Source organism: Phodopus roborovskii, unplaced genomic scaffold (genome assembly GCF_943737965.1).
Source record: "Phodopus roborovskii unplaced genomic scaffold, PHOROB, whole genome shotgun sequence".
NCBI classification, from domain to species: Eukaryota; Metazoa; Chordata; class Mammalia; order Rodentia; family Cricetidae; genus Phodopus; species Phodopus roborovskii.
In genome coordinates this window covers 12,615,862-12,756,726 of record NW_026126480.1, presented here as the reverse complement: position 1 = coordinate 12,756,726, position 140,865 = coordinate 12,615,862, and the positions used below count along the sequence as shown (strand labels likewise).

At 50.7% G+C, this 140,865-nt stretch overlaps 3 protein-coding genes across 10 annotated transcripts; all 3 read left to right on the top strand.

The window, feature by feature from the left end:
• The first annotated feature begins 21,797 nt into the window (after positions 1 to 21,797).
• On the top strand, positions 21,798 to 45,805 carry P2ry6 (pyrimidinergic receptor P2Y6). Of its 2 annotated transcripts, none has more exons than XM_051192371.1 (3): positions 21,798 to 21,873; positions 43,562 to 43,749; positions 44,223 to 45,805. In XM_051192371.1, the coding sequence occupies exon 3, from the start codon at positions 44,257 to 44,259 to the stop codon at positions 45,241 to 45,243; it is 987 nt and encodes a 328-aa protein (XP_051048328.1). In that variant the 5' UTR covers positions 21,798 to 21,873; positions 43,562 to 43,749; positions 44,223 to 44,256; the 3' UTR covers positions 45,244 to 45,805. The 2 variants fall into 2 exon arrangements, with proteins under 2 accessions (XP_051048328.1, XP_051048329.1); XM_051192372.1 differs by having other exon boundaries at positions 21,799 to 21,860.
• A 5,297-nt stretch (positions 45,806 to 51,102) lies between these two features.
• Positions 51,103 to 108,690, top strand: Arhgef17 (Rho guanine nucleotide exchange factor 17). 3 transcript variants are annotated; one of them, XM_051192370.1, is made up of 21 exons: positions 51,106 to 54,485; positions 88,414 to 88,491; positions 93,600 to 93,782; positions 95,798 to 95,914; positions 96,110 to 96,202; positions 96,391 to 96,567; positions 96,879 to 96,929; positions 97,163 to 97,272; positions 97,377 to 97,462; positions 99,507 to 99,625; positions 99,889 to 100,102; positions 100,398 to 100,471; positions 101,127 to 101,323; positions 101,469 to 101,770; positions 102,166 to 102,415; positions 102,650 to 102,736; positions 103,094 to 103,161; positions 103,558 to 103,706; positions 104,469 to 104,643; positions 104,728 to 104,997; positions 107,219 to 108,690. In XM_051192370.1, the coding sequence occupies exons 1-21, from the start codon at positions 51,303 to 51,305 to the stop codon at positions 107,413 to 107,415; spliced, it is 6,180 nt and encodes a 2,059-aa protein (XP_051048327.1). In that variant the 5' UTR covers positions 51,106 to 51,302; the 3' UTR covers positions 107,416 to 108,690. The 3 variants fall into 3 exon arrangements, 2 of the variants coding, with proteins under 2 accessions (XP_051048327.1, XP_051048326.1); XM_051192369.1 differs by having other exon boundaries at positions 97,350 to 97,462; XR_007835013.1 differs by lacking the exons at positions 104,728 to 104,997; positions 107,219 to 108,690 and adding an exon at positions 104,180 to 104,353 and having other exon boundaries at positions 51,103 to 54,485; positions 97,350 to 97,462; positions 104,469 to 104,617.
• An 8,295-nt stretch (positions 108,691 to 116,985) lies between these two features.
• Relt (RELT TNF receptor) lies at positions 116,986 to 134,253 on the top strand. 5 transcript variants are annotated; one of them, XM_051192365.1, is made up of 11 exons: positions 116,986 to 117,084; positions 127,137 to 127,206; positions 128,502 to 128,576; positions 128,699 to 128,865; positions 129,017 to 129,096; positions 129,883 to 130,140; positions 131,545 to 131,625; positions 131,869 to 131,950; positions 132,093 to 132,350; positions 132,776 to 132,974; positions 133,132 to 134,253. In XM_051192365.1, the coding sequence occupies exons 2-11, from the start codon at positions 127,141 to 127,143 to the stop codon at positions 133,177 to 133,179; spliced, it is 1,314 nt and encodes a 437-aa protein (XP_051048322.1). In that variant the 5' UTR covers positions 116,986 to 117,084; positions 127,137 to 127,140; the 3' UTR covers positions 133,180 to 134,253. The 5 variants fall into 5 exon arrangements, with proteins under 5 accessions (XP_051048322.1, XP_051048325.1, XP_051048320.1 ...); XM_051192368.1 differs by lacking the exon at positions 116,986 to 117,084 and adding an exon at positions 117,295 to 117,368; XM_051192363.1 differs by lacking the exon at positions 116,986 to 117,084 and adding an exon at positions 118,234 to 118,306.
• Positions 134,254 to 140,865: the final 6,612 nt, after the last annotated feature.

Here is a 140,865-nt window from a genome sequence, read left to right as displayed (position 1 = left end):
TGGGCTTGAGCCCCCCTCTTACATCTGTGTCATTTCTTTGCATCAGTGACATTTAGGTACCTCAACAATCACATCTCCATTTCCCCATCATACAAAAAAAAAATCAAAACTGTACTCACTTCAGAGTTCCCTTCTGTCATCTGCCTCCTCCTGCTCAAAGTTTCCAGAGAGGAGTGCCTGGCTTAAAGGTGGCACACAACCATCTGTGGATTGAATGAATGAATGAATGAATGCACAGTTGGCAATGAGGAATGAGTGAGGTGCATTATATACATTGGTTATTTTTCTGTTGTGACAAAATGCCTTTCAAAGGCAATTCAAGAGGAAAGGATGCACTTTGGTTCACAGTTGGGGACAGACATGGTGGCAGAAGCATGAAGCAGCTGCTCACACCTTGCCTGCCAAGAGAGGAGCGCTGGCAACTCAGCTCCCTCCCTCCTTTTCATGCAGTTTGAGATCCCAGCTCATGAGACAGTGCCAACCACCTTCAGGACGGATCTTCCTCCTCGGTTACTCCTCTCTGGAGAGGCCCTTAAAGACAAGTCCAGAGGTCAGTCAGTTTGACAGGACCAACCATTGCACAGGGTGACTCCTACAGGTGCTCTTCATACACGAATTCCCTCTTTACAAAGTAAAAGTAAACACAACCCGGCTGGGTAGTACACACCTACCGTCACAGCTCTGGGGAGATGAAGGCAGGAAGGTTCAAGGTCAACCGTAGCTGGGTGTGAGGACAGCCTGAGCTAAATGGAGCCTGTCTAAAAGAGAAAAGAAAGGGAAGGGAGGAAGGAGAAAGGAAGGGGGGCCAGTAAGATGGGTCAGTGGGTAAAGGCACTTGTTGTGAGCATCACAACAGCCGAGTTAGATCCCCACTCCCAAGTGGTAGAAAAACACTGACTACCAAAAACATGCTCTCCAGAGCCCTTGGAACCCTGCCCACTATTGGGAGTTCTTTCTCGCTTTTTTCTTAGCAAATCTATGCTCCCTCTGCTAAAAATAATAACAGTCACAACAGCAGCAGCAACAATAACACATAGTGGCAACTGTAAGCCCTGCACTCAGAAGGCAGAGACAGAGTCCTGTGAGTTTGAGCCCAGCCTGATTTACACAGCAAGTTTCAGGTCAGCCAAGGCTGCACAGAGAGACCTACCTATGCAGCAGGTGCTTTCAAAATGCTTGGAAATAAATCACTAGTGGGTAAAAATGTCATAGATGCTGCCTCTGCCTCTAAAGAGCCAGGGAGTGATAATAATATTAAAATATTATAATATTAAAATATAAATATGGTGTGTTACAAGGGACAATTCCTGTGGAGGACTGGAAGCACAGTGGTTATGATGTTGCAGCTTTCTTTCCTTTTCAGACAAGGTCTCATATATCCCAGGCTGACCTCAAACTTGCCTTGTAGCCAAGGATAGCATTATTATTCCAATCCTCCAGGCTGTACCTCCCAGTACTGGGATTATGAGCCTGTGCCACCCATGTCTAGATTTATGCAGAGCAGGGAGTTGCTGGACAAGCATTCAACCAACTGGGTCACATCCTCCTCCCAAAATGTTTGTTTGTTTGTTTGTTTGAGATGGGGTCTCGTGTGGCCCTGACTGGCTTTCCTATAACTGTGTAGCTAAGGATGATTCTCTTACTCCTTTCCCACCGCTCCCCCCACCTCCGGAGCAGAGATTACAGACCTGCACCACTATATCCAGCGTGAAGCCAAGATCTTGATGAAGTCTAGTGAGCCACCTTACAACTTATAGTCAGGAAGAGATGGAGGAGGGGAAGATGGGACCCAGATGGTAAAGAGGCCTCCAGGTTTGACAGAAGCCTCGGCACAGTGAGGAGCAGGATGCTTGTCATTTCCACTCACAAACCAGTCCCAGGGCAGCTGGTAGTTGATTTGATCAATGGTTTTTCCCTCTTCCCCTGAATTCCCCTATGATGGCCTTTTAATTGGGTCCATTTGTCCCAAGACCATGGGCTGAGCTGAGCAGACGCCAGATTATTTGCCCGTTATTAAGTAGATTAGGAAATGATGGGCCTCCGTCTTGGCCAGAGCTATGAGAACAGCTGAGCAGTGTCCCTAGGGGCGCACGGCCTCTGCATTCAGCCCTGTGCCCTCCAGGCAGGGCACCTGCTTTCCCCATCAGCCCTGGCCTCCAGGGCCCTTCCCTCTACCCTGCCCTCTGTGCACGGGCTGCAGTTAACTGTTCAGTGTTCACAGTTTTATGATGTTGAAAGTACCGCTCCAGCAACATTTTATAGCATCTAATGACTACATTCTCTTTCTTGTAGAACTCTTTATTCTTCCTGGAGTTAATAATTTCCTAAGGTGATATAGTCTAAAGATGAAGAGAAGTATAACTAAATCATAAATAATACTTGCAGCTAGATGACTCAGTGGTCAAGTGTTCTTGCTGTGCAAGCCTAAAGACCTGAAGATCTGAGTTCGAATTGCCAGGATCCACGTAAAAAGCTAGGCATTGTCACATGCATCTGTAAACCCAGCCCCGTGGGAGGTGGAGACAAGAGGATCAGTCTGACTTGCTTGCTGCTAGACTAGTTCCAGACACAGTGAGAGACACAGTATGAAGGGAATAAGACCAAGTGATATGGGAAGAAAGTGATGGTCTCCTGTGGCCTCCTTAAGTACACAAAGCCTCAGACGGACAGGCACATGCACGTAAATGGAAATATTTTAATTCAGTGATAGACTGCTCACCTAGCAAGCACAAAGCTGTGGGTTCTGTGGGTTCTGTCTTCAGCTTTTCAGAGGGTGAGATCACTTTCACATAGCTAAAGACCTTCCCAGAGGGCGCTGGATCATTGTGATCTGGAGTTACAGGTGGCTGTGAACCACTAGACACTGGTTCTGGGAACCGAACTTGGGTCCTCTGCAAGACCAACAAGCATTCTCAACCACCAAGCCACCTCCCCAGCCACACTTCCAGCTTTTAAAATGTACAATTTGAGCTGTGCAGTGGTGGTGCATACTTTTAATCCCAAATGCTCCAACAACTGAGTGCTCTGTATCCCCAGACCCTTGGGGTTTTGTTTGTTTAATAAAGCAGAGTTTGGATTTCTTAAAAGATATTTAACACCAGGCAGTGATGGTGCATGCCTTTAGTCCCAGCACTCAGGAGGCAGAGGCAGGCATATCTCTATGAGTTCAAGGCCAGCCTGGTCTACAGAGTGAGTTCCAGGACAGCCAGGGCTGTTATACAGAGAAACCCTGTCTCAAAACAACAGTAACAATGTAAAAGTCATTTTAAAGAGGATCTTATCTATTGTTGGGGGAGGGTGTGTATAGCCATCAAAGGATAACTGTGAATGAAGTCAGTACTCTCCCACGACTTTACATGTGAGGACTCAGGTTTACCAGGTGTGCAGGACAAGCACCTTTACCCATTGAGCCATCCAGCCCTTTGCCAGGGCTGAGCATGGATTTAAGATGAGGGTTAAGAGAAAGATAAACTTTCAGGGAGAAAGTGAGTCATACCTGAGAGCATGGGTTTTTCCTCAGAAGGAGTCTGTATAGCCCAGACTAGACTGGAACTCACCATGTGCCCTGCCTGGCCACCTCAAACTCAAGGCAATCCTCCTGCTGTGGCCTCTTCAGAGCATATTTGGCCTTGCTTGGGGAAACACATCACCGGAGCCAGGCTTTGAGGGTTTAAAGCCTCACCGGACCTCCAGTTTGCTCTGCCTGTCCTCTGCAGTTGAGCGTGTGATAACTTGCTTCCTGCCCTTGCTGCCATGTCTGCTGTTTGCTGCCACATCTCCCTACCGGGACGGACGCTCATGGACGCTCATCCCTCTGGAGCTGGAAGCAAAAATAAACTCTTGACTCCATATATTGTCTGAGCCATGGTGTCTCATTACAGCAATAGGAAAGTAACTAATGTATCCAGACATTCAGCTGCAGAGGCCAGAGGATATTAGTGATCCCCAACTCCTGGTTCCCCGCCTCTACCTCCCAAGGGCTGGGCACATAGCTTAGTGGTTAAGAGCACTGACTGCTCTTCCAGAGGATCCAAGTTCCACTCCCGGTTTATAACTGTCTGTAATTCCAGTTTGTGGGGATTGAACACCCTCTTCAGGCTTCTGTGGGCACTGCACACAAGTAGTGCATAGACAAAACACGCATACACAAAAACTGAAAATAAATGTTAAAAAAGAAAAAAAAATGGATTATCACCATGTCTGTGAAGGGGTTTTGGGGATCTTTCTAGACACAGCCTTCCTTGTTTACAGTGTGATTTGTGTCCCTGGTTCCCTACTGGTAGAAAATTTAGGTTTACAACTTGCTGAAACAGAATTCTTAAAGATCCAAGGGATTTAAAATGTTAGCTTTTCTTCACTACGCACTTGAACTTTTATCAAATAAAAATATCCAGTTGAATCTTAGATATTCCACTCATTGTCCCATGCTAAGCCTCATTGTGAACCACTCTGGCTAAATTAGTTAGTTAGACAAAAGCCAATGAATCCCAAACTGCACCTAATTTACTAAGTAGCTGAGGTTGGCCTTGAACTCCTGATCCTCCTGCTTCCACTTCTCACATGCTGAGATTACACACCTCCACCACACCCAGCTTGGTCCCCGTGTTGGTTTTCTTTATGCCCTCACTGGCTCTCCAGTCCAGACCACCAGCAGTTTGGTCAGCAGATATCTACCGGCTGTCCCCTCCTTTCCCAGAGACTCTGCTTTCCTTTAATGTTGCCAGAGAATGTGATTACTGAAGAGACAGGGGCTCTGGTGGGCACAGGATGTGAGGGTCTCAAAGACCAGAGCCTTGGGGAAAAGCTGCCAGGGCAGGAATTCCTGGGTTACCGGTGGGTAAACTGACACTTGTGTGGGCTGCTAGAAGGCAGTGGACTACGAAGGGAGCAACTTCTAGGAGTGGTATCCCAGTAGGACAAAGGCTGACAACAGGGCAAATGGGAGCCACCTTGGGGCTCCTAGACCTTGAGAAGCGGGGTGGGGGTAGTGTGAACATGCCTGCTTTTGAAAGCACAGCGCCCCAAGGCTGGGAATGACAGGGCTAGGGAACAACTCTGGAGTTTCTGGAAATGCCAGACATAGCCTATCCAGCAGCACGTCTTGCTGGGTGCCTGCCAGCTGCTCTGGCCTGTCTCTCCAGGCTCTGAAGCAGAGGGCTGACTGGGGCTAGGAGGGGGAGGAAGTAAGTTCACTGCCAGACATAGTTTGAGGGAGGTTTACTGACCTCTCCTGGGGCCTCAGGGCTGGGCCTGGCTCCTGAGCCAGCTCCTGCAAAGATTCCCCCACCCCAACCCCGGGCCACTCACTAAACCGCAGTGACAGTGACCAACTCTCTTTCTCCTCTCAGTTTGCAGGCTGTACTCCTTCAGTCTCACTCAGGGCATCTCTTCTCCCGTCTTCAATTCACTTCTTCATTCCAAAGACAACAGAAGCCACCTCAACCAGCCTCAGGGACAGCACAGGTGACTTCCCAACCTGTCTCCAGCCACCTGACCCTTGAGTTGAGTGTTGGGATCAAATCTCTGAATTTCAAAATGACTCCCAGGAGGATTTGGAGACAGTGCATCAACCAGGCAAGAAAGGACTGGGCTGGGCATTGTAGCTCATGCTTTCATTACAGAACTTGAGAGGCAGTAGCAGGCAGATCTCTGTGACTTCAGCCCCCACCCACCTCTACTTAAATAGTTTCAGGTCTGTCAGCCAGGACCACACAGTGATACTCGTTTCAAAAAGGAGGAAGGAAGGAAAGGAGGGAGGGAAAAAGGAAGGGAGGAAATGAGGGAGGAGAGAGGGAATGAGGGAAGCAGGGAGGGAGGGGCTAAGGACAACAGGAGGGTGCTGGGAAGCAGTTGGGATCCTCCAGGTCCAGATTCATCTTCCACTTGGGCTCTTGCAGACTTTCTCAAGGGCCCACCTGGAGAGCCAGCAATCCCTTACCCTGAAGCAGCTGCTGTGGGGTTGGCTGCACCTGTCTACACTCACCCCCTACCCTCTGCTCCTCAACAGGAGGGGCCAGCTCAGCCTCTGCCAATGACTCTCCAGCTTTTGTAGCACACAGGCTCTAGGACTGATGCCAGCCAGCATTGGTAGACAGATATTTCAGCTTGCTTGCCCTTAGTGGAGGGTGAAGGGGCATATCAGAGACATATTCTGTGTCGCTCCCCACCCCAGGGACTCCCAACAACACTGATTCCCTGCAGGACTCAGTCACCACCCTGAGTCGGCTTCCTTCCTTCCCTTGGATCACCTCCCAAATAAACCACTGTACTTGAACCTCTGCCTCAGGGTTCCCAGAATTCATTATGGTCAACCTCACCCCAAGTCGGTTACTTGCTGTCCCCTCTCCAGAAACACATCCCCTGCCTCTGTCCAGAGAACCCTAGTCATTTTGAATACTCAGTTGAAGATACTCTTGAGCCCTGAACTCCTGTTCTTCCTGTCCTGAGTCTGGCCTGAGGCATCTCCTATGCCTCTGTGCATGTTCCTCTGTCCCAATACCCACCATGTCCTAGTCTAATCACCCTTGCATTAGGCAATGCTAGGCGTGAACGGCCATGAACTTTCCCCTTTGTCCACCCAGTGTTCTACACAGGCAGGGGCACATCACAGGCAGTATTGAATAAATGAATGATGACGACAGCTCCAAACCTCCAAAGAATCCTGTGTTTATTCCTTTGCTCAGACATCTACAGAGTACATGGCCAAATGTGGGGAGACTGGCTCATAAATCAGACACAGTGACTACCCAGAGGGAGGCAGCATTAGACCAGAGTGGTAGGGGCATGACAGAGGCCAACGATGGGGCATTTCAAAGCCTGAGGGAATCTTCCTGTGTCTGGGGTGTTGGAGGCCAGAGAGCACCTAATCATGAGGTGCTCCCTCATGCCAGCCCCATGCCTCCTCGTCATGGAGCTCCTACAGTTAGCCCCATCCCTTCTTTCCTTCAACAACATCTACCCTATTGGTCATGCCTAGTCATGCTTTCTATACAAGTATAATAAATATTAATTTGTATGGCTTGTGTTCATTTGTTTGTTGATGTACTTATCTTGAGACAAATGTTCAGTATGTAGTCCTGTCTGGCCTAGAACTCACTATATAGACCAGGCTGGCCTTGAACTCAGAGTGACCTACCTACCTCCCCTGAGATTAGGGGTCTGTGCCATCATGCCTGCCCTTACTTTGTATATTTTAAAACTTTATGTGCATATTATCATACTGTGGGTACTCTTCTCTCTATATGTGCATGTGCAATATGTATGTATGTATGTATATTGTTTTTTCAAGATAGAGTTTCTCTGTAGCTCCCAAGTGCTGGGATAAAAGGCATATGCCACCACCACCTGGCACATATGTATATTTTTTTATCACACTATGCTTGTGTGATTTTAACCTTTCTTATGTGTTGTTCTAGTTCATTCATTTTATCTATTATGTGTATTCCATCATTATGTGTATATAGTCACCCTTCAGTATTAAAATATAATCTATTCCTTCATTGTTTTATTGTATATTCATTATTTTTAATAAAATCATTTTTACAGTTATCTATTTATTTATTTATGGGAAGAGGGCATTCACATCACCACTCACATGTCAAGTCAGAGGACACTGTGAGACTGTGTTATCTTCTTGTATCATGTGGGTCTCTAGGATCAAACTCAGGTCATTAGGCAGTGATTACCTCCACCCCCTAAGCCATCTCTGAGGCTTAAAATGACCTAATTTGTTTCAATCTGCCAAAACTCTCAATTAATTTTTCCAAATATCATTACAACTCCTTAAATATATTAGTAATCATCATTTCTACATACTATAAAGTTACATGGTCCAAGGTGGTATCTGTTAGTTAAATGGGGCAGGCTCTTTCTCTGTGTCTGTCTCTGTTTGTCTGTCTCTCTCTGTCTCTCTATGTCTGTCTGTCTGTCTCTCTGTCTCTGTCTCTCTCTCTCGGCTTTGGAGATGAACCCAGGGCCTCCACACCTGCTCTATCACTGACATGCCAAGCCACAGCCTATTTAAATTCAAATATAAATTTTTGGCCTCCTGTGCTCAGAGGCTACACTGCACTTTGTCGTTACAGAAGACCAAGGCATCTCAACCGCTGATGATTCTGATGGGACACACAGGTTTCAGAGACAGGGAACTGGAGGTCCCTTTCCACTAGCCAGATCTTAAGAGTCAGAAATTGGGGGGGGGGAACAGGGACAATCAGGAGGAACACTGACACTGAACAGCACTGTCCGGTTCTGCTGCCCTGACAGTTGCCATCTTCAGTACCCCTTGCCACTATCCCCATCTTTAGTCTGAGGCTGAGTCACCACTGAGTGTCCCAGAACATGCCACACCACAGTCTCAAAGCTTCTGTTTCTTAGTCTGTGAAATGGATGTCTAACACTGAACTCCTGGGTGACCTGAGTACCAGGAAGCTGCTTTCAGTGCAGAACATGTCACAAACCCTCACTTGGGCTCTGGAATCAGAATACCTGGCTTCAAATCTTAGAGCTGCCACTGACAAGCCATGTGACATTGTAAGTCACTTCAGCTCTCTGTGTTGCAGCTTTTCCACTTTTAAAATCAGAGAGTTCTGAGATCCGGGTGGTGGTGGCGCATGCCTTTTATCCCAGCGCTTGGGAGGCAGAGGCAGGCGAATCTCTGTGCGTTCGAGGCCAGCCTGGTCTACAGAGCAAGTTCCAGGACAGCCAGGGTACACAGAGAAACCCTGTTTCAGAACAAAATGAAAAACTGCCACCAACAAAAAAACCTGTCCTAGGGCTGAGGACATAACTCTGGTGTACAGTGTTTGCCTAGGATACACAAAGTCCTGAGTTGGATCCCCAGCTCTGCATAAACCTGATGTGCGCTCTCGGGCTTGTAATCCCAGAACACAGGAAGCGAAGGCAAAAATCTGAAGTTCAAGGTCATACTTGGGTACACATCAAGTTCGAGGTCAGCCCGGGATTCATGAGAACCTCTCTCAAAATGCAGATAAATAAATAAAGAAACGATAAAATAAAAGCATAGGCCCTGGCACATAGTAGATAATTGTAAAATTATACTAAACCTTCTCCCTACCACTCCATCCTCATCATCCCAGAATTATAAAATTTAGAGTTGGGAAGTTGGAGAAATCACCATTTACTCTCTCTCTCTCTCTCTCTCTCTCTCTCTCTCTCTCTCTCTCACACACACACACACACACACACACACACACAGAGAGAGAGAGAGAGAGAGAGAGAGAGAGAGAGAGAGAGGCAGAGAGACAGAGACAGAAACAGAGAGAGAAGGGGAAGGGCGAGGGAGAGAGGAGACAGAGAGAAACTGCGGCTACCAAAGGTCTGGAGTAGCTAGAGAATCCAGAACTCAGTGTAGCGGCACCCTCTCAGTCTAGGAGCCCTGTCTGCAGCCCGCTGCTGCGCTGCTTGTTTAACAATCTATCACCGCCTCCTTGTCCCACCACAGCCCAGCCCTGTCCTGGCTGGGCGGGACTCCAACGCTGGGTGCCAAGGCCACCGGGCCATAGTTGCCTTCCCCGGTCGTCTTGCTCTGGCACCGCAGGGCTCCAGGGACTCTTGGGGCCAGAACTGCAGTACCACCCACTGCCCCTCATTCAGGCGGTGGTTCTCCTCCCAGAGCCATCAGTCCTGATTCAGAATCGCGGGTCGCGCGGGCTTGTGCTGCACAGCGCAGGTAAGCGTGCACTGGGGGCGGGGCTGGACATGGTGGTGGCGGTGGTGGTGGTGATGGTGGTGGAGACCAAAAAGGGACAGGAGCTAAGGGGTATGGGCACAGGGGGTGCAGGACAGGTCTGTGGGCTGTGCACTCGTGGTCCCCTCCCGGGGGAGGGGGAGTAGATGGACTATTCCTTGGGGGTGCCAGTGCAAACAGCACCTGAATACTGTGTACAGTTAGTGTGGTGTGGCCCGTGTGGTGGATGAATGATGGAGCCAGAGTGGTGTCCATGGATAGGAGTGACTTTGCCAGGGTGAAACATGGGTTCCACAGCACTGCTTTGCCTGGTGGGGTTGTGAGGTGTCTGCTTTGTTGGGTATAGGCGCCACTTCTGCCAGGTGCTGAGCGATCAGCAGTATCGCTGAAAGCCTCCCTCCCCTTCCTTCCCTCCTTCCCTCCTTCCCTTTCCTCTCTTTCCCTCCCCTTCCCCTTCCTCTCCCCAGACAGGGTCTGCTGTTGCCCAGACTAGCCTTGAACACCTGATGATCCTGCCTTCATCCACCTCCCAAAATACTAGAGCAATGGTTCTCAGCCTTCCTAATGCTGTGACCCTTTAATTCAGTTCCTCGTGTTATGGTGATCCTCCAACCTTAAAATTATTTTCGTTGCTACTTCATAACTGTAATTTTGCTGTTATGAATTGTAATATAAATATCTGTGCTTTTCATTGATCTTAGGAGACCTCTGTAAAAGGATGGTTTAACTCCAAAGGGGTCTCAACCCATGGCTTGAGAACCCTTGTGCTGGAATTACTGCCCTCCACCAGCTGAAACATTTTCAGAGATCGCAGATGATCCTCGCTTTTGTATGGGGGTAGAGTAGGAGGGTGGGAGGGTGGGAGAGTGCAAGCTCACCCTGGATATAGAGGAGTATCAGAAGTCAGGCACCATGATCGTCTGATTTCCTGCCACTTCCATATGCAAGAGAAACTTCTCTAAAACCTCACCCTTTAGCTCCAAAATTCTGTGGATTCCTCTCTAGAGTTTCTGCATTTGTTTTCATGTAAAAGCATCACCCTGACAAGGCTTCACTTAGGCTTGGCAGCATTTACCCAGTGATGGGGGTCCTCCAGCACCCTGCAGAGGACAGTCTCCCTGCCTCCCCCTGCCCAACTGACTCCACAGTGTGGGGCTTCCTAGGCAGGTACACGGTGTGTGCTATAGGAGGGTGTCTTGTTCACTTACAGTGCAAGGGGCAGAAGACCTGAATTTCTAGGGAGAATAAGGAAGGAGCATCCGTAGCAACCTGGGATGACAAGGAGGCCTGGCATCCCAGTGTGTTTCAGCCCCAGCTCTGGTTTTTTACCTACAAGACTTGAAGGAGATGGTGACACAGCTCAGTACCACAGTTCTTTTCTTTGTAAAATAGAAATATTAATAATATTTGCCCCATAGGGTTACTGTGAGGACTGACCAACTTCCTGGATATAAATAAAGTGTTTGCACAGTACCTGGCTCATTAAAACACTTAACAGCTGGTGTCAAAACTATGACAGTGATGGAGGTCCCCACATGAATGGGTCCCCAACACACTGCAGGAACTAACTCTCTTCTCACAGAGTCAATGGTTCTGAGAGAACAGGTTGAATCTCAGAGCTCTCCAATTTGGGCATCTGTGGAGTTATTCCTGTCCCCAAACTGTATCATCTCTGTTGCTTTCTCAGAGACTGCCTGTCTCCTGGCAAGTCACAGGCTAAGAGGGGAAGTTGTATGGCCCGGGACAGAGCGTGGGAGAGAGGCTTAAGGGAAATGAGGGCAGCCTAGGCCTTAGATGGGTGGGTCTCCATTCTGATAACCACTGTGAAGGACAGACAGATGGCCTGTGCCCTTAGGGTGTAAATTTGGGAACTATGAGGAGCAGAGGCTAGTGTTCCCCTGCCTAGAACAAGGAAAACTGAGATGAGAAGGATGTAGCTATTTGATCATCGATCCAAGGCAGTTCCTGGGAGTTGGGGAGGTTATGAGATCAGAGTTGTGCTACTGGCCCACATGGACCAGGAAACCCCTCAGGCTAGACTTTATTTCTGAGGCTAAAACATTTGTGTTGGCAGCATAAGAGCCCTTATTCTTACTGACTTCATAGAGCCAGTTTGGAGATGGTGTGCCCAGAGGCCTTGGAGGACAAGGGGACATAAAAGGCAGTGTTGGGAACTGTGGAAATATTTTGGGGGAGGGCATGTAAATATATCTCCTGTGTCAGGGTGCTGTAATGGGTCACTGGAAGACTCAGCCAGAAGCAGGACCAGCCATTGTCCTGTTGTCCACTGTCCCCAAGCAGGGATTACTTCTTTCCCAGAGGCCCCTTGTGCTATTCCACAGGGTCTGGAGGACAGAGCCCTGCTGAACAGGAGATGTGGCCCTCATCTGTGCTGAGTGCTCAATGAGGCCATTCTTTCTTCTCAGCTGTTACGAGGTGGGACCCCATGATGCTGGCTACTCTTCTGGCCTGTTCTTCTATAATCTGTGACTGTGGATGTACTTGCTCATGGTTCTAGTCTTAGTGCTATTTGGTACTTAGATCCATAAACCTATGGATTCCATCTCCCTGTATTTAAAAAAAGAAATTGGGAGCAGAAACTGGTAAAAGAAAATGGATGTATTAACAGTTTGGCCAAATCAGGACTGTTTTAGAATTTATAGAAAGCCAGGTGTGGCACATGCCTATAGTCTCAGCACTTGAGAGGCAGAGGCAGGAGGGTAACAGTGAGTTCAAGGCCAGCCTGTTCTACATATGGAGCTCCAAGATAGCCAGGACTACATAGAGAGACCCTGACTCAAAAATAAACAAACAAACAAAAAGTCACGAAACAAAGGTATGAACATGTAAATTTTTTAATTTTGGTTTTTTGAGACAGAGTTTCTCTATGTGTAACAGCTCTGGCTGTCCTGGAACTTATTCTGTAGACCAGGCTGGCCTTGAACTCAGACATCTGCCTATCTCTGCTTCCCCAGTGCTGGATTAAAGGCATCCACCATCACCACCTGAGCAAGACACATGTAAATTTCACTGTGAGACAGGTTAATGGCTCTTTCCCAGAGTCGCAGGTGGCCTGGCCTGAGGTTACCTCCCTTCTCCTTTGTACAGACTTTCATTCAAACCCAAAGAGAAAACAGAGTTTTCTTTTGTTTTTCGTGGGGTATGGAGGTTTGAGATGGGTTCTTGTGTAATTCAGGCTGACCTGGCACCTACTATATAAATAAAAAAAGATTTATTTATAGGAGAGGAGGGGGAACTGAGATTAGAACGTAAAAAATAAATTAATAAAAATGTAAAAAATGAAACTAAGGAACATTATAAAAAATTAAAGAAAAAAAGATTTATTATGTATACAGTGTTCTACCTACAAGTATGCCTGCAGGTCAGAAGAGGGCACCAGATTTCATTATGGATGGTTGTGAGCCACTATGTGGTTGCCAAGAATTGAACTCAGGACTCTCCAGCCCTAATTTATTTATTTTTATTTTATGTGCACTGGCATTTTGCCTGCCTGCATGTCTGTGTGAGGTGTCAGATTTTGGAGTTACAGACAGTTGTGTGCTACAATCAGTTTTCCCGCCAGCCTGGTCCCACTGCCGCATCAGCCCCAAATAACACACAGAGACGCTGTATTAGATATAAAACTGTTGGCCTGTTACTAGCGTTTCTTATTGGCTAGCTCTGTCTTAAATATTAACCCATTTATGTTAATCTGTTTCCATCTGGTCTTATCTTACTAGAGAAAGGGTCCAGACCTTCTTCTCTGAAGTCCCTACATCTTGACTCTCCTCTCCTACATCTTCCAGAATCCTCCTTGTCTCCTAGTTCCGCCTATCTTGCTTTCCTATTGGCCAACAGGACTTTATTCATTAACCAAAAAGAGAAACATATTTATAGAATGACATCTCCCATCAGTTGTGAGCTGCCACATGGGTGCTGGGAATTGAACCCTGGCCTCAAAATTAAAGAGATGCAGCTGTCTCTGCCTTTGTGCTGGGATTAAAGGAGTGTGACACCACTCCCAGCTAAGTATAAGTATCTGTTAGATTATTTCCTTCTCCGGGCCTGGCGGTGGTGGTGCGCACCTTTAATTCCAGCACTGAGGAGACAGAGGCTGATGGATTTCTGTGAGTTTGAGGCCAGCCTGGTCTACAAAGCTACACAGAGAAACCCTATCTGGTGGGGGGGAAGGAATATTTCCTCCTCCATCAGAGCTTCAGCATAATTACCCCAACAGTCTATGACTATACAAACATTGGCTACAGCCCAAAAGCCAAATTCCAACTTTCTATACTCTGATAGTAACATGCCCTGATTCCCACTCTAGTAGTGCTCCAGAATCCTGCACCCCCCAACCCCTCAATAAGACATTCAGAAGCCACCAGGAGGGGGGTGGTTCCACAGAAATATTGGAGCAGTCCAGGAAAGGTACTCTTCCTTCTAGCTAGACTGAATGAAGGATGGTCAAGTGGCCATGCTCCCAGGAATGATGACAGTGTGCCCACAGCCCCACCCACCCCCAACACACACACCAGACACAGAGGTAGTCAGTGGACATGGCTCTCAGGAGACTGGACTCAGTGGGGGAGGGGGATGATATCTGGGTGATGATCAAAAGGAAAAAGCTGTGGGGACACTGGGTAACTCTGAGGGCCATTGAGAGGGAGACAGTCGAAAATAAGGGATGCAGGAGAAGGAACCCCAAAGGCCAGCCTCTTCTCTGAGACATACCTGCACCCCCACCAGGCTTGGGTGACAAAGAAATCCCCGTGGTGCTGCAAGAGTGGGCATACGTGCTGGCTGGGCTTTAACTGTGTGGTTTTTATGGAGTCTGGCCCCCTCTCCTGGACTGAGTACTTGGCAAGCAGGACTAAAAACTGTCCATGAGCCTCTTTCCAAAAGTCTGTGTGTGGCAGAACACCACAGTGGAGGGCAGTCCTCAGACGCTAGCTGAAAATGGCTAATGAGTGAGTGAATGAGCCCCCAAGCACAGAGAACTTGATCTCAGAACTAAGACTAACAGCCTGAGACATGGCTTGCCCTCTGGAAGAACACAGGAACCACTTAGAGTTCAGGTGGGAGCTGGTGTCCCCCCTCTCTAACCCCCACACCAGTCCTGCCTGAAGCTTTGGACTGCAGGAAGGAGCTGTAGCTTCAGGGGTAGTCCAGACAGCAGCAGCCAGGGACACTCTAAAGATGGTAAATGAGTGGAGGGGTCCCTACCTGGAGTTATAAAAAAGTGCATGGGGGACCTTGGCGGACTTCATGGCGGGTGAGGGACAAACATGCCAGCAGACAGAGCTTAAGTGAGAAGATTTATTAGAAAGGGAGGGGGGAAGGAAAGAGAAAAGAGGTAAAGAGACACAGAGACAGAGGAAGAACAGAAAAGAAAAATGGGGCAGGAAAAGCCCTGTTTGCCCCTTCGGGGGTACAGAGGGAAAGAGCGGAACTGGGCAGGATGTTTCTTGTAAAGGGTCCTTTGCACCTGTGTGATGATTACATAGTGACGTAGCAGCCATGGAACCCTGAGTTGACCAGAGTACTGCCTGAGTGTATTCTGCAGGAGACAGGAGGCACGCCAGCATAATGCCTGAGTCCTTACACCTGGGAGGCAGGATAAGGGTGAGAGTGACCTAGGTCCAAGTAGTAAAAAGATAGATGTATGAGAAGGGCCGGCTCAAGCACCAGGCTGCCCACAGCTGGCTCCTCTGGTCTCTTCGGCAGGACGGAGCCTTCATCTCCCCTGCTTCCTCCCTTCCCCATCCAGTCATCAAGCTCTACTGATGTCTCTCCATCAGCTCTCCTGTCTCTACCCCAGCGCAGGAGCCCAGCTCTGGAACCCTCCCAGCCTCTTCCTGCCCTGAAGCCCTTTCTTCTCTGCCCCATCTGAGAAAGTGGGTTCTCCAGCATACTGCTCTCTCCATTCTTCACAGGGGTCTCTCTGCTCCTCACTGCTCTAGTGATCATGCCCAACCCAGTCACGGCAGGCAGTCACCATGGCGACCCTTCCCATTTAACATATGTGTCTTCCCATTGTGTCTGACACCCATTCTTCCCACTGTGCTCTGAGGCAAGACTGAAAGAATATCAAAAAGAAAAGGTAAAGTGGATACCTATTGGTGGGCCCTGCCAAGGTATGCCTCGAAGCAAACACGCCATGCCATGCACAACGGGGTTAGTGAAAGAGGTTTACTGCGGGAGGTAGAGAGTGAAAGGGCATGTCTCATGGGGACATGAGAGAGGCAGACAGGCAGACAGGCAGGAAAAAACAAGAGGAAGAAGAGGCAGGAGAAGAAGAGAGGCAAGAAGAGGCAAGAGAGCCAGCTGTGCCTGGAGGTCACCTTTAACAGGTGTACACGTCACATAGCTAATGGTGGAAAGGCACCCGGTGACAGGTGAGGATGTAACTTAACTGCTTTGGCAGCGGAAGTAGGCCGCTGCTGTGGTGGAAACGACAAAGACCGTCTCAGCTGCAGGGCCAGCTCAGGTCCCTCCTGTGCTATGTCAGAGACCCCACAGAACAAGGCCCTGTGGGCAAACAAACCCTTCTGTACACAGCACACCGCCCACACCCTTAATGAGCCTTCTCTGTGGAATCCTCAGTTGCCTCTGGCCATGGGCACACTCCCACTCCTCATGGCTAACTCTGACCTCACCAGAGGACTAGAAAGTAGGGACGTCAGAGAACGACAGAGAAGAGAACAGTTCTGAGCCAGTCCGCCGGCATCTTGGCCCTTGGACTCCATCTGGGGGCCCCCTGAAACACTCCTCCTTATACATTCTTTTTAAAATTTATTTTTATTTTACATGCATTGGTGTTTTGCCTACATGCATGTCTGTGTGAGGGTGTAAGATCTTGGAGTTATGGACAGTTGTGAGCTACCATGTGGGTGCTGAGAATTGAACCTGGGTTCTCTGGAAGAGCAGCCAGTGCTCTTAACCACTCAGCCATCTCTCCAGCCCCTCTTAAGCATTCTTTGGTTCTTCATTTAACTGCAATTAGATGTCATGTAGTGAGTGCTCCTCTTCTAAAGGCCCATCACCTTATCATCCCTGCCCCAGGGACCAGGCCTTCATGTGCAACCCCAGGGCCTCAGACAGAAAAGGGAAAGCCCTTCATTCTCATTGTCTACTCAACAGCCTTGTTCCTGCAAAGCTCCTGAGAGCTGGGGTCTTCAATCGATTGCCTGAGGCAAAGCTAAACAAAGTGCTCTGACCCTCATGGGGACACAGGCGTCCCTGTCACAGAACATAAAGACCTAGAGAGCTCAGCCGAGGACTCTCCCTTTACATTCTTAGAAGGTTCTTTGCCTCAAGGTAAAAAATCTTCCATCCCACTTCAGCAGCCCTTGTGCATGGAAGTTTCGCCAAACACACATCCCTGAAGGTATAACAATTGTGGGAGGGTCTGTACACATGACACACTAATGTTATGACCTTGTCCTTTTCCTTTCCCCTGTGATAGTCTCTTTGCCCCGTCTATCTATCTATCTATCTATCTATCTATCTATCTATCTATCTATCATCTATCTATCACCTCTCTTATCTATCATCTATCATTTTTCTATCATCTGTCTATCATCTTTCTCTATTATTTCTCTATCATCTATCATTTATCTATCCATCTATCATCTCTATTATTTATCATTTTTCTATCATTTATCACCTCTATAATCTATAATTTTCTACCATCTATCTATCTATCTCTATTTCTTGTAGCAGGAACTCACTAATGTTGAACTGATTGTGTTGCCCTCCCCATTGAGCGCAGGACTATTCCAATGATTGGCTCCACCCCCTCAAGCAAATATTTGTCTTCTTTTTATCTGGAAGGGGAAGCCATAAATCCTTTCTGTTTTTCTCTTTGACTTTGGCTTCTAGGATCTTAGCCTATGTCTCTGCGTCTGGTGGGATTATGTGATACACTTGGCTATTGTCTGAGCCAGCCAGTTCTTTCTGGACAGGAGTGGGGTAAATCTAAAGCAATCAATGAGTGAGTAACTCTTGTGAGAGAGTCCACTGGCTTCTTGGACTTTCTCCTTTCTCCTATTGTCTCTCCAGCTGCATGAGTCACGAGACACTACTCACATGGTGAGGACCCGAACCGGTTCAAAGCATTGTGTTCAACTCCTTGATCTGATACTATGAAGCTTTGAGAGTGTCAGGCAAATTGCTCAGAACAGTGGAGGACAACACTGCACCTTCTTTAGCTAGTATAAAAGGGCTAGTTGGGCCAGTCTCAACACTCAGAGCAAGCAGTTCCTGACCATCATAAGCATTGTCCTGAAGGGCCACTGCGGAGGTGCTGGCTCTGTCTGGAGTATTCTGTAGCTGGCTTCCTCTAATGTTGGAGATGCCTTCTAGTAAGTTGGGGCAGGGCTGCAGCTCTGACACTTCCAAGGATGCTCCAGTTCACATAGTTCACATTTTTAGCTGACTTAACGCTGAGGTGATTTGTGGCCAGGATTCTCCAGGAGATCCAGAAGGGAATGGAGAAGCCTGGACTGGCACCTGTGCCTTCATGCCCACCCTGAGTTCCCCAGAAGCTGGCTGGATTCTGAGCTGAGCTCTAGACAAGAACCATGGGTCTTTATCCCAGAACGGGCCTCTGTACCATCACATCCAACAAGAAAAGTCATCCAGAAGAGCCCACCAAGTTTAGAGGGCAGAAAAAAAACCTAAAACAAGTAGAGGGTGAGGCTTCTGGAGAGTGGGAGGCCTCCTCTGCCTGCGAAGGGCCCTGTACCCTCTAGAACTCTCACTGCCCCACATTCTGCCCTTTCAACTCCAAAATGCAGAGTGACTTTCCTGAGTTCTTAAACATTTCACTCAGTTTTACGCTCGTGTGTACACATAGGTCTGGGCCACAGTGCAGTTCCCTGTTAATCTCCTCCCACCCGAGGGGGTGGGCCTCTCTTGTTTCTACTGCTGCGCTGTGTTGTGTTGTGCTCCAGGCTTAGCTGTCCTGGCAAGTTTTCGAGTGATTCTCCTGTCATTGCCACCCATCTCACTGCAGCATCAGCATCACAAATGCATTCCACTTTATCTGGCTTTTTATGTGGATTCTGAACTCAGGCCAGGCTGTGCAGTAAGCGATTCTCCCTCTGAACATCTCCTCAGGTCTAGTACATTACTTTGCACCAGCAACTGAGTAGCTATGTCAAGAGCCACCTTCTGAGGGACATTTGCTTGTTTCTCTGTGTGGTCTGGCTAGGGCCTTTATGGGATGATCAGAGAGGGTAGGCCCACCATACCACTAAATGGCCTGTGTCTGTGTCCGTGAGGAAGCAAAGGTCTAGCAGCTCTGTGAGAACTCACATCCATTCCTTCCATCTTTTCCTGGTTCTGCAAGATCCTTGCATCATCTTGCTGAACTAAGCTTAAACCCTGCATGCGTTGGGCTGGACATTCATGCACGCGTACATGGGTGCACATGTATGCTGTAGACCTGTGGACTGAGTGTGATGGGCACACTTCAGTGGGGGTCACACCATGGGCACAGGCTCCCGACTCCTCAGCAGCGTGCCTGTACTTCCCTAAGATGGCCCACAGCAGTCCCCAGATCCTGGTGGGATGGGTTGGAGGAGGAACGATGTGGCTCAGCCAGCAGCATCCCACCTCCCCGAGTCTGAGTATATGGCCCAGCTTACTAGAGTTTGAAGTAGTACCAACATGCGGGGGGCGGGGGGTACATCTCCTACGGAGCGCCGCCAGCTCTCTCCTCTCCCATTGCAGATGGAGAACTGAAAACAGTGTTGTCCCTCTCACATCTTGAGGGCAGCGAGGAGCCACTGGACTGAGGTCTTAGAACCCAGGATATACAAGAGTCTGTGCCTGCCAGTGGCACCTTCTCAGTCCCTGCTCTGTGTGGGCAAGAAGAGCTCTCATTATTGCTACAGAGCACAGTTCTGGAAGAGGCAAATATACCCCAGGAAGGGCATGAGCTGGAGCCGGCAGGGTTCATCGGGGATGGTGCACCTGTGCGGTTCTTCTCCAGCCAGGGAAGGCTTGTGGAGGGCTACTGAAGGTCTCAGAACACTGGGGTTTTGACCCATCCAGGGCTGAGGTGGCAGAGCCTGCTTAATCCTCTAAGCCTTCCTCCTCCTCTTATGCAACTGCTTTTGTTCCTGGGAAAGTCCAGGAGCCTGTGGTGACTGCCACCTCACAAATCTCCCATGGCATCTGGGCTGCGCTGAGATTGTGGCAAGGACTGTGGGCCTGGGAAAATGCTGCTATGGACTGGGGACTCCGGGGTACCCCAGAGTGAGGTGTGTGGACAGACTGGCATAAGAGCAAACACTGAACGTGAATCCACATGCTGCCTGGCCCCGCACAGACCTGTGTACCCAGACTTCCTCCACGTGGGCTTTCGTGGCCCCTCCCACCTGGGAGCCTGGCCCTCACATACTTTGCCCCCTCCCTGACTCCCTTTCAGGAACTCTCCTTATCTTCTCTACACAGGGGCAGAGGGATCTTCCTGTCAGTGGCCTGCTGTTGTTTGGCGTGGTGGCACGTTTTTCTCTAAAGGCACACTTATTTCCCATCAAGAGAATGGGCATGCTCCAAGGGGGCCCACCCTGGGTCTCAGAATGTGAGCAGTGTGTAACACCATTTGTCTCTGTCATCTTAGTCTGCACACTGCCTTTTTTGGGTTTTTATTTTGTTTTGTTCTTGTTTTTACATCTTACAAATGGGAGAACTGTGATCCGGAGAGGGTGGACACTGGTTGAAGTCATACAGCAAACTAAAGCAGAGCTGACCTAAGGCATCCTATGCTTGGGCTATGGGGAAAGTACAGTCAGCCTCTGGGGCTTGGGGTAGGAAATGGGCTTGGTTTGGAGCCTGAGGCTGGGCAGGCTGCAGCCAGTCGTGTGGGGACTCTTCATCTTCCTCTGCCTGGAGTTACTTAAGCTCCCTCACAGGTCTCTGCTGTGAGGCTCCTCTTTTGTGTATGCATGCCAGGGAAGAGGACCAGCGGGGTGACAAGGACACCTCTGCCAAGGGGTGACCCAGACAAGGCCCAGCACCTCCTCTGCTGTATTAACCAAAGAATGTCTTCCTCTCCTGATCTGCAGAGGGCATCCCAGAGGGTAGCATGCATGGCAGTATCCTTTGATCCTATAGTGCAGGGCCTCCTTTAGGCTGGTGGGCTTCTCCAAAGACAGATAGGAGATGATACAGGGAAAGGGAGACCTAGGAAGTCCTGTTGTGCCCACCTGAGGGGTCCCCTGGCTCTTTGCCCCACACCTCTTAATGTTCCCCTAAAGCTCACACCTCAGGTTGGAGACCTTGCTTTGCCTTCCCCCTCATCTTGAAAGACACCAGAAGAGAGCAGGGCATGGTACTTGTAAACAAGAGGAGGAAAGGGAGAAGGAATATCCTACTGATAGGGAGGGTTGCCCAAGCCAGTAGAGGACCCAGACAGAGCTACCCATTGCCTTCTCCTGGTCCTGCCCAAGATCCAGTAAGGATTGAGGCTGGGGAGGAGACAAGCCACCCAGGTGTTGCCCTTCCTCCAAGCTACCCTCCCTCTGAGGATCCATCCTCAGTCCCTGGGGAATGGTGTCTGGACCTGCATTGTTGGAATCACAGACAATAGATTTGTTAATCTCAAAGTCTGGATCTCTCTTAATGGGCCTTCCAGGCATACTGAGAAACCAGGGCAATTGTTCCCTGTGGCAGTAATGAGCAGGAGCAAGGCTCTGCCTAAACTCAAGAGAGAAATTGATGTGTAGCTAGGAGCCTCCTTGTGCCCAGCCCAGGGCCTTGAGTGTTCCCCCTCCATCTTCTCAGCAACCATCGGGCCATACTGATAGTCCAGTGGTACCCATTGCTTGGGTGAGGATGAAGAGACTGGCGGGGGGTGGGGGTGGGGAGGGTGACTGGCTCCTGGCTCCTGGCTCCTGGCTGGGCAGTGGCCAAGTCAGCCTTGTGCCAGACACTTGAGCAAGATTTCCAAATTGAGTCCTGGTCCTGCCACTCAGAGCTTTGTGAGACAGTGTCACTTCCCCTCCTGGCAATACCAGTTTCCTCATCTGCCACCTCCCAGACTCCTGCACTCTGTGGCACAGGAACTGCCCAGTGGCAGGGGCTGCTCCAGAAGTCTGCCTTGCTCCAGCTCTCAGGGACAGCAGGAGGTTGCTGAGTCAGGGTGAGTTTCCCAGGTAAGGGTGCTACCCTCCTCAGGGGCTTGCCTCCCACCCTCCCCCTGTCCACCACAGCAGTCCTGGGCTGAGCAGGTGTGGGGGCCTCCTTCCTTCTTCATTTCCTCTACCTAGTTCTGCCCAGAACTAGGCTGCACACAGGACTGGAGTGGAAGAGATGAGGACATGGGGTCCTGGCTGTGCCTTGGGTGGGGCCGTGGATAATGAGACAGGATTTGGAGTTGTAGAGGTCTGAGTTTGAGTTCTGAATGTCACAAGACAATTCTGGGCCTGGACTTCTTACTCAGGGCAAGTTCTAACTGTGAGTTCTAGTAGCTGAATATTTAAAAACTATTCTGTGCTGGATGGTGTAGCATACACCTTTACTCCCAGCAGAGGCAGGCGAGCTCTGTGAGTTCAAGACCAGCCTTTTCTACATAGTGCATCTCTTGTGAGTTCCAGGCCAGTGAGACCCTATTTAAAAAAAAAAAAATCCAAACCAAAAACCTGTTCTTTGTCAAATGGTAGAGTACAGAGGGTCCCTGGGGAGGGGCTGGGTGGGGTTGCTAGAGCTCCTCAGATGCCTTGGCAGGAACAAGCAGGAAGGATGCCAAAATACAATGCAGCTGAAGTTGACTGCACTGGGAAAACTGATTCCCTGAGTCGAGGCATGACTTGCTAAGGGGAAGAGAAGCAGTGAATGGATGTGTCTGGGGAATGGGGCTAAACCTTTCTCGGCATTTCTGTTGACATTTGGCTCTGCTGATCCTGGTCCAGTGAAGGTAGACATGGAATTAATACAACACAGAGACTATTTCCATGCCTCAGCATCAAATGAGAGGAGAAATGAATGGGCCTCTGCCGGCTGTGAAGTGCTGTGCTTTCTTCTTTTTGAGCTAGTCTACCAAGTTTCCCAGGCTAGCTTTGAACCTCACTCAGCCTTCCCAGTGCTGGGAGTACAGGCATATAAAAGTCCTGTGCCTTCCAAGGTACATCTGCTTATGTGTGTAAGGTAAAGGTGTGAATGTGTAGCTTGTGAGCACGTGTGGAATGTGTGTGGCCCTACACACTCTGCAGGCCTGCCAGTGGGAGTTTCCCTATACTGCTGAGACTCAACTCCATTTGGCTGGGGATAAGGTGCAGAGTATAGCAAAGCATGCATGAAGCCCTGAGCTAGATCTTCAGCATTACATGACACCAGTGTGGTGGTGATCATCCATCATCCCACAGCTCAGGATATAGAAGCACAACAGCCAGACATTCAGTGTTATCCTCAGTTGGATAAGGAGTTCAGGCCAGCCTAGAGAAATGAGGACCTATGTAATTTCTTTTTGTTTTTGTTTTGGTATTTCCTTACCATTTATTAGCTTACTAGGAAGGGGGCAGGGGTCACAGACTAGAAACTAACACTATTGTCTCTAGCTTGTCCTCTTGCCTTATTCTGAGACTGCTCCTATGGACATCACCAGGAGCTCCCTTCAGGACTCCCTGAGGCTCTGAGTTGGCCAGGAGCCTTAATTGTCCCATTGAATCTTTGTGACATGCAATGTCTTCTGGAGGTGTTACCAGCATCTCAGTTTTCAGACAAGGAGATGGAGGGCTGTGAAGGAAAATGTCTACCTCAGGATTTGGGGAGTCCAGCCTGCTAGCAGCAATACTGGATTTCAACTCCTAACTCCGAAAGTTAGTTCTTTGTTGTTGCAGCCTGGCTAGTGTTGGCTGTTTGACTGAGTGAACAATGGAATGAAAGAGCAAATGACTCCTTTGACACAAAGCTGAAAGTGGGGACTGGGGAGATGGTTCATGGTTCAGTAGTTAAAAGCATTTGTCATGCAAGCGTGAGGATGGGAGTTCTGATCCCTAGAACCCATGTGAGCGTGAGCGAGGTAGAGCCCAGAAGGTTAAAGCAGGGACAAGCTGGCTGGCTAGAGTAGCTGTACTAACAAGGTCTGGGCTCAACTTAACCCATCTCAGTGAATAAGATGGAGAGCAATTGAGGAAGATTCCAGATGCCAAACCTCAGCTTCTGCACACTTGTGCAACACACACCCACGTATCCCCACACATGTGAACATGCATATACATACCTCATACACATATACACATGGTAAAATTAAAAAGTACCTTGTTAATTTACTGAGTACCCAAGAGATGGCAAGTGTCTGTCACGAAGTGCATGCAGCCAGGATGAACAGGAGCTTAGAGAAACTGAAGCATCCTTTCTGGCTTAGGCAGGATGGCCATGGGTACAAAGCCAACCTGGGCTCTATGGTGAGTTCATGACCAGCCTAGACTACAGAGTGAGTCCTTGTCTCAAAAAGAAAGCAAAAAAAAAATTACTTAGATGAATAAATTAATAAAACTGGGAATAGGGGCATACACCTGTAATCCCAGTCCTTGGGAGGTGGAGGCAGGAAGATCAGGAGTTCAAATCCGGCCCTATTTGCAGAGATCAAACCCATTTTAAACGAGATCTTGTTCATACCTAGGGCTCTGAGATGAGTTTTCTTGTGTCTCTGGAGGAGGGATGAGTTGGCAGAGCCTGTGATAGGCTCCCAATTGGGCAGAGGGTCTGGGGTCAGTCACAACTCTCATGGAGCTGAGTCTGGCTGCATGGCGGGCCCCCTCAGCCTCTCTGTCCCTGGGCCATTTCCCCATTTGTCTCTGAAGTAGGTTTCTATTTTAGTTTAGGTGGGTCTAGCAGCTCAGACTCCTATTCTTCTGTTCTGACTGTTGGGGTCTAGTTAGGGCTGGACCCTGGCCTGGGCATGTGGGCATGATGTGTTTACCTGTTCCTCCTGCTCAGTGATGGATCTGGTAATAGCTGTGAGGGAGGCAGGCCCTGTGCCAGGCACATGTTGGTCTGTGATATGGTCCAGATACATCTGTGACCTTTGTGCCCAGCCATGTGCTAGATACCAGAGTCTCAGGAACTAAGAGACCACTGTCACTTTAAGAACTCACAGGCTGTAGTGCAGACTGGTGGGATGGCTCAGTGGGTAAAGATACTTCCTGTACATCCTAACCTGAGTCCATGCCCTGGGACCCAGGAGGAGTGATGGCAGAAAGACAACCAACTCCTGAAACGGGTCTTCTGACTTCCACATACATGCTGTGGCAAGTGCATACACACATACATACACATACACACACGTGAACGCATGCACACACATAGATAATAAATAAATAGATGTAATTAACAACAACAACAAAGCCAGGCATTCCATGGCAGCAGTGGTTTCCATGGCCTGGGATGGGGTGGGACTTTTCTGTGACACTGAAAACGGCTCTTAGTCTAGATTGAGGGAAATGCTGTCTTTGTCATACCAGAGAAATAGGAGCAGCTGTTCCCATGAGTCCTGGGGTCCTGAGTGCCTTGTGCCTTCTAGCAGAGTGTGGCAGAGGTGTTGAGGGGCATTTGGGTCTTGGGAAAGAAGACAGACTTAGAAACAGCATCTGCCAGCTGTATGGTTCTCATACACAGTATTATACCCCTTAGAACTTTAATTTCTTCGTCTATAAAATGGGATCATAGAGCTTACCTGATCAGCTCCTAGGGCAGGTAAAATGAGAGACTATATATAGCATGACTTGCAAGTTCTCAGGAAAGGCATGCCAGAGGAGAATTTTCTCTGGGCAGAGATGAAAATTGAGGCATAACACAAGACTCATAAAATATCAAAACCTAAGGCTGGAGAGCCGCTGCTCTCACATAGGACCAGGGCCTGATTCTCAGCACTCACATGGTGGCTCACAGCCATTTGTGACTCCAGTTCTAGGATACTTGATACCACTTTTGACCTCTGAGAGCATCAGGCAGGGACATGGAACACATACATACATATAGGCAAAGTACTTGCACACAAGACAAAAATAAACAAAACTTTAGCATGTCAGAACCTATTCAACATTCGCAAATTCTTGACATGTAGACAGAGTCTCCCACTGACAGCCTAGTCTGGGTTCCAATCACATGACTGAAGTGAAAATGTCTCCACACCAGAGGGGAAGAGGACTCTTAGAGAAGCTAATTCCTCTTGTGAGATATTCCAATAGTAAAGCAGATAAAAATTATGCTAGAAACATGTCCCAGTCCATGCCTCCTAGGTAAACTGGAAATCTCCCCTCTGACTCCTAGGGGTCATGGTGAGATCCACTGAGGTCCCCACCCCAGCTTTACTATAGACCTATCTCAGTTAAAGCTGTAACTCATGGTTCATAAGCAGGGAAACAGGCCCTCGGTGTCAAACCTAGTCATAGAACTAGTAGAGGCAGAGGGAGGACTCAAACCCAGGACTCTCTTTCCAAGGAGTATTTGTTCCACAAAGAATGAGGGGCCTCAGAACAGAAATACACACAATAAAAATGGCAAAAGTATGGGCAACAGCAACAACAACAACACACACACACATACACACACACACACACACACACACACACACACACACACACAAAGCAATTAGGGAAACACGAGTGAAAACCAGAACACACCACTTCATACCCAATAGGGTGACTATGATTAAAAAGATAAATAATTTTAAATGTCAGCAAGGCTGGAAATGGAGTTCAGTTGGTAGGTACACTCCCAGCACACACGGAACCCGGGGTCCAAACCACAGTACACAATACAGGGCCTAATGGTACATGCCTGTAATCCCAGCAGTTGTGTGGTGGAAGAAGGGTTTCTAGATTGTCTTTAGCTACATAGTGAGTTCAAGGCCAGCCCAAGCTACACAAGACCATGTCTCACAAAGAAGCAACGATGTGGAATTAGAATTCTCATAAATTGGTAAGAACATAAAATTGCACAACTCTTAGGAATGCAATTAAACAGTTCCTCAAAAATTAAACCTAACATTATTCTATGAAACAGTAGTTCCACTCCTAGGTATATACCAAGAAAAGAGAAAGCACCACCACAAACTGGGCGTGGTGGCAACTCTCTGTACTACTGGCACTTGAGATGCTGAAACACAATGTCTGCCCCAAGCTCAAGGATGGTCTGAGATAACACTTGTGAGAGTCAGTCTCAAAACAAAATGAGGGGCTGGAGAGATGACTCACCAGTCAAGACTGCTTGCTGCTCTTGCAGAGAATGCAGGTTCAGGCACCCTCATCAGGCAGATCATAACTTGCCTGAAATCTTGCCTCCAAGGAATCCAATACTATCTTCTGTTTCCTCAGGCACCTGCATGCATGTGTGAAAACACACATGCACACATACAAACAAATGAATAAATAAACATATCTTTGCAACCCTTAGGCTAGAAAAATGGCTCAGGTTAAGATTACTGGTTGTTCAATTCCCAGCACCCACATGATGCCTAACAGCCATCTGTAACTCCAATTCTAGATTCCGGGATCTGGCTTCTGCATGAACTGTACACATACAAGTAGAATAGAGACATACACACAGGCAAAAACACTCAAACACATAAAATAATAAGATAAATTTTAAGCCAGCAGTGGTGGCACACACTTTTAATATCAACACTGAGGAGGCAGAGGCAGGAGGACCTCTGAGTTTAAGTATAGCCTGGCCTACAGAGTGAGTTCCAGGAAAGCCAGGGCTACTTGTCTCAAAAAAAAAAAACCTTTAAAATTTAGTTATTATTATCTATCATTATTATTTTTGAGACTGAGTTTCTCTGTATATCTCTGGCTGTCCTAGAGCTCTCTCTGTAGATCATGCTGGCCTCAAACTCAGAGATCCACATGTCTCTGCTTCCCCCATGCTCTAATTAAAGGTGTGCACCACCAAACCAAGCAATTTGTAAAACTTTTATTTATTTATTTATTTATTTATTGAAAGCAGGGTTTCTCTGTGTAACCACTCTGGCTGTCCTGGAACTCATTCTGCAGACCAGGCTGGCGTCAAACTACAGAGATCTGCCTACCTCTGCCTCCCAAGAATGGGGATTAAAGGTGTGTGTCACCACCACCCAGCTTTAATTTTTAACTCTTATACACAAATGTTCATAACAACATTATTCATAAATAGCTAAACATAAAAGTAACCCAAATGTCCACAAGTTTATAAATAAATAAAACAGCATCTCTGAATGATGGAATAATACTCAGCAATGAAATTGAAAGTCTGATGTACATTACTCCATGAATGAACTTTAAAGAGAGTGTGTTACATGAATAAGCTAGAGATCAAATAAGTGCACATATTATTTCAATGACATGAAATATCCAGAAACAATACATCCATAAACATAAAATGGAGCTTACTAGTTCAGAGGGTGGAGAGGGGGAATAAGCAACAGGGGGTAACTGCTAATGGACACAGGGTTTATTTTAGTGCAGTGGTTCTCAACCTCCTAATGCTGTGACCCTTTAATACACTTCCTCCTGTCATGATGGACCCCCCCAACCGTGAAATTGCTACTTCACAACTGTAATTTTGATACTGTTATGAATTGTAATGTAAATATCTGATATGCAGGGTATCTGATTTGGTCATGACCCACAGGTTGAAAAATCACTGTTTTAGGAGTATTCATCCATAGTCACTAGGTCCTGCTGCCTTAGGCCTGTCATCGGGCAGAGGACCGGGGCAGGAATGCAAGGTAGAGCAGAGAAAGGAGGAGAGGGGTTCCCAGTATTCCCTCCACAGGCACCCCCTCTCCCTGTGACTACTTTCTCTAACTGGACTACATCTCAGCAAGTTTTCACCACCTCCCACTAGTGTCATCAGCTAGGGACCAAACCCTCAAAATATGAACATTTAAGATCCAAACCATAACATGGCAGGCGCTGAGATTGGCCCTGACCATACAGGCAGGCAGAGAAGCATCATCACTGGGTTTCCTGGCAACTGACATGAAAAGGGAGAAGCAAGCTCCAAGAGGAGGACCACGATGGACCCTTAGAGAAACTAAGCTAACCCTCCAGGGGCATGAGTCCCAAAACTTGAGCTGGGTCATTACATTATAAAAACAAGTTTCCCCCACCCCCACCCCACCCCACCCCAAGGTTCTGATCCAAAAAGAATCAAGAACTGCGAGGGGCCTATATCTTAACACATGTGTAAGCCACTATGCTTCATGGACGCTGGCCAAAGACATAAAGCTCGTAGTTAAAGAACAAGAACTTGGCTCCCTACAGAACCAGGAATGCACAGAATAGCAGCCCTTGGACCAGCTCTCAAGCTGACACAGACCAAGGCAAAGACCTGTGCGTATGATGGGCTGGGGACAAGAAGGAACCTGGAGCTTAGGCATTGTATCATCTGTGATGGGCAGTCAACAGGCTTGAACTTTGTCTCAGAGGAAGACATCTTTCCTGTACCAGACAGTCAACAAACCTGATGCTATCATGATCTTCCAATGTTGCTTGCCCAAAGACAGCCTTCTCTGCTCATGAGCTCTGCCAAACCCTGTTGAACTAATGGAGGGCTGTCCCCAGAGCATGGATGTGCTGGTTGGAGCCAGCATCCTTCCCTCCCTTTGCCTGTTTTGTTGTGAATTTGTTTAAAGCCATACACAACAAATCATACATCACATTAGCTTTTTGTTTGTTTTGAGGCAGTGTAGGCTCAGCTAGCTTGATCAGGTTAGCCTTGACCTTGAACCTATGGTCATTCTCCAGTGTGCCTGGCTCTGAGAGATCACAGGCACAGAATACCACACCCAGTTTAACCACTTTTAATCTAAAACAGAAAATTAGATTGTATTATTTCATGTGTGTTTTGCTTGCACATATACATGTGCATCGCATGTGTGTCTGATATCAGAAGAGGGCATCAGATCCCCTGGAACTGGAATCATGTATGGTTGTGAACTACTGTGTGGGTGCTGAGAACTGAACCCAGGTCCTCAGGGTGGGCAGCCAGTGCTCTTACTGCTGAGCCTTCTCTGAAGCCCGTTTAGCCCTTCTTGAGAGCGTACAACTGTCACATTATTGGGCAGTGATTGCCATCCCCAGAACCTTATCAGCCCAACAGCATGCGAAGTCAAGACTCACCACAGGCCTGAGGACAGCATCAGCCACACAGTGAGACCTGGGTCTCAGGCACAAAATACTCCATATCCAGGAAGCCATGACTCCCCACTTGCCTCCAGTCCCCACACCACTATTCTGTCTCTGGATTTGTGGACTCTTAAGTCCTTCCTGTAAGTTTGAGTGTCCATTGTTTTACTTGGCACAATATGTTCAAGGTTCATCCATCACTGTCAGAACTCCCTGTATCTTTAAGGCTTTTGTTTAGATTCTAGAGGTGATGATCTGCTAAGCCTGAGGTGTGCATTTATTTATTTATTTTAAGAAACTTCCATACCGTTTTTTTTACAGCAGCCATGCCATTTAACATTTGTGCCAGTAGTGCAGAGAATCCGGATTTCTCCATCTCCTCACCAGCCCTTGATATTTTCTAGTTAGTGGTTTGGGCTTTTAAAAAATTATTATTTATCGTGTGTGTGTGTGTGTGTGTGTGTGTGTGCGCGCGCGCGCGCGAGCACGCGCACACACACACTGGTAGGTGGGAGTCAGTTCTCTCCTTCCACTGCTTTGAGGCAGTCTCTCATTTCCTCTGCTGCACTGCATAGAAAAGACCTTCCAGCCATTCTCCTGTCTCTGCTTCCTGTCTTATGAGGCTGGGGCCTCAGATGCATGCCACCACATCTGGCTTTTTTTTTTTTTTTTTTTTTTTTTTTTGAGACAGGGTTTCTCTGTGTGTGTAACTTTGGAACCTGTCCTGGAACTCATTCTGTAAACCAGGCTGGCCTCATACTCACAGAGATCTGTCTGCCTCTGCCTCCTGAGTGCTGGATTAAAGGCGGGCACCACCCCCCTGACCACATCTGGCTTTTTATTCGATGCATTCAAGAAACAAGCACTTTTACTCACTGAGCCATCTCCCTGGTGCCCATCCCCCCTTTAGTAATAGACATTGTACTGGGTATCTCTCGCTGTTATTTGAATTTCTGTGATGATTAGTGAGGTTGGGTATCCTTTCAGTACTTACTAGCCATTTGCATATCTTCTTTGGAGAAATGTCTATTCAAGTCATTGACTGAGTTTGGATTTTTGTTTTGCTTTGTTCGTGTGTGTGTGTGTGTGTGTGTGTGTGTGTGTGTGTGTGTGTTTAGTGTGTTTTTGTGTTTTGACACAGGTCTCTCCATGTAGCCCTGGCCAGCCTGGTACTCATTCTGCAAAACTAACTAGCCTTGAACTTTCATTAACTCCTAACCTGACAAGATTTTCAAATGCCATCTTTCATTTTATGGAGCTTTCTACTCTGATGATAATGTCTTTCTTCTGCATGAAGATTTTTAGTTTTGATGAAATCAAAGGAATCCATTTTAATTGTCATCGCTTGTACATTTGGTGTCAGAGTGGCGAGGGTTGGCTTACTTGCAAATATCCAATCCACTTAATTGCAAATGTATCCAATTTCTTTCTTGGGCTAGAAAAAGTTTGTCAGTTCACGTAAAAGAAGGTCTGGGTCTGCCACAGCTAGACCAAGCAGTCGCATCACACTCTCTTCTCCTATTCTTTCTCTTCCTTCCACTGGGCCTGCCACGTTCCCTTAAGTTCTTCCCAGAAGCACAAAGCTTTCACAGCCCTCACAGCTGTGTAGGGAAAAGAGAGAAAACTTTTCATGCTGGGAACATAAGAATCCCTGAGGCACAATCTAACTGGTTACCTCCAAAGCAATCACTGGTGAGTGGTTTGGATGGATGCTCTGATTGTTCAGCTCTGGGTCAGGTGGAATTAGATTACCACTGACTAGGAAGAGCCACTGGACAGCAGAAGGTACACAGGGCATCCCCGGTCTGTCAGGGAGCTCTGCTTCGGAGGATAGCCTTCTTGTTGGACTTCCCATGGATATAGGAAGATTCTTTCTAGTTGGTTCTGAAGAGTTCCTGGAGGAGGCAGCTCCTACAGACATCTGTAACTAATACAGGATGAGCTAAGGCTGCTTTCTTCAACATCTCAGATCCTTCTGAGCACAGCTGTGGTGGTGTAGCAACGTGGTATCGTGAGTTCATGGCCCGTAGCCATTCCTCTGTCTGTACTTCCTTGTGCTAACCTCTCTGGGTCTTATTTCCTCTGCTGAGGAGATAATAGCCAGTCCTATCTCACAGGGTCTTTTTTTTTTTTTTTTTTTTTTTTTTTTTAAGATTTATTTATTATGTATAGTGTTCTATCTACTTCTGTCCCTGCAGGCCAGAAGAGGGCAGCAGATGTCATTACAGATGATTGTGAGCCACCATGTGGTTACTGGGAATTGAACTCAGGAGAGTTAAGAGCAGTCAGTCTTAACCTCTGAGACATCTCTCCAGCCCCCTCACAGGGCCTTTTTGAGGCTCAAATGGGCACACAGAAGTTCCAATCTTTTGTCTCATGGTCACCACTAGTTCCTGCCTTTTCTACCTGTAGTTGCCAGGAGACTGGCATCTCTGCTCTGCTCACCACCTTCAAGGGCCTCACCGGCCTCTGCCCTCTCAGTTGACACTGCCCAAAAAGCATTTGGCCTCCAGATTCACTTGGCTGTTTCTTTGGTGAGGCTTCGCTGCCTACAGAATCCCTTCCTGCTTAAGTCTTCTGAAGGACTCAGATATTGATATCTGCTTAGAATTATGGAAAGTGTCCCTGTCCACACTGAGCTCCTGAGGGCAGATCCCGGTTGTCCTGTCAATGCATTTTCTGTCTGTGGGAGCCCGCCAGCTACCAATATGAGAAGAAAGCAGGCTAGCGGCAGAAACAGGGAACAAAGGAGAGCACAGCTGGTCCCAAGAACTGAGAGCAGATGGAGGCTGGGGAGGTTGCATATGTGCCTGCATGCAGGGTGGGTGGGTGCTGAGAAGAGAAGTCAGCAGGCCTGGGTTCTGTGGAACTTGATTTTGGGGAGCTGGAGAGGACAAGAAAGATGAGTGAGGATGTCAGGGTTTGGCTAAGCCAGGTCTGCTGATCATGGAGAGAGGATGAGCTGACAAATGACAACCCAGAGGACTAGCAGAGCTTGAAGGCTGCCGTGGAAAAGGGCCTCAATGCTACCAACAAGAAAAAGGCAACGAGAAGGTTCCAGTCTTTTAGCTACTTCTTGGTAGGATGGAAGGACTTTTTTTTAGTGGTGTCTCATGCAGCCCAGGCTGGCCTCAATCTCACTGTGTAGCTGAGGATAACACTGAACTCTGGATCTCCCTGGGTCTACCTCTTATAGGTTAGGATTGGAGATGTGTGCCACCATGAAGTTTATGCACTGCTGGGGATTGAACCCAGGGCTTTATGAATGCTAGACAAGTACTTTACCACCTGAGCGGATCCCAACCTAAATAGTAACCAACTTCCTCATGCCATTCCTTAGATTCTCTCTATCCCTTTCCCACCCTGCATAGAGTCCATGTCAAGCAACAACTATATACTCAGGGACTTGGTCCAGTTTATAGGCTCTAAGACCAGAGCACACGGCCCTACCCTGGAGGGCTGGGAGATGCAGAACCAGGACACCACATTGCTGAGTAGTGTTGATGAGATATCCCACTCCAACTGGCTCGGTGTGACCCTGAGCTCCACCACCTAAGACACCAGACCAGGTCCACAGCACTCTGGAACAGATGGTTCCTTCCTGTTTTGCCCTGTTTGGCCTGGCATTACAGAGATGCAGCCTATCATAGGAGGGAAGTGCCTCGTGGGAACCATGCCAGACGCCAGAGCCAGACATGGCCAGAGGCTGCTGCCATTTGAACTCCACCCTGACTTAGCTGCATGTCTTTAGAGTTCATGCGTCTGCTGCCCTGACACCACCCCAACAAGCAGATGCTTGTGCTGTTCCAGAACCAAATGTCCCTTCCCCTTGGACTCAGTTTCCTCTCCTCATAGGTGCGATGGGAACCTATGAATTCTAAGAGCAGCCCTCTGCTGTCATAGATGGATGACCTATAGGGGCCCGAAGGGGAACCACGTCCTGGAATCTTCCGGAGCCAGTACCTTGCTTTCCGAGGAGTAGGAAGCCAGACCAAAGCAGTGGGAGTGGGGATGGAACATGGAGGTGGGAAGGTACCCACAGGCTGACTGAGGACTCCTCCACAGGGTACCGCAGTCACTTAGTCCCTGATATCTGCTGCCTGCCTGCCTGCCTTCCTTCCTTCTCCCTCCCCTCCCTTCCTCCTTGCCTCCCCCCATCTCTCTTTTTCTGTGTAGCCTTGAAAGTCCTGGAACTCACTCTGCAGACCAGGCTGGCCTTAAACTCACAGAGATCTGCCTGCCTCTGCCTCCAGAGTGCTGGGATTAAAGGCCTGCGGCACCATGCCCAACCACTGTACCCAGCTGCCTCTTTCTAAAGTTCCCATTTCCCTCTATAAGGTCCAGCAGGGGCTAGGCCTTTTCCTGGAAGCAGCTTCCTCCCTGGCCCCTTGTCAGCTTGAAGCCACAGTTACCTGCAGCCTCTGAGCCCTCAACCCTCCAGACTTGTCTGCCAGGTCATTCTGGAGGTTTCTTTATGAGCTCTTCAGTCTCATCTCATCAACCTCATCTAAAGGACAGGGTGCCTGCTGTTGCTCCTTACTGTCACTATGCTTGGCCACAGGGGTGTGAGAAGAGGGTGCAGGCAGGAAGTGGAGGGATCTCCCACAAGCACGACCGTGAGGGAGGAAGAGGCACAGCTGGAGAGACTTGTGATGTCAATAGAGAACTTTTGCTGAGAGGGAAGTGCCTGCTGAGAGTGAGGGAAGGGAAGGCGGAGGCTTGGCCCTGCAGGACTGTGGGGGATGAGGAAGGAAAGGAGCAGATGGTTCATTAGGTGACAGGAAGTTGAAGTGCAGAAGTGAGAAAACAGATAAAGTAGGCTTAGAAGAGAGGAGAGTGAGCTCATGCTAGATCAAACAAAAGGTTGGTATGGGGAGACCAGAAGATAACAATGGGGCCTGAGTCCTCTGGCCATGCTTAGCAGGGTGTGAGGATAAACCTGATGGTGCCACACAGGTCCTGGGTCCTGGGGTGGGGTGCAGGTGGCATAGAGTGGCCAGGGTGTGACTGCACAGAGGCTGGATCGGAGCTCCCCACCCCTCCCACCCCAGTGAAAGTGCTGGTTATATAAAGTTAGAAGCTGGGAGCCCCTGGCAGAGCAGACAGAAGCCGGCTTGGGTACCTAAAAGAGATTCAGGTTAGAGGACAGGGCAGAGCAGAGGCACACAGTCAGCCTCTTCCCCATTTCAGCAGGGACTCTTCACATCCTGAACTGCTCATGAAGCCAGGCAGAAACAGCTCCCGGAGTAGCCTGTGCATACACTTGGTCTCTGCTGCTCCTGATCCCCCAAACCAAATGGCTTGCTGCACAAGTTCCCTGTGCAGCGCCCCAGCAGATCTCTGCTCCTAAGGCCAGTGTGCACTACTTGAGCCACTCCTGGGATTCAGTCCTCCCACAGACACTGCACATCTACTACATGCCAGGCACTGTCCCAGGACTGGGGACACAACAGAGGAAAGGTGGAAAACTGGTGATGGTTACATCCCAGTGGAGAAGGCAAATCAACAAATAAGCACAACAGTTGAAAGATGCTGAGTGCAGCCAAGCACAGCAATGTCCACCTGGAGTCCAAGCCCTTGAAAAGCAAAGGCAGGAGGATTACCATGAGTTCCAGGTCAGTTGTGTTTTTAAGGGCCTGCCTTAAAAGCACAAACAAAATGGGCCTGGTGTATAGCTCAGTCAGGAGAGCGCTGATCTAGTATGCACAGATCCCAGGGTTCGTCCCTCAGACTGCATGAGCCAGGTGTGGTGGCATGCACCTGGGAGGTGAAGGCAGGAGGATGAGAAGTTCGGGATTATCTGTAGCTGCATAGTGAGTCTGAGGTTAGCCTGGGCCATAAGAGTCCTTGTCTCAAAAAAAAAGAAGGAAAAGGAGAAGGAAAGAAGGAAGGGTGTGGGAGGAGCTTGCTGATGAGTGACTCAGCAGGTAACTGAGCTAGCCCCCAAACCTGACCTAAGGTCAACTCCTGGACCTGCATACCACAAGGAGGAAGAGAAGGAGAGAACCAAGTTGTTCTCTGATAGACAACACTTGCAACATGACTCTGTCTAGCCATGTGTGTGTACACATGCAAATAGCTATTAAAAAGTAAATGTAGTAAAGTACACATGTAAATAAGTAAATGTAGTAATAAAAAATATCTAAAGGTGCTGAGAAGAAATCCTACACATATGTAGGAAGTTGTGATTTTAGCTAGGGAGGCAGAAAAAGGAATCCCAGGGAGGGTGCTCTTTGAGTGACACTTGAAAGAGAGGTCTGGGTGCTTCATGCAAATCACACATGTCCATGGTGGGAGCCACCTGTCACCATCCAGCCTCTCCACTTCACACTGAGTCAGGAGTCACCCTCACTCACTTTGACATCCTCCTAATGTCCCTCCCAGGCCAACCTCAGACACCTACAAAAGCCCCTTCCACCTATACCGGTGGGGCCAGGCCCACGAGGTTCACAGCAGAGGCTGAGAGCTGTTTGATGGAAGGGAATGCCCTGGCCTCTCTGGTGCTGGGACTCCAAGTTACTGTCACATGGTGTGCCCAGGTTTCCCTGGATCTGGATGTGAGCTCAGGAATCCAATGGTGGGAATGAAGACCAGGTGATGAATAGTCTTGGTATGATCTTCCAAGGGTGTCTCAGATCCCAGCGGCAGGCTGCACTGGGATAGAACCAGTAACTTAGGAGCATATCTCAGGGCCTGGTGTGACCAAACCCATCTCCCAGTGAGCTTTCTCAATGTAGCCTATGGCAGCCTGGGAGAAGAGTAAGCTCCCTGTCCAGGGCAATACGCAAACTGGGGCAGACGAGCCACTGGAGAGGCTTCAGGGGTCTCCTTTTGAGGGAAAAGAGGGGCTCTTGTCAGATGATCTTAAGACCTGTCTGGCTCAGCAGGTCCAGAACCAAGAGTCTTGTTACTAACCTGGTTCTGGGGTCCCTCTGTCAAGAGGGACCAGGCCTCAGGAGATGCCAGGAATGTGAGAGCAGGACCTAAGGCAAGGGCTCTGCTTCTCATGAGAAGTGAAAGGTTCTCTGAGGCTTCCCTGTGGCCCAGCCTTACACATAGCCCTAACTGGGCACAAAGCCAGATACTCTGAGCCTCAGTGTCTTGTCTCTGAAATGAGCAATAAACAGTGTAGGTGAACAGGCTGGGGCCAGGGAATCAGGCAGGTTTAGAGGTACAATTCTGTGGCCATTCCCTAGCCCCGACAAATACGTCATCAGTCAAGATGGCTCAGTGGGTAAAGATGATTGCCACCAAGCAACCCGAGCTTAGTCTCTAGGCACCACATGGTGGAAGGAGGAAACTTGCTCCCGAAAGTTATTCTCTGACCTTCACATATATGCTGTGTTGCACTTGTCACACACAAACACACACACACACACACACATACACACACACACACACACACACACACCAAGCACCAAGGATAGAGCCCTGTGGCTTTGTCTTCATGGCCTCATGGACTGGATTCACTCATCTAACCTTTCCCAGGGTTTCCAGAGAACTGGAGACAAAAAAGCAAAGCAGATCTTGTCTCCAGTATTTCACAGAGTTGGAGGAGGGAGGGAGGGAGCCTGTCTGATCCAGACCCAAGGGCCCTGACTCTTAACCTCCATTGTTTTCATCTATTACTGGGAAGTGGTTATGAGGGGTCTATTGTGTGCACTGGCAAACTCGTAACCTCTTTGGCTTCAGGTTTCTGGTAGGGAAATGTCACCTCTCTTCCCAGCATAGACTATCACTACTCAGATCTGCATTCAGCTCCCAACTGGGCCACTGACTCAGTGTCACCTTGGACAAGTCACCACCTTGTCTAAGCCTACTCATCACTGTGACAAAACCTGAGAGACAAACATTTAAGGATTTCTTTTGGTTCATGATTTCAAGCTTGCCATCTCTTGGCCTCAGAGCAATGCAAAGAGTCACAGTGGAGGACAAGGCAGAACAAAGCCTCCTCCCTTGTGGAGGCCAGCAGGTTAAGAGGGGGATGGGAAGAGAGGGAGGAGAACAAGACATGTCCTTTAAAGTCTCACACCAAAACTTTTGAGCTTTGTAGGGAGACACCACATCCAAACAATAGCCACCTGACTACTTATCTGCAAAGTGGGACCAGTGCAGTCCATCCCATGTAAGATCCTGGTACCAGGGTCCTTAACCCAGTGCTGGCAGTGAGCATCAGGGAAGCCGGGGACTGGAGGATGTGAAGTGACTTCTCTAGGACACACAGCTAGTAGAGCCCTCACCAGGAGCTACTGGGATGACAGCAGTGGCCCTGAGAACCTCCCCGGCTGCCACTGTGCTCCACACACAGTCAGTCCCTCTGTCCCCACCTCCACCTGTCCTAGTTTCCCAGGCAGAGATGATAAGGTTCTGGCCCAAAACTGTGAGAGAGAAGGTGGAGGCCCCACTGCAGATCAGAACTATGGGCAAGATGGCAGTGTGTGTGTGTGTGTGTGTGTGTGTGTGTGTGTGTGTGTGTGTGAGAGAGAGAGAGAGAGAGAGAGAGAGAGAGAGAGAGAGATGGTGGTATATGCCTTTAATCCCAGCACGTGGGAAGCAGAGGCAGGCAAATCTCTGTGAGTTTGAGGCCAGCCTGGTACACAAAATGAATTCCGGGACAACCAGGGCTGTTACACAGAGAAAGCACACACACACACAGAGAGAGAGTTTTTAACTATATGTATGTGTGTGGAGAAGTGCGCGTGAGTGTGGGTGCCTGTGGAGGTCAGAGCAACTTTGGTCCTCTGCAAAAACAGTATAAGCTCTTAACCACTAAGCCATCTCTCCAGCCTTTTTCCCTTTTTCCTTTCCTCTCTCTCTCTCCCCCTCCCTCCCTTTTTTTTTTTTTTTTTTTTTTTTAGGTAAAAATCTCATGTATGCCAGGTTGGCTTTGAACACACATAGCTAAGGATGACTTTAAACTGTGGTTCTTACTTCCATCTCCCCATGCCTGGGTTATGCAGCACTGTGGGCTGCACCCAGGGTTTTGTGAACGTTAAGCAAGTACTCTACTAACAGCTACAGTCCCAGCTCTACTTTCTAATTTGCTATGTAGCCAAGGATGACCTTGAACTCCTAATTCCTGAGACTCTACCTCCCAAGTGTAAAGATTATAGGCCTGTACCACCAAGACCAAGCCTGGCTTTGGATGGTTGATTTCAAGGGACAGAAACCCCGGTCTAACGGACTGAGGCAAACAAGAATTCATCAGCATGTACCACTACAGTCCAGTGGGAAGCTAAAGCCTCAGGCAGACATAGCTGGATCCAGCAGTTCCATGGTATTCTCAGGGACAGGGTACTCCCTGTCCTTACTCTGCCACCCTTGGATTTTGACAGTCCCCTCCCACATAGTTGTGTCTCCAGGGCATAGGCCCATGCCTGGCACACAGTCCAGGCAGCTGTGGTAACTCCAGCCTCACTCTTCCCAGATTTGGAAGCCCAACAAAAAACCCTCTCCTTTGATCAAAACTCTAGTCTGGACTTCCAGGTGTCTGGTGGGAAGTCTCATCACCCCTGAGGTGGTCCTAGGGCCCGAGGGTCCCACTACTCTCACATGGGCAAATCACTATCCCACATCCTCTAGGCTCTGAAGTAAGGGCTCCTCCCGCCCCACCTGCATGGCTAGGCCAGAGCCCTCCATTCCATCACCACCTGAAGCCTGGTTCCTGGAGGATGCACAGTCAACCTCCTCGGGAGCAGCAGGCACTCACTGAGTACTGAGTAGCTGGGACCGTGGTGAAAGGAAGGGTTGGGAGAGCCTGGGGTCCAGGCACAGAGCAGGGTACTGCCCACACCTGCTCCAGGGCCAGCCTTTATTGGAAGTGCTGGATGGAGGCAGTGGTCCCAGAAGGGCAGCTGTGGAATTTCTACCTACTGGAAGCAAAGGAAGGGGCCCCAGTCCCAGCAATGCAGCTGCTTCTTCACACTCAGAATGGAGCTTTCAGTTCCTCTTGATCCCTGCTGAGCACAGGGGGAACGGGAAGTAAAAAGAGAAGAGAAAGCAGATCCCTGTCCTGCTGCAGCCTTGTGCTGGGTTTGTCAGCTGTAGTTTGGTGGGACCAGAGCTGTCCTAATGGGGATCTGTCCCTGCCCACTGTCCTGGCCTCAGGCTGGCTGGAGGGCTGAGTGGTGCCTGGGACGGAGGGCATAATGTCTCTGTAAGGAGGGGAACACAGCTACCCTGAGTTTCTCAGGCTCAGAGATGGTGGATAGCTGGCTCTAAGCCACACAGCAGGCTGCTGGTGGGTCTTAGCCTGACTCAGAAGGAAGCCTATTCTTGACCCCACCATCCTGTACCTTTGCTGCTAAATTCTCAGGGCTGGGGTACAGCAGGGGGGTTTCCCAGCTTGGTTTCCCAGCAGGCAGGCAGTCCAAGCCTGGAAGCCTCATCCTAGGTCCAGCAGGAACAGGGACCTACTGGTAGGTGGTGACTCAGGCTTCCAGCTCCTGCCTCTGGCCCATAGGCTTTCTCATCCCTCTAGACATGGGGGGGGGGGGCAGTCAAAGAGCATCCTGAGACCCCAGGCACATTGAAGCTAGCTGTTCTTCCTGGTGTCTACATTCAGTTGGTGCTGCTGCAGAAATGACCATGTAGTTGTGATCTGGACTAAGAAAAGGAAGCAAGTAGAGGTTGTCCCTCAGTGGAGTACAGATAGGTAGAGGATCCCTGGCATTGGGGTGATGGCCAGACACTCAAATGGCTGCTGTAAGCTATGTTGATAGGGTGATATTCAGACAGAGGTCTGGGCTTGTTGGGATGGATAAATGGGAGGAAATCTAAGGAGGGCCAGGGGAATGGAGCTAGGGACATGTCCCAGGCTTGCTCAGTGTCAGCCTGAAAGGAAGCCTCTGCAGCATGGGCACTAGCCTTGCCCTCATCAGCTGTCCACTAGCGCCATCTCATGGCTGCAGGCTCTCACTGCAGGGATGACTCAAGTCCCCTGGAGGAGCCACAACCTTGTAGAGGTGTGACCCAAGCCTTCCCCAGGGTCAGCACCCCATCTTCCCTTGGACCTTCAAAGTTTCCTCAACACTGACTGACCCTGGGTCACAGGAGACTGTCTTGGGAACATCACAAGGAGCTAGCTACTGGGAAGAAGGCCAGATCACCAAGCCTGCTTGGATCTCCTGGCACACACCCAAATAAACCCTAAGTTTGTACACAGCTGGCCAAGTGTTTACCTTAAGTTCAATCCTGATCCCACTTTGGTTCAAAGTTTCAGCTCTTTCTGGTTCCCCAGTCCTGTAAAGTGGGCTTGGGGTAAGCTAGTGCACGGATGGCCTCTATGTTCTAGAGTGACATCTACAAGTGACAGAGTTGGAAGAGTACTGCCTATGGTATCTCAACATGCGAGAGGCAACTGTGACATTCTAGCCAGCAGCTGAGAGGCAGATGGGAATGGGAGCTGAGCAGGAGATAAGCCCCGCCCCCCACTTACCAGCTTGGCATTCATTCCCTGCACTGCCCTACCCCCACACCTGCCTCAGTGGCTCCCCACCAAAGCCCATCTTCAAGTCACCCTCCCTGAGTGTCACCTCCTCCCTGAAGAACAGTGAGGAGCCACCTCCTGTCCTCTAGCTGTTCCAACAGCTCCAAAGCCTCATTTCTGTACCCATCACCACACCACACTCACTCACATGAACCTGGGTCTTTGAGTAGAAGTGATTGTGACGGCTAATAGGGGTATGTGTGGGGGGAAGATGATAGCATACAGTAGGTGCTTAATAAAGGCTTCTGGCAAAGAGGACATGTGGGAAGAAAAGAGTGAGAAGTAGCTGGGTAAGCAAGTACCTAAGTGGATTGCCATCTCAAGAGCAGGAATGTCAGTAGATGACATATGAAATGAATGGAGTTGGAGGATGGGTACAGGAGTTTTGGATTAGAGAACCGAATGGATTCCTGGTGACTCAGGTGTTAGGGAAAGACCAGGAACTGTGATAACCTATCTCAGCCCATTTAACAGATGAGAACACTGAGGGAGAGCTGGGTGGAAAGGCATCTGCTGGGTCTGAGGGCTGGGTCTGCTTATCCCCCATCTCTCTTTCTGTACCCTGTCTCCTCCTCCTTCTGTGACTGGAGACAGTTCTGGGAAGGATGCCTTTTGTTCAGCTCTGTTCCTCCAGGCTGTTTCCGCCAGGCTAAGGTGGGGGGGGGGTGGCAGGGAGGTGCCCCCCAAGGGCTATTTCAGTCAGAGCCAGCAGGGTCAGGAAGCAGAGGAAGCTGTCCAAAGTCACGTCGGAGATGCGACAGAGTGGCTGAGAACAGGAGCGTGGGCCGCACTGTGTCTAAGTGTCTTTTGCCCCAATATACTTGGTACCATCGACCTATGATGGTGAGTGTCTGTGTCTTGAGGAAACGGGCCAGTATGGGGTGGGGCGGGGTGGTGGGACCCCTTGGCAAGCTGGGTGGGTCTGTTCAGCTGGGGACTCAAAGGAGGGATGAGGTGTGGGCATGAGTTTGGGGGTACTTATTTCTGAGCTTGGGGGTGCTTAGGTTATGGCTAACAGAGGATAACTGGGAGCACATCTGTGAAAAAATCAGCAAAAATGGACAGGCCAGAGAGGATGCTAGGTCTCAGTTGCAGTGGCTGTGCAGTGTTGAAAACAGGGTGATGACTGAGGAAGAGTAGGAATGAGGGGACCTTCAGACAAAGCCAGAACGCCAGGAGATGAGCTTAGGTGTTTCCCTGAGAGCAGAGGATCTCTCAAAAGTTCCTACTAGAGGCGCAAAAGTGGAGTCCAGAAGGAAGCTGGGATTTGAGCTAGTGTAGGACTTAGGGCCCAAGAATAGATGACAGACATGATTGCCAACACCAGTTGCTGCTCACAGTTGGGATCCAGGAAGCCCCCCTCTAGTCACCTCCTGCAGGAGTGGGAACACTCAGCTCCCTTGGTCCTCAGAGACAGGGAGCAGAAGATGCCTGAGGTCTACTCAAAGGTCAAAGGTCCTTTGCTGGGGGGATAGCATCTTAGAAAGACCAGTTTCCCCACAGTGCCAGAGAAGCAAAGGCCACTACAGTTTCATCTATGCGTGGCCAAAGGCTTTCTCTGGGAGTGTGGTCAGAGAGTCACAGGCCTCCCTAACAAAGGACAGGGACACAGCCCCTTCTGCCCAAGCCTCCCACCCTGTCCCCACTTGGGGTGTCCTTCATCCCTGCTCTACTGATGAAAACTCTCCTCAGCCATCAGGACCATCACTCTCCAGGGAAGGCTTATTTATTTATTTAACATTCACATCTAGTTTCCATCTCTGCAAATGCTCAGCCATCTCGATTCCTGATTGATTTTCCCTTGAGAACTGGAGTTTCATTCTGGCCACTGGAAATCACCTCTGGCTTTCTGTTGTTGCTTATTTCTATACTTTTTTGTGTGTGTTGCCTGCTTGTATGTCTGTGTGAGGGTGTCAGATGCCCTGGAACTAGGGTCACAGACAGTTGCATGTGGGTGCTGGGAATTGAACTGGGATCCTCTAGGAGAGTAGTCAGTGCTCTCAACCACTGATCCATCTGCATGAATGCTTGTGCATGCTCATGTGTGCGCAGACACCAGAAGCATTGGATCCCTTGAAGCTGGAGTCACAGACCCTCCTGACTTGTGTACTAGAGCAGCAGCTGAATGACCAAATTGCTCTAGCCTCCTCCCACACCCCTCACCCACACAACCCCACCCCATCCCCTAAGGTTCACTGGAAGGAAGTTTCCTGGTTCCCCTGCGTCACCTCTCCTGTTCTACAGACAAGCTGTGACTGAAAGAACGATGGCTTTGGAAGGTGGAATTCAGGCTGAGGACGCTGGCATTCCCCTCAGTGAGCTCTCCGTGTGTGCAGTGTCCACAGGGGCAAACTAAGAGCCACAGTCCTGGTCCCAACCTACCTTGAAGACGTACTTCCTCATAAAAGGTCTCTCTCACCTGCATGAGACAGGTACAAAGCATTACCACAGCCCCCCTCCCCCAGGGAGCTCAGGAAAAGTCCTCCAATATTCTAACCTAATGACAACATTCCCTTCTTCCTCTGATAGGGTGAATGAGGAGGTAAACACCCCTCCCAATATCATGCTGGCAGCAAGCAACACAGCTGTGATTTGAACCCAAGCCCATTAACCCCCTCTCATAGAAGAGACAATTGACCAGAGTTGTGAGGGATGACTAGAAGTTCATTGGGGAAAGCTAATAGGAAAATAAATACTGGAGAAAGAAACTGACTGATTTTTCTCAAGCTTGAGCTTTATTGGAGTACACACTTCCATGATATGAGATCTGTGTGGATCTTTATGGGGTGATGAGCCTTAAGGGGCAACAAAGTTAAGGACTTATTTGTTCAGATAGTTCAAGGCATAGGGCCAACAAGGGTTGCCAGTGAGCAAATCACTGACAGGGTGTGTATTACTTCCCCAGTTTCTCCAAGCACAGGAAAAGCAGTTGGGCAATTATGGAGCAGGACAATGGCACCACCCAGGCACAAGGCTTGCCGCCCACCACATGCGTCTACCGTGAAGATTTCAAGCGACTGCTGCTAACCCCAGTATACTCAGTGGTACTGGTGGTCGGCCTGCCGCTGAACATTTGTGTCATCGCCCAGATCTGTGCATCTCGACGGACCCTGACCCGGTCAGCCGTGTACACCCTGAACCTGGCACTGGCAGACCTGCTGTATGCCTGCTCACTGCCCCTACTCATTTATAACTATGCCAGAGGGGACCACTGGCCCTTTGGAGACCTGGCCTGCCGCCTTGTACGCTTCCTCTTCTATGCCAATCTACATGGTAGCATCCTGTTCCTCACCTGCATTAGCTTCCAGCGCTACCTGGGTATCTGCCATCCTCTGGCACCCTGGCACAAGCGTGGGGGTCGCCGTGCTGCCTGGGTGGTTTGTGGAGCCGTGTGGCTGGCTGTGATAACTCAGTGTCTGCCCACAGCAGTTTTTGCTGCCACAGGCATCCAGCGCAACCGCACTGTCTGCTATGACCTGAGCCCACCCATTCTGTCTGCCCGCTATCTGCCCTACGGGATGGCTCTCACGGTCATTGGCTTCTTGCTACCCTTCACAGCCTTACTGGCCTGCTACTGTCGCATGGCCCGCCGCCTATGCCGCCAGGATGGCCCAGCAGGACCTGTGGCCCAAGAGCGGCGCAGCAAGGCGGCACGTATGGCCGTGGTGGTGGCAGCTGTCTTTGCCATCAGCTTCCTGCCTTTCCACATCACCAAGACAGCCTACTTAGCTGTGCGGTCCACACCCGGTGTCTCCTGCCCTGTACTGGAGACCTTCGCTGCTGCCTACAAAGGCACTCGGCCCTTTGCCAGTGTCAACAGTGTACTGGACCCCATCCTCTTTTACTTCACACAGCAGAAGTTCCGGCGGCAGCCCCATGAACTCCTGCAGAAGCTCACAGCCAAGTGGCAGAGGCAGAGAGTCTGAGGCCTCAGGGCAGACCCTGAGGTATTGGTAGCTGTGTATTTGCCATTGGGGCCATGGTGCCAGAAGCTTCCCCCACAACCCCAGACCATACAGAGAAGAAAAGCTTGGTTCAACAGGCCTGGGCCTGGGCCTGGCCCTCAAGAAGTTCTATCTATGCCAACCACAAAGCTAAGACACCTACGTTTCGGGACTGGTCGATTCATGCTTGTTATCCCAGAACTCAGGATGTTATGATAGGATTACAAGCTCCAGGCCAGCCTGGCCTGCATGGTGAAACCCTGTCTCAGACAATCCAGAGTTGGGGTTATAGCTCAGTAGCACATGCCTAGAGTGTGCTAGCCCTGGGTTCAATCCCTGTGAAATTCAACAAAGGTCTTCTCCCCCAACCTTTCTTGTTTACAACGTGGAGGGGAATGCTGGTGCAGGATCATGAACATGAAGCAAGGTCTTGCTCCCTGGGACCCACTTCTTACAAGGAGTAAGAAGCTGGGGGAAGCTCATGGTCCCATTCATTTGCTAAGACTTTTGCATAAGAGAGATAAATAAATGTGATTTTTGTGGGTTTTGTTGTTCTGTTTTTAGGTCATGCCCCTACCTCCAGGCAAAGTGAATCCTTTAGTCAGATTTCATCACCCCCTAGGTAAAGGCCAAGCAGTGATTTAATTGGGATATGGATCAAGATATAGGTTGGAACTTGAAGGGAATTAAGAACCTTAGGTTGGAAATACCCAAGAGGCATCTTCTTCCCCCCCCCCAACACACAGGGTTTCTCTGTGTAGTTTTGTGTAGACCAGGCTGGCCTCCTAGAAAGCATATTAAAGATGACAGATGGCCAGATGGCCTGGGAGGGTCAGCTCCAATGTGGCTTGTGGCTGAGGGTGAGAACAAATGTGTTATATAATAGAAAACCTAGGTTACCCAAACCCACGGCAGGGATAGCCTGGCTTTCACAGTGCCTTCTAATGTTGAATCCTTACACACTTCCATCACAAACACCTTGCCCATGAATTCTAAAGTTATATGAAACTTCATCAATACCTGAATATTCATTAAGATAATGGATCAATACACTAGAATCATGCATCTAGAATCAATTATACTACTTAAATCTTAGCAGTATAATATTAAGGAAGAAGTTTCTCCAAATTATCTGCAGGCAATGTCCTTTCTATGACATTATAAAGAACTAAAGCAGAGCCGGATGGCTCACAGCCTGTGGGAGGCCAGCTCAGGCTACATACATAGTTGAGGTGAGCATGAACTATGACACTTGGTTTCTTTGCCTTTCTCCCCAACAATTTTTAAAATTACATTTTATTTATTGTGTGTGTGGTGATCAGAAGACAACTTTCAGGAGTTGGTTCCTTTCTAATGCGTGGATTCCAGGGATCAAACTCAGGTCAGGCTTGGCAGCAAGTGCCTTTACCTGCTGACTTACACACTATTTAAAAAAACTAAAGAATTCCAGAAGTCTATTCGCATGAGGGACTGAGGCAGAAGGATTGAGATCAAGGCCTGACTAGATTACAGAATGAGCTTGGAGCCATCTTGAGTAACTTATGGGAACCCTTTCTCAAAAAAAAAAAAAAAAAAAAAAAAAAAAAAAAAAGAGAAGACATGTGCCAGGGATAAGGTTCTGTGGTATAGAACTTGTCTAGTATGTATGAGGTCCACAGTCCAATCCTAGCAAAAACATAGATACACTCTCTCTCTCACGCACACACACACAGACACACATACACACACAGAGAGAGAGAGAGAGAGAGAGAGAGAGAGAGAGAGAGAGAAAGGAAACTTAGAGGCATCCACGTGGGACATGATAGGGCACACCTTTAATCCCAGCACTTGGGAGGCACAGACAGGCAGATATCTGTGAGTATGAGGCCAGTCTGGTCTATATAGTAAATTCCAGGCCAGCCAGATCTACATAGTGAGAGCCTATTAAAACAAAAAAAAAAAAAAAAAAAAAAAAAAAAAAAGAGAACTGGAGAGACAGATTGGATCAATGGTTAAGAGTACTGGCTGCTCTTCCAGAGGATCAAGGTTCAATTCCCAGCACCCATATGGCAACTCACACCTGTCTGTAACTCCAGTTCCAGAGCTTCTGACATCCTCACATAGACCAATGCACATAAAGTAAAAATAAACAAATCATTTAAAAAGTAAACAAAGAAAAAATCCAATACATGCCCGTAATGACCCTCAGCAATCTAGAGGCTAAAGAACAGGAAGCTGAAGCCAGCTTGGGCTATATATATAAGACCTTGTCTTAAACAAAACTAAACAAAAGCAACAACAAAATCACTATCAACAAAAATACTAAAACAATAATAGTTTGATGACTGTGTAAATGCAATAAAATCAAATAAGACAAAGCCAGGAGTCGGAGAGATATCTTACCAGTTGGGAGCACTTACTGCTCTTGTAGAGGACCCAGGTTTGGTTCCCAGGACCCACATGACAGCTCATAAGTAAACCTCTCTTTTGGCCTCCTTAGGCAGTAGTCACATTTATGATGCACATACATACATGCAACACACAGACAGACAGACAGACAGACAGACACACACACACAGGCACGCATGCACGCTCAAAGTGTAACTCTTAAAGCAAAAAAGTCAGGCACAGTGGTACACATAATCCCAACACCTGGGAGGAAGAAGCAGGAGGATCAAGAGTTCAAGGTCATTCTCAGCTATACAAAAAGTTTAAGGCTGGGATGGGTTACAAGATATCCTACAGGGACTGGGGAAAGAGGGGAGAGAGAAAGGAGATAAAAGGAAAGAGAGGGAAAGGGAAATGGAGGGAGAGAGAGAGAGAGAGAACACGAATACACAAATGCCGATTAGCACAGATGTGAGATGGATCTGAGGCTGTCCCTCGGTGGTGGGACACAGGAATAAGACAGATGTTACTATAAAGGTCCTGGCTGGTTTTTTGTTTGTTTGTTTGTTTTGTTTTGAGGGTGTACAGTGAGCAAGAGATGCAAACTAATAAAATCCTATGCACCCAAGGTATATCTAATGTGAGGGTACAGGTAGTGTCCCAGAGATTCTGTTTGGCTTTGAGAAACAGTTGGAAACAAGATCTCCCCCTTCAGATAGCTCCTTACACAGGATATGTGGTTTTATTAAGTTCCAAGGTCCATCCACCACATGACCTTGACCATCCAACCTTTCCACAGTGGTTTTCCCCAAGGCTCTAACTTCACAGGGTTAGCTGCTGAGTGAGCAGACCAGTCATCAATCATGCTCATTTATTCTTCACAGATGAGAAGCCTGGGGCTCACACACACCCACATGGCATCTCCATCTCATAATTTTCTGTAACTCCAGCTCCAAGTGATCCGAGACACATACAGGCAGGCAAAACAGACACATACGTGCAGGCAAAAGCACCCATACACACACATAAAGCAAAATAAAAATAAAAAGCCCAGAGCAGGATGCCACTCTGCCAAGCCAAGGTCCTCACAAGGGGAGCCAGAGGCCAAGCTAGCTCACTTCAGCCACGTAAGGTGGCAAGGCTCTTGGGGCCCATGACTTGAGTCTCCATTCCTCTCCATCAATTTGCACATTTGTAATATGGGATAAAGAAAGACCTGTCTCAAAAGTGACATGAAGGCAAAATTTAATAGTTTGTAGGAGCTAGAAGAGCACACACTTCAGACCTGGGGCTGTTGCTGAGCAGTAGAGGAGTGACTACCAAGCATGCCCAAAGCCCTAGGTTTGATAGCAGTACAACAACAGAAAAGAACACATCTTGCCATAGGAACCATAATTATAGAGGGATACATGACTCCTTACACACCTAAACTTGCTTAGGGGAACGTGACCCCCCCCCACCTTTCAGGCATGGCAGCTGATAAAATGGGGTGAGTAACTACCAGGAGGGTGATCTCAGCTCAGAAGGGTGATCTCCACAGCTGGAGACTTTCTAAAAACTAATGGGTGGTCCAGAAGGAAGAGAAATAGCGTCTTACCCTGGAGATTGTGTGAACAGCAAGTGGGCCTGGGGTTCTGCTAGAGGTTGCTTCCCTTATTCTACACCCAGCATTCTGCCCTCTCCCCATCTTACTCCCCACATCCAGTTACTGGCGCTGAGTGTCTTTGGCCAGGACCCATATGGCCCAGGGGTTGGTTGGGTATGAAGTGAGCATTGGAGGAATGGGACCTATACATAACAGAGCTGAAGGAGTTTGTCCTCTGTTCCCACCGCCCACTGACAGAGAGACAGGGCTGCTGGGGACAGACTCTCCATCTTTATCAATATCTGATGCCAGGGAAAGCTGATTGAAGACCTGAAGTCTGAATTTGAGTCACGCATTTGAGCTGCCCTTTCCCTTTGACTTCTACAATGGTCGTTATTACTTCTTCAATAGCATTTATCCCTAAGGGTAGCTCAAGGATTAAATAAAATACATAAAATATTACCCGTGCGTCCTAGGCAGTCCATATATTCTTTCATTTAGATGTAGAGTCCTACATTTAAAACGTCTGGGCAAAGAGGGACTTAACAAAAGCAGATGAGGGTGGGAAGAAGTTGACGCCCCAGTAACCAGAACAATTTTAGACTTGCCAGACTGCAGCAGAGGCGGGAGGGGAGCTCTAGAGTAGATCACTGTTGCAGCAGAAGAGACCTACACCTTCCTGGTCTGGAGGGTGGAGCAGCCACAGGTAGGAGTATAGTAAGAGGTTGAGGGCGTTCCCGTCCAACCTCCTTTTGTGCGAGAGGCCGAAGAAAGGGCAGAGTGCTTGGCAAACTAAGCGGGCAGGAAACGCATGAAAGCGAGTGAAACATTCCTAATTCTTCCCTGGTTGGTTGTGGGTGGTTGGTGTTTTATCTCTACAAAGCTCGGAGGAAGCGGAGAATCCGGCCCGCAGAGGGCGCAAGAACCACGTACTCAGACCGCAAAAAAGGGACAAGTGGGGTGTAGAGATTAGAGGTTGCCAAGACCTAGAGGGTAGGCGAGGGCGTGGCATCTGGGAAAATGGAGGGGGAGTTGTGTGTGATACTCCTGAGGGGTGGGACTTCCAGAGCAGCATTGGGTGGGTTCAGGGACAGTCAGCGATGGACAGGCCACAGGGAGGTGGGATATAGGTGGAGCGTTTGAGTGAGGGGCGGAACATGGGCGTGGTGCAGCGGGATTCGCCGCCGAAGGATGGGCGAAAGGCGTGGTCTGAGCAAGGTGGGGAGTCGCAAGGGCTTGGGTGGGCCTGCCCCGCCCACGTCACCCTGGGTCCCACCTCTTTTCCGGCCAGGAGAGTTTCTGTGTGTACCTGGGAATCGGTGTGTACCACAGTTTGTGGGTCTTGGGTTGCCATGTTGGAGCCCCTCCGGCCGAGGTTCCTGCGTGAAAGGGGCTGAGCAGCGATGCTGCATTCTGTGGAGCTGTGCACTCTCTGAGCTCCCGTGTATCTAAACGAGTCCCCGGGGAAGATCAGCCCGCAGCTTTCCCGACGGACTTCTCTAGAGGGTCGTTTCGGTCTACAAATATTCAAGCATCTTGTTTCTCCTTCGGCTCCTCCCTGATTCCCTCCCCCAACGGCGTTCCCAGCCTCGCGCGCTCCCGGAGCCCACCCCCTCTTTTAGGCGCCAGGCCCCGCCCCCCGCCCCCTTTCCTCTGCCTCAAAGTTTATTTGCAACAAAAGGGAGCAGAAAGCGAGCAGCCTAGGGGGAGGGAAAGGGACCCGGAGCGGGAGCTCAAGGGGAAGCAGGCGGGTCACCGGGCTTCGCAGGAACCAAGCCTTGGCCCCTCGCCGGCCGGGCCGCGATGCCCCTGGCCGCTCCTGCAGAGGCTAAGGCTGGGCTTGGGGTCGCTGCTGGGGCCAGAGAGACCGCGCAGGATGAAGCCGCTGCTACCCGCAGTCTCAGAAACTTGATCCTCGACTGATAAACCTCTGCTCAGATCTCGGCACCCTCCTCCCCAGCCGCCACACGCTGCGGGTGCAGGATCCAGGCTCTCGGACCGCCGCCACTGAGCGCTCTCGGAGAGGGGGTGCAGGGGGGGTTGGCCGCGGCGCCCCGAGGCCAGCCCCCCCGGAGTGACTGCCACCACCATGGCGGACGGGTCACCTCGGCCCCCACTTTATCGCAGTGTCTCGTTCAAACTGCTGGAGCGCTGGAGCGGCGGACCCGGGCCGAGGGAGGAGGACGCGGACACCCCAGGGTTGCGGCGCCGAGCTTCGTGCCGGCCAGCCGCGGCAGTCCCGGGCCAGCCCTCCCGGCGCGTGTCCAAGCTGGCGTCGGGGCCCCCGGCCGCCCCCGCGCAGCCGCGCCCGCTCCGCAGCCTCTCGCCATCGGTGCGCCAGCTCTCCCGGCGCTTCGACGCGGCGCGTTTGGACGACGACTCCGCTGGTGCCCGGAACGAGGGTTGCTCCCCCGGCACGACAGAAGAAGCAGTTGAAGGCACTGAGCGTGGGGCCTGGCCCAGCGTCACCGAGATGCGCAAACTCTTCAGCGGCCCGAGCTCCAGGCGATCCAGTGTGGACTCTGAGGCCCTGGGGACGATCAGCCCCGACGGAGCTTCTTGGGAGCCCCCAGTTCGCGAGCCCCGGCAGCCTCCGACGCCTCCGACGCCACCTCCTCGAACGTGCTTCCCTCTGGCTGGCCTGCGGTCGGCGCGGCCGCTGTCCGGGCCGGGGATCGAGGGGAGGCGACGTCGGCAGCAGCAGCAGGAGCGGGCGCAGCGTCCGGCGGATGGTTTACATTCTTGGCATAGCTTCTCCCAACCGCAGGCCGGGGCCCGGGCCTCCTCCTCCTCCATTACCTCCTCCTATCCTGTCAGCTGTAGCCGGGCTGCTAGTTCCAGCGAGGAGGAAGAGGAGGGACCGCAGCCACAGCTTGGGCCGCAGAGTCCGGCCTACATCGGTGGCCACTTTTCGGGCAGTGACGAGGACCGAGACGGTGAGGATGGCCATCGCTGGAGAGGGAAAGGGTTCAGGCCTGGAAGCTCTCTGTTGGTTCATGGCTGCAGCCAGGACAGTGATGAGCTAAGTATGGGCGACTTGGGATTAGCAGGGGGTGTTAGGAGCCCTGAACCTCCACTGTCTCCAAGAACCTCTATGGAAGAGGGACTCCGGGAGTGGGGTACTGGCATGCAGCCCTGCATCCCAGGTCCCCAAGAGAGCTTAAGGCCTATATCTGACACTGGGGGGACACCTTTCCGTGTGGCTAAGGTGAGCTTTCCCGCGTACCTGGCCAGCCCGGCTGGCTCCCGAGGTAGTAGTCGCTATTCTAGCACTGAGACCCTCAAGGATGATGAACTATGGTCTAGCCGCAGTTCTGTGAGCTGGGGTGTGTATCGCTCCCCAAGTTTTGGTACCGGAGAAGGCCTCCTTCTGCGGCCCCAGACTAGGTCCCGCACTAAGGGACCTGTAGGCACCACCAGGCCACTGAGGGATGGAGGATTGGAGCTAGACAAGAACCGACAGCGCAAGTCACTATCAAATCCAGATATCGCCTCTGAGACCCTGACGCTGCTCAGTTTTCTACGCTCAGACCTTTCAGAGCTGAGGGTCCGAAAGCCCAGTGCGGGCCCTGGGAACAGTCCCCCTGATGGCAGAGACTCACCATCAGCAGGTAGCCCAATGGAGCAACTCGAGTCCATGCCGTCTCCAAGTCCAGCATCACCCACCACTCGACCTACCCTCAAGGACCTGACAGCTACCCTGCGCAGGGCAAAGTCATTCAGCTGCTCCGAGAAGCCCATGGCTCGTCGCCTGCTCCGCACCAGTGTGTTGAAGCCCAGCTCCTCTGAGCTCCTACTGGCAGGCTCTGGGGCAGAGGAGGATCCATTGCCACTGGTGGTCCAGGATCAGTATGTGCAGGAGGCCCGTCAGGTTTTTGAGAAGATACAGCGCATGGGTGCACAGCAGGATGAAGGAAGTGATGTCGGACCTAGAAGCCCTGTCTGGGCAGGTGACATGACCCAAGGGCAGCGGTCTCAGGAGGAGCTCTCTGGCCCTGAGTCCAGCCTGACAGATGAGGGTATTGGGGCAGACCCTGAGCCTCTTGGTGCTGCATTTTGCAGCCTAGATCCTGCAGGGGTATGGCGACCTCTCTCCTCAACCTCATCTCAGACTAACCACCTCCGTGGAGTTGGGACAGAAGATAGTCTGGGTGGGAGGGTCCTTGTGTCTCCTGAGACCCCTTTAACACCAGGTGCCCTCCGCAGGAGACGCAAACTCCCACCTTCAGGGCCTAGTGGGACTGAACTAAGCAATGGGGAGGCTAGTGAGGCCTATAGATCCCTGAGTGACCCTATTCCGCAGCGTCATCGGGCGGCCACCTCTGAGGAGCCCTCTGGGTTCTCTGTAGACAGCAACCTTCTGGGCTCACTGAACTCTAAGACAGGGCTTCCAGCGACCCCAGCTGTGGATGAGGGCCTGACCAGTGGCCACAGTGACTGGTCTGTGGTTAGTGAAGAGAACAAGGACTATCAGGGAGTCCTTCAGAGTATTGTTCAGGGGCCTAGTGCCTTGGGGCGTATGGGAGAAGACAGGATTGTTGGCAAGACCCCTAAGAAGAAATCTCTGAGTGACCCAAGTCGCCGTGGGGAGTTGGCTGGGCCTGAATTTGAGGGCCCAGGAGGGGAGCCAATTCGAGAAGTGGAGCCCGTGCTGCCTCCATCCAGCAGTGAACCTATCCTTGCAGAGCCATGGGCAGAGACGGAAGACCCTGGTCCTGCCAGGGGTAGGACACAGTCAGAGAGGACCCTACCTGTCCCACCTGCCACCTCCACTGCCCACCAGGACTTCCATCTTGACCCCAAGCTGGCCAATGTTCTCTCCCCTCGGCTCACCCGCCGAGGTTCCAAAAAGCGCCCAACCCGGAGCAGTCACCAGGAACTTCGGAGAACGGAGGACAGCCAGGACCAAAATGGTGGCCTGACACAGGTCCGATCTTCCTCCAAACATGTTCGCCATGCCAGTGTGCCTGCTACCTTTACACCTATTGTGGTGCCTGAGCCGGGGACTTCTGTGGGACCCCCTGTGGCTGTGCCAGAGCCTGTGGGCTTCCCTGCTAGGGCTCATCCCATATTGCAGGCACCATCACTTGAAGATGTCACTAAGCAGTACATGCTGACCCTTCACTCTGGTGATGGTCCTGCCCCAGGTCCTGTGGACCTACCCTGCTTGCCTTCCTCTACACCGCCCTCTGCTGAGACCAAGCCCCCTGGAGCTGCCAGGGCCCCAGATGAGCCTGTCCCAGCCAGCAAGTGCTGTAGCAAGCCGCAAGTGGTAAGTCCTTTGGAGAGAAGATTTGGAGGAGGGCACGGGAGAGCCATGGGCACCAATTTGACAGGAGCTTTTGTGTCTACTCGGTGGGCAGATGCCCAGGCCCAAAGGTGCTTATCGATCCTGGAATAGTGTTAATGGCTGTCATCCCAGCTCCCGTTAATCCGGCTTCTGAAGCCCTTCAGGATGCTGCTCGTGTCAGGGGGTCTGTCTGCTTAGGGTGTTCTGGTGGTGACTGCGGGGTCCTTGGGATGTTTCTCAGGACTTGAGCTTCCCATGGTTCTTTGTTATAAGTGCACTGGAAGTCTGGGAGAGGGTGATGACATTCCACCAGGGCTGTGGCCTCAGTGCCCATTTCTTCACTGATCTCATTTTGGGTCACAGTTAACGTACTCTTGCCTTTAAGTCTGTTCCAAGGCCTGGGAGACTTAGAGAGGCACTGGCCTCACTTTATGGGACAGCAGAGGGTGTCAGGGATTCCACCCCCAGTCTTGTTCTGGTTTTCTGGCATTGGTCTTCCTTGTGACTTAACCTCCCTATCTAAAACTGGGTCTGAGGGATGTGGGTGAAGCAGTTTCCACCCAGGTACTATTGTTCAGAACTGGGAGATGCTTTGTGAATTTGGGTAGTATATGGGGCCAATGCCAACACACCCCTCTTCAGTTAGAGGCTCTTTGAGCTAGAGTAGTTAGGGAAGGATGGTAACAGCAGACAGGTTTCTGCTGAGGTTCAGCAGTGAAGGCCCCTCAGAGGGACTGAGAGCAGTTCTGGTCCCTGTAGACAGGGTCGCCTGGGTAAGTGCTCTGGTCTGTTCGCCTTACCACTCCTTTCCTGTTGATCCCAGACCTCAGGGTCTCATTCCCACAAAGCTATCACTTCTCTTATCTTGCCTCAGCTAGGCCTAGGTTTTGGCTATGGATTCACACTGGCTCTAGGCAACTTCTACCTTGGCACGGGAGAGCTGCAAGCAGATTCGCAGCTCTGGGCTGTAAGCTGAGCTCAGGGATGGCCTGGGGTTATGTCAGCTGCGGCCTGCCTCAGCTCCCACTGTGTGTGCTGACTTCAGAAGCTGGGAAACCCTACACCCTGTACTGATTTGGTCACTTGGCTTACCAGAGCTCTTAGGGGCCCCTCCAACTCCCTGTCTCTCTTTCTCTTCCCTGCTTTCTCTTTCCTCTGTCCCAGCTCTGCTCTTCCTTATAGAGGCAGCCAGGATGGGCAGGCAGGGAGTGGACAGAGGGGACCTTTGGGCCTGGCTTTTCTTCTGAGATCCCATTAGGGAAGCCTGAGCAGCATCAGAGCCAGTTCTATGCTCGGAGGATGGGGGAAGGGAGCCCCAGCTTCCTTTTCCAGTAATGGTTTCCTATGGAAATATAGTGAGAGTTAAGGGGTAACCAGGAAATTAGGGAAGAGTTTCACAGGACTGGCTTCTGTGTAGTGTCCCCCCCCCCCACACACACACACATTCCCCGGGACTGTGATAGGGAGTAACCTCTCATACAGGCTTCTGTCCCTGAAAAAGATTCCTCTGACATTTCAGCTCCTCCCACATCTCCAGGCCCAGCTGGATGTCCCCTCTCACCCTTAGGAGAGAGAAGGCTGAGTCTGTAATTAGAAGAGCCAGACTGGAGATCCCCAGGACCGGCCCCATCCCTGTTATGTGGATTGCTCTCTCTTTCTGTAAAATGGAGATAATGGGCTCTGCCCAGAAGGCTCTGTAGGTGGGTGGTGGTGTGACCGTTCCCTCCCTGGGGCAGGAGAGAGGACGAAACAGGCTCTGCTGCCTCAGCTGCTTCTGGGTGACCAGGCTTGGCCTCCTCCCTTCCCCGCCCCCCTGCTATCTAAGCACAGGCCTCAGTGTCACCTGTGGACTTTATAAAGCTCAGAAAACATTTGCTATACCTCACTCCCCACCCCGTTATTAAGCCTGGAGGTTCTTCCATCTGCTACCTTGAATTTCTTCTTGCTTTCCCTTTCCTTCTGGCTTCAGAAAGATGGGGAGCAGCTGTCCACTCCCCGATTCCTGCTGGCTGGCTTCTCTTGAGCAGACAATGTCCCCTTGTCTCAGGCTTGGGGCTCTAGTCACGATCCCTGAGCTGTGGGTGGAGATGGTGTGGCTTGGCCTTCAGAATAAGAGGGGATGAGAGAGGAGTTGTCATGTTCTGCTTGTGGAGCAAAAGCCAGTGTGAAGTGCTAAGAGGAGAGAACTCTCAGGGAAGCCCAGACTTGATCTCGAGCAGTGGGGAGTCCCTTGAATTCAGTTCACTCTTAACATCTCCCCACATCTGAGGAGGCAGAAAGCTTGGGTCCCAGGGGTCCCAGGCACTGCTTAGCTGCTGTTTGACTCTATGTAGACCTGGACAGTCATCTTTGTACTGGGGAATTGGGCAGCCTGATCTTTGAGGCTTTGTGGGAGGGGCTCATTCTGCAACCTGTCCAAGGGAATGGAGCAGGGAGTCAGTGTGTGGGGGGGATGGGGGTGTTTGTTTTCTGTGTACTGTGAGTGAGGGGCAGCTCAGCTAGTGGATCACCAAGGCTGTGCTGCATGGGCCTTTCTCCTATTCCAGGCCTCTGGTCTTTCCAGTTAGATCTGTAGCTGCCTTTATGTTGTCCATGGACTATCCTATGCACCAAGATATGCCTCTATGGGGCATCAGAGTAATCTTATATAGTTTTTTTTTCCCCTGCCCCCTTGACACTTGTATCATCTGTAGCCCGGAGACAGGAAGTGACTTGTCTCTGAGAATTGTAGATGGCCAAATTCATGAGACTTTGACATTTAAATAGCTGTAATGGTGTCTGTTCATTTCGTGCCCGTTTTATGGCAGACACGGATGATTTCTTGTCATGTGAAAGATTATCCAAACTTACTGTTGGAGACACCCTGAACCCTAGTCTTAAAGAAAAGAGATCAAGCTCCCAGTTTCCAAGTGAGACTGGCGTGCCCACTGAGAAGGGGCATAAGTCAGGGACAGTTGAGGTATCACTTACACATTGTAACGTAACAGCCTGAGAGTGTTGGTGGTAGTATTTGATTCACTAGGCCCTAATGTTGGGTAGGAAGAACTCTGAGACCCTGAAGAGGAGAATGCTGAGCCCAAGGTCTCACAATAAGGCCAGGCAGAGCTGCGCCCAAGTCCTAGAACCACTGGCCTCTTTCCTCTCCCACTCACCAGCAGCCCTGGCACCCCACTGAAGCCTGCCCAGCTGCCCCCCTGCCTTCTGCAGGCCTGGGCTGCAGTTCTCCCTACGGCTTTTGTCTGCCTGGCTGCCCCTTGGCAGGGACTTGTGGAGGCAAGTTCCCCTCCTGCCCCTCCTTGGCTCTTTGCTGTGATTTCACCCACCCCCATGGAAACTGCTTCTATGGGGAGTGGATGAAGTGGTTAGGACATTTGGAATTCTGAGCAGTACCAAATATCTGTAATTAATGTCTTGTCAGCCAGTAGGAGGGTGGGCTGGGGGAGGACAGGCAGGAGGGTTGTCTTCTTTCCTAGGACCCTGTGGTATTGGGGAAAGGGGGTGCTCTCCAGGAATGAGTCCTCCCAGCAGGGAAGGGTTGGGGGAGGGAACAGAGTTGAGTGTGACATTTTCCAGCCTAACATTTCCGGGACCAGCTGGATTTGAGACATTGCAGCTAATTCTGTTCCCAGCCCCCTCTCCAATGTAGGGACTTGTCCTTCCTGCTTTCCTCCCTCCCTCTCTCCCTCCCATCTGATTGTTAGGGCTGCACATGGTGCCCAACAGTGGGTGGAGCCACCCATCCCTGTGCAGCCTAGGAGCTGGGGCACTTTTTTGAGAATCAAGAAGCATATTGTCTTGAAGGATCTTAGGATGTTAGTCTGCAGGCTGGCAGGAGAGACTTCCTGGAGGTCGCTTCAGCCTGCATGGAGGCCTGGAAAGATGGTAGAGAGGACGGGCTTCTGGGAGGGCATGCCATGAGCAGAGGCTGGGAGGAGGTCTTCCCAGGCAGGCTGTTGCAGTAAAAGTTCGATTTTAACATCCATGCGCTGAACAGATGACTTCCCAAGCAACCCGTTGCTGAGTCAGGCAGCATTCTAGAGTAGAAAGACAGCAGCTCAGAGGCCTGCTCTTGTGGATCTTCCAGACTGGTGAAGACACGTGTCTACAAAGGAGGACACTGTCAGGGAACAGAAGGTTCGGGGGAGAAAAATTGAACAGGGTAAAGTTGAAGATGACAGACCTGGGTACTATTTTAGATCATGGGGTCTGCAGAGGCCTGTGAGAGGAGGTGGTAACATCTGATGCCCAGAAGAAGTGAGGGAGGAAATCGGTGGCTGGGGCAGGTAGGGGGCAGGAAGAAAGGAACAGCCAATGCAAAGCTCTGGGGTTTGTGAGGAATGGACACTGGGTAGTGTGGATAGAGCTGAGTGGTAGGAGGCCTGAGTAAAAGGTAAACCTGAAGTGAGAGCTAGGCACTATTAGAGGGCTCTGAGTAAAATAATGACCCAAGCTGCTGTGCGGGACTTGCAAGGTCAAGCATGGAAGCAGGCGAAGCAAGTCAGGTGGCCACAGAAGAAAGCAATGATGCTAGCCTGGTCCAGCAGAGATGCGGAGGGGTGGGGGGTGTCACGTGAACAAGGTGCTACTACCTGCTGGATGTGGTGATGCACACCTTTAACCCAGCGCTTGGGAGGCAGAGGCAGGCAGATCTCTGTGAGTTCAAGGGCAGCCTGGTCTACATAGTGAGTCTCAGGTTAGACAGGGCTATATAGTAAGACCCTGTTTCAAAGAAAGAAAAAGATGCAACTACCCTCTACTGCAGCAGCTGGCTAAGTGGGAGAGGGGTCACGGAGGAAGGCAAAATGGCAGAGTTACCTACTGCCCTTGGGGGGGCCCTTAGCGCAAAAATAGTAGAGAGGAGCACCTTGGGCCCCAGTGTTTCCTGTGTAGCCACTATGCCCAGCTCTAACCTGTGTCTCCTGGAGCTTGTGCCACAGCAGCCCTGGCCCTCCCATCTACTCCTAGGCTTGGAGCCAGCAGAGTTTGCCCAGGACCCCGTGGCTCACTAGTAATCTGGCCCTAGGTGTCCTGTCTCCAGGTCATACATTGGTCCCAGAATTCCCAGTGAGTCGAGTTGGCAGAGATGGTGGTGGCAGTCCAGGGGAAGGGGGAGCCTGTTTCCCAGAAAGACTTATAACCCTGGCACACTCATTGGGAAATGTGCCCAGGAAGTTTGGCGCCTTGCTGGCAGGCCCTGAAATGGGGGCCCTGGGTCCTCTGGGAAGCACAAGCTAATCAGAGATGATATCCTTCCCCACAGGAGTTGATACCCCCACCCACCTCTTAGACCTCTGGGGCCTCCCAGGGGGACAGAGGCAGAAGGACAGTGCCAGGCTGCTGGGCTCTGAGCCCCGGTTCATGATGTACAGGCTGTTTGAACCCCCAGATGGCCCTCCAGTAACTGTAGGGCTCACTAGGGGTGACCTGGCAGAGCACAGGAAGGTCTGCCCAGGGACTTAGGAGGCCAGGGTGCCTCACCCGTCCCTCTCACGAGGCCTTAAAGAGTCACATACCCTTGGAGCCACAAATGCCTTCGTGGCCTTGAGCCCCAAGATTAAGCTTCCTGCCAGGGCTGCTGGGGCTGCAGCAGATAGTCTGGGCAAAAGTCTCTTGCAGAGCAGGCAGGGCTTGCAGGCTGGGTCCTAGGCTGCTGAGGACTACTCCCTTCACTAGCTGCTACTCTTGGCTTCGTCTGTCATAGAAAGAAAGGGTCTTTTCTCATACCTGGGACCGGCCATAGTGACTTTTCTGAAGAGGCTTGTCCCCCAAATAGTGATGTTTCTGTGCATGGGCCATTAAACTCAGCGTGGGGGAAACAGACTCTTTTATTAAGGGTTTAATTTTTTTAAATGTGTGTATGAGTGTTTTGTTTGCATGCATGTGTGTGCCCCATGTGCCCAAAGAAGTCAGTGGAGGGTTCTGTGTCCACTGGAATTGAAGTTACGAATTGCTGTGAGTCACCATGTGGGTGCTTGAAACTGAACCCAGGTCCTCTGCAAGAGCAACAAGTGCTCTTAACCGCTGAGCTATTTCTCCAGCCCAAAGTCACTGGAGTTAAATAAAGACCAGTCAGCTTCTGAGATCTAAGGCCCTCTGTTGATGCTGGTCCGAGGGATGTCTCAAGCCTGTTGCATTTAATACTGCCTTCACTTCATTCCATGCTTCTTTGGCATCTATCCATGTAACGCTCCACACTGAACCTTTCCTGGACAGTGGGGGCACACAGGGAAGGTTCGGAGCCAGGCAAAGTCCCTGCGGTAGGTGGGGTTCAAAGGAAGGCCGAGCCTGCCTGGAAGGGCAGGGACAAATGTGTCAGCAAGTCCTTTGGGACTAAGCTTGGCTTCTAGAGGTGGCTAACCTGAGGTTTGCTAGCCTGAGATATTGAGGTGAAACATAACCAAGGCGGGGACAGTTGGCTGTAGAGCTCATAGCCAGGGAAAGCAGGGAAGGTGGGAGAGCCTTGGGAGGGAGCAGATGCGATCACTGGACCAGACTGTCTTCACCAAGGACAGAGCTGGGAGCTGGGAGCTGGGGAGGCAGATGAAAAGATGGGAGCTACATGCTGGAGATCTTGGCTTCATCTTGAAAGCTGAAATGGGGCAAGGTCCACTCCACAATGTCTTATTGCTAACACTGAGTGAAGTCATTCAAGAGGCTAGTAATGCTCAAGAATGTTAATTCCACCAGGCTGGCAAGGTGGCTCGGCAGGCACAGGTGCTGCCACCAAGTTGGCAGCCTGGTCTCTAGAGCTCACATTGTAGAAGAAGAGGACCAACTCCCACAGCTCACCTGTCTCCTGACCTGTACAGTGCTATGTGTCATGCATGTGAACAAATACATACATGTCATAGGTTTTTTTTTTGTTTTGTTTTGTTTTGTTTTGAGACAGGATTTCTTTGTGTAACAGTCCTGGCTGTCCTAGAACTCACTCAATAGACCAGGCTGGCCTCAAACTTCAAACTCCAGATCTGCCTGCCTCTGTCTCCCGAGTGCTGGGACTAAAGGTGTGCGCTGCCGCCACCACCTGGATAAACATAATACTTTTAAAAAGCAATCTTCATCCGTCCCTTTGTGTCTGAGATGCTAGGGTATGAGTCTGAGGCTGTGTAATTCAGTCATGAAGCAGAGGATGAAGCTCTAGAAGGGAGACCACAATGGCCCAGGAGCCTAGACATTTGGAGCTGGGGAGGAGGGAGAAGGACTAGCCTGCAGAGATGCTGTGGCCTCTTCTCTCTGGCTCTGACTCTTTTGTTCCCACCAGCTTGCCTGGGATGGCTAAGCAAAGTGTGGGAGGCAGTGCAAAGCCGAAGCCCTCTCTGGGTCAGAGCTGCGGGCCCCTGGGGCTTGGACCCTCAGCTTCCTTTTCTGGGCTCAGAGCCCGTGTGCCTGGTGGGCCAACTTTGCCTCGCTTGCTGGGTGATGTTTAACAATGTTAATGTTTAACATTGGACCTCGACTGTGAGTCTTGGTTTCCTGCTCTGTAAGATGGAGTTACTGAGGAAAGATAATGTTCACAAACCCTTTGGCCCAGAACTCCCAGGGTAGACAGCTCTCAAAGATGTGGCCACTTGGTGTATTCCTAGAGTTGCGACTCTCAGGCTGGAACCGTGTGGGCACAGCATGAGGCACTCTGACCACCACCACTCCCCCCAAGAACCCGGACCTCTTAACCTGATTTTGTTGGTCAATTTGAGATTGACATCCTTTGTCTTGAGATTCTGGGGCCAGTGGGAAGGCTGGAGGACCAAGGCAAGGGAACAAGTGCAAGGTTGGTGTCAGTTTCCTGTTTATCGGTTCCCAGGGGGTGACAGGCCCTGCTCTTTGCAGCACTGTGGAACAGGAGAGAAGAAGGCCATGCTCCTGGCTGCCAGCCAGCCCCAGAGCTGGGCCTCGTGGGACTGCTGAGACCCCATTCCCCCACCTCTGGACAAACATTCAGTTCTTTCCCAGGACGGGGCACTGGAGGTTAAGGAACAGATGTAGAAGGGAGGGAAAGATGAGAAGGACCCACCCCCTAATAAAAGTCCCGCGAACTCCATCTTTCTTGGCTGCCGGTCTTGATTCTGTTCTTGTGTGTGGTTGTCCTCCTGAGTGGGTGTGTTGAGATACCAAAGCGTTGGCAGACCAGGAGGCCAAAAGGAAGAAAAGCAGGGCTGCAGCCTTGGGTGCTGGGGCCATCCACATGGAAAGACCAGCCTTGCCTTCACCCCTGCCCCTGCTCTATTAAGAAAGCCAAACTCCTGAGACCCTGAAGCAGACTCAGGGGTCCTCCCTGTGGTTCTCACCATTGTTCAAGCCAGCCTGTGCATTGCAGGGAGTGGGGACAGTCGGTCACCAAGAGTTCTGAAGGGAAAGTGATGGGGTTCACCGGCATTTGAAGGAATTGGTCCTAGCCAGGGCAGGAAAAGAAAACCATTGTCTGTGTGCGAGGCCAATAGAGAACAGAGGTCTTGTGTGACCAGCAAGCACGTGGAGAGCGTGCTTGTGCAGGGGCCAGCTTGAAGGCCTTGGATGCTGAGTCCACCTCTAGGCAGGAGGAGCTACGGAGGGTGAGGAGCTGAAGGGACACACTGCCAACTTTGCATCCACTGATGCTATGTGATGGTGCCCTCTGAGGTTCAGACTGGAGGAGAGGGCGGGGTGTGACAAGCCTCAGCCCAGGGGGGGGGCAGGGATATGCAAAGAGAATTTGGAGGTCCAGTCTGAGTTTTGAGGGTTTGAGTTTTGACCTAGGAGTTCTGTGAGGAGCTGGGATGAGGGAGTGGGACTTCTTCCTTTGCCCGAGTCTGGAAAGGTAGCCATGGAGCAAGATGGAGGATGAGCAGAACTTTTCTCTGCGTTCTGGAAGGGTGAAGGACCCTGCATCCTGCCCAGAGGCCCTTATCCAGCATCAGACTCCCTGCTGGGTCCCCAGCGAACAGCCAGGCTACATCTCCAGTTGGCTTTTTTGGAACAGGCCTGGTGAAGGGACTGTGATTGGGAGGGGGGCAGGCTGACTTGTCCTGTTGGTTCTGATCCAGGCCAAGTCATCCTGCCTCAGTTTTCCCATCTTTAAAGTGGGAGTCCCAGCTATGTTTCTTAATTTTCAGGCTCTCACGAGGCAGGAGTAGAGTAAGCAGTGTAGGGATTAGTGGGCAGCCTAGCAGCATCATCCATAGTGGGGCCTGAAGTCAAAGCTAAGAACCCCAACCCCAGTGGTGCTGTACCGTGGCCCTGAGGAGGCCTTGGGAAAGAGCTGGGTAGAGAGTAAAGGCAGAAGGATGACTTTGATTTGGTGCTTGGCCTGAGCCTGTCCCTCCATAAATGCCCGAGACCCCTGCTAGCTCCTTACCGCTCAGATGGCCCTCCCCTCCACTCTTGCCTGGACCAGCCGCTTCCAGGCCTCACCCCAAGGCTAGCGGGGGCGTTGCCTGGGGTGGGTGCGGAATTTCCGAGGGAATGGCTAAATTCAGTCTCAGCTAAAAATAGTCCAGGGCCTGGCCCCAAAGCTGGAGGAGGAGGAAGAGGAGGAGGAGGAGGGGAGGTCAAACAATTCCAGCTACCTTCTTGTCCTACCTACGTCATCACCTCTGCAGCCTCCCAGGTATCTGCTTCTTTCCTTACTCACACAGGCCCCCCTCCCCCCACTTCTCCCCACTGAATCCCCATCCTTCACCTGCTCTGGGTCCTCAGTCTTGTGCTATGTCTGTATGTCTCCCTGCTCCTGGAAGGGGAAAGGTCCCTGAAGAGTCCCCTGTATAAGACTGAGCTTCTCATCTTAGGTATCTCTTGTGCCCTGTTCCAGGACACACAGCTACAGCATATTTGCCTGCTGGGCAACACATGTCGAATGCCCTGGGGCATGAAGATGTGAGCGGGAGCCCCTGGACCACCCAGTTTCCCAGTGCCCATGCCAAACCTTCCTGTTCCTGGGAAACAGTGGAACTCCAGTGTACACTGACTTATTAAATAAATGGTGTGGAGAGACCTGAGGAAGCCAGCAGAGCCCTGCCCTGGGGCTACTTGGCTACAAGTTTCCCTGAGCATCCCCATACCTATGCCAGCCTTATATTCACTCTTTAGGGGACCAAGAGGAGAAGCTGGCACAAGGGCCATATAGGCGCATGGTGACAGTCAGACCCTGGGGTAGAGAAGGTAAGATACCCTGGTCCGGGTCTCTGAGGCCATGAGTGGTAGGATTTATAACCCAGGTTGGTGTCATTTCAAGGCTAGGGAGTGAATTTTCTTGGATCCACAGTAGTTGACTGTGAACTTAGGCTAAGGTGTCATTGGTTTCTTGACTTTAGGACTGCCATTGTCATGGTGATCAAAGGATGCGGCAGCTCTGTCCCTTGGATTCACACAGCCCATGGTCCCAGCTCCGGGAACTAGCTAGCACACAACAGTTGCTTGGTCAGTGTTAGTGAGTGACTCCCTTGCCTGAGAGGCTGGCCGCAGGAGGAATGTGTATTTCTGGGATTTGTGGGCTCAGGAACTCTTCTATGGGTGCTGGAGCATAGCTGAGTGGTGGGGACTCCCTGCTGGTGGAGAGAGCCCCGGCTCAGGAGATTGGGAAGGTACTGAGATGGCCAGGAAGGGGAGCGGGTAGGCCTAGCAGGGCTGGCGCAGTCCTGCTTGAAATATCTGGAAAGCAGATCTCTTGGGCCATGGCCGGCGTGACTCAAATGGAGACAAAAAAAAAAAAAAAACCTTCCATATTTGGATAAAGAGCCCAGAGAGGCTCATGCTGACTCCCTCACTCAGGCCTCCTGCCCTGGCTTCTTCTGGGCCCCCAGGCCTGAGCCCTGCCTTCAAGTTTAAGTCCTGGTTCCAGGCAGCCATGTACTCCCCTCCCCTCAGTCATCAGACCACCCACCTCCTGTGTGGCCAGGCCTAGGCTGTGGTGCCAGGTCCTGAGCTAGGACTGGGCATAAAGAGAGGAGCCCCAGAAGAAAACGCAGGCTAGAGGGCAAGCATGTGCCAAAACCATTCCCGTTGCTGAGGGGTAACTTGATAGCAGGTCCCCTCCCCCATCCAGCATAAACAAATGAGATAAACAGCATGTATGCATCAAGCACACATTATACACACTCCTTTGAGGTCTCCAGAAGGTTCCTGCACCCTCAACCTGTGCAGGCGTCAGAAGTGAAGACCCAGCCTGATTCTCCTCAGACATGCCAGCCTGCTTGGATGACAGCAATACTGGAGTAGATGGGAGTAGCCAAACATCACTTGAGCAAGTGACACAAACAGGCCTCATCCTTCTGGAGGATGCATATGAGTAACTCGTCCCTGTACAGAAACCTCTGAACACCTGACAGTGCTGGGCAGTAGATTCCAGAACCAGGAAGGTGGGGAGAGGGCCTTATTCCCATGGGGAAACCCAGCACAATCTCTGTGATTGGTGGACTGACTGGATGCCGACTACACTACCACTCCTGGGATTAAAGGCATGGGCCCCTGAGTCTGGCTTACTTCTGACTTTTCTAATCAGTCCTGGTAATTAACTCTGGCATCAGCTGTAGGTGAGGGGCTTTAGGAACCTAGACAACCATTAGAACCCAGTTTAGCTGCTGTCCACCGGCTTAGCCTGTGGCTGTAGCGTTAACAAGAAGGGACTCCAGCCCCTAGGAACCTGAGACCTGTGATTCAGGAGGCTGAGGCAGGTGAAGGCAGGGGAGTCTGACTTGGAGGAAACAGGAGCTACTTTGCAGGGCCAGAGGGTCTTGCAAGTCAAAGGAGAACAGGGCCCTCAGAGCGGCAAGAACTATGAAGGCAGAGATCCAGGATGGAGCAGCCCTGCTGTGTTTGGATGCTGTGAAAGTTCCCTGCTCTGGAGAGGTCTGTAGGTCCCTCAGAGGCTCAATGGCCAGGCCGGAATATCTGGACTTGATCCAAGGCCAGTATTCTTTAGTTTTCAAAAAGAATAAAACCCATTATCTAGTAGAACCCTGGCACAGAACTGCAAGGCAGGCCAGCCATTAGATTACGTGAAGACAAGGGTGTGTCTTATTCCCTGGACCACTTCTCCCCATGCAATGCCCTAGAACTGCCTTGGGCTCAGTGGGGGGAAAATGCTTGGTGGGAGCAAAGGGAAGCCCTGATTGAGGTGGAGAGCAAAGCAGGCCTGCACATCAAAACTTAAGTCCAGCAGCCACATGCTCTGGGTAGGGAGCATTCTGTGGGACTAGGCCTCCAGAGTGGCCTGGCTGACAGGGTACTTCACTTGTCCTTGATGCTCCAGGACTGAGCAGGTGATACCCCCTATCCAGACCCTCTAGGGCTAGCCTGAGCTAACTAGATCATGAGGACATCACTGTGAGAGTGATGAACGTATCTACCTACCCACTACTGCCACCTGCAAAGAAGTCCTTGGGGAGTCAGGAGTTGGCAGCCAGCCAGCCACACTTGCAGAGCAGGTAACCCACCTCAGTGCAGCTCAGGGGGCAGGCAGTGAGTGGCACATTCTTTAGAAGCCTGGAGCCCTTGACTCCTCTCTGGTTTGGTGATTAGGTTAGGACCTGAAAGGACTTTGTCTGAATTGAGATGAGTGAAAGAAGTATGAATGAAGGTTTCTAGGAAAAAACCAGAGCCCAGAGGCTGGCAAGTTTGTGACCCTTTGGACATGGGCTTCGCTATCTCCGATAGCAGCCTACCTGGTTGCCACATAGCCAGGCCCCCACTTCTTTAAGAACATTGGATGCGGTTGGGTGTAGTGACTTATTCTTGAAATCCCAGAACTCTAGAGGTGGAAACAGAAGGATCAGGAATTCAAGGTCAACTTGGCCTATATCTCAAGTTCAAGGCCACTCTGGGCACTAATGACCCTGCTTAAAATAAGGGGAGAAGGCTAGAGCCATGGGGCTTCCTCTTTTTCAAATCCCATTCATCTTTAGCCAGGCAGTGGTGGCCCACACCTTTAATCTCAGCACCTGGGAGGGAGAGACAGGCGGCTGAGTTTGAGGCCAACCTAGTCTACAGAGTGAATTCCAGGACAGCCAGGGCTACACAGTGAAACCCTATCTAAAAAAAAGCAAATCCTGTTCATCCTCACTGTGTGACCATGAGTCCTTAACCTCACTGTGGTTCAGCATGTGGCATAGGTACACACAGAATGCAGATAATGACTGCATCTATTACAGGGTTGCTCTGAGTATTAAATGTGATAATGTCTGGTGGCTGGTCTGCAGATCAGTGGTTAGCCATAAAGTAACTTGGAAGGGGAGGAGAGTGGTGACCTGGCCAGCCTCAGGAAGGACCATGGAGATGGAGAGAGGGGTTTTGAGATGGGGTTACTGACTGTGAGCTAGAGCCAGTTTTGGTAGGGGCATGAGCGGAGCTCCTCAGGGAAGGCTTGAAATCCCCCTCACAGCTGGGAAAGGGACTCAGAGGAGTACAGGGTGGGGATGGGCCTTTGGGCTCAGTGCTCTGTCTGCTTTTCTCCCTGGCAGATGCTCTCCCCCTGCTGTGCAGCCCCCACTCCTCACTGGATGGCTGATCCCCACTCCTTGCTCTGCAGACTGGGGCCCAGAGAGGAGCATAATTGCCAGTGTCACCCTGTAAATTCTGACTCCAAAGCCTTCCTCCTGCCAGAGACTCATTTCAAAGCACTAGACTGTGGAGGCTCAGTCCTAAAGTAGATGGGGATGGAGCTTCTGCCTTGGTCTGTGTGCAAAGTGAACTGCTGGGCTTCCTGGCGAAATGTCACCAGAGTCAGAGGCTGGGCCCGCAGGTGCTCATTGGTGGCCACCTTGGGACCTGGTTCTATGTGTCGGCTAGAGGCACAGCTTGGTGCCCAGGATACCAGGAGGTGGTCTGAGCCTTAACAGAGATCCCTTTGTCTGGGGATCCTAGCAGTCCCTGACCATGGGGAAGGAGAGTAAAGCAGGAAGGGGCTGCTCACAGCTGAGAAGAGGCTTGAGCAGCCTTCCATATTCTTTCTGTGCCACATAGTGTTTTTAGTGTGTGATTACCCAACTGTATGGGGTCACAGATTAAAGGATGTGTAGCTGGGTGTGGTGCCTCATGCCTGTGATTCCAGCACTCAGGAGGCTAAGGCATGAGGATAGCCTTAAATTTGAGGCCAGCCTGGGCTATGTAACAAAAGACCACCTCAAAAACAAAGCAAAAACAAAACCTGAATAAGGCTGGCCTCTGTTGATAAAGGCACTTGCTGCCAAGTCCCAAGGATTTACATGGTAGAAGGAGAGACATGCCCTGCAGAGTTATCCTCTGACCAAGCATGTACACACACACACATACACACAAACCCTATAGTAATAATAATAATGTTAAAATACAGGCTATTTTCAGATCTGCTGTTGTAAACAGTTTATTTGGAGGAGTAGAGTCCCTTGAGGCATGGAATTACTAAGACATTATGTATATGTGATACTCATTTTGACACTGTCTTCAGACACGTACCCCTTACAGTGTGAGGGAGACATTTCCTTATGGCCTTCCTTACTAAGGTAGACTTTTGGACAGTTGCCAGTTCAATAGATACACAAGACATCACACTATTCTAATCCACATTTTTTTCTCATAGTGAGCGGGATTGAGTCTCTTCTTCTTCTTCTTCCTCCTCCTCCTCCCTCCCTCCCTCCTTCCCTCCCTCCTTCTCTTTCTCTCTTTTTGCTGGTGTCTGGCTTAGCTATTTCCAGGAACCCTTTAAACACTGGGAAGGAAGATTTCTCACTTGACTTTTGACTTTGTGTAGAGTATAGTTTTGTTCTGAAGAACACCTTGCTTTGAGTTTTTGTAAATTTTACAAAGTTTTTGTTAATGTCTGTGAACACATGTCGGAGTGTACGTGGTGGTGGAGGGGATCAGAGGGACAACTTTGTAGTGCCAGTTCTCTCCTGTCTCCTTTGAGTGGGTCCTGGGGATTGGCAGGCTTTTGCCATAGTTGACATTACCCACAGGGCCATCTTGCTGGCCCAGAAAGGCTTTTGTTGTTGTTTTTAAAAGTGGTCCAATTTATCAAGCCACTATTTTCCAGCTGCTCAATTTGGAGCCTAGGTTAGAAAGTCTCCCATTCCAATGCTGTAAAACAGTTCTCACACGTTTCCTTCTGATGTTTTATGTTTTATGTTTTGTTTTACATCTCAGTCTTTGATGCAGTGTGAATTATGGCACCGACTCTCAGTTTTGCTTTCCCCCTGTGGCTGGCGTTTTGAACTGAAGAGTCACAGTTGTGCTATCTTTCTGAAGTGGATGTGAAGGTCAGTGGGGGAGTGAGCCTGTGACTGCTGAGGGTAAGGAACAAAAGAGATGAGCAAGAGTTGGGGAGGCACTAGAATAATTCAGTGGCACTGGAGGTGAGGGTACAAGTTGGAGCCACAACATTCCCAAATTCTGTGTGCTGCGTGACTTTGGACAAGCTCCATCCCCTCTCTAACCCTCTAACACTGTAGCTGGAAGGGGACCCCTGGACATCTCCCCACTACTAGACTGACTGAGGGAGGAGGTGGGGTACAGAGGATGCCTTTGGAGCTAGCACTTGTTGGGACTTGGCGGAAGTACATAGGAGGTTGGCATCAGAACTCTGTTGTTTCTGGAGTGGGAAGGTGGGAGGGCCAAGGGGCGGGCGCCTGTTTAAAAATACCCACTGCAGCCTAGCACAGCGAGCTGGGAGGGGCAGGCCCTCAGCCTGCCCTCAAGATCCAGGAATGGCAAGGGTTACCAGGAGCAGATACATTATACTCTGTCTCAGGAGAGTTATCTTAGTCTAACCGTAGCCATTCTTGGGGTGTCCTCTTGCCGAACCCTGAGCAGGCACCCTTATCCTCTCTGGAGATAGAGGGATGCCAGAGACTGGACAGGTCCCATTTCAGAAGCTAGCCCTGCCGCTGTTCTGGACTTGGCTTTTGATTTTCTAGTGTGTCCTTGTCCTTTGGAATGCCTAACTATCAAAGGGGACAGCTGACCTTGCCCTGGCTGTTCCCTCCATCCATCAATTAGACTGGAAAAGGGAGATCCTCCTGGAGCTGGTCCTCACTCCCTTTAAAGATGAGAAACTGAGGCCGTTGGAGAGGCTTTGAATTCCTATCTCCTACTTGGCTTTCTGGGCTTCTGGACCCTCCCCCTTTGCCCCCAGCATAGTCTACATCAACTCCCTACCCCCACTCCAGGGCCCCAGTGGTCAAATTCCAGGGCTGCCATTGCCATGGCAACAACCAGTTCACAAGGCTTTTCTCTGGGGTTTTCCACAAGGCCCTTGTCCTGGGAGGAGGCAAAAGGGCCTTCTGCCCTTAGAGACTCAGGAGAGGCGTGGAGAAGTCAGACCCAGTTGGTTTCTCATTTGTTTTCCAAACAAGACAATGGAAAAGGCAGGTAGTACTGCCAGTAAATGGTACTCTTGTGGCATAGAGTAAATGGACAGAGGTGGTCATCTAGGCAGGGGACATGGGAGCCACCCAGAAAGCCTCTTCCAACCTTAACTTGGAGGAATTACACTATAGAAAAACCTTGAACAAAACATTTTGGAATGGTAGATGGAGGAAGATCCTCCTGAAGTCAGGGCCTGAGGTCACAGCCATCCCTCCCATTGGCCTGAGCAGTCTAAGCTGGTACCCAGAAACTGGAGGATCCAGCACACCTGACCTCTTTCAGGCAGACCTCTCTACAGGGTAAGATGTCCCCATTGTTCCACTGGAGGGACTGAACTTCAGTTCTAGGCGTGCACAAGCTAGGACTGCCAGGGACTATCCTGAAAGAGGCCGAGTTGGTCGTTCTTAGACACCTGCCGTCCAAGAGTCTCCGAGTCTCCTTCCTAATGTAACAATGCAGTCTTACTCAGAACAGCCAGCATTTGTTGCATGCCCTCTTGGTTCCTGGCACTGGGCTAAATAAGCACCTTACATTCTATACATCATAGATGAGAAAATAGGCACAGATCGAACTTCTCAGCCTGGGGTCAATTAGCCATCAAGAGAGTGTCCCTGGCCGTACCTTCTTCTTCCCTGTCCCCATCCCCTGGGCCCTGCTCACTGCTGATGTTCCGCTGTCTCCTTCCAGGTGTGCCTGGGAGTTTTCAAGTGATGTTGAGACCATGTAGTGTGCAGATATGAGTGCTTTTTGCTTTCATTTGCTAACACAGCAGACCCCTTCTCTAGCATTTCAAAGATCACTGTAAGTGCCATAACTCAGGAACCTTCCCCGTGGTTGGAATTGAAGCAGGCTATGTGGGCGGAGTCCCTGTGCTAGGAGCCCAGGCTGGCACTCTCAGGCTTGCCCCTGGCTGAAAGGAGCCCTCCTCCTGGCTCTCTGGACAGATATAGCTGTCCCAGCTCCTCTTCTACCCATGGTCCCCTGAGGCTGGAGTCCCTGTCTGCTTGAGAGATCTCAAGTCCTGCCTTGTCCTCTGTGACACAAGGTGATAACAGGCCCACCCAGGAGCTTATTTTGAGGTTAAAACAAACACCTGCAAAGCGCTTAGTAAGCAGAGAGAGGACTCCCTCCATAGATAGAACTGCTATTTTTAGATCTTAGCTGTCTTCCTGTCCTAAGGTTCTGTGAAGTTAAGTGATTTATCCAAAGTCCCAACCACTTAGTGGTCAGTGGCAGAGGGAAGAGTTGAGTCCCAGCCCACTGCCTAGTCTTGAGAACACAGCAAGTTCTGGCTTGCCACTGAGTCTCGCTGTAACATCGAGTCCCTGTGAAATCTTAGGAGATTTGGTGCTCTATGGTACTAAATGGTGCCACTGACTGACAAGACGAGAGAGGCTATGAGAACTCAAGGCTAAAGCTCCAGGAGCTCAGGGTGATCTGTGCTGTCACCATGGCTCCCTAGAGGTAGAGACCTTTGGTTCTGGATTTGTGAGGAGCATCCCACCATACTCTGCATACTCCAGCTGACCTTCAGATGAGTCTCCTGTGAGTAACTCTGTCCAGCCTTAGGGCTGATCACTAGTTGGTGGGAAAAGCACAAAAAGGCCTAGAATCACAAGTTGCTGGTAGTCAGGCAGAGGTTACTTCTGCCAGTGTGGCCCAGGCCCAGTCACAGCCCTTGGCTTGCAGGGATCTTTAAGCTATGAAAGCTGGCCTAGTATGGAGACAAGAACTTCTGTGGGCTCTGATTGAGCCAGACACAACAGGGTTAATGTAAGCAGTGGGTGGTGGTGTCCCCTGGAATACAGGCTTGAGGTGAGGGAAATGAAACCACAGTATATTCTGGCTGCTTGGGTACTTCTGGCCAAGGGAAGAACCCCTAAAACCCTGCAGTCCTGAGACACTTAGTGTCGGGATTTAGTACCTGTATGTCCAGTGGAAAGGAATGGTCCCTCTGTCCCTTTATGTTGATCATGGACATCCTGGCTTCACTGTGTTCATACTGACACCTGTGTGCTGAGTGTGCACCCTATGGGAACTGGGCTCTTTTCTAGGCCTTAGAGGGTCAGGACACACAGTCAGGGTAGAGGAGGTGTTTCTTCTACAATTCTAGAGCTCCCAGATTTTGTTACTGTCCTCTGGTACCCTCGGTAGTTTCCCAGTGCAAGACTCATAGGTTTGTGTCACAGTAAAAAGGAGGACTGGCTGAGGGCGGAGGTCATTATAGGACAGCTGGCTCCTGCTGTGTTCTGAGGTGAGGATGGTCACTGAGGAACAAGAGGTTGGCGAGGAAGAAGATTTAAGGCCCCCTGAAAGAAGCAGAGCATAGAGTAGATGGGACTTGGAGCAGCCCAGGAGGGGTCCTGGTGCTGAGGCAGGGAAGAAAGTGATACTGGTAACTAGGATAGGCTGGCACACTCACTGGGCTGGAGGGCACATAGCAGCTGACAGAGCTCGCCAACCTCATTTCCCTGGGCCTTCGGTGGCCTGAGCAGAAGGATCTCTGGCATTGTGTAAGTGGGGAAGATGGCTTCCTTTGGTTGTGGGGCTTTGAGAGTCCCTGAGTTTCATACACAGCTCAGTCAGGCCCTGTCCTCTGCTCCCTGGGGCTCTGGCCTAAGGCTGGCTTGGCCTTTCCCAGGGTACCTGGCTTATGGCCCAGTGAGTCATCTTCCGCCCTACAGGCAAGACACCCCATCTCTATCACCAGTGTACAGATGGAGCGCCCCCATTTGTGCCTGGGTCTGAAGGAAGAAAGGAATTGGAGAGGCTAGAATCAGATCCTAGGAACTTCCGTTCCCACGACCCCTCACCCCAGCCGCTCTACATGCTACCAGACTGTGTGGAGAGATGGGAGAGAGGAGGGAGTGAGGAGGTTCCCCCTTTCTAGAGTGGCCACTGAGCTGTAGTATTCTGGCACATTCCAGCCAGGGAAACTAAGACTGGAGGAAAGGTTTTTGCAGCCAGGAGGTTATGGTTGAGGGTTAGGCTACAGAGGCCCTGGTTGGCCTGGGTAGTGTTCTGAACAAGCTTTGAATATTTGAATGAATTTTTAGAGCTGTTAAATGAGGACTTTATGTCCTGGGGTGCTAAGCCAAAGCAGGGCATAGATGCTTGTGCAGGGCTGGCAAGTATATCCTAGGGGCCCCTAAAATAGAACTTCCCAGAGTTTGCAAGTCCTACTCCCACCACGGAGGTGTGACTTTGGCTCATTACCTGTAAAATGGTGGGAATGGGAGACAGAAACGGGCAGAGGATTGAGTTCAGAGTGGACCAGCTCTTCAGATGTTTCCACATCTGTTGAGGTCTGACGTAACCCTCCAGCCCCCATCTCCTGCTTCTGAGTATTATCTAATAAGAAACTTTTCCTTCTCAGCCTAGAAGGCGCAGCTGTATCTTCTTGAAACTGAAGGGGGCAGGGTGACAGGAAAAAAAAAAAAAAAAAAAAAAGAAAGAAAAAAAGGAAAAAAGAAAAAAACCACATTTAAAAAAAAATCATGGCAGTTAAATTCAAACCACATGCCTTACAGTTCCAGTCCCGCGGGCTGCTGCTGCCACCTATGAGCGATTGACGGAAGTGCAGCCCTGTGGCCCCAGCTTCTTGGCTGGGGTTCATCCGCTGTGCCTTTCCCTCCATGTGACTGTATCACCCTCTGGGGGGCCTTGTGGGGGGATTTAGAGTTCACTTGAACCTTCCTGTTTCCCTCGTCTGTTTACAGAAGGGGAGCCCGAGTCACAGCAAGAGGGCCAGCCAATAGATATGTGTTCTGTACCTACTGTGTGTTTATTATATACTAGTTAGTTCCTGTTTATTATTATTGTAGTCCTGGGGGCAGGGAGACATTGAGACCTTTCTTCTATTTCCATCTATTTCTTAGCCATCCAGAAAAGAGGGTACAGCCTCCACCCCATTTCCTAATTCAGGGTGTCCCAGGCTCGGCCTGACTTCTCATTCATGTGCTCTGGTCAGAGTCACTCAGCTGCTCTGACAGGCCGTTTGCGTGGGAATAACTTGCAGCTCAGATCACTCTGCTGGAGTTCTCTTTACTCATCTGTAATACAATGTCACTGCACACCTGTGGGGATTCTGCTCTTTTCTAGACCATGCTGCTCCCTTGACAAGGCAGAGAGGGGCTCCCTGATTTTGTTACTGTCTTCTGGGTCCCTGGGTAGCCAGCCCCCCCCCAGGGTAAGACAGGTACAGTGTAGATCTGTAACATGTTGAAGAACGGGACACGGGGTGCTTGGGAATAGCGTGAGGCATACATAAGGCAATGCAGAAAAACTACTCATTAAATATCAGCTAGCTGTACAGTCCCTACTGAGGACATGGTGGTGTCTTCCATACCCTGGGGTCTGCAATGGGCCAGGAGTGTGATGCTCAGGGGTTTTCTTCTGGGCTGAGAGATGGGCCAAGCAGGTTTGACCAGCAGAAGGCAAGCTTGAGCCCCAGTCTGGGGAGGGAGGGCTGCCTCTTGCTCTGGGTCTCTGGTTTTCTACTATTGCTCCTCTGGGCTAAAGGATAAAATGTGGGTCCAGGCAGAAATCATTGTGGCTTCATTTTTTGGTCAGTATATCGAGAGCTCTGCCCCTTATAGTCTGCCTCACTGTGAGTCTCGTGAACTGGTGGTCAGGTAGTGCCTGGCTGGATTTTCCATGGAGGGTCGTTTATCCCCACATTGGCAGTTAATATTGATGTTTGGTTGGGACCTCATCAGAGCTGTCAGTTGGAATATCTACCTATACAGTGCATGTGGCCTGGGCTCCCTCCAAAGATGGCAGCTGGGCTTCCAGAATATACAGGCTGCCAGGACTCATGGCACAAGCTTGTAATTCTGGGTATGAGGAGGCTGACGTGGGAAAGTTCACAGCCTGACATGGCTAAAAGATGAGTTCAGGGCTAACTTGGGCAACTTAGTGAGACCCTGTGTCAAAATAAGAAATACTGTTTTTAAAGTCTAGAGGAAGCCAGGTATGGTAAGATGTACTTTTAATCACAGCACTTGTTAGGCAGAGGCAGGAGGATCTTTGTGAGTTCCAGGCCAGCCTGAGCTAAATAGTGAGATCCTCTAAAAAAAAAAAAAAAAAAAAAAAGCACTAGTTGCTATTGCAAAGGACTTGGATTTGGGTCCCAGCACCCACATGATAGCTCACAACCATCCATAACTCTAGTTCCAGGGGATCCAACATCCTCTTCTGGCCTCTGAGAGTATCAGGTATGTCAGGTATGTGTGTGGTGCACATATATACATGCAAGCAAAATGTGTGTGTGTGTGTGCGTGCGCGCGCGCACGTGCACGCATACCCACGTGCGCGCACACCCACATGTATGCGCACAGTAACCAGACCTAAAACTTTTAAAATAAATAAATTAAAAAACAAAAGAACAGAGGTACAGCTCAGTGGTAGTGCTTGCTTAGCATGTGAGAAGCCCTGGGCTGAATCCCTTCTGCCACAAAGTGGAGGGAGGAGGTGGAGCAAGTTTTAGGTGTCATGTAGCCTGGCTTCTGCCTGTGTTCTGTGTTCAAGGGAATGACAAAGGCCCACCTGTCATCCGAATGTGAGAAAAGTGTCAGCATCGTGCTGGAAGAAGACCCTATCAGATGGACAATTTTGTGGACACTAGCTTTGACAAATGTCACCCTACACATGGACCTGGGGTGATGGTGAGAAGAAAATGACTCAGTCCATCTCTAGTATGGAGTAAACCTTTGTAAGTGAGAGCTAGGCCACCTGTTGTTGTTATTTTCTATTTGTGATTATTCTGAATGTGGCTGGTTTTGGTCATTATTGAAAGCCCCTGCAGTTTTTAACCTCTGCCACAGAACCATATGGTCATTTACCCCAGATGGTTGTGCAGTCATGTCTGTAGATGGCCACTGACTGAAGCCACACAGATGGGACTTACTTCATGTCGCTTGTGGTCCTGTCTGTAGTTGCACACAGACTCTGCAGGACTCTGCCTTGAATGCTCCCTAGGCCTTGGAGCTCTCCCTTCCATCCCCAGAGCACTCTCTCCAGTCACAACCCCACCCAGAGCAGCTGGTCCCCAGAGGGCTTTGTGGCTTGGACACTTCCCTTCCAGCTAGCTGCCTATAAGCCTGGGAACTGGGAAACCTTGAGAGGCCTCTCTTTCCAGAAGGGAGGATCTACAGAGAGCAGGAAGTGACCTAGGAAACCAAGGAGGATGGATGGGTGATGAGAAGTGGGGGACAGAGGCCCCAGGAAGTGAAGTGTCTTATCCAACCCACACCCTCAGTGTGGCACAGTGGGGATTTGAACGCCATCTTGGTCTCCATACCACGAAATCCTTTGGGAACATCTGTCTTCTTGGTGACTCTGAGGATCAGAGGAGGCAGAAAATATTGGAGAACTGGATGGCCTACTAGGTCGGGAACCTGTAGTACCAACTCTATTCTTATGGATATGGGTAGGACCAGAAGCACCCGATAGTCTGGGCTAGGAGCCAGGGCTGAGTTCCCAGGGACTGTCGGCCTGTGGACAGTATTGCCACCTGCAAAATGTTCCTGACTCAGGGGAACCTGCTTATATCATTGACTTGGAATAGAAGAGACCAGGGAAAGGTGACTTGGGTAGCCAGTGGGCCTGGGAAGTACAGGTTGGCTCAACCCTACAGGAAAGGGACCGGAAGGCAGCCAGGGGGAATTTCAGCCTAACAAGCAAGATGTGTCTCTAAATGTTCTTTCCTGGTGTATAAAATAGGAGAATTCGAAGAAATTGAGCCTGAAATAAGTTGGAGATTAAGGAACCAGCGCTTGCAAAGTACTGGGGAGTCTCGGCCCTGAGAGTTGTGCAGACACCATTTGTGACAATGAGGGGCCCTCATCAGCTCTAGGGTCCAGAGATCTCGTGACAAAGACAGCTGGGCAGGCAGGAGAGACTGAAGACCCTCCCGTACAGCCTGATGAGTCCTTCCAGAACTGTGTCTCTGTTGGGAACTGCCTTTGCTCTCATGTGTCTGTGGCTGGTCTCCATCTTGCTTATTGAGAATAACCTTGGATTCTGATCCTCCTGCCTCCACAGGGCTGAGATTACAGGCACCTGCCCCCATGCCAGGTGTGTGTGATGCTGAGGACCAACCCCTGAGCTTCATGCGTGTGAAGAGGCACTCTTCCAGCGGGGCTGCGTCCCCAGCTGCCTTTGGTTTTTTGTCATTTCTTTCAGGTCCTGTCTTCCCAACAAGGCTGTGTGTGTGGCACCCAGCAGGACATACACATCCTTTCTCCTTCCTTTTCTTTCTGTGTGTGTGTGTGTGCGCGCGCGCGCGCGCGTGTGTGTGTGTGTGTGTGTGTGTGTGTGTGTGTGTGTGTGTGTGTTGGGGTGCATATGACAAGTTTTTTGGAGTTAGTGCTCTCCTCCCACCCTCTTTTATTATTCATTCATTCATTCATTCATTCATTCATTCATTCATTTATTTGAGGCAGGCTCTCCCTTCTTTTATATGCACTGTGCTCCAGGCTTTCTAGCTTTGGTTGATTTCTCCGTTTCTGCCTCCCATCTCACCACGGAATGCTGGTGTTACAGGCTCATGGTACCCCGGCGCCTCCCATCTCACCTTAGGAATGCTGGGGTTACAGGTGCATGTTACCATCAGGCTTTTTGTGTGGGTTCTGGCAATGGAACTTGAGTCATCTTATCTTAAGCAGCAAGTCCTTTTTCCTGCCCAGTGTCTTCTCCCCAGCTCAAGACCTTATCTTTAAATTGCTAGCGTGATGCTTGGCATCTGGTAGGTACTCAGTAAGTGTTTATTGAACAAATCAGCAAGTAGATGATCTGAAACTCAGAGCAGCTGCTCATCCACTGAGTGCAGCTAGACATGTGTTCATCTACCACTGAGCCGGTGACCCGTTAGCCATCCATCCGTACGTTCATCTCTCATCATTTGGCTATTGTGTCACTCTTCCATTAGTCCACCCTACATCTAGCCTTTATCAGAATTGGTCCAACAGTAGCTGCAGGACCAAAGATAGAGGCTCGCTCTGTCCATCTCTCTCTCTCTCTCTCTCTCTTTTTTTTTTTTTTTTTTTTTTTTTTTTTTTTTTGAGACATAGTTTCTCTGTATAGCTTTGGAGCCAGCCTTCCTGGAACTCTCTCTGTAGACCAGACTGGCCTCGAATTCACAGAGATCTGCCTGCCTCTGTCTCCCGAGTGCTGGGATTAAAGGTGTGTGTCACCACTGCCCGGTTTATAAATAGTCTTGATAGGACTCAGGAGCCAAGCAGAGTGGAGGTGTCTGGAGACAGGTGCACAGGATGCCAGGGTTTCTTCAGAGATGGGGAAGTCATCAACTGAACTGGTGGTGGTTGGAGGGCCAGGGATTCCCTGGGACTGACAGAAGGTGTTCTCAAAGCCAGGGTGCCCAGTGGTCTGGCCTAGAATGAATATTGGTCTAGTGGTGCTGAGCCCTCTCCTGCCTCCTGTCTCTTGCCTTCCCCTGACCAAAGAGGATGTGGGCAGCTTTTTGGTGGTGGTGGGAGATGTCTGGGGTGGGATATAGATGAAGTATGGAAATAAGACAGGCCTTCAGGCTTACAAAACTCTCCTTGGGGCTGGCACAACAGCTCAGAAGGCAAGTCTCTTGCTGCCAAGCCTGAAGAGACTCGAGTTCAGTTCCCCAGATGAAAGAAGAAAATTGACTCCCAAAAGTCATCTGACCTCCACACATGGGCATGTGCCCGACCACCCCACATAGAATACATGAATGAATGAATGAATGAATGAATAATGTGAATTAAAGAACAAAACTGTTCTGTGACCTGTTCCAAACATCCACAGAGCTCTAAGAGGGGGATTAAGCCAGGCAGTGGTGGCCCATGCCTTTAGTCCCAGCACAGATCAGAAGTAGAGACACCCAGATCTCTGAGAGTTCCAGGCCTGTCTGGTTTACAAAGCAAATTCCAGGAGAGTCAGATAGTCTGGGGGTGGGAGGTGGGGAGCAGGTGGGATTAAATCAGCACCCCAGGGACTGGAGAGATGTCTCAGAGGTTAAGAGCACTAGCTGTTCTTCCAGAGGACCTGAGTTCAATTCCCAGCAACTACAAGGTAGCTCACAACCATCTCTAATGAGATCTGGTGCTCTCTTCTGGCCTGCAGGCATAGATGCAGGCAGAACACGGTATACATAATAAATAAATAAATGTTAAAGAAAAAAAAAATCAGCACCTCCAGACTGGCATTCAGGAACCACAGAACTGTACCTGCATCGGGTGCTGGGCACATGATGTCTGTCCTCTGCCTCGCCGTAGTGGACCCGTCCTGAAAGGGCTCAATGATGCACTCCCCCAGCTGCTGTGCTACTGTCCCCTTCCTTGGCTTCCATTCAGTTATCTCAGTTTTCTGCCCCACCAGTACCCCCAGTGCCAGAGCAACAGCCTTGGGTCTCATTAGTCACCCTTAACGAAGCAGCACAGCACTCTCTGCCTTTGGTGCCGAGTCCCACTTGTGATGGGGCAGAGGGCTCCAGAGCCTCTGTCTTCCTGCACCAGTGTACACCTCTGTCCCTTGACCTCTGTGCTATGTCGAGGCCTCCTGTGAGAGCTTTTCCCCATGCAGAGGTTAATGCCCACCCGTCCATTCTTCTGGATTCTGTCCTGCCTCACTAGTGAGGGAGGGAGGGAAGGAGGGAGGGAAGGATGAATGGATGGGCTGCACCTTGCTAAGATGCTCACACTATGCACTGCCTCCCAGACACTACGAAGAAATGAGGCCAAGAGCAGGTAGTTTGAGAGAGGGCCAAATGAGGGGAGGTACTCTGACAGCCAAAGGTGGCTTAAGGGTTTACAGTGACCAGGCAGCCAGCCCTCAGGCCATCTGTGAGGCCTGGCTGCCAACCTAATGAGGAAGAGGAGGAGCAAGTGTGGGTAAGGCAGTCCCTTGGGAAGGGAAAAGGCAGATGCATGCAGCTGGTTCCTGGCTCCAGCCTAGGGTAGAGTTTGAGATCCCTTGGGGGAGGGGTGAATATGCTTTTCAGCACATTCCGAGGAGGTCCTGTTCTCTCAGTCCAGGGGCCAAAAAAGAGCCTGCCACACTCCATCCTGCATTCATTCTTTCATTCAACGGACTAAATGAATGGTTATTCTGATCCAGGGGGCCCTGGGGACATAGCCCACTCCACAGATTGTCCATTCACTGATGCAACACAAATTTACTAAGCACTCCCCGTTGTTGGCTCCGATCCGGCTGTGCATTGCCTGCTGCCCTGGGAACCTAGGCCCATGCCTGCCGTGTCAGGAGTAGCTGAGTGTAATTCATTTGTGCCAGGCACAGGCATGCTGGTACTCAGAGGAGGCAGAAGAATCATGGGGCTTTTTGTGTGCTTGTTTGCAGTGCTGGAAACTGAACCTAGGGCCACCTACCCAGGCAAGAGCTCTATCAATGAACTTTATTCCCAGACCTGTTGTTTCTGTTTTTTGTTTTTCTGAGACAGGGCTTTTTGTGGCCCAGGCTGGCCTTGACCTTACTAAATAGCTGAAGATGGCCTTGAACTGCTGAGCCTCCTACCTCTACCTCTCAAGTATTGAGATAATAGGTGAATGTCATCTTGCATAGGCAAAAGTTGTAAACACTTAAAAAAAAAAAGATTGATTATGTATATAGTGTTCTTCTTGCATGTATGCAGGAGAGGGCACCAGATTTCATTACAGATGGTTGTGAGCCACAATGGGGTTGCTGGGAATTGAACTCAGGACCTCTGTCAATGCTCTTAGCCTCTGAGTCAACTCTCCAGCCTAGCATTAAAAAAAAAAAAAAAAGTTCTGGGGATTGGGCCCATGACCTCACACAGACTGGGCAAGCCCTCTACTACTAAGCTATGTCCCCAGCAGGATCATGAGTTTTAGGGTAGGCTGAGCTACATAGGAAGACCCTTGCTTGGCATTCAGGAGGTTTCGACTTCAATCTTCGGTACTGGTAGCAAACATTAGAGGTGCTAGGAAGGAACTAGGTTGGCATGCACAAGACCTTGGTTTCAACCCTGGGCACGACATACACTGGGCATAGTAGTGCATGCCTGTAATCCCAGAACCGGGGAGGTGCTTACAGAAGGGTCACAAGTTCAAAGTCATCCTCCACTACATAGCCAGTTTAATGCCACCCTGGACTACATGAGACTTTGGGGAAGGGTATTAAAAAACAACTCCTGGGTTGCAGAGATGGCTCAGCAGTTAAGAGTACTTGCTTTTATAGAGCTCCCTGTTTGGGGTGCCAGGATCTGGTCTCTGTGGGCACCAGGAGGGCACATATGCAAGCGAAACATTCATATGCCTAAATTAAAAATAAAGTAAATCTGCCAGGCAGTAGTGGTGCACACTTTTAATCTTGGCACTAGAGAGGCAGAGTAAGGTGGATCTCTGTGAGTTTGAGGCCAGCCTGGTGTACAGAACGAGTTCCAGGACAGTCAGGACTCTTATGTAGAGAAAACTTGTCTGGGGCAGGGGGAACATGTCTTTCAAAAATAAATTCTTAGAATGGGGTGTAGAGGATGGATCTGGTGGGCTGAATTGTGTGCGTAGGGAGCAGGCCTAAGGAAGCAGGGCTGGATACAGGAGTGCAGGGACCTTCATGCCAAATGGATGCCCAGAAACTTGCACAGGGTGACTGGAGACTGGTCTGTCAATCAGCCATTTGTCATATGTGTTCAGCGTCTTGCCTTATGAAAGTCGTGGACCCTTACCTCAGGGAGCCAGCAGTCTTCTGGGAGAAGGAGGGGTGTCAGTCTAGTCATTGCTCAAATGTATCATTACAGACTGCCTGGAGTTAAGATAAGGAAAACTGAAAAATCTTGAAGAACACAGAACAGACCTAGGAAGGCTTCCTAGAGGAGGTGACATTTGTGTAGAAACTGGTCTTAAAAGCATTGATTTCTAGGGAAGGGAAACAGCTTAGGTTGAGGCCCTGTGGCAAGGGGAGGTGTCAGAGTTGGCTAGGGTGCAACAGCGAAGGCTGCAGGAATGGGGAACAAAGATAAGCCTGGCTTGGGTGATAGCGGTCCAGTACCCATTGCTCAGGGGATCCAGAGAGAACAGGTTGGAGACAGGGAGGCAGCTGGGAGCTTGGTGAGTGTGGGAGCCCCCAGTGTTCAAGGAGATGGAGCTAGCCAGGGTTAAGAAACAGCTGCAGGGTGTATGGACCCTCTTACTAGTGCCTAGTGGGAGCTAGTGTCAAAGTTGTTCATCACCACACCCCAGTCTTGCTTAACTTGGTCTGGGGTAGGTTCTGGCCTTTTCCTGGAATTTGAGGAGAAAGCCTGGGGGTCATGTTTAAACAAACATCAGGGAGTTGGGTAGAGAGCAGATGGGGATGGTCAGAGCCCCTCCCCAGTGGAGGTCATGGGGAGAGGCGCTGGAAGGTGGAGAGCAAGGTACAGAACACTGACTAAGCTGGGTGAGATGGTGGTAGAGTTAGATTGACTCAGTGTGGGGTGCTTTAGCCCCTCGCTACCACACCCAGAGCTGGAGCCACTTGAGAACTGCCTTCTGCCATGCTGTAGCTGTTGAACAAGGAAGTCCACATGATTATGAGCAGTGTTGGGTCAGGTTCATTGGGTGTCTGGATCTGGGATCTGTATTATAACACTGTTAGTGCAAATGCACTTGATCCTGACCTACTCTGATCCACCCTGCACCTGGGCCTGTTCTATACCAACTCTGTTCATCCATGGCTCCAGGGTATAAATCTGTGTGCGTGAGCGCTAGATACAGCAATGGACGCGTCTTTGTCCGCGGGTGTGTGTGACTTGTGTCCTGGGGCGGGGGTGCGAGGGCCGGCAGCGCCGGGCTTGTTGCGGGAGAAGGGGCGGCGCGCAGAGGGCGGGACTCTCCCCCAGCGACGCTGCGCGCAGCACACTCCCGGGCGCGGAGGAGGCCGCAGCGCCACCACTGGCTGCGCTCACACCGACGCTGATACTAACACCGCCACCGCGGCGGGGCTGAGGCCCCGGAGGAACGCGCGGGTGGGAGGGGGCCCCCTCCGACTCTGCGCAGTGCCCGCCCCGGTGGCGGCCTGGCCGCATGCTGCAGATGGTGAAGACCCTGGCCCAGTTCACCATCGCGCTGGAAGAAATGCGCGATCTGGGCCCGGCCGCCGCCTCCGGGGAGTCCGCCGGGGGCGGGGGCTCTGACACCACTGAGGAGCCGGGGGAGGCCCAGGTACCGGGAGGGGGAGGGGCAGCCGGGAACCTGGGTCTTGGCCTAGGATGCTGCAGACACAGGACACCGGGGATGCCCGGGCAGATGCTGGAGAGCAGGGCCTAGAACTTGAATCAGGCACCAGGAGCCTGCCTGCGTGCCTGCCTGCCACTGGGGAGGGCTGACATCAGATGAAGGCAGAGAGGTTGATGGTGAGGACCGCACTGGTGGGGTTGGCTGGGCACTAAGGGTCAAGGCCCAGGGCAGTACTCTTTTGTAAAGTGGATCAGGTGAAAGCAGATTTGTTGCTGGGGTACCCCGGGTCCCCAGGAAAGCCAGATTTCCAGTCTCTCCCCCCCCCCCCGGTTTGAGGAGCCATAGCTGTATGTATGTACTGGGGGGGGGTAGCCAGCATTGCTTTCCCTTTGCCATCCCCCTCACCCCCCACCAAAAGTACCAGGCCTGAGGATGTCATACTATGGTGCTGTGGAAAAGGTGGTGTCCCCATTCCTGCCTCCTGGAGGGGGAGAGGAGGGTTCCAGGGATGCTGCCTTGTTTTTGTATGTTTTGTATGTCTGGGCAGAGACTGTTCCGTGCTCTGGCACAATGGTACTAGGGCTCTCCCTTCAGCAAGTGCTGAGTGTTGTGCGTATGCGTCTCCATTGCCCCAGGTCTCTGGGCAGGAGGGCCTTGCTTGCAGCTAGATAACTAGGCTGCATTTTTGGCTTGATGCAGGGCATCTTGCCTTCATGGCTTCTCTGTGTGTCTCTTTCTTCACGCTTGGCACATCACATCTCAGTGTTTGGGTTTAATGGCAGAGTTCGTTCCCCTCACCCTCTTCCACCTTCCCACACCTCCCTGGTCCTCATGCCAGGGCGCTGCCTGTGGTGAGGGAATCTGGAGGGAGCAGGGCTGAAGGGTTGGCCTGCCTGGAACAGGTGGGCCTGCCGATCTGGTTGACAGCTGCATTGTCCCTCTATCCACCCCCCAACACACACACTGCTCCCGTGTCTGGACACGTGCAGGGGGTGCTCCATGCAGTGACAAGGAGCTGGCCTTGTTTTCTGTGCTTTACCTGACAGCTGAATGACAGCCCACTGTGCTCTGCAGCAGGGAGGAGGCTGGGAGAGACGGGCATTGCAGTGTCAGCTCACTCTACCACCCCAGCCTCCCTCCCAGCCAGCAGGCCCAGTGCCAGCCCTGTCTCTCGGGAAACTTTCCTGACCATGACCCAGGTTGGGGCTGGCAGGCCAGTGAGTGTGGGCAGGGGACAGTGGCAGTGAGGGTGAGGCCCAAAGTCTGGTCTGGCTATCTTATAGAACACGTCCCATGAAGTCTCAGTGAAGTAAAATGAGAAGGAATAGTGAGGACCTGTGTGTGTGTGTGTGTGTGTGTGTGTGTGTGTGTGTGTGTGTGTGCGTGCGTGTGTGTGTGTGTGCGCGCACGCGTGCTCACACGCTCACGTGTGTGTTCCCCATCACTGAACTTGTATGGTGCCAGGAGCAGAGGGTTATTATTCCATTTCAAAAAGGAGTGCGGAAGCAAGGCCACCAGAGTCACACACACAGGACAAGTAGAGCTGGAGAGCTCTGTGGCCTGAGGTTGCCAGTCAATGAAAATGGGAACATAGGGTTCCAGGGTCCTAAGGCTCTGCATGAGGTGGGTAAAGAGGCTCTCTGGGCCTTGTTTTGTCTGTCACTGGCCATAAGGTCTTAGGCAAGTCATGTCACTTGTCTGGCTTGACGCATCTGTGCAGTGGATGACAACACTTGTGTTCTGGAGCTGTGTAAGGCTGAAATGAGGTTGGGTTGCACATACTTGTGAGGTGCTAAGGTGCTGAGGTGTTCTGAGAGCTGCCAGCATAGGAGGGGACATGGGGACCCAAAGCTGCTTTAAGTTTTTTAAAGGCCCCAGAAGCACCCAGTTAAATAGCCTGCTCGTAGCTGGGGTCTCTGAGGTAGGGCCTGAGGAACATAGCCCAGGGCTTGTAAAGATGGAGCAACCCAGTCTTCTGTGTCCCAAGGAGATGTCACCCATGCCTCAATAGAACTTATCATGGGAGTCCACTTCTGAGTGTGCATCCTTGTCACTTATTAAGGAACAAGGCTGATTCCTCAATTCAGAGGTCAAAAGGAACAGCACCTGAGGTGAGCTTACCAGAAAGTGAATAGTCAGTGAACATGGTGGGCTGTGCTTCTAGCAGGAGGGAGACCCAAACCTCATCTCAACAAAAAACAAATAGTAATAATATTCAAAATGTAGGTAGTGGCAAGGTCAGGGACAGATGGGTAGAGCAGTGGCAAATGTCAGTCCCACTCACTGAGTCTCTGCCTTAAGAGGCTCTTGGGGTGAGGGCTGGAATATTCCCAAGCATAAGCAGTCATTCTGGAATTTTCACACAAAAAAGACCCTGCAGGTCTTGATGGCTGGAGCCCTTGGCCCAGCCAAACGGGTGAGCCCCACCCCTTGCCCAGGGCCAGTCTAGAGGCTTGAGTGTCAATATGGAGCTCTGGAGTGGAGTCCCTGAAGGACAGAGAGGCTGCTACGGGACAGGTGCTATGTGGGAAGGTTTCCTGGGTGAGATCGGGGATTATTGAGGCTGGCAGCAAGTGAGCTCTGCCCTGGGGAGAGTGGGGGGGGGGGAGCCCAGACACATTCCCATAACAATCTTCCCATAGGATAGAGCGTACCGTGACAGATGCAGGAATCCAATTCTTGGGGTGTAGGTACAGATGCTAGGCAACCCCTGGAGGACTCCTGGGTCCTCTGTAAGCATCAATGACTGGGTCCCCCTTCCCCCACCCTCTTCTGAAAATGAGGAGACTGGGCTGGACTTGTAGCTCAGTTGGTACAATGCTTGGCTATATCGCGCGAGCATGCGCGTGCGCACACACACACACACACACACACACACACACACACACACACACACACACACAAAGCCCTGGGTTACTCTCCAGCAGTGCCATAAGCCAGATATGGTAGCACACACCTGTAACCCTTAGCACAGGGAAGTGGAGGCAGGAGGGTCAGGAATTCAAGGTTCTCCTGGTCTGTATAAGACCCTGTCTAAAAAAGAGAAGGAGGGTTGGTGAGACGGCTCGAAGGGTAAATGTGAGCACCATTATTTTCATTCCCAAAATTGTAAAAGCTGGCCACAGCACTGTGTGACTGTAACCCTAGCAGTGTGCATTATTTCTAACCCCAGCAGTGTGCATTATTTCTAACCCCAGCAGTGTGCGTCTGTAACCCCAGTAGTATGTATCTGTAACCCCAGCAGTATACATTATCTATAACCCCAGCAGTATGCATCATCTGTAACCCCAACAGTATGTATCCGTAACCCCAGCAGTGTGCATCATCTGTAACTCCAGCAGTGTGCATCATCTATAACCCCAGCAGTATGCATCATTTGTAACCCCAACAATGTGTATCTGTAACCCCAGCAGTGTGCATCATCTGTAACCCCAGCAGTGTATATCTGTACCCCCAGCAGTGTGCATCATCTATAACTCCAACAGTGTGTATCTGTAACCCCAGCAGTGTGCATCATTTGTAACCCTAGCAGTGTGCATCTGTAACCCCAGTGCTGGAGAGCAGAGATGGGCAGATCTCTGAGCTCCCTGACCAGCTAGGATAACTGAAACAGTAAGCTCCAGGTTCAGTGGGAAGCAGTAGAGGAAGACAACTGGCAATGGCCTCTTGTGTTCAACATGCATGCATGGGTGATAGAACCTACTCATGTGTGCACACAGATCACTCGCTACCCCCCTACACACACACACACACACACACACACACACACACACACACACACAAAGAAAACAGAGAAGAAATGGAGAAATGATGTACCACCCAGGTGGTCAAAAGGGCTGGGAAAATGAAGTGCCCAGAACTGGGTCTGGTGCAGGGGAAGGCTCTGTAACCTAATTGAGAATGGGGATCCAGTCTTGTCAGAACCCTGACACTTCCAGCTCTGCTGCTTCTAGCACCAACTTTACTTCTCTGGACTGCAGCGTCTTCATCTATCAGGAAGTGACAGCATCTACTTTGAGGGATGCTGTGACACACGGCCAGGTCAAACATGTCTCATAGCAGCAAGCTGGAACTTGGCATTTTCAGAATCAGTCCCTAGAGCGGGTGTAGCTGGAGGTGTCTTCCTTTGTAAATATGAGGGTTTATTGTTGTTGGTGTTTTGATCTTTGTCTAGAACCTTTTGGGGTGGGAGAACAGGGATCGACTCAGCGAAGCGTTCCCAGCAGAGAATGCCTGAGCCCAGGCCTGGCAGGATGGAGGTCCAGGACTCTCTGAGAAACTCTCTGAGAGCAAGAAGCAGGCAGGGAAAGGACCAGGTAGACTCTTGGGGTGTGCGGATGAGCCTGCATGTAGCTGCAGGTGGCGACAGAGGCTAAGAGGAACAAAGGATCGCTCACCTTCTACTCCTGTCCCCACAGGACATGCGGAAGCACGTCACCATGACCCTGCTGGACACGGAGCAATCGTATGTGGAGTCACTGCGCACCCTAATGCAGGTGAGGGCCATGGCCTAGGCCTGAGAGCAGCGTTCCATGTGTGGGCAGCAGACATGTGGGGTCATCCATATGGACAGGGACTGAGACTAAAGAGCTGTGTCCCTGGTATATACCACCACTGTGGCACTGGAGAACCCTGATGTGGCTACCCTGAAGGAAGAGGTCACCCCCTGCAGGGTAGGTGAGAATAGAAGGTCCCAGGCAGAGCAGAAGTCTCTACCCCATTGCTTCCCCATTTCCTCGGCAGCCCCAGACCCCTGTTTTGAGCTGTGGACTTCCTTGATGGTGCCTTTTCTGTGACAGGATATCTGCTGTGGGCAGGCCCTGGTCCAGATACATGAAGCCCAAGGACCAGGGAAAGAAGAACTCTGCTGAGTATATATACGACTCTATAGAGTAGCAGCTCTCAACCTGTGGGTCTCAACCCCTTTGGGATCACATACCTGATATCCTAAATATTAGATATTTATAGTAAGATTCATAACATTAGCAAAATTACAGTTATGAAGTAGCAATGAAAGTAATTTCATGGTTGGGGGTCACCAGAGCATGGATTAAAGGGTTGCAGCATTAGGAAGGTTGAGAACCACTGCTATATTGGCATGGAAGACACTGGACCAGTGTGTTATCAGGGAAGGCTCCCTAGTGAAGGTGCAGTGGAATGGCATCTGCAGAGAGCATCTGCAGATGTAGGAGCCAGCAGGGGTCATGCTATGGGATCCTTAACCCCCCGGAGGATTTGGACCGCAGTGGGGTTCCTGGAGATTCATCAGAGGGTTTTGAACCAGGTAGGCATGTGGTTGAACTCATGCTTTGGGAAGTCTGTGTGACTGCTAGAGAGATGATGGCAAGAGAGGGGGCCAGGCCAAGGCCGCAGAGTTCCAGTAAGGAGGGACAGAGCGGGGCAGATACCTAGGAGGTGAACTGCTCAGGTCAGATGTGTTCCAGGGATTGGGGGTTGGGCATGAGGTGGGAGGTCAGGTCTGTGCCTGGGCCCCTGGCCTGGGAGAGGTGGAGGACAGAGGAGGGGTGGGTGCATCTATGGCAGGATGATGAACTGAGGCTCAGCTTGTGTGTACTGCAGAGGCCCGGAACCCAGGTATGTGTGTGGAAATGGAGCTCACAGACACGGTTACCGATGGGCTTACTCAGGCCACCACAGCTCAGGGTTAGGTAGAACCCAGGAAATATCTAGAATCAATCTGCCCTCCTTCTCGTCTCCCCCTCCCACTTCCACAAATCTGTACGGAGTCCTTCAATAGACCAAACACTGTTTTCTTGGCTGACAGGGAACACCATTCAGTATGAGCCTGAGGGACATGAATCTTTTCCATGGAGCTCATGGGCTATTCAGGAGAGTAGCAGTCACCAGCCAGACAAGTCACACCCGTTGACAGGTAGTGGTACAGAATTCAAGGATGTGTATACATGTATGGGTAGTACTCTTCTTGAAAACGAGAGTGATTCCGACCCACTCTGCAACAGTGATGAACCTCAAGGACACTGTGCTAAGTGAAACAAGCCACTCACCTAACAACCAATACTGGATGCTGTGCATTCCAAGGTGCTTGGAGCAGTCAGGCTTCTTTCAGAGATAGGAAGTGAAATGGTGGTAACAGGGTCCAGGGGAGGCTGGGGCTGGGGAAGGAGGATATGGGGAGTTAGTGTTAAGTGGCCCAGATCTTCCAGCTGGGAGATGAAGTTGGTATTTACTCAACAGTATGAAGGTGTGCACTAATCTGTGCACTTGAGACTGATTAAAGTGGGGCTAGGGAAGTAGCTCAAGGGAGAACCTAGCATGCAAGAAGCCCAGGGTCTGATTCCCCAGCGTGGCATAAACCAGGTATAGCAACTCACACCTGTGGCCCCAGCACTCAGCAGGCGGAGGCAAGAAAACCAAAAACACTAAAGTCATCTTTGACTAATAAATAGTTCAAAGGTAACCTGGAATTCATGAGAAACTATTTACAAAAACAGATGAAAGAAACTAGTTACAGTGACAAGGTTTATCTGATGTCTACTTCACCACAAAGAAATATGTAGCCTCTGTTTTTATAAAAGTGTCCATAGATACAAGAGCATGGAGTGCATACTTCCTTGTATGGGCTCAGGGGAGGTCACTCTGGGTTTGGAGTATCAGCAGCGACCTGGAGGTGCATAGGATTTCAGCAGAGAGCCCATGGAGAGCTGGCACAACACAAAGACCAGGACAGTGGAGGAACCTGGAACAGTCAGGAGACCAGATGTGCCCGGTGTGGCTGCTAAGGAGAAAGGCTGGAGGCCAGGCAAGGGCTAGGGTCTCCTGTTGGCACAGAAAAACCTGAGGAGGGATTCCCAAGATGTCAGACAGGAAGAGTGGCCATGGCAAGGGCCCGTTGCCATCCCCTAGTAAGAGTTGGCCGCAGTGTATGGTCAGACAGCCTGGCCTTGAATCACTCGTCTCCTTCTGGGCATCAGGAATTTGAGTCGCTTCACTTCCCTAGGTCTTGGTTTCTCCTGTAAAATGAAGTTGCTCATGTATTCTCTTGGGGTGAAGATGAAAAGATGGTGTTGCCTCTCCTGCCTGTTGGCAGGAGGAGCGATGGAACACAGAGCAGGCAGGCCTGGCATCTGAGTCTGCTGGGCCCTGTGAGGCGAGCAGGACTGGAGGTGAAGACCCCAAACTGAGAGAGGTAGAGATGAGCAGGAGATTATCACCTGACCCCAAGGCCTGGGGGGTACTGCAGCCTGGGAGTATGGACGGATGGAAGACATCCCTCCCGGCCTCTGGAGCATGACTTTGCTGCACTTCTTGGCCAGCTGTGTGAGCTGAAACAAATTGTGTGCACAGTTGTGCTCAGTCGCCCTGGCTGCAGAGTCAAGATCATAATAGTACGTGTCCCAAATGCATACCTCAGGAAAGATGCATGTGTGTTGTCATGCACATGTGAACAATAGCTTCAACCTTTGTAAACCTTGTGAGGTAGAAATTAAGAGCTTCTTTGAACGAGAAAATTAAGACTCTAAAACAGATGGGCACTAGCTCAGGGACCACTGCCACCCAACATGGGTTAGTAGGATTCATGCAAGACAAGGATTTAAATAAAAGTGCTAAGGCCGCTCAATGGCACCAGTCTGTCATCTTGGTGTTTTGGAGGTAGAGGCAGACTGGGGAGTTTAGGACTAGGCTGGGCTGCAAAGCAAGGCCCTGTCTCCAGAACAGAAAACAAAGCAAACGAGCCAGATGTGGTGGTGTGCGCCCGAGATCTCGGCACTTGAATGGGAGACAAGAGGATCAGGAGTCCAGGGCCAGGCTTAACTACTTAGCCAGTTCAGATAAAAACAAACAAAATAACGGAGGAAAGGGGCCACATACCAAGGTCAGCAGCGAGGAGGTGGGATCTGAACCCGGGCCCTAAGTCCATATCCTTTCCTGGTGTTATCCCATCCTTCAGTTCTGTCTTGAGCCCCAATATTTTCAGCTAAGAAGCAGCTTTTTCCTGAGCAGTTTCCCTCCCCTTGGCCCCCTGCACCTCCTGCTCTCCTGTCTCCAGAGTCCTTACTCCCTTCTGGAGTACTGTGTAATAGCTCATTTATTTCTTGCACTGGGTGGCCGTCCCATCTCAGCTACCAGCTCAGGTGTGGAGCTTTGTGGCTCCCAGACCTTGGGCTGATACATTTTGAGGAAATGCGGGTGTTAGCAGGTTGTATCGCTTTTCAGGCATTTCTTCTGCTATCCTTTGTTCCCACTGTGTGCCTGCTCTCTGAAGGGTGACCCAGAAGTGAATGGTGTTGCTTCTGATCATGGTCCAGCTAAGGTGCTAGCTGGCACTGGCCAGGGAGCCCTGGTAAGGAAGAAGGTGCTAACTACTCAGTCACCCTGAACCTTTTCAGACTCTTCAACCAGCCAAGAAAATACTGTTCAGCTTGACTTTTTCCAAGTTTGTTTTACAAAACAAGCCAGATTTTTTTTAAATGTTTAATATAAATGTTTTTTTATGTATATATAAATGTAACATCACATATGCCTTTTCAAGAACCGCCCTCATCTTTTTTGGCTTGCAGTTAGAGAAGGGGCCAGTAGAGGGCGATCTCTCTATAAGCAGTCCAGCAGAGGAGCAGGCTGTTCAAGCTTGGGAAACGCAGCTGAATTCAGAGTTGTGGTGGAAAATGGGAATTTTAGTCACAGACTGCCCCAGAGATTCAAACATTTAAAGTAGTATCCATTACAGACCTCCAGTGACATCAGCGTTGACTTCAGTGCCCTGCCTACGTCACTTGAACTTAACATTAGAGTTGCACATGCAATTTTCCTGAGATGGAAGGCCTTCTTCACATTTCAGTGAATCCAGAGTTCCCTGAATAATTGGTAGCATATCATAATTTAATTGGCATCAGGTTTTTTTTCCCACTTATAGGTAACTAAAAAATACCACAGTATATCTTAGATTTGGTGAAATGTGGTTTTGTTTTCCATATTCTTTTCATTTGTGTGTTTTATCTCACTAGATATTAAGCTCTGTGAGGTCTTTTTATTAGTTTTTTTTTTTTTCCTTTTCTTTTTCAGACAGATTTTCTCTGGGTAACAGTAAGGCTGTCCTGGAACTTGCTTTGTAGATCAGACTGGCCTTGAACTCACTGATATCCACCTGCCTCTGCCTCCCCATGCTAAGATTAAAGATGCTCTCCACCACCTCCCAGCTATTAGCTATTTTTTGAGATAAGATCTCACTCTGTAGCCCAGGCTGGCCATAACTTTTGGGGCTCCTCTTGTCCTCGTCTCCTGAGGACTGAGATCCCAGGTGTAAACCATGACACTCATGCCTGGTAGGTGGTAATTACTCGATTAGTCTTTATGGAGTTACTGGGGGCGAGCCTCCTGTAAAGCATCTCATCCTCCCCAGTCTTCTTTTTTCCTCCCCCAAGCTCTTTTCACACATCCAGCATTCCTTCCCTGTTCCTCCTTCCCCTCTGACTAAGCCCTGAACTAGGCAGGAGCACCGGTTTTGGGGGACAGAATCTTCCCCCTGCTGAACTGCGAGCCCGGGTAATTCCCTGTGGAAAGACAGGGCAGGTGAGATGGGGTGGTGTCTCTGAAGGAAGATGCACTGACCCTGTGGGTCCTCTAGGGCTACATGCAGCCACTGAAGCAGCCAGAGAACTCCTTGCTATGTGACCCGTCTCTGGTGGATGAGATCTTCGACCAGATCCCTGAGCTTCTGGAACACCATGAGCAGTTCCTGGAGCAGGTGCGGCACTGCGTGCAGACGTGGCATGCCCAGCAGAAGGTGGGGGCCCTGCTTGTCCAGTCGGTGAGTGTCCTTGCCAATACACCTTGACAGGGTAGCTGGCGCTGTGCTGACCCAGACCTCGTGTTCATATGGGATTGACATTCTGGCTGTCTGTTTAATAATCATAGTTTATTCCCTCCTGCACTTTTTACATGCAGGGCATTATTCTACACAGTATATATACCAGAGGCCCTGGCCCTTTCTTCTCATTTGCCGAACACTCCTTGCCCCAGGAGCCAAGTCATCCCATGAGTTTTTCAAGGTCCTTCAGTGTGGCTCAGAATTTCAAAAGAACCACAAAAGCAAAGTTTAAATAAAAAAATTCATTAAACTCCTAAACTACTGTAAATGTAACATGATGTTCCTTTTTAAAATTGGCACTTATTTATGTAACTTTAGTTATATTTGAAAAACCTTTAAGCTGCATATTTTTAGTTCCCAAGAAATTTTTTTTTTTTTTTTTGTTTTTTGTTTTTTGAGACAGGTTTCTCTGTGTGACAGTCCTGGAACTCACTCTGTAGACCAGGCTGGCCTCAAACTCAGAGATCTACCTGCCTCTGCCTCCTGAGTGCTGGGATTAAAAGGCGTGCACCACCAACATCTGGCCCTGGCGTGAATTCTTGAAGATGACTGATATATCATAACCAAACTCAAATGTTTGCTTAAAACCACTTAATTATAAAAGCAAAACTGTAGAAAGTCCTTCCAGAAAATTCTCTAAGACTAAACCAAAAAATGGTCTACATAGCAAGTTTAAAGCCAATCAGGGATACATTGTGAAACCCTCTTAAAAAATAAAATAAAATAAATCCAGGGCTAGAGAGATGGCTCAGAGGTTAAAAGCACTGGCTGTTCTTCCAGAGGTCCTGAGTTCAATTCCCAGCAACCACCTAGTGGCTCACAACCATCTATAATGAGAACAGGTACCCTTTTCTGGCCTTCAGTAATATATTATATATATAGTAAGTAAATAAATAAATCTTTTCAAAAAGAATTCTGCCAGACAATGGTGGCACATACCTTAATCCCAGCTCTTGAGAGGCAGAGACAGATGGATCTCTGTGAATCTGAGAGCAGCCTGGTCTACAGAGCAACAGGCTTTAAAGCTACAGAGAAACCCTGTCTCTAAAAATCAAATAAATAAATAAAAATTTAAAATCCTGCTACTTTGGGGTATGAGTATGTTTCAATAAGCTCATTATGGAGTGGACTGTGGCCTTGAACCTAAACAGGTCTTAGTTTTTCCTTGCTGCTTGGAAACTGATGCCACCAGATGGGATTAAATTCTGTTATCTCCACCCTCAGTGTCATTAAGCTCAACCTCTGACTGGACCTGGATGCTGACTGTGGGCTGAAAGGAAGCCCAGTTCAGAAACAGGGATAGATGGCACCTTAGAGAATCAGGGACTCTAAGATCTGTATCTTAGCCTGTCTGTGGTGCAGCTGTGACAGGAACCCAGGTATCCTCACCAGGCAAGTCTCCTGACCTAGCACCTACCATCAGCCAACCAACAGGATTAGCCATCAGCATGTACTTTGCCCAGAGCCAGGCTTTACTGTGCCAGGAAGGAACCCCTAAGTCAGGTAGCAAGTGCATCCCATAAGAGCAGGCTGCGGCTCAGTTCCCAGAGGGTGTTACTGTACTAGGAAGAGTCTTCCTGGTGGAGTCCCAGCAGCTAGAATAGGTCTGTTCATTCCCATCACAAGGAAGGTCTGAGGCTTTGCCAGGCTGTTTGATGAGGTTAGAGACTTGATGATAGACTATCTGGGCTCAGCTCACACCCAGGCACATGTACATGTGATTACACACACACACACACACACACACACACACACACAAAAGATGTGTGGGTATGTGCGTGCGTGCGTGCATGCCTGCGTGCATGTGTGTGTGTGATACATGCAACATGTACACATTTAGACAGAGTAGGTGAAGCCTGACCATTTCAAGTGAAATGGATGGAAGCTAGCACAGGGTGAAATAGGTGAGGGGCACCTAAGCCATTCTAACCTGCCTCCTCACTCCTCACCCACAGTTCTCCAAAGATGTCCTGGTGAACATCTACTCGGCCTATATTGATAACTTCCTCAATGCAAAGGATGCTGTGCGTGTGGCTAAGGAGGCGAGACCAGCGTTTCTCAAGTTCTTGGAGGTATTGTGGACTGGGGTAGGGATAGAGATATGCTCACCTCAGGCTAGCCCTGGGGCATCCCAAGAGCTCTATGGTGCCAGTGAGTGTGTCAGCCTCTGCTCCTGGGCTCAGCTGGAGGGACTTGCTAGGAGCCTGTCTCTTCCTGGCGTGTCATTCCTCACATGGGGACTCCCTCCACTCCGCCTTGGGTTTCAGCAAAGCATGCGTGAGAACAAGGAAAAGCAGGCGCTGTCCGACCTCATGATCAAGCCTGTGCAGAGGATCCCACGATATGAGCTTCTGGTGAAGGTAGACAAGGAGTTGGTTGGGCAGGCGGGCAAGCATAGAAGCATGGGGGGGGGGGGGGAATGCATGTCTGTTTTCAGACTCCAGAAGGAAGGAAAGTCCTCCTTGATGCCTACCCCGTAGTCTCCCCTGCTCCAGCAGTCAGTCTAATGTCTCAAGGGCAGCTAAGCAGGCCCCCATTCCCACCCCAGGACCTTCTGAAGCACACACCCGAAGACCATCCAGATCACCCACTCCTGTTGGATGCTCAGCGGAACATCAAGCAGGTGGCTGAACGCATCAACAAGGGAGTGAAGAGCGCTGAGGAGGCTGAGCGGCATGCCCGTGTGCTGCAGGAGATCGAAGCCCACATCGAGGGCATGGAGGATGTATGTGCCCCGCCCTGCCAGGCTCCATCCCACTCCTGTCTGTCTCTGTCTGTCTCTGTCACTGAGATTGTGGCCATCCACATCCACATCAGGGTCTGCGGTGTACTTGAGTCTGTGACCACGATGCCCCGCCCTTCTATGTCCTCCTCCTCTGTCTGACCTTTTGTCCCCGGTCTGGCAGCAGCACTGATGTGAGAAAGGACAGGCTTTGTCCCAGTTGACCTGGCTTAGACAGTGGGCCAACCAGATCACTGCAGGGTTAATGGATTCATAATTAGTGTTTAAGACCCCCTTGTTTCCCTCGCCCACAGCTCCAGGTCCCCCTGCGGCGGTTCCTGAGGCAGGAGATGGTTACTGAAGTGGTAAGAAGTTCCCCATTGGCTGCTTCCCTGTGTACTCCCACCCACCGAGTTTACTCTTCTGGTGCCTGCTGCCCTCAGGTCTCCCCCAACCACAGCAGGAGCCCCCGATGAGTCCTGACTGAACATAAAGTGGGGGAGAGCTCTCCCCCCTCCCTGGAACTTGCTGCTGATGTGGGCACTAGGGGCCTCTGCACTGTACACACTCAGCCTGAATCCCACCTTGAACCTTACAGAAAGCAATTGGAGGCAAGAAGGACCGATCCCTCTTCCTGTTCACCGACCTCATTGTCTGTACCACCCTGAAACGGAAGTCAGGTTCCCTACGGCGCAGCTCCATGAGCCTGTGAGTGGCCAGGGTGGGGCTGGGTGGTGCAGGCAGGAGAGCCATTCATCTATTGTGGGCTCTACTCCCTGCCCCAGCCAGAGCACCCCATTGGCTACCCACAGGTACACAGCAGCCAGTGTCATCGACACAGCCAGCAAGTACAAGATGCTGTGGAAGCTGCCACTGGAAGACACAGACATCATCAAAGGTAAGGCTGACTTGAATCTGTCAGGAAGAGATTCTGATGTTGGGCTCTTCCTCCAAGAAGTGTGTTTGAGCTCTGGCCTGTCTGGTTGCCTGTCTGTCAGTGTTCTTGCTTTTGGGCCTCACTTTGCTTCCCATATGAGGGGTTGCTTTTGAAGGACCAGGTTAGTGTCCATGCAGCCAGATCCAGGTATCCATGCAAACCATCCTCCTAGTGACCCTACAAGACCCACCTGAACTGTAGTCAGCCACTGAGTCAGCTGTCATTTGAACACCTACTGTTAGCTGGTGTGGTACCATTCCCGCTTAACACCAGGAGCAGAGCCCCAATAAGGATTGATTAAGGAGACTGGTGGCTTGGGACTGAACCTCCCAGGAGCAGGACACCCTGAGGCCCTCTGTCTTCCGTCCCATCTTGCTGTGTGGTGACCTCAGTCTCACCACCACAGGTCAATCCTCTGCTGCTTTGTCACTCCACAGCTGACTCTAAGCCTATCTGAGAGGTGGCCTCAGATGAATCAGGTTGTCCCACAGGGCCCAGGTGAGGGCTGAGTCCTCCTCTCCTCTCCTCCCACCTCCACTCCTCTCCTGTCCTGTCCTGTGCTCCCCTCCCCTCCATTCTCCTCCCCTCCCCTCCCCTCTCTTCTCCTCAGTAGGAAACAGAGCAGTTGATAGAATGGCCCACTCATGGCTATTTAACTGCATGGCCGGGAATAAAGCAGGGTAGAAATGAAAGAGACCCTGGTTTTAGAATAGGAGAGTGATATTTGGAAGCCACAGAAGACTGTTTTAGTCTGGATCCATGTGACAACAACAAATCCAAACACCTAAGACCAGGTAGTATCCAAGCAGGAATTTATTGCTCCCAGTTCTGGAGCATTCCAGCATAAGATAAGACACAGGCCTGTCTGGTGTCTGCTGAGGGGCCTATTCCTCACTAGGTGAAAGGGTTAAAGGAGCTCTTCCCGATTTTGTTTTGTTCAGAGAGTAGCGCTGACTGAATGTGTAGACCAGGCTGGCCTTGAACTAACAGAAATCTGCCTGCCTCTGCCTTCTGAGTGCTGGGATTAAAAGCATGAATCCCACTCATGAGGACACCACCCATATGACCTTGTCACCTCCTACACCAATATTGGGGCAGTATTTCAACATATAAACTCTGGGGAGACACAAACATTCGACCGTGGCCAGGTACTCTAAGTCTTGGCCTGTTGGGTACACAGCCCTACTCTGTACATACCCTCTGTAGCAGTATCAGGGTCTGTGTCCGTGGTGGGGCCACCTTCCTGCCAACCCCATGTCCGTCCCCAACAGGTTGTCCACGTCTCTGTAGGGTCCCTGGCCACAGGGCCCTTCCAGACTTCACTTGCCAGTCTCAGAACCCCACGGTCTCCTCACCATTCTGTGGCCTGTGAGAGCTGTTCGTGTGTACTGTATAAACAGGGGCAGAGAGGACAGCAAAGCCTATATCATTCAGGAAAGAGCAAAGAGAGAGCAGCTTCCTGTCCCTTGATTTCAATACTTACTGCCCAGCCTAGCAGTAAAGACACAGCTCCTCTTACAGTTTGCTAGTCTGGAGTGGACATGCACCCCAGGCAGTGAGGTGGGCATTCTGAGCTGGCCTGTAGGGCTTTGAAGTGTCAGCTGTGGGAGAAGACCAGGCAATCAGGGCGCTGGCTCCGTGTGACCTCCTTCCCAGGGAGTCAAGTCTCTCCATCAGCAGACTGGACTGCCAGGGCTCTGTTCACTTGGCAAGTCCCCCATGGGCTGCACCCCAGTGTCTCCTGGAGCTCACATAACCTGCTGAGCCATCTATACTCTTCTAGCAAGTTCTCCAAGAGTCCCACATCTTGTGCGTGTGCTCCTAAACCAAGCCCAGTCCCCTCCTCCCAGGCCTTGAACTTTTCTGGAAGCTGCCCGCTAACCTTGTTTCCGAGACCTTGGTCTGGAAACTCTTTATTTGCTAGACCTATCTCATGTCCAGCTACAGGCCGTACAGTGAGGGGAGTGTGGCTGTCCAAGTCTGACCTTTCCTCTGTCCCTGCCAGGGGCATCTCAAGCCACCAATCGGGAGAATATCCAGAAAGCCATCAGCCGCCTGGATGAGGACCTGGCCACCCTGAGCCAAATGAGCAAGCTCTCAGAGAGCCTCGGCTTCCCCCATCAGGTCTGTGCCCTGAGCTAAGGCAGGGTTGGGCTGGGGCTTCCCCTGACCTTGTCTGAGCGAGCGACAGCCTTGGCATTTGCCCGAGGGAGCAGTTGGTCCTGTCACTTATCCGAAGGGGAAAATTATAGTCTTGCTTTCACTTAAGGGAAGTGACAGGTCCCAGGTCTGAGGGAGGAGACATCTAACCCGGAGAGAGGCCTGGCCCTGTCTGAGGGAAGAGGCAGATGATCATGTGACCTGAGAACTGGGCCCTTTTCCCACAGAGTCTGGATGATGCACTGAGGGATCTGTCTGCTGCCATGCACCGGGACCTGTCAGAAAAGCAGGCATTGTGCTACTCGCTTTCCTTCCCGCCCACCAAGCTGGAGCTGTGTACCACCCGGCCCGAGGGCACCGACTCCTTCATCTTTGAGTTTCCCCACCCTGATGCCCGCCTGGGCTTTGAACAGGCCTTCGATGAGGCCAAGAGGAAGCTGGGTGAGCCAGGGTTCATGCTGGTGTCTCCTCTCAGAGCCTCTGGGCAGTCCTGTCTTCAGAAGCCAGAACTCCCTGAACTACAGTGTCCTGTCTCCCCAAGGCTATTCCCTCACTTTACAGAAGGGGAGACTAAGACCAAGAGCAAACAGGGTGCAACCCATAACCTCTCATTCTGGCATACCTGCCCTTGGGAGACTCTGACAGAGGAAGGAAATGGAACAGGGTGGGAGCAGAGGCAGAGTAAGGTGGGTGCTAAGCAGGGGTGTCTCCCTCTGCCCTGTCTCCTCTACTGCAGCATCCAGTAAAAGCTGTCTAGATCCTGAGTTCCTGAAGGCCATCCCCATCATGAAAACTCGAAGTGGCATGCAGGTGTGTGTGTGTATGTGTGTGTGTGTGTGTGCCATGCAGATATTATATATTCAAAGCTACATATGGATTGGGGTAATAGTGGCGCAGCACTTTAATCCCAGCACTCAGGAGGCAGAGGCACACAGATCTCTGTGATTTTGAGGTCAGCCTGGTCTACAGAGTGAGTTCCAGGACAGGCTCCAAAGCTACAGAGAAACCCTGTCTCCAAAAACAAAAACAAACAAACAAAAAAAGCTTGTGTATGAATTTTTGTTTTGTGTACCACATCTCATATGTGTTTGAAATATTGTGATTGCTCCCTGGGTCTGAGTATATGCATGTGCACACTGTCTGTGTATCATATGTATATGGGCATGTGCATTTGAACATAGACTGTAGGTGTGAAGTCTAGTTCATGCATTTATATGTGTTTTCAAACCTAACCAGTAGTATCAGCATCATATAGTAATAGGTGCATACATCCATGGTCCTATTTGGGGTACATGTATGTGTTACATACAGTTTTGTGTGCTGTTTGTATCACAAGCATAGTGCACGTGGCATAGAGAGATGTATGCAAGCCTGCCATTCCACTGTTCTGCTGGGTCTGTGCTAGAGCAAGATACTGGCACAATTCTAACGTTCCCCTTTCCCTGTCCATTGGGGACTCCCACAGTTTTCGTGTGCTGCCCCCACCCTCAGCAGCTGCCCAGAGCCCGCACCAGAGGTGTGGGTGTGCAACAGTGATGGCTACGTGGGTCAGGTGTGCCTGCTGAGCTTGAGAGCAGAACCAGACGTGGAGGCCTGCATTGCCGTTTGCTCTGCCCGCATTCTCTGTATTGGAGCAGTGCCGGGTCTGCAGCCTCGCCCAAGGTAAGGCCCTGGTGAGCCTAGGAGACCAACTTCTGTCCCAGTACACTCAGAGGTTGACCAGGGTGGGCGGGGCTGTCGGTGGGCAGGGTCAGCTTAGGACGCCATCTCAGGCACTTCCTAGTGGCACTTTCCCCTTTGTCTCTAGAGAGCAACCAGAGCCCTTGAGGAGTCCCCCGGAGACCACCCTGGAGCCCGCCGGGCCCGAGCCAGACGTCGAGGCCACAGCTGATGAAGAAGCCACCACACTGGCTGAGCCGGGACCTCAGCCATGCCTGCACATTTCCATCTCGGGATCTGGCCTGGAGATGGAGCCAAGCCCTGCCAAGAGTGACTCCCAGGCAGAATTGGTGCCCTTTGACAGTGACTCTGATGACGAATCTTCCCCCAGTCCCTCTGGGACACTGCAGAGCCAAGCCAGCCAATCTACGATTTCCTCTAGCTTTGGCAGTGAGTGTGGGTGGGAACTGAGGGAGTGGTGGGTGAGGAGACACCTGTGGGGGCAAAGGCTGGAATCAGTCCACTAGGGGGACTATAATAGTGAGGACTCAGAAGGCAGGCAGGCAGGCAGGTGGGGTCCTGGAGACCTTGGAGTACACTGGTAAGGGAGATGGGCATTGGGTAGGTAGGTAGCTAGTCCCTCCATACGGGTGGGGTTGGACTTAAGATGGCCAGGCAAGGACTGGGACCTATAGCATCTACTGAGAGTGAGCAGAGAAAGGCCTTAGCACATACAGGGACCAGGGGCAGGAAGGATGTGGTCAGGGGGAACACAATGAGGCCTAGGAGATACTAGATTTCTGTCTGGTGGAGGGAAACAGAGATAGAGGTCTTTGTCTCTTCAGATGAGGAGACCCCAAGCTCCAAGGAGGCCACTGCAGAGACAACCAGCTCTGAGGAAGAGCAGGAGCCTGGCTTCTTGTCACTTTCGGGCTCCTTTGGGCCAGGCGGTCCCTGCGGCACCAGCCCAATGGATGGAAGGGCCCTTCGCCGCTCTAGCCATGGTTCCTTCACAAGGGGAAGCCTTGAGGACCTGTTGAGCGTGGACCCTGAGGCCTACCAGAGTTCCGTGTGGCTGGGCACTGAGGATGGCTGGTAGGGGCAGGGAAAGTTCTGGGACATAGCTCTGCAAATCATATGGTGGCCTGAAGCAGAAATGAGGGCAGTAGGGGTGGATCTGGCCTTGGGGGGTCCTGCTAGCTGGGGATACCTGAAACCCAGGAGAAGCTAGTACATCGTGTCAGTACCTGGTGTAGGGAAGGTGGGGAGGGATGACTTCTGGGGCTGGTAGATTTGACCACTTGTCACAGATGCTCCCCTAATCCACAGTGTCCACGTCTACCAGTCTTCTGACAGCATCCGTGATCGCAGGAACAGCATGAAGCTCCAGCATGCAGCCGCTGTGACCTGCATCCTGTAAGTCCCCAGGTTGCCCTTCCCACCCAGAGTCTTCTTAGGCAGCACATAGGCCACCTCTGTTCATCTGCCCCACTCTGCTGGCCCCTCTTTCCTGGGGGAGATGCATAACAGAGGCCTACACCGAGGCCAGCTGTGCGTCTTCCACACTGTTAACTTAGGTATATCAGCCTCAGATCTACACACACACACACACACACACACACACACACACACACACACACACACACACACTTTGAGAATAAAGAATAAAAAGAGGTGAACTCTTGAGACCAGAGCCATTATACCTGTGAGTCCCTTAGCCCCAGGATGCCCACTTCAGCTTCTGGAAATGCATCATTATTTCCTTTTTCTCAGGTATCTGAATAACCAGGTGTTTGTGTCTTTGGCCAATGGAGAACTTGTAGTCTACCAAAGGGAAGCAGGTATGTGCCCCCCACACCCTTCTACCCTTTGGTGGTAACTGAGCTCTCTTCTGGACAAATGGGAACTTCTGGGCCAGAGGCCCAGACATATAAGAGGCTTTAGGCAACTCCCAGGGTCCCCATATCTTCTCTTGTAAATGAGAGTATTTGCCAGGTGGCGGTGGCTCTCACTTTTAATCCCAGCTCTGGAGTGGCAGAGGCAGATGGATCTTTGAGTTTGTAGCCAACCTGGTCTATAGAGTGAGTCCAGGACAGCCAGGGCTACACAGAGAAATCCTATCTCTAAAATCAAAAAACAAAATAAATGGGAGCATTCAGGTTTCTTTTCAGGGAGTCCTGAGACATATTTGGGACTGCACTAAATTTTATGTTTTCTTTAATCCATTCCTTCTCTAGGGCGTTTCTGGGACTCTCAGAACTTCAAATCGATGACTCTAGGTGCTCCAGGGAGCCCCATCACCAAGATGGTGTCTGTGGGTGGACGGCTGTGGTGTGGCTGCCAGAACCGGGTCCTAGTCCTGAGCCCTGACACACTGCAGCTGGAGGTAGCAAGAGTGGGGAACAGAATTGGTGATTTGGGATGAGCTGGGGTCACAGGAGAGGGAGATAAGACCTTCAGGACAGAGAGGCATCCCGCTCAGGGGTTCCGACCTTTCCCTGAGCCCTCTCTCTTAGCAGGCCAATCCCTACCATCTCTGATCCTCATTTCCACTCTAGCTAATAAGGTCAACAGCAAATCCCCATATGCATTAGTATTCCTCACCTGTGCTCCTTTGTATCTTGTCAGTGCAACATTGGGATCCCTGATGTCACCATCCCTTAATATAAACTTTTGGCCTTTAGTCCTGCTTTGTTTACATACAAACCATAAGTTTCCAGCCTAGGCAGTAGCTAGGAGCCACAGATTTCCTTGGGTTCCATTGACTGGGTTGACACTTGGGGTCAGGCCCTAGCTCTGTGACTAACCTGGTATGTGACTGACCATGGGCCTTCTTAGGGTGTGACTTTTTCCTCCTAGGCTAACACTTCCCCATCTGTTCAGGGACTGGTTTTAAACCCACACAAGCTTTAGTCACTCAAGTTTCATAGGGAAAGGGCACCCCTTTTTACTTCTGGAGGATTAAGTGGGCAAGCTTTGAAATTGATCATCCAGACCCAGGACCAAGACTGCCTCGGCTGTCAATCCGGGCAGGTATCTGGAGAGGTTTGTGGGGAGCTATGTGTGGGATGGGCAATGGTGGGGTTCAGGCAGAAGGGCCCGGGGCAGCTTTGCCAACTACCGCCTGATCTCTGCCCCTCCCCTGTAGCACACATTCTACGTGGGGCAGGATTCCAGCCGAAGTGTGGCTTGTATGGTCGATTCCAGCCTGGGTGTGTGGGTGACCTTGAAAGGGAGTGCCCACGTTTGTCTCTACCATCCAGACACCTTTGAACAGCTGGCGGAGGTAGATGTCACCCCTCCTGTGCACAGGATGCTGGCAGGTACTGACTTCTCACTCCCGTCCTAGGGGAGGCTCACATAGGGTCAGCCTCCAGGACCAATGATGATGTTATTTCTCTCCCCAGGCTCTGATGCCATCATCCGGCAGCACAAGGCAGCCTGTCTGAGGATCACAGCACTGTTGGTGTGTGAGGAGCTGCTGTGGGTGGGCACCAGTGCTGGGGTTGTGCTGACGATGCCCACCTCCCCAAGTACTGTCAGCTGCCCACGAGCTCCCCTCAGCCCTGCTGGCCTAGGCCAAGGGCACACTGGCCATGTCCGCTTCCTGGCAGCAGTTCAGTTGCCTGATGGCTTTGACCTTCTCTGTCCAACCCTTCTGCCTCCCCCAGATACAGGTGAGTCTGCACATTCCACTCCTGTGCAGGAGTCTGCCAGGGAAGGCTCTAAGAGGGTGGGAAAGCTAAAAATGAAGCCCGTTATAAGAAATAGACTACAGAGTCCCCAGATGAAACTCTGTGCTCTCTTGTCGGTGTGGTTGAGGTGTTGTCCAGGGAAGTGTCCTAGGAGAAGGAAGTGAGCTATAAGCTAATAAGGGGCAAATATGTACATGGGAAATATATCCTGTTGCATGTGTCTCTTAATATAACAGGAAGTAAAGCAGTTGGAAATGAGGTATAAGGCAGGAAATGGACTTGGGAAGTGATGTCCAGGACAGGAAATAGAAATATAGCATGGTATATAGGGCAGGAAGTAGGATTAAAAAGTGAAACAGCAGGAAAATGAGATACTTGGCAGAGGTCATGATGAGCAAATTCTCGCTTTGGAGGACAAGAACCCTTGTTCCCAAGAGGAAGTGACAGGGAATCAGGAGGCAGTGAAGCCTGAGTCAGGAGCTGGGTGAACCACGAAAAGACCAGAGCCACGTTGCCAGAAAGGGCATTGGCTGCAGTTATGCATCACACAGCAGTAGCACATGTTCTGAGAACTGTGTGCTTGGATGATTGCATTGCTGTGTGTGCATCATAGATCACTCACAGAACCCTGGGTGGTATAAGCCTACACAACTATGCTGTGTGGTATATATAAACGGTACAGCCTATTGCTCTTAGAGCCATGATGAATTAAACACAAGATTAAATCAAGGGCAAGAGAGAATGATGCAATCAAGAGCTGCAGTAAACACAAGGTGGACAGAGCTACTGCCAGTAAATACTGGCCTGCTATTTACAGTCAATTGGTTCTTAAGGTAAGTGGTAGGTGTACACTCCAGAAGAGCTGCAACACTTAGCATATTCCTGCTATAGGAAAGGGTTTTGCATGCATGGGCTCTGAGATCAGCCCCCAAACAAAAACAGAAACAGAGAAGTCAGAAAGAAAATAAATAAACCAGTAACATATGCACTACACTCATAGGTTCTGCTCCTGAGTGAATGTGCTGTGTTTTTATATGGCTGGCTGTACACTAGGTCTGTTTATACCAGCCTTACTCCAGACATGTGAATAGTGTGACATGTTGCCCGTAAAATGGTTACCACTTCTCTACGAGATGGGGATTTTTCAGTTCATGGAGCCAAATTTCATTCTGTAGCACATGACTGTAGTCACAACAAAGTGGACCTTGAATGTGCAGAAAGCAATAAAGATGGAAAGTGGTCAGGAAATGAATGTCATTCCTGACCAAAGAGCACAGTTGGGATGGGGTTGCTGGAGACGTGCTGCAGTCTGTAAAGGACTTGCATGACAAGTGTGAGGGTTTGAGTTCAAATCCCCAGCACCAAAGTAAAAGCTAAGTGCAGTGGCATGTGTCTGTAATTCCAGTATTGGGGAAACAGAGACCAGATCGAGGGGCCACTCAGTCTAGTCTAATGGATGAGCCCCAAGTTTAGGAAAAGACCCTGACCTAAAATGGGAGAAGAAGGGGGCCTAGAGAGGTGGCTCAGCAGTTAAGAGCACTGCTGCTTATAGAGGACCGAAGTCCAGTTCCCAAAGCTCAGATCAGCTGCTGACAGCCACCTGTAACTCCAGCTCCAGGGGCTCCAATGGCCTCTTCTGGCCTAGTCAGGTATGCACACACGGGAACACACATAGTCACAAAAATAAATCTTTAGAAATTTCTTTTAGCAACCGGGCAATGGTGGCTCATGCCTTTAATCCCAGCACTTGGGAGACAGACAGGTGGATCTCTGTGAGATTGAGGCCAGCCTGGTCTACAAAATGAGTTCCAAGACAACCAGAGCTATTACACAGAGAAGCCCTGTATCACAAAAAAGAAAAAGAAATTCCTTTAAAAATAAGGTAGAGTAGAAAGCTGAGGGTGGTGGCACAAAGCTTTAGTCTCGCTCTCTGGAGACAGAGGCAGGTGGAACTCTAGGCTATATCCAAATGAATATGTATATGTACCACCATACACAGGAAGCATACATGCACATGTGTGCACGCACACACACACACAGAAGGTAAGGGTGAATGCCAAGAAAGTGGACTTTTTTTCTGATATGGGAATTCCTAGTTAAGAGGAAGTGTGTGTCTTATTAGCTCCTGGGATGCAGAATTCAAGAAATGATAGGGCATGAAGCTACAGTTGCCTCAGGTTGACCGATCCTCCTCGTTTCTTAGGCCCTGAGAAGCTGCCATCCCTGGACCACCGGGACTCCACTAGGCACCGAAGCCCCACTTCAGCCAGACCTAAAATGCTGGTTATCAGTGGTGGTGATGGCTATGAGGACTTCCGACTCAGCGGCGGGGGTGGCAACAGTAGTGAGACTGTGGGCCGAGACGACAGCACAAACCACCTTCTCCTATGGAGGGTGTGAGCCTGCCCACTGCGGCCCAGGACTCACCTGTCCATCTGCCCTCAGCCTGCCTGTCTCTTCCTAGGCCACATGCAGACTTTGAGCAGAATGTCCAAGCCGTGGTATACCATGTGGACATGCTCTCATCTTTGTGGAAGCATTCCTGGTGGAACACTGCCAGCCAGGCCGAGGCCTCTCCTACCCTCTGACTGCCCTGATGCTCCCATTTGGGACCAGGGTGGAGATGTGAGGACTGCCCAGGACCTCTGTCCCTGAAGCTTCTACCAAAGACACAGCTGGGCCTGGACCCCACAGGGCTGGGGAGGCCATGTGCAATATGTGGAGGGTTTTCTGGGGCAGTGGGAAAGCTAAGGGACAGCATCCTTTCCTGTGTACAGTATTTATGTTACTTTTTAGATGAATACTTTCCAAAGCACTTATTTATGCAGTGACCTGGGGCAGGACATGGTGTGAGGAAATGACAGGATAAAAGCCTGTTCCTGCGTGAGAGGCCAACCCTGGAACCCTAACCAAGCTTTCCTGGAAGGACCAATGCCCATCTATCACATACACAGACACAAATACACACACTCACACACTCACATTCACTCTGCATGTTGTTCAGGGCACTAACTAAGACACTGTCCCAACCCTCCCTGACAGGCTACCCACCCAAATCCAGAAGCAGTTTGCTCAGTGCCCTTAGACATCCAGACAGACCACCAGGGGGCAGCAACTCTCACTGGGCAGCTTCCCAGCTTTAGCATTTCCAAGGTGGTGGTGGTGCCTAAAGTTCCTTAATTTGGGAATCTTGGTGGGTCTGGGACAGGGCTTTCTCAGGTAAGAGAAAAGGGCCTTCCCTCCTCACAGCTGGCCCTAGCCTCAGCTCCTGCCTCCCCATGTCTTATGCACTGGCACGATGGTCACCTTTCTCTGACCACTGAATCGAAGCCCTCTCTAAACACCCCATCCTGCCAGGGGCAGCCCCTTTAGGAAGAACCCCACCCCCAAAGTTGAGGGACTAGACATAGCCTTTTTAAATGGGAAAGGTCCCACTTTGGGGCCGTCTCCCTCACCTCCAGGCTGCAGGGAGCTGCCCTGACCCTCAGCCCCTTGCTTCAGCTACAACTCCAAAGGTCTGGTTTCAGATAGGGTTTATTTGTTCTGTTTGATTTTGTTTTTCTTTGGGGTGGGTGGATCATTGTGGTCTTAGATGTTTCTCTTGCTACCAAACAGTCATGTATTAACTCTTCTCGAATGATGAAATTTAAAGAGTCAATAAATAGAAACACCAAATGATGGCTCCCCCTTGGCCTTGGGCCATAATGGTCTATCTCCCCCAGGATGAGGGCTTCCTGACTCTGACTCACTTAACTGAAGGGAGCAGATGAAGAAGAGTGCTGGCGGGATAGGTCGGCGCTAACTTGCTGTATTTGATGAGCAGGTCCCTGCGCCTGTCTGGGCTGCAGTTTCCTCCGAATGAAGGAATTTTGAATCATACACATACCAGTAGTGTATCAATTAAAAGCTCCCAAGTCACTCTAGGACTAGGCTTGGGAATCTGAAGCAGACATGCTATGGTCAAGGAGCCAGGGCAGTAGAGGTCCTATCTAAGGCTCCTATGGAGCAGAACTAGAACCCAAGTCTGCTGATTCTGGCCCAAAGAGGTTTGCCATTAAACTTGACTGCAAAAGATGCAAATGCCCAGCAACATGGCCCACTCTGTAGGGACAAAGAGCCACTTACATGTGGTATCCCTCTGGGACTTGAAGTGGCCCTCACAGCAAAGGAAATTTGGTCATGCCTCATCTCTGCTCAGTTCAATCCAGATGACTGCCATAAAAAATTCAGTTTCTGGGACAGGAACAATAATAGTTTATTGGTTAAGAACAATAACTACTGTTCCAGAGGACCTAGGTTCAATCCCAAGTGCTTGCATGCCGCTCACTACCACCTGCTAACTCCAGTCCCAAGGGATCAGAAGCTCTCTTCTAGCCTTCAGGGAAAAGCATGTACATGGCCACAGACCTACATGTAAGCAAAAATTCCACACACACAAAAGAATCAATTTCTAATAAATAAGTTTCTGGTCTCAAAGGATAGTTCAGTTGACAGACTGTATGCTTGGCATGTGGGAAGGCTGAGGCAAGAAGATCTTGAATTCAAAACTAACTTGGACCAGGTATTGATGATACACGCCCAGCATTAGGGAGTCAGTGGCAAGTGCATCTCTTGTGAGTTTAAGCCAGCCTGTCTACTTACAAGTTCTAAGCAAATCAGTGCTACATAGTGAGACCCACCCTCCATCTCAAAACAAAACCAACAACTTGGTCTATGAAGCAAGACCTTGCCCCAATCCACACACACCTAAAAAAGGAAAACAGGGAAAGTGTAGGAGCATAATTTACAACTCACACACCCTTCAGGTATGTACAGGACATCTTGTTAGCATTGTTTTAGTGAGGAGAGGGTATTCATGTGTCATTCAAGATGAAATGGAAGGAACACAAACTTTGCAACTGAACAGATTCTGTCTGGAATCTTGACAGCCACTCACCAGCCACATGACCAGACCAAGTTATTTCTTTTCTCAGTAAAAGGATCTGATGGTCTCTTTTTCCCTACAGGATGCTTGGCTGGTACATAGAGTTCTTGGAATGCAAGGAGGTTGACTCTGGGCCTAAAATCAAAAGAATGCCCACTACTAGAGACCTGAGCGGACAATCACAGGGCCCAGTGATCTAGACATTGGAGGCCCACCTCAGGCCCCTACCTCCCTCCTACTAGTACAGTTGTTGTTTCTGTCAGTGACTGTCACCCTTGGTGCTTCAATTGTTTCTGCTACCCTAGGATTTCTTGACAGAGGCCAAGAGCAGTCTTCCCCTTCAGCACTGGATACACAGGGCTGGGTCTGCACCATCTTCCCCACATAAGCACTTCGGTGGGAATGAGGCTGGCCTATTGCACTGCCATTTAGAAGACCACCTTCCAGAACATGGACTAGCCTGAGGACAGGTGCCTTTTGGGTCAGGCACTCAGCCTGTGCCAATTTGCTGTGACTAGGGAGGTCTTAGCAGGCCTCAGGCTCACCCCAGGGGAGGCTCCTGGAAGGACTGCCTCCCCTAAAACATGTTTTACAACTTGGGCTGTTCATTATAGTTCTCTGGAGGCACAGGCCCATGGAAGGTCAATTAAATGAGAGCCTTAGGTAGGACCTAGGTATCAGTATTTTTATAGGAAACCACTAATGTCTAACACTTGTATGAGAAAGTACACAAACCAGTGTACAGCTCAGTGGATGTATGTAAAGGCCAAGTGGCAGCCATGACCAATGGCTCCCCTTATAGTCCTGGCCACCCAGGCTTGGGACACCTTGAGGTGTGGTTTTCCCAGACATAGAGAACTTCCTAAAAGTACGTGACTCTGGATGAGAGGAAGTAGGACCATGGTTTGATGCAAGTAGGGGTGCAAGAACCCAGTGTGAGTATCCACTGTACAGACCAGGAAGATTGAGGGGAGGTAAAAGAATTAGATGGATGCTTCAAGGGCGGAGCTTGCTCTCTGCTTCATTCCCAAGCCTGCTGTGGCACCCACCATACAATAAGTGTTCAACAAATGTTGAATTCATGGTTAATGAAATAAATGTTGGAGAATCTAGTTAAGACATAACTGTATGTCTTTTTGCTTTTTGACTTGGGGCCTGTAGCTAAGGATGACCTTGAACTTCTGATCCTCTGGCCTCTACCAGAGGAAAATGCTGGAATTTGAAGTGTGGGCCACCACAACTGGTTTTATTCAATGCTGGGAATCGAATCCAGAGCGTTACTCATGCTAGGTAAGCATTCTACCACTGGGTTACATCCCTGAGCAGTAGGTCTTGCCTACCAGGCAACAGTAAGCTCAGTTTTCTTTTGCTGCTTGCTGTGTAATCCTTAATGGTCCTAGAAGGTTGTTGCCACAATTTGAGTTTCTGATGAGGAAACTCAGTGTCTTCCTCAAGGTCACTCACCTATCAGGAGCCAGTTCTGGATTTACATGTGCTCTACTCAGGTGTTGACACCTCATGGGAGAGACTTAGGGTAGCCACACAGGGTAGCTGGAGTGAGCAGAGCTACCAGAGTCACATGTAGGGCTCATATTCCTTATAACTGCTCTGAGACTAACTCCTGCTTGATCCCAGAGGAGGGAGCAAGTCTGAGCCAAAGACTATGTCTTCAGGGAGCTGCTCCTGCAGATGCCTTGGGCTAGAGGCAAAGATCAGGATTTAGCTAGACTACCTCATAGGAAACATGAAACCTGCAGCCGGGACTTACTTAGTGACCACCACACAGAAAGGCAGGATCGACAATAAGGCACAGACACTAGTCATGAGGGTTTCTCATGGTCAGAAAATATCTAAGGACCAGAGGAGGCAGAAGGCTATATTAGCTGGCCTCAGTCTCTTGGAGCAAACCTTGGCACATTGGTGTGAAATCTAGGGAGCTTGGTAGGTGAGTAGGAAGTGGCTAAGGCTAAGTCTTAGTCCTGAACTGAACCTGGGAGGCCATAGGGGTACCTAAGGATCAGAAAGCCAGCTCTAGCCCTAGCCTCTGCTTGCTGGTACTCAGAGGCAAATTCTTGACCCTGTGCACCCGCTGACCTTCACATCTTTTGCATGCTTGCCAAACACCAACTCTCTGTCTCTCTCTGTCCTTAAGCCACAAGCTGGTTGCAGGAAGTGGCAAGAGGAAGCACTATTTTGGGCCCAATTATGGCCAGTGAGGAGTCTTGATGGGCAAAGGCAAGTAGAAAGGTATCCAAGGCTGGACAAGAGTAGATTGCAGGACAGACCGGAGAAGACAAGGGAGCAGGCTTTGAGACAAAAGCAGGCAGTTTCCCAGATGCTGTGCTTGGGAAGGTGCCCAGAGCAAGTGCTGAGCCAGAGAAGGGGAGGAGGGGGAGCAGACCAGGGCTCTAAACCCCAGTGGGGCCTCTTGAAGCTGATGTGTCTGACATGTACTTCTGCAGATAGTATACTCAGAAAAATAAGTCACTTGCTTAAGGCTACCCAGCCTGTCACTGAGAGAGCTACAGTTTGATGTGACACCACAGCATGTATTCCTCAATTTCCCCTAATTCCTCTCCTCTAGGCTATGTGACGTCAACCACTTCAGAGAAGCTACCTCCTTCCCAGGCATGGCCATGCACCTTATGACCTGTCCATGTAACTGGGCTGTAAGTCTGACCTAGGTAAATCTAACCCCACCAACCCACTGCCTGCAGTCAGTTAATGGCTCTAGATACCTCTCTCAGATTCCACCCCATCCCCAGGGGACAAAGAAACCCTCACCTTAACCCTCCTGAGCACAAGTCAAGTGGGCCAAAGACATTACAGAGTGCTGGCCTCCAAGGAAGGGAGTCAGTGAGGCCACAGTCAAGATACAATCCCACCCAGTGGGATTCCAGACCTGGCCTGGGGTCTAGACTTAAATGTAGGCTGAGCCAAGTGAGTCCTCAGACCCAGACAGCTCCAGCTTAGCACTCAACCATCGCTGGGTCCTGGCCTGCCCTAGCCTCAGTTCTACCTTGGCCTTAAGCATCTCCCACTGATCTAGGCCACAGGGTCTAAAGCATGCCAAGTAGGACAGAGCCTACTGGGGTTTTTCTTAGAGCAGAGCATTGATGCTTAAGCCTGGGTGCTGGAGAGATGGCTCAGCAGTTAAGAGATTTGGCTGCTCTTCCTGAGTTCAATTCCCGGCACCTACATTGCTCACAACTGTCTATAAGTGTCTGTTAGTCCCATGGCTCCAAACGAGGGATATGATTTCCTCTTTTGGTGCCTATGTGGACATGCAGACAAAACACCCATATACATAAATACATCTTATTCTATTATTATTTCTTTTGAGACAGGGTTTCTCTGTGTAGCCCTGGCTGTCATGGAAGTCAGTTTGTAAACCAGGCTGACCCCTCAAATTCAGAGGTCCATCTGCCTCTGCCTCCCGAGTGCTGGGATTAAAGTCATGCACCACCAATTCCCGGATATATATATATATATATATATATATATATATATATATATATATTTTTTTTTTTTTTTTTTTTTTTTTTTTAAGAAATTTAAGCCTGTAACCTGTAACTTTAGTGGTAGCCTTTGGTATCCATGAGCTCTGTATCTTCAGATTTAACCAATTATGGATGGAAATTTTATTATTATTATTTTGGTTTTTTGAGAGAAGGTCTTTCTACATAATTCTGGCTGTCTTGGAGTTTACTATACACACCAGGCTGAGCTTGCACTCACAAGGGTTCTCCTGCTTCTGACTCTCGAGTGCTGAGATTAAAGGCATACATTACCCTGCCTGGTGGTTGGAAAATTTAGACTTACAATAAATAGTTGCATCTGTCCTGAGCAGGTCCAAATTTCACCCCTGTCATTATTCACCAAATACTATAAAAACTGTTTACATAGCATGTATGTTGTGTTGGGTATTACAAGTTATCTAGAAAGAATTTCAAGTATAGGGTAGGACTGGATGGGCTACATAGAAATATTCTATTCATTTTATGCAAGAGACTTAAATATCTGCAATTTTTACTACCAGCAGAGTTCTGGAACTATTTGGAAAAGCAGCAATGACCGTACTTCCAGCTTGGATTTCCAGTGTAGCCGGCAGGGGGCACCTGCAGCCACCTGTTTAAAGATTTCTCAGAATAACAGAATCCTAGTAGCTCTGAAAGTGTGACACAAGATCTACCTCTGCAAGCATGGCAGGGACATGGAGGCCCTGCCCCTGCCTCTGCCCGTGGCTCACTATGAAAACTCCTTCCAACCTGCTGAAGTCTTATGCTGTAGTACCTACCATGAAGTACCGGAGTACCGGTCTTCTGCAGTTGCGCTATGGGCAGCTTTATACACGATCCTCTCTGAGGCACTCAAGAGTATCAAGATTCTGTGAGGTCACCTAGATACCAGGACTTTAGAGAACCTATGATCTTGAGTCTCTTCTGGAACCGAGTGACTCTCCAAGTGCCATAAAGGGCTGGCCCCAATTGTGTGACTGACACCTTCTTTTCTCTGTCTCCTAGCTGCAGAGTGGTTCCAGACTAGTATTGGGGAGGGCTTGGGAGTCACAGACAGCTGGACAAGGATCCAGCAAGACCGACCAGCAGTAAATAATAATTAGGCTCCTTCCCAACCAAGGATGCAGGAGCCTGTGCTGTGAGGTGGCCTCCTCCACAGAGTATGAGAGTGACCTTCAGCCAATGGGGTGGGTATCCCAGTTTTCAGAGGTGCAGACTGACTGGGGGCATTTGACCAAAGTTTCCCAGAGAGTTGTTAGTGAAGATGAGTCTGGACCCTCTTGGGAAAGTCAGATTAGCCATCAGACCCAAACCTACAATTTATTTGGACTCTTTTTTTTTTTTTTTTTTTTAAAGATTTATTTATTGTGTTTACAATGCTCTGCTTACATGTCTGCTTCAACACCAGAAGAGGGCACCAGACCCAATTACAGATAACTGTGAGCCACCATGTGGTTGTTGGGAATTGAACTCAGGACCTTTGGAAGAGTAACCAGTGCTCTTAACCTCTGAGCCATCTCTCCAGCCCTATTTGGACTCTTTTTTAAGTAGGACCTGAAATACCATCATTTAGAATTTAAAAATTGGCATACAAAATGTCCTTATACCAAGAAAACATTTCAAAAAGGGCTGAGAGATGCACTACTTGTGACCTGAATACAATTCCCAGAACCCAAGTTAAATGCTGTTACACAGAGAAACTCTGTCTCAAAAAAAAAAAAAAAAAAAAAAAAAGAGCTGGGTGTTGGTGGCACACACCTTTAATTCCAGCACTCAGGAGGCAGAGGCCAGCCTGGTCTACAGAGTGAGTTCCAGGACAGGCTCCAAAACAATACAGAGAAACCCTGTCTTGAAAAAACAAACAAAAACAAATGTGTGTGTGTGAGAGACACAGAGAGAGAGAGAGAGAGAGAGAGAGAGAAGAAAAAAGTTTCAGAAGTAGAGGAGGACATTGAGGCTACTCTGAGCACATCACCGTTCCCTATTATGGGTTTCCTCCATGGACTGTGTGTAATATGGGATCCTGGTATAGCTCCTGTACCCATATTTGGGGACACAAATGACATTGAATGGGCTGGGCCTTTTTTTTTTTTTTTTTTTTTTTTTTCCAAGACAGGGTCTCACTTTCTATTCCTGGGTGGCTTGCAATTCACTATCTAGACCAGGCTGGCCCAGAACTCACAGAGATTTGGTTGTCCCTGCTTCCAGAGCTCTGGGATGCAAAGCACATATCAGTAGGTCTGATGGAATCATGATTTTGACACCAGTAACTTGGAACTCTTTCTACTCTGTCCCAGAAACCTGGACTCAGCCAGGGAAATTGAAACTCTTCCCTCCCTCTCTTCACTCAGGTGTCCAGTTCTCCTCCTGGAATTTCCCAGACTCTGGGGACCTAACCTTTCTTCTGGGTTCTATGACTCGGATTCTATGACTCAAGTTTGTTTAGAATCCCACCCAAGCCCAACAGACCTGTTTACTTTCCTCAGTCTCTTTAGTGGGCTGTGATTATCCTGATCCTGGCCAGGCCTCTGACCCCATCTCTAGGTCCTCTGTGCTGTCTGAGTTTGCTCCCGGCCTTGCTCTCCTGGCCACCTTCGATTCCTTGAATGTACTGGGGGGAGGCTGTGGACGCTGAGCGGCTACTTCCTGTACTGACACACCATATCACACAGGACACAATTTAGAGGCAAGAATAAAATGCCCTGGCTTCCACAACTGTGTGTCATAGTACTAGGCACTCTTTGTTACTGTCATTGTTTTTGTTTGTTGATGTTTGTGAAATAGGTCTCGATATGTAGTCCAAGCTGACTTGGAATTCAGGAGCTTCCTGACTCAGCCGCCCAAGTCCTGAGATCTACTCTTGGCCTCCACTGGGCATTCTGAAGGCAGGCATAGATGGATAGGATAGGAAGAGTTGGACAGCGGGTATTAGGGAGAGGAGTATCACCTGTCCTACTTGGGGAAGGGACCAGCTGCTCTGGAGGAGGGTATATTTGCACCAGGTTACAAAGGAATTCCCTAGGTGAGCACTTCTTACAGACTCTTACTAACTAGGTGGGGGATTTTAGGAGCCAGCCTCATCCTCATCCAAGACACTGACTGAGGTGGTTCTCATCGACAACCAACTCCATAAATAAGAAAATTCCCAGGAATTGGCCGCTGTGGCTCTAGTTACGCAGCCGATAGTGACAGTACCCGAGAAGCATTCAGGTCTCGAGCACCTTTTCACTTCATCGAACAATCCCGAATTTCTTGGTTTGGCGACCCTCGACCTGCACCCCTCCCCCAAAGAGACGCATCCGAAAAGCATCCTGGTCGCCGCCCGTCCGTCGCGCGCATCCGTCCCTAGGAGGCTCGGGAGGTGGCGGTGTAGGGTAGCGCGGCCTGGCGGGAGAATCGTGAGCCCTTTGCGGGCTGGGGGGCGCGGGCCGAGGGGCCGCAAGTGGGGGCTCTGACGTCGGGGGCGGGGCCAGAGGCCGTGACGCGAGGGGCGGGGCTTCGCAGCTTCCCGGCCCGGCCGGAGATTCATTCAAAAGGCGCGCAGGCTGCGCGGCCGGCCCGGAGCACTCGCCTAGCGGGGCCCGGGCGCCGCGTCGGACGCGGAGCGAAGCTGGTGCTGCCGGCCAGGTAAGGAGGGCGCGCTCGGCCCGCAGCCACGCTCTGCGGCTCCGAGGAAGTTCTCCCGCGCGGCGGATGTGGCAGCCCCACTGTCCTGCCCCGTCCTGTCCCATCCCGGCGCCTCCCGCGTGCCCCAGAGCACCCCGGCAGCGTCCTCCCCGCACCGGCCGCTGCGCAGTCTCTCAGAAGGCGCGCGAGAGGAAGCAGCGGAACTTGGCGTGCGAGGGGTCGGTGGAACCCGGGAACTTGGATTGACACCAGAACCGGTTGCAGGACGGGACGGTGGCGCCTCGGTGCGGCTGCAGCGCGGGGCTGCCGGGAAGGGGGGGGTTCTGAACGGTGTCAGCCCGTGACTGTGGGTGACACGGCGCATGAGGCGGCCTGGCCCGGGTAAACGTGTGGCTGGGACACTGGGCGGTGACGCCGAGCCTAGCGGGCGACACAGAGGGGCTCTGTGTGTCTGAGACAGGAAGATTGTATGTATTTGATTGTGTGTGAGAGAGACCCCAGGTCAGTGGGGTTACTATGTGTGACTGCAGTGTGCCCGGGGCTAGCGCCACTAAAAATTGTTAGTATAATGTGGAAGAGAGGAACCTTAAATAAGTTGAGCAAGCCCTGAATCACGGGGTCACAGGGTGCGTACGGAGCCAAGTAAAGACACAGAGAATTTGTGTGCGTGTACACACGCGTGCGTGTGTGAGCCTGTGTGTGAGTGTGTGTGTCTGATTGACTTAGAACAGAGTAAGGAGACAGGAAGAACCTGACACCTTCCAGCAGTTGAGGGGACAAGGAAGATCAGGAGTCTAGGGAATAAATATCTCTCGAAGGCATCCTTCTTCAGGAGTTCAGTTTAGTGAGTTGCTTGCACCTAGCAGAGGAAGAGGAGGCCAAAAACCGAGCGGCACTGGATAGGATAGTGCCTCTAGCACAGGGAATACACACACACACACACACACACACACACACACACACACACACACACACACTCACTCACAAACTGAAGTCTCAGCATCTGGCTAGGCCCTTTCTGTATTTCTGCCTAGTTATCAGCTTCTGCCCCTGCTGGGCCTCAGTCTCCCAGTCTGCACAGAGGTGTGAATAGCCGGTGAATCATCACTTTGGGATCCTCTATTGTTTTTGGGTCAGTCTGCTCCTTTCTCCTTTCCCCTCCAGGCGGAAGGACTGCATTGGGGGCGGGGGCAGACTTCTGCTGGTGACACAGTGGCCCAAGGTTTGCATCCTTGCCCTGGTGAAAGGTTGGTAATAGTCTTGCCTGAAGCTGGTCAAGAAGATATCAGACTCCCACTGGAAAGCACCTGGTCTCAGTCCATAGACTTCTCTACTCAGCTCTCCAGCTCCCTGGTTGGAGAGAGGGAATATTTGTTCTCCAGCAATGAATGGTCTTGGAGTTCTTGCTGAATCTCCATCTGGGAAAGACCACTCTGAGGGTCAGTGCAATTCATGTGGAGGGGGTGACAACTGGGCTCCCTCTCTCCAGAGGTGGCAGTGGGGACCACACCTGATAGGAGTATGTGGAAGTTCTGCTTTCTGTAATCCTCTGAAATGTTTGAATTTTTGAGGGGGCAGTGGCAGGCTCTGTTGTAAACACTGTAATGTGCTGGAGTTTTGTTGTTGTTGTTGTTGTTGTTTGTTTGTTTTGTTTTTCGAGACAGGGTTCCGAGACAGCCCTAGTTGTCCTGGCACTCGATCTGTAGACAAGGCTGGCCTCAAACTCACAGAGATCGGCTTACCTCTGTCTCCCAAATGCTGGGGTTAAAGGTGTTCACCATCACCGCCACCACCTGTAATGTTCTGTTTTATTGAATCCTTGCAATGGTTCTGAGACATGGTGACTGTTATAGAGAAAGGAACTGAGGCTCAAAGAACCAGTGGCTTGTCCAAGGTCACATTGAGTCAGGACAGTGGAACTCAAGTGTGCTAACCACCTTTCTGTTAATTGCTCATGGGGGTATCTGAGCTTCCATCCCTCACACTTGGACTGGCAGGCCTAGCACAGGCATCCCATTATGAGTTTGCAGTGAGATAGATTTGTGTGCACACATGGCTGGCAAATTGCAAGTGGGTATTTTACATTGTCTTCCTGTCATCCCTCCCCTCCCCCCCAGCCAAGGATCACCAGAAAGACCTGGTTCTGAAGTATCTGAAGTTAGCAGCATAGCCCAGGGGTGGCAGGGCTAGTGACCCTCATCATACTTCACTCGAGGTTCCTATCACTCCCCCTATCTTTGACCTACCCATTTGCCTTAGTGGGGAGCCGATAGAGTGACCTGTGTTTGTACCCTCCCCTGTCTGGGTCTCTGTCTCCCCCTCCTTCCCAGAGACCCCTTCTGATTCTGATCACTGTTGATGCTTGGCCTGGGGCTGGGGATCAGGGTGTCCCTCAGTCTTCCCTGGAATGATTGGAGCTGTGCTTTTGGGGCTGTTGAAAATAGCTGGCTTGGTCTCCAGGGGCTGAGCCCAAGTTATTTCCATCCCCAGCATAGAGGTAGAAATAGCTCAGGGCCAGAAGGACAGAGGGGAGAAGGGCTAACTAAGGGTTAACCTTCCCTTCTGGCCCAACCTCGGTGGAGCCCCCCAGCTCTACTCTATGCCCCACCCAAGCCAAACCATTCTGGGAATTTGGGCCTCTGGGGATGACAAAGGGGCCAAGCTGGGTTTCTGTTTGGCTTGGTAGTTGCTAGAGGGAGATCCCTGTATCTGCCATTGAGGGGCTCAACTTACAGAGCCAAGAGTCAGAGCCAGCAGGCCCAGCCCCACTTTACATGGGGAGAGCCTGAGGTTCCAAGAATGGCAGGGCATGCCCAGCTCCTAGTCTTGTTGTTATAGCTCTCCTCTCCACTTTACCTCCTTCTACTTGATGTCTGGATCTTGGGCAGCAAGGGGAACAGGTTCTATCACAGCTTAGCAGCTCTGGCTCTCTCTGCATGTCCAATTGCTCTCTTTGGTTTTGGGTTTTCAGTGCTATGGATTGAGCCCAGAGCCTTCCTTGTGCATGCTAAATGGTGCTGCTACAAGGTAGGGCTGGGCTAGTTAGGAAAGCCAGTGCTACATCCCGCTGTGTGCTCAACCCCCAAAGCTACCAGATCTTTGCCCTGTCTTCCCAGAGATTCCTCAGTCCTAGCCATAGGCAAGGAAACCAGGAATCAAAGAGAAGGCACTTTCAAGACCCTAGTGCCACTGAACTCCAAACCCAGGTCTATGGCCTTGAAGTCAGGAATTCTTTCCTGGGCCACCCTGGGAAAGACGAGCACTCTATAAATAAACTGCCATGTGGCTCCCAGAGTGTCCTGGTTGGTTGGCACAGATGGAGGGGCCTTCTGTGGCCAATTAGAGGCAGGGTCCAAGCATGAGCTTGAGAAGGGACTAAACTTGGCCCTATGTATGCTCATGGTGGGAAAGAACTGAGAGCCTATGGACCCTGCACTCTGCCTCCTTACTTGCCTCCCTCAAGCAGCCTCCTCACTGGCTCTGGTCAAAGGAGATGGAGAACTGATGGCTGGGTGGGTCCCCTGATAGGAAAACTTCCTAAAGGGTGGAGTGGGGGCTGGGCCCCAGGCTGCTTGTGAAAAGTTGCAGTTAGCCTGTATGTTCTGGATCTTCACCCTACACCATGAGGTCAGCTGAGTAGGCACAATTGCCCCAAGTTATGGCAGGTGGGGCTGCATCTGAACTGCTGAACTGTCTCGGCTCAGTCCTCTCTTCCCGACTCTGTGGTCTGAGCTGTGTGGGTACCTGGATCTCATGCTGTTGAGACTTACAGATTTGGGTTCCTCACAGCCTGCTTTCCGGTACCCAAGCACCCGGGTAGCCTTGACTGGACATTGCTTGTTTTGAGCCTGAGTTCTTCCAGTGGCCCTTGTGAGGCTGTGGTGTTAGAACTGGTAGTGCTAGCCAGACGATGGTGGTGTACAGCTTTAATCCTTGCATTCAGGAGGCAGAGGCTGGTGGATCTCTTGAGTTTGAGGCCAACCTGCTGTACAGAGCTAGTTCTAAGACAGCCAGCACTACACAGAAAAATTCTGTCTCAGGAAGGAAGGAAGGAAGGAAGAAAGGAAGGAAGGAAGGAAAGAATTTAGCCAGCATTGCTTAAGTGAGATTCCAAATTTCCCTTCACGTCCTTTGAGGCCCCAAGACTCAAGAGGCTAAATGACCTGTTCAAGGTCACAGATCCACTTAGTGACAGAGCCAGAGCTTCAACTCAGATGGATGGACTGTCCCTGCGCCTAGCCTTGCCTTTGCTGGTGCTCTATGGTCATACACATGCCCGCCCAGGCCTCAGCACAGTTCCTCTGTGTAGGGTCTCGTTCCCCAGCACCCAAACCTCAGGAGTTGGAGAGTAAACAGGAGACCTGGGGTTTCTCCTCAGTCTTCGGTTCTAATCAGCCAAACTGGGGTGCTGGAGTCAGGTGAATGCTGAGCAGCCTGAGGCCATCCTGACTCATTAGCAACTCAATAAAAAGTGGAGGTGTGTGGCCAGGGCAGACTTCTGGGAGAGGTAGTGGTGGCGACTGAGGGGTGAGCCAGGTGTTTTCCTCCTGGGCCCTTGCTGTCCTGCCTTAGTGCCAGAGGAGGCAGTGCAGGGATGACCCGGGGTTCTTAAAGGTTGGTGTAGCTAAAGCAAACCCTTGAAAGCAGTGGGGTGCCAGGCGAGGTGACAGCAAAAGCTGACTTGTTGCTTGTCTCCTCTCCAGGCTTGGTAAGCCTTATTACCACCTTTCAGGCCAAGTTATTTTTAAAAATTTCTTTTGTATTGACTGGGTGGTGGTGTGGAAGTCAGCTGACAACCTGCAGGAACCCAGGTCATTCCGTGTTGGTGGCAGGTGCCTTAGCCACTGAGTTGTCTTACCAGCCCTACGCTAAGGTTCTTAGCTAGCTCAGCCTCAGTTTCTGCAATGGACCGTGGAAGCCTGTGTTGAGAGATCCAATGGGACTCAGCCTGGAGAGGAAATGGAATATTGGGGAGCTCTAGCTCTGTCCTGGGGGTGACTGCCTGGTCTCAGACACTGGCTTTTTTATTCCCAGGCTTGTCCTAGGAAGGAGGGAGACTGCATTCATTTCCTACTCAGATTGGAGGAGCTGGGAGAGCCATATCTGGCTGCCTCAGCCCTTTTCTTGCTGTAAGAAGTTAATTAGCCCTCTCAGCCCCTCCTGCCTGCCTTACCACCTGAGCTGCTGAAGTGCAGGCCCAGTGTCAGCCAGGAGGTCTGATGAGCAGAACAAACATGCCCAGCTCCTGGTGCCCTGAAGTGTGGGTAGCATGGGAAGAGAGCAGGGAGTGGGGATGCCCGTTTTCTGCATAGCCTGTAGGCAGCTTTTGTTTGTCTCCAGGCGGTCAGTCTCCACAGCAGCCCTAGGAGCTGTTCTTCCTGCCTCTGGGAATTCCCAGACTTCCCCAGTGTTCTTGCTTCCTGGAGTTTCTAGTGTTCTTTCCTGTGTGACCTGGTATAAAAAATTAGCACAATATCCAAAAGAACATGGGTGCAGGCAGTTCTGAGAGTCCCCTGTTGCTGCCAGGTGGGGTCCACACCTCCAGGCCTTGCCCAGGTCTTTCTAATAAACCTTCAGTTGAGCCACCATCTATCTGTGTGAGCCACCTTCTACGCACTTCAGCACTAGGCTTCCCGCCATCAGATTGGCAAGCTCTCTTGACTGTGTCTGCCTGCAGACTAGGTTTCGGGGTTGGAAGGCAGAGGTGAGGCAGTCCTGTTTATCCAGATCTGAAAAGGGAATGTTCACTTCTCTGACATGGATTGGAGGTGAGCCAGGGTGAGGGATAGACCCTGGCTGAGGTCAGCCCCTACTGTTAGGGAAGCCAGCAATGCCTTGCAGCCTTAACTGGAGCCCAGTGTGGGCACTGCCCTACTTCAGCCCTAGTTGCCAGGGAACCACCTTGCTAACCTGGATTTCTCTATAGATGTTGCCTTTGTTGCTGCCTGGTGTAGCCACTGCTGAGGAGGACCTGTGTCCAGCTGTGTTTCCAGGCAACCCTTGCCTCTAGAGGCTGCAGAACCCGCCTTCTTCCCTGCCTTACCCCAGGTGGGCCCTGATCGCACCTCCCTCTCCCAAGGTGCCCTCACTTGGCTGGCTGCTCACCTGCCTGCCTAGAGGCAAATCACTCAGGGTTTCCCTTCCTCTGCACTCCCCTTCAGGATTCCCATGACCTGGGTTCAGCATGACCTGGGCTCTGCTTGCCAGTCTTCCCAGATCCCTCTCCTATACTTCCCACTCCCAGCGTGGCCCACTGGGTATTTCCTGTGTACTTGATCTCTTGCTACTCATTGATCACAAATACAAAAGAGAATTTCCCTATGCCTTACACTTGCTCTTCCTTTTTAAAAGTTTGCAGATGGCGAACTGCGGCATGGTGAAGAGTGTGCACACTTATTGAGGGCTCTCTGTGCCAATCCTGTGTTGAGAACTAAATGTGAATTCTCTCATGAGCCGTCTGCACAGGGCCTCATAGCTTCGCAGCCAGTGAAGAGCACAGGAGGGCAAGCTTGTGTTTAGTGATGTTTCCTCAGGTTAGCTTCAGATGCAAGTTAACAACATTGCCTCTGGGCTTCTCTACCCGCAGTGGGTGCCCTGTGGCCTCTGGCATAGCTGAAGACATCTTTCCTACTTCTCATCCCCAGTACAGCCCACACCCAGCATAGCACTGGGCACAGGGGACAGCTTGTGGTGAGAAAGGGGGCTGGGCAAAGGGCACCATCGCCGAGGGGAGGGGGCCTCCAGGAGGAAGTGACTTTGAACTGCGCTCTGGAGGAAGAGTAGGTGTTGACCAAAAGTGATAGGAGGGGTTTCTGGGCAAAGGAAACAACAGGTAACACACATCTGTGGCTTGAAAGAAGCTTCAAGTCGCTGAGAAAGAACCCTAAGGTGGCTGGTGTATGTGTCCATGCTGTGTAAGGTTTTCGGGGGTGTGCTGGGACACCATTCTAAGGGTGGGTGGGGGAGCTGGCTCAGGGCACGGCACACCCACATCTATCAGGACACCTAGGCCGCAGGTAAGAGTGATCCAGAGGTCAGAAGTGGACAGAGGCCTTGGAACATCTCAGGGAATGTGCTGGGGGTGGGGGGGCTTGGCTGGGGCTAGGGGTAAACCCACAGATTCAGTTCTAGGAAAGAGGAAGCCGCCTGAGGCCTGAGCAGGCAATACAGCTTCCTCTTTCTGTGAGGCCTCCAGGGCTGCTCCGCTCTGGGGCAGTGTCTACTGGCAGCTCCTTCTGCAGTTTGGAGCCCTGTTGCAGCTTTGCAAATTGGCTTGTACTCAGGGAATTTCTGTTCTAATTGTTTGGGCACTTTTCCAGAGGGTTAGGTTTAAGAAAGCCCCCTGAGTCTCCAGAGCCATTTGGTTGAGGTATCCAGTTCCATGCCTGGGTTGGGGGCTGGGCTTTGCGGTGAATAAAACAGACATTCCTACCCTGGCTGCTGTCTGGTTGGGGGTGGGTAGGGGGAGACAAACAAGCCAACAAATACTTAATTACCACCCCTGGGGGGTGTGGGGAGGAAGTCCCATGATCCGCTTGAGGCCCATTACCTGGGTTAAGCTTCATGACAGGCTTCAGCCACGGAAGGTAAACAACCTATTCTGCAGATGAGGAAACCAAGGCTAGGGAAGCTGGGGGCTCAGGTCCCATAGGGAATTAGTGGCTGTGTGGATGCTCAGGGCTAGGAGATGGAGGAGCGCCTGTGAGCTAACTTCCTTCTCTGCTAGAACCCTACCTCTTTAACCCTGTGTGGCTAAGGTGACTCCTCTCCCGGGTGCCCTGGAGCTGGAAGGGCTTTGTGGGCATAACCCTTCTCTTGGGCTTCAGTGTTCTCATTTCTGTCTGCTCATGTAGCCCCGAGGAGGTGTTAGGCCTTGGGGATATCATTGACTGCCTGGTCTTCTCAACAAGGAAGTAGGGGGCCTCCACTGACCCCTGCTAACCTAGGGGCTTCTTTGAGCTTGTTTTCCCATGGATTTCTAGGGCAGTAGCTTGGATGCTAGGCAACTGGGTGTCAGAGGTTGCAGCAGCAGGTGTATGCATGCATGCATATGCCTGAGCAGGCTGATGGGGATGGGGGGGCTCAGTCTGGGAGAGAGAGGGGGCCATGCAGCCAGACTGGAGTAAGTGCCAGTTTTGTGGTAATTAGAAGGTGCATAATTACAAGGCAAGGGGTGCTGGGCGGTGGCTGTCAGTGGATATGCCTGAGTGGGCTCACTCTGGCTTTGAGGCTGGGCCTCTGGACCCTCACTTTCCTCTGGGAAATCTCAAGATCACTCAGTCTCTGTCCTGTCTGTAGATGAGCAGCCGTATAGCCTCTCCTTGTGGCTCAGGTCACCCAGAAGGTGCTGTGAGTGTCTGGGTTGCCCGGGGACAGAAAGGGCTGCTGGGGCTGTGAGCGCGCTGCAGGGACACCTGAAGAGTTGGAGTTTGTAGTCAGGTCTGTGATGGTGAGATCCTCTGAAGGACTGTGGTGGGGCATGGGAGATAGTCTGGAGGGGACACAGATCCTTGGGAGGGTTTAAGGGACACTGTGGTGCAGAACCTGGAAGGCAGTTTTGTGACTGAGTTTGAGGAGGGAGAGGTCAAGGGATGAGTCAGGAGTACCATCTGTTGAGTGTTGACTGTCACATGTGGCCTTTACCTACTCTGGAGCCTGTCCTTCCCTGTCCCTGGTTTCCCCTTAGTTGGCCTGGAGCCCAAGAGGGGCCTCCTGCCAGGGACCTGGAGAGTCCCTGGATGATGTGAAGCCAGCTCCTCCCCTTCCCCTGGGTGTAACTCGAATCCCTGACCCTGCTGAGGTCTTTGTGGGGCCAGGCCCAGGTCAGGTGGCAGATAGGTTTCTCTGTTCCACTCTTGTTTCCAGCTGGGAAACCTGGCCACCAGCAGAAAGGGGACTCTGTGGCCTGGAACCTCCAAGAGCAACAAGTCCTCTCCAGGCCTGGCATTAGAACGGCCTGTGATCCCCTTGTCCAGTGGTGTGTGTGTGGGGTGGGGGCTGAGCACCCTTGGGTTTCAGTGGTTACTCATAGCTTGTATTGTGGCTTGATGAGCATCCTAGCCTAGTCTCTGACCCTGACTCTGGAAAATACGCTTTTCTGTATTTTCTGTTGTCTATTCTGAATCCTGCCATTCTAATTGTGTCAATTGGCTAAAGACTGCTCCAGAGATACTGCTGTCTGGACAGGGAGCTTCACTCAGCCTGGAGCAGGTGGGCTGGGGAGCTGGCACTGATGAAGAGTCTCTGGAACATCTCACAGTGGGACCATTGTTTCTTAGTCAGTTTGCCATAGCGTCCTCTGAGATGGAGCTCCCCATGGACACTGGTGTTCATAATTCCCTAGTGCAGAAGCATGCCTGTCTATAGGAGGTGCTGGAGAGGCTCCAGGAGGCTGAATGCCAGATTGTCACCCTCCCTCCCAGGCCCTGCCATCACACATGGGCAGGCAGAGATGCAAACACATAAGCCCAGGCCTGGGAGGGTGTGGGGGGGAGGTGGGGAGGTGTAGAGGAGAAACAGGCCTGTGACAGAGTAAGTAGGGTAACAGCCTTCAAGCCAGACTTCTAGAAGTACTTCCACATAGAGGCCTTTGAGTTGACTTTGAAGTAGAACCTGTGAGAATTCAAGGCAGAGTGTGAGAGTGGCCTGAGAGCTGTGAGAGGTTGGGGTTATGAACAGGACTAAAGGTGGTGTAGCCATCTTAGACACCCCCCCCCCCCAGCCCAGGCCTTCCCCAGCTTCCTTCCTCTTGTCCCTCCTCTGATGCCTTAGGACACCTGGCTGTTTATGGAAGGGGAAGGAAGCACTTCCTGCTGTGGGAAACCTCCTGAGCTACAGAGAGAGCCCTTAGCTTCCCTCCTATCTCAGCCAGTCCTAGAAGGCTGGCCCTAAACAGGTCAGTCCCACCTCTGCTCAGACCTGCATCCTGCCATGGAGGACAAATGCTTGCCCAGCACCCAGCAGCAATCCAGTCATCTTGAATGTGGCTTGGAGGGAGACAGCAGCTGCCTGCCTGCTCTGGCCGCTCCCTGAGCTTCTTTTATCTGCCCTAGGTCAATGTCGCTCCAGGGCCTGATGATGAAGCGGACCTTGCTATGCTGGCCCCTGTCTTGCCTCTTCGTGGTGAGTTGGAAAAGGGCCCCAGAGAAGCTAGAATAGGTAGAATCTGAAATGCACCCCAGCACTCCAGAGAAGGAGGTGTAGACACTGCTCAGGAAGCTCAGGCTCTGGCAGACTTAACACTTAATTTTTTCTTGGAAGATCTGATGAAGATCTGCCTGCTGTGCAGTCGTGACCCTGTAGAGACAGACACACTCTCTCCTACTCACCTCAGCCAGGGTTATAGCTTTCCCAAGCAATTCCCGCATGAGCTGAAGGTATTTCCTAATGTTTAGTGTTTGCAGGCATCGTTGATGGCAAGGTGCTTGCCTCAGGCAAGGTGTGGGGCAGAGCCAGGAGAGGTTCTGGAAGAAATTGAGTACCTTAGTACTTCATACTGGCTGTAGGGTCTGTATTAGTTTAGGGAAGCTCAGATTCTGGGGCTGGACTCAGAGCCCTTGGGGTCTGTCTGGTCTTTTCTGCTGTGGCTCTGAAAGCTCAGGGATAGCAGGCTGAGGTCTCCAGGAAGCAGCCTCTAGCCTTAGCACGTGCTGGTAGCCAGGCCTGACATTGTCTTCAGGGTAGCTGACCCTGCTTCATGCCTGGTGCCCCCTAGCCCTAGCAGCTGGGGCCAAGTTGGAGGACAGGGTCTTACCACAGCACGAGTTGGGCAGGTAGTCCATTCGTTTGAGTAGGGAACAGAGTGAGGTCAGCAGAGAGGGGATGGTAACCCATATCTAAAACAGCCTTCCTTTGGAACATGGCATGCCCTGTTTAGGTGCAGGGTATGAATGGGATGGCCTTGGCACAGGGGGAGGTCACAGAGGAGGATGTGGTCTCAGACTGAGCCCGGGCCCAGAATAGTAAGTAAGCACCAGCTGCAGACTTGGCTGTAGGCATGATAAACAGAGGGTAGTTAATGACATGCCCAGCTTGGGGTAGGGGGGTGTGCAGCAGGAAGGGAGACAATCTCAGAGGAATTCGGAAGCATTTCCTCCTCATCTGTCTGGGGTGAGGAGGTGTAACTCATCTGAAAGACCTATAATTCAGAGGCTCGAGGGCTTGAGGTCCTGGTCCTGTCTGGGGCTTTCCAGTACTTTCCAGAAGCAGACATAATTCCCTCTCTCTGCCTAGACACTGGCAGTGCAGTAACGGCTGAGGTCAGCTCTCAGGGTGCCCTGCAGCTGAGCAGGGAGCCCGTGTGGTCTGCGCTTCACGCTCTGTTCAGGGTGTAGGGAGCCAGCAGATGACCCTGCAGCCTCGTGCCTAACCCTTTCTTCTGTCACCTTCTCTCCTATGTCCCACCTGCATTCTTCCAGCTGCTGCCCTGGCCTCTGGCCACTCCAACATCAATAACTCCTTGGCTGTGTCCTCCCGGCAAGGAGCCTGACCTGGTGAGCGATGTGCTGCCCTGTCCTGGGAAGACTCACTCCTGAGGCAGAGGGAGGCCTCAGCTTCGATGCCCAGGGGCCTTAGGTCTGGCTCCTGGCCCTGTAATCTTTTTCCTCTCCCACAGGACCCAGGGCAAGGCACATTATGCCGAACCTGCCCGTCAGGCACCTTCTCAGCCTCATGGGACTCCCATCCATGCCAGCCTCATTCTCGCTGCAGCCTTCGAAAGAGGTTGGAGGTCCAGGCTGGCACAGCAACTCACAATACGGTGTGTGGAGACTGCCAGCCTGGGTAAGCACAGGGTGAGGGTGGGGCTCACGATGGGCTCTCGGCCCACCCTGATGAGCCTCTCTTCCTGCCTATGACATGGATGGGTGGCACCATTGAGGGCACTTGGTAGAAAGGAATCCAGCATTTCCAAGGACATCTTCCCTCTCTGCAGGTGGTTTGGGCCTCGGGGAGTTCCTCATGTTCTTTGTCAGCCATGCTCCAAGGCACCTCCAAGGACTGGTAGCTGTGACGGTGAGTGGTACATGGTGGGGTAGGAAAGGGGGTCAGTGAATTTGAGCCTAGGAATCCCTGCAACATCCATATAGGGACAGGAGGGTCCTTCCCAGCCCATAGGAGAGCAGGCAGCCAGAAGGTGTCTAGTAACATGGTCTGCCACCCTGCCTTTGAGTGATTGAAACCATCCAGCATCTGGCAGCTGCCATTAGGGTTGCAGGTTCATATTCTATATGGTCCTCTGTCCCCATTCTCTCCATAAGAGCCCTACAGATGCATGTGAGCATGCACATGTACCCATACCTGTGGACACATGACTTCTCACCACAGAGCTACTAATTATGTGCCATTGCAAGGAGGAACCCTGTGTCCCCTTGTCTAGGAGTGTGCCGCATGATTGTATCTGCTCACTCCATGTGAGCATGAGGGGCAGATGTAGGTTGAGCCCCAAGGAAGCCTCACTGGGTAATTGATTAGGCGATCAAGGAAGACAGACGTGAGCTGGCTTTTGTCTCCCTGGTGTGGTAGGATGGACTGTCTTAGGGATATCAGTTTTCCCCTAGCTCTGTGCTCAGGTCCTTGGGCTTGCTGCCATCACTCCTGCTCCTAGCCTCCTATCCTGACCTACCCAGGGCTCCCAAGGCTAGGCCAAGGCAGGACATAGGGAGAGATTACCATGTGTCTGTGTAGTGAAGTGGGCAGACACAGCAGGTCAGGTGGAGACTGAGGAGGGACAGCTCCAGCCTAGCAACTTCTTTATGTGTTTCTCTCTGCTGCCTTGTTTCCATTCTCTGTGGTGTTCAGAGTCTGGGCGGCGGGCCCGGCGTGGTGTGGAAGTGGCAGCAGGTCCCAGTAGCAGTGGTGAGCCTCGGCAGTCTGGGAATGGCACCCGGGCAGGCGGCCCTGAGGAGACAGCTGCCCAGTATGCGGTGATTGCCATCGTACCTGTCTTTTGCCTCATGGGGCTTCTGGGCATTCTGGTGTGCAACCTGCTCAAGCGGAAGGGCTACCACTGCACGGCCCACAAGGAAGTTGGGCCCAGTCCTGGAGGAGGAGGCAGTGGTAAGACCTGACTAGGTCCAGGTGGGAGGCCAGGGGCTTTGGAAGGGATCTTCTTGGCCTATGGTCTGACAGGAGAGGCCTCCTGGAGGGGTCATGCAGCAGCTTTGACGGCCACAGTGCAGACTGACATGGGCTGAGCTATGGTAACAGGCAGAGGTAAAGTCGTAAACTGTCAAGTGGCATTGGTGAGATTTCTGCCCTGGCTGAGGCCCTGCTCCACTGTAGGGTTGGAACTCTACAGGGGCAGCAGGCTCCAGTTGTCTGGTTCAGAGTGACCTCTGGCCTCTAGTCTAGAGCAGGAGAATGCCCTGCATCAGGAGGGCTGGCAGGGCCTATCCTGGCAGGCACTATGCAGGGCTCAGGTTTCGGCTCCACTGTGGTTTGAGATACAAGTACTGGAACCAGAGGGAGAAGGCCTGGGCTTTGGACGGGTCGCTTCTTTTGTTGACCAATGCCTCCTGAAGTGTAGAGACCTTGTGGGCAAATGCACTTCTCTGGGCCCTCAGGAGCCTTCTGACCAAGTCAGCAGAGGCTTAACCTCTCCCATGCCAGCTTTTCAGAGCCCCTTCCAGCTCCCAACTCTGAGTTATGGAGGGAGTGGGCAGGAAGGTGTCAAGTCAGGGCCATTTTTAAATTGTTGGAATGTTTTATTTTTAATTATGTGTGTGTGCGTGTGCGTGCGTGTGTTCTGCCTGCATGTGTATGTGTATACATGCAGCAGGTGTGTGCCTGGTGTTTAGGGAGGCCAGAAGAGTGTATAAGATCCCCTGGAGCTGGACCAGACAGATTTCAGCCATCACGTGGGCACTGAGAACAGGATCCTGCTCCCGCAATAACGAGTACTCTCACCCATGAGCCATCTCTCCAGCTCCAAGTCAGGGCCATTTTAGTAGGACTGCACTTTTCTGCTAGCCGAGTGACTTTGAATATTGGCTGCTGCCTGGGTACCAATTTTAGAAATATGCTGCTGGTTCAGGACCCATCACAGCAGCCCATTCTCACACACTTGAGGTTTGAGCCTAGAGCTGTAAGTAGTTCCATGGAGAGTGTGGAGTGTAGAGAGGTAATGGGCCTGGAAAGGGGTTGGGAGTTCTGAGCCAGGAGAGCCCATAGCTCCTCAAGGCCAAGAAAGGAACAGTGCCTACCCGGAAGAGCCTGGTGCAGTCTGCAAGGATGGCGTTTTTAGATGGTCCTGAGAACACTGAGCCCTTGGAGTTGCTGGGTGCAAGATAATAACTTTTGAATCTAGGTGAGGCTTATGGCTCTTGTCACCTGAATGCCACAGTGGAGTCTTCCTCAACTCTGAGCAAGGTCTGTGGCGCCCTCTGCCAGCAGATCCTGGTGTAGCTTGGGAGCCCTGAGTCCCTTCTTTCCTAGATCATGGATTCCTTTTCTTTCATCCAGGGATCAATCCTGCCTATAGGACAGAGGATCCCAACGAGGACACCATTGGAGTCCTGGTGCGCCTGATCACAGAGAAGAAAGGTGAAGAGAGGGTCTTTCTGTTTTACCCCATGCCTGGGAGTGGAGGGTCCTCCTGGAGCCTTAGATGATGTCTGGGAAAAGTCTCGTTTGCCTCTGCCCTTGACTGGTGAAGGATGGAGGAAGAGCACATAGTTCAGGCCTGGGACAGGGATGCAGGAGTAGGCAGGGGCTATCTGCTGAGTTGTTGGGTGGGGTGCCTGCTCCTTCACTTTGGAGCTGGGTTCTGACTCCACCTGCCCACAGAGAATGCAGCGGCCCTGGAGGAGCTGTTGAAAGAATATCACAGCAAACAGCTGGTGCAGACAAGCCACAGACCTGTACCCAGGTGAGGGTGTGCCCTGACATAATCAGCTTGCCTCCTGGGGATCCCCACTTGGGTCTTTTCCTTTTCATGTCACCTGTGTCCCTTTACTTGTTGGAGTCTCCCACCCTGGCTTCCCTAGTAACCATTTCTACTCTTCCTGCAGGCTGTTGCCGGCCTCTCCCAGCATGCCACACATCTGCCCACATCGCCACCACCTCCACACTGTGCAGGGTCTGGCCTCACTCTCTGGTTCCTGCTGCTCCCGTTGCAGCCAGAAGAAGTGGCCAGAGGTGCTGCTGTCTCCTGAGGCAGCAGCTGCCACCACTCCTGCTCCCACCCTCCTGCCCAACCCGTCTAGGGCTCCCAAGGCTAGTGCCAAGACAGGACGTCAGGGTGAGATCACCATCTTGTCTGTGGGCAGGTAAGGTGGGCACAGACATAGCAGGGTCTGGGAATAACTTGACAGCCTGGAGACAGGAGGTCCATGGGTCAGCTTAGTTCTCACTATCCTCTCCTGAGCCTCTCTGGATAATATGGGTGGCCAAAAATGCCATTGTTTCCCAGCTATGCTATCTCACATGGATATTGGGTCCCTGAGACATGGTCTTGGTGTTATCATACCCGGGACTTCTTAGGCTAAGGGTCTGCCCACCTCTAACTAGATGTGGGGCTGCTGGGAGCTGGGCACAAACAGCCTTGCCTCTGGGGGGGGGGTCTAGAAAGGGCTCTTGTACAATGTAACAGGCTCAATCTGTGATCTTCAAAGCTGCATGTGACCTAGTAGGTGCCTTCTTTGTCCTAGGCTCCCTCTCTGATGTGGGATGTTGGTACCACCTCTCCCTACAGGTTCCGTGTGGCTCGCATTCCTGAGCAGCGGACCAGTTCATTGTCATCTGAGGTGAAGACTATCACGGAGGCTGGGCCTTCAGGAGGTGATCTTTCTGACTGCCCACAGCCTGGTCTTCCCCCTGAGCAGCGGGCACTGCTGGGTAGTGGCGGAAGCCATACTAAGTGGTTGAAGCCCCCAGCAGAGAACAAAGCTGAGGTGAGAGCTATGGGTAGACTTCCTGTTAGCGCCTGGGTCAACCCTGACAGGACAAAGGCCTGAGTAGGCAGTACAGGGAGCTCTGGGTAGCTGCCATTTTTCTAAAGCCCAAATGGCTTCCTGACTCAGCTCTGTGCCCTCAATCCTGATTCCCCAGGAGAACCGCTATGTGGTCCGGCTAAGTGAGAGCAACCTGGTCATCTGATGGGCTGTCTAGAATTAGACACTCTGCCCTGCCCTGGGAGGTTCTGAAGGCTTCCTGCAGGACAGAGAGCTGCAGCTGGGACTGAGGACCAAGATGCAAAGGCCTAACAGACAAAACAGCGAAGGCCTAGGCCTGGAGGTGGGGCCGTCCGCCCCACTGAGGAGGCAGCCTGCGGCACAGCACGTGAGCAGGAGATCAAGAGCCCACCCCATCCCTGCAGCCCCAGTTACTTCCCTGCAGGGCATCCTAACCCTGTGCCTGTCCTGAACATATCATAGGAGCCCTCTGTCCCCTAGGAGTCTGGTTTGGTGGAGGAGTGGTGACTGTACGTGGTCCCTAGCTTGTGCCTTGAGAACTAACCACTCTTGCCATGTCCTGGACCCTGGACATGCATCCCTCTCTTCTGGCAGGCCCTCGAAAGGGGAGGGGTAGCAAAGAGCCCTGTACTGGTGGCGGAGTACTTGGGTTCCAGCATTTCTGACTGTGAAGTTGGGGGCGGGAGGAGAGTTCAATTCCTAAGACCTTTCCCGTTCATTGCGGGTTCTGGGCTGAGTCCTGTTGGAGGGAGCTTGACGTTGCTACCCTCCCATTAGTAGCTTTATCTGGCCTGTTTTTGCTGCTTCCTGGGCCTTGGCCTTCAAGGCTCCCATGGGACTATTATGGCAATGCCTACAGAAGGGGCTTAATGCATGTGCCTGCCCCTACCCTGCTATTTTTAATGAAACTGAAAAATGACCTGACTTGTACAAGGCTCTGGTACAGAGCCGCAGGCCACCCTGCTGCCTTCAACTCTGGAGCTGCAGAGAGAGGAGGATGGCAGGCTAGAGAGTGCCTCTGGTCTGTGGTTGCCATGCTTCTGTGGTAGTGTCTGCCTGCCTGAGCTTTAGGTAGCAGGGATAACTGCCAATCCAGCCTGTCTTAGTCTCTACTCTGGCTCAGGACCTGGTTATTTATGTGGGCTGCGCAGGCGCAGGGCCCACTGCCCATCCCATTTCTTATTTATTGAAACCTGCTGTTGACTGTCCCTACATCTCCAGCCCCACACACCTGAGTAATAAAAGGTGGAAAATGTTATCTTGAGGCGCTTCCTTTCCCTGTTCCCACCCTGGACACCTCATGCTTCCAGGGGCCTGGCCAGCTGTGCTATGTAGTGCCCTTCCCTTCATCAGCACCTTCCTCTGAAGCCAGGGAGAGGATTCATTTCATTCTCACCAAGGTCCCCAGAGGCCAGGCTTCCCAACAGAAATACAGACTGGGCCATGTGTGTGTGATCGAAAGTGTTGTAATAATCATTCCAAAAAGTTTTTTTTTTAAAGGTAAAGTTAATTTTAATATTTTTAACCCAGTATACCCTGAATGTTTTCATTGCAATATAAAATATTATGAAAATTATGAACAAGCTTTTTTTTTCAGTTTAGAGTCTTATGTATTTTACACATCTTGACATGAATTAGCATATTTTGAGGGCACAGAAGCCATGTGGTGAGTGGCAACAGCCCTACAGTTAGCAGCAGTCATGTAGAAGCTCAGAGTGTGGGAGGGGGATGTGCAAAGGCCAGGCCAACATGTGTGGAGGGCTGGAGGGCCCTCCGCAGCAGTTAGGACGAGGCAAAGCCCTGGTCCTCCTGGTCATGCTGTACAGGAAGGAACACCTGAGCAGGAAGCTGTTGGAGCTGTCTGGGTAACAATGAGGAGACTTCTAGGGCTGACCTACTCAGACTCTTAATGCTTCTAGAGCTCTGGGGTGATGGACCTGGGTGACAGGAATAGCTTACAACCATTTGGGTGGGTATTTACAGCCGACTGGGCAGAGACGGTCCATATTTTAGAAAAAGGTCTCAGGGTAGATCCTAGGGCCTGGCAATAAGAAATTGATCAGGTCCTGGTGGCCAAGGAAGGGTATAGTTTGGGGAAAGTTGGCTGAGAGGTCAGGAAAGCTGTCCTGTGCCTTGGGTGGGGGGAGAGGGGTGGTGGACAGGGCCTTAGTGTGGTTCCTAAGGGGTGTGATGAGAGCCGAGCCAACGCTAGGTAAACCAAGGGGTAACATCCCATACCAAAGCAACCATGGCTGGTGGGGTTTCAAGTTAGGGTTTTGTTAATATATTGCATTATTGTTTAATATGGGAGAGAATACCACATGGTTGTGCGCACCTTTAATCCCAGCACTTGGGAGGCAGAGGCAGGCGAATCTGAGTTTGAGGCCAGCCTGGTCTACAGAGTGAGTTCCTGGACAGCCAGGCTACACAGAGAACCCCAGTCTCTAAAAGGTGAGAGAGAGGGAGAAACACAGTCAACACTACTAGCTGTCCCATAGAGGTGGAGGGACTAGAACCTGATGGAACTTGTGAAGCCTGGCCTAAAGGAGGGATCTGGGTGGCTGTACTGGGACTTCAGAAAGCCTGGCTTCATTGAGGACAGTTTTCTAGGCAGAAACCAAGGTAGGTGACTGGCCTAGCAGTGGCAGGAATGGAGGTGAAAAAAAGAAAAGCCACCTTTGACAGGATGGGCCACCATTCCTGTTTCCCTGTACATCCTTTGGGGACCTGGTCTTCTGTGGAACTTTGTGAACTGGGCATGGACAGTGTCCCTCTGTACTCAATGAAATGGTCCCTATGGCTGTAGGGCACACTTGACATGTGTTTGCTGTATCTTGGGTTTGGCTTCTCAAATTCACCTGTCCCTTCAGCCAGTTGATGCATGCACTCCACTTATCTAGGATTTGGATAACACAGCCCACATGGGTGGGTGGTGTATGAGGATAAGCATGTTTCCTGGAGGGCGAGGCAGGAGGTAGGGCCCAACCATCCTCTGGGAAGCTTAGATTAAAGACACATTCAGATACCAGTCAGGGTGGAAATAGCATGCTTAGGCTTCCAGGCTGGTAAGGACACTCCTATCACCATGAGCAGGATTCCACCCTGCTCCTGCTTGCTGAAAGAATGGCTTGTTTCTTCATTTGCTTCTTGTGTCACACAATTTCCCAACATCAGGACAAAGTGGTGAGAGCTGACACAGATGTGTGACATTCTTGGTTTCCACAGCCCCACCTCTCTTGGAAACTTTACTACAAATCCCTGCAGCCCTATCATCAGGTAGAGGTGGTAGCTGAAGGGAAGAATAGGCATGGGGTCCAACCTCTAGCTTTCTTCCCTCTCCTACACAAAAATAGCCTTGTGTGTGACCTAGAGATGAGCCTAAGATGTTCCACCCTATCCCAGATAAGGTGCCCTCTCCTCCCTTCACCAGGCCCACGACAGGTCATGGACAGAATGGAAGGCTGGGAAGGAATCAGGAGACAGTGATGCTCAGAGGGAGGTGTACCAATTTCCAGTTCACACTCTAGCATGGGCCAACGTGTGTCCACTGGCCTAGTGAGCCTATCCCAACCCCATGGAGGGCTTTATTGGTCCTTGCAGCATTGTGGTGGAACTCAGGGCCTTCCCCAAGCTAGGCAAGCCCTGTCTCCTGTCTTGGTGCTGCACATCCAGCCCTTGGAAAGTCTTCAAACATTGCCTTCTGTGATGTAAGTAAGGCGGCAGACACCCAGCCTTGTGGAGTGATCACTTTTGGCTAGCTTTTCCTATCATTGAACATACTGAGTCTTTGGCCTTTTAGTTGTAGAACTGTCAAGGGCAGGCCCTGAGAAAGAAAAGTGGGTGTGTGGTTGTGGCTTGAATGAGAATGGCCCCATATGGCTCCTTTATTTGAATCCTTGGTTCCCAGTTAGTGCAAGTGTTTGAGGAGGATTAGGAGGTAAGGCTTTGTTGGAGGAAATGTCTCTGGGAGCAGGCTTTGAGGTTACAAAAGCCCATGCCATTCCTAGGTAGTTCCTATGTGTTCTTTCCTTCTATCTGCCCACTTTCTACCTTTGGACAAAGATGTGAGACTTCAACTACTGTTCCAGCTCCATGCTCCCCACCATGATGGTCATGGACTCACCCTCTGAAACTTGTGTAAGTTGCTTTGGTCACAGCAGGAAAGTAACTTAAAACAAAGCCTGAGCAGCATTAGCAGCAGCGTCACCCTGACGGGATAGGAAATTCAAATGTACAGGAGAAAATAAAGAGTCCTTAATGACTGCTTGTATGAGGCTCTGTGGACACCAGTGACCCTGCAATAAGCCCCCAAGCTCCCCTTGGTTTCCTAACATGCCTTCACTGCTTTGAGAGAAGACCCCATCCTTTAAGAAACTAACTCCAGGATGAAGAGACGTGTTAGAGGTTAAGAGCATGGCCTGCTCTTCCAGAGGTCCTGAGTTCAATACCCAGTAACTTTACATGGTGGCTCACAACCATCTGTAATGAGATCTGGTGCCCTCTTCTGCAGGTCTGGTGCCCTCTTCTGCAGGCATACATTCAGGCAGAACACCATAATAAATAAATAAATAAATCTTAAGGGGGAAAAAAAAAATCCACCTCCGAGATGGGCAGAACATGTACCTGTATTCTGGAGCCAGACCAAGTATGAATTCCAACTTTACCATAACTGCTCTCCCAGCCCCTTCCTACATGACAAATAGCAGAGCTCCTCTTGCAGCAAAACAGGAGGACCTCAAAGATAAGTGGAAGTGAGCAGCAAGCATCAGCCACGAGACACTCAACAAAGGCAGGGTTTTTGTTACTTGTTTTCTATCTTTTTTATGCTGTAGGGTCTCTCCCACACAAGCACACTACCACTGAGCAATACTCCAGCCTACATGTCAGCTCTTCAACAGCTTCCCTGGGTTTCCATCACATTATCTGGTCCAGGTGCCGAACCTGATATTCCACAGCTTCCATACACTCACTGCCTGATCCCACAGTCCTGAGAAGACAAGTAGCACAGCGTTGCTTGCTTTCTTTTTTAAGACAGTCTTTCTCTTGTGTGTGTATGAATTTTACATGTATGCATGCCTGCATGCAAGTATACCAAGTGTGTGCCTGGTGCCCCAGGGCCACAAGGTGGCTTGGGTTCCTCTGGAACAAGGATGGTTGTAAGCCACTGTGCTATAGGTCTTTGGAACCCAAACCATGGACCTTTTGAGAGCAGCCAGTGTTCTAACCACTGAACATCTCCCCAGGATTTGAGACAGAGCCTCCATGTTGCAGTCCTACTTTAGTCTCCAAAGCACGAATTCCAGGTGTGTACTAAGAACAGGTAAAAGGCATCTTAGAATTGCTTGGCCCGAGGTGGTCTGTGCCTCCCTCACCCAAGAACCACTTTTTGTTGATTTTTTTTGGAAACTTTTTTTAATAGTTGTTGAATGTTCTACAGCTTACAGTAAATATCATATAGTTACAAACTCTTGGCTTCAACCTTTCAGAATGATCACTATCTGATCTTCAAAACAAAACAAAACCCAAAGGAATCCAAAACAACAAAGCCAGATTTACACTTCATACACACAAGTGTGGCCACAGGGCTTTCCAATCTTTACACTCCAGACTGTGTTTTGAAAACACCTATAAATTATCAAACTACTTGGAAGACACTGGTCAAAGGTTTATTATTGTAATTATTATTATTTTTCAATGTTTTTATTTGTTTTTAAAATGTGAGTTCCAATAAAATTTAAAAATTAGATTCCAACCTGTAGGTTAAAATGAATTAAAAAATACAAAATCATACACAACGCTCTCTTCACAGGGATGATACATGCCATGAGAACAAGCTTCTCTGTCATGTGATATGAAAGAGGGATGCAGATGCCTTGAAGACAGGAAGGGGACAGGCCCTGGGCCTTCAAAGATCAAAGACAAGTCCAAGGTGCAGGAGGCCTGGCCTTGCCTCACCTTGTAAGGAGCATGGTTCACAAGACAGATCCAGTCGATCTGGCTGACCTGAGGTGTCTGGGCCAGTCCTACTCTTTACTTAGTCTGACTTTCATGCATGAGGAGGATGGCTGGAGCCAGGATGGCTGAGCTGGGGTCAAGGATAGAGGATGCTAGGGTTAAGCTCAAAGCAGGTTTCACTTCTTTTGATTCCTGTGGGCTGCTGCTATCTGTAAAGCTGTTTTATCTGTTCTCTTGGGAAAGAAAACTGTCCCTCAGGCTGGAATGGATAAAGGGACACATTGCTACAGCAAGGATACCTAAGGACTACTGATATAGCTGCCACAATGAAGCAGGTGTGTTATGTCCCTCCTTGGCTCTGTGGCAACCAGTTCCAAATCCTGTTCTTGGCTGGCACCATCAGTTTATAAATTAGGAAATACCCACAGGAGAAACTGAGGGAGTAGGACCCAAGTCTGGCTCAGGCAAGTCTAGCCATGGAATGTCGAAGCTGGCCTACTAGGAATGTGAAAGGCTGAGTTGTGGAACCACATAACACCACATTTCACTAGTGCTTTTCCTCAGAGGGGGAGCAGGGGAAGGAAAGGACAAGCCTTCTACCAGCCTGGAATATCCACAGAGAAGTCTATCCAGAGCTCAGACAAATGACCAGCGAACCTGGCTGAGTTTCTTCCACTGATTTGCTCCTCTTTGTCTACTCCTACCCTAACTGCCCTCCTCTAGACTCCCAAGCCTTACCAGACACTGGGGGCTGCACACTCAGCAGTGAAATGGTTAACACAAGATGGAAAGGCAGAGCTTGCTGAACATGAGTCAACACATGGGATGACTGATCCAGCCAGAATGATGTGAAGACCACAGAGCCCATAGCAGGGCAAGATATCTGATACACAGGGAACTAAGCCAGGTCCAGCCAGTGCCTTATTTGATGTGTCATGTCGGCAATAAGGATGCCAGAATTGGTGACCAAGGGACTTGTCCTATTTTATGCTCCCCATGACTCATTTCTGAAGGCTATTCAGGACAGAGCATCAAGCTTTCCAAAGAAACCTCTAGTTCTTAAACATGGAACCATCTAGATGGCCAGAAAGCACTGGGATGCAGAGCCTAAGCAGTCTCTCTAGGACCTGGTTCTCACTGATGAACAAGCAAGCCTGAGACTCCAGTCCAGATGTGCTTTCAGGAGTTCAGGCTTATGCCATGTTCCTTGAAGTGCCTTGCTGGATCTAGATAGGAGTCAGAGAGCCAGTGTGTGCAGGCTTCCCAGAAGCAAGATTCTGCTCAAAGATGCCTGGCACTGACCTTAGTTATCTTCAGTACTGGGCAGTGTCACCTTCGGTGTTCTGAGTTAGGTCTTTTGTGGCAACTTCTCAGGTGGATCTACCTCTGGGTCCCCAGGGTCCATTATAAGTCTTAGCTGAAAGCAGAAATTCTCAAAAATCTGCTCAGCTGATAAGACAGGAGTTCCCCCCAAGTCTCCATAAATTTTTCCTCTGTGTGGGATAGCCCTTTCCTTCTCCAGATAAACTTACACTCAAGAGAGCCAGCAGGAAGAATAGATAATCAGGAGTTAAAATCTTGGCTCTTTCACTCTTGAGCTGTGTCCTTTGGCAAGTCTCTTACCCTTCAGAGCATCATGACTCCCACCCCATCTTTAAAGTCGAGGGTTTGGCAATCAGTGTCAAAGTATTTTACATACAAAAAGAGGTCTGGACAGATAGATGTGTGTGTCCCCGATGAATATTCAGGGAAGGGGATATGCACTTGAGAGTTGTCAGGACAAGAAGAAAAAGGTGTTCCATCTCAAGGAAGAAAAACGGGTGTGTGTGTGTGTGTGTGTGTGTGTGTGTGTGTGTGTGTGTGTGTAAAGCATGGTAAGAGACTTTCAGGCTTTCACTCACTGTGGGTAGTCCAG

Coding starts and splice junctions, on each gene's coding strand:
- P2ry6 (XM_051192371.1), top strand. CDS start 44,257: ATGGAGCAGGACAATGGCACCACCCAGGCACAAGGCTTGCCGCCCACC.
- Relt (XM_051192365.1), top strand. CDS start 127,141: ATGTCGCTCCAGGGCCTGATGATGAAGCGGACCTTGCTATGCTGGCCC. Junction 128,577..128,698: donor CCGGCAAGGAGCCTGACCTG/GTGAGCGATGTG, acceptor CCTCTCCCACAG/GACCCAGGGCAAGGCACATT. Junction 132,975..133,131: donor CAGCAGAGAACAAAGCTGAG/GTGAGAGCTATG, acceptor CTGATTCCCCAG/GAGAACCGCTATGTGGTCCG.
- Arhgef17 (XM_051192369.1), top strand. CDS start 51,303: ATGGCGGACGGGTCACCTCGGCCCCCACTTTATCGCAGTGTCTCGTTC. Junction 100,472..101,126: donor AAACTCGAAGTGGCATGCAG/GTGTGTGTGTGT, acceptor GGACTCCCACAG/TTTTCGTGTGCTGCCCCCAC. Junction 102,416..102,649: donor CTGGGCACTGAGGATGGCTG/GTAGGGGCAGGG, acceptor CCTAATCCACAG/TGTCCACGTCTACCAGTCTT.